The 144179-nt window shown below is 37.8% G+C and overlaps 1 protein-coding gene across 1 annotated transcript; it reads right to left on the reverse strand.

Moving 5' to 3' along the window:
- Positions 1-60153: 60153 nt before the first annotated feature.
- Positions 60154-119925, reverse strand: FGF10 (fibroblast growth factor 10). The gene is made up of 3 exons (XM_063180264.1): positions 119248-119925; positions 66998-67101; positions 60154-63279 (listed from the first exon to the last, which is right to left on the reverse strand). Exons 1-3 carry the CDS (start codon positions 119582-119584, stop codon positions 63082-63084), a joined length of 639 nt encoding a protein of 212 aa, XP_063036334.1. The 5' UTR covers positions 119585-119925; the 3' UTR covers positions 60154-63081.
- Between the last annotated feature and the right edge of the window lie 24254 nt (positions 119926-144179).

The following is a 144179-nucleotide window of genomic DNA, read 5'->3' on the forward strand; positions in this document are numbered from 1 at the left end:
GCTATTGTGTCTAAGTGGAGAATTATCTCCTTTTTATAGTATCTGATTTAAACTGCCTAACACCAGGAAATAGTTCATTCCTAAGAACATGTGGTCAGGTTCTGAGGTTAAATGTGTAAACTTGTGAGGAAGATGAAGGCTAGAATAGACTTTTTTTGCATTTTTTACCTTCCAGTTCAGTCCAGGATTTTCAATGTTGTGGCTGACTTTCACCATTCCTATTTTAAGTGGCTGATGCTGTGATGAAAATTCTAGAGCCAGCCTGACAACTGATTGTCACTGACAAGTCTTGAAATGCCTTTCACAGAAGTTAAATTTTTAAGGCGCTCCAGAGATAAGCACAACAGCAGCACCTGCCCATTCATCCAATTGTTTTCTTTATGAAACTTGTGACTGAAAACTTTCTCTGGCAGTGAGTACAGTGGGGTTTCAGCACAGGATCATAGGATAATTCAAGTTGGAAGGCTTAAATTTAATTGCAAGCTTAAACTCTTCGTTGACTGCAAGCCTTTAGCATGTACCTGTTATTGTAAAGACTCCCCTGTGGTATTGAGTGACTCACAAACACGTATTAAAAATTTCAGCTTCCCACATGACCAGCACATTATTGAGCTGGAAAGAAAAGTCTGGAGAATTTATGAGAGTGGCTCAGATAACACAGGAAGCCATAACTAGAATGGAGTTCCTGACTTTTAATAATATTGACTCTTGACTCTGCTTTTGTCATGGTAATATCCACCCCTGTGGGAATGGGAACATGGGTTTATTGACCACCAAATGCATTTTTGATTATGTAGCACACTTAAGAATATTTGTTTCTAGTTCAGGTTAAAGAATCACACGTTAAGGGATGTTTTAAGGGTCACTTGCTTCTAATTTCATATACTTCCTTAAGTTGCTATACAGATAATTGTAATCAAAGATAACAAAATTAAATTCAAGCAAATAAGAAGATTCTGGTTGGTGAAGTATAGGGAGATCTTTCATCAAGGCAAAATGTGTTTCTCTCTGCAGGCTGACCAACACAGCAGGACTAATGTATATTCTAAGTTCAAATGGTGGCATAACATTGTTCATGACACGAATAACTATCATGTATGCATTATATGACAGTTGAAATATGGTGGGTGCTTCCAGCAGTCCAGTGTTTCCCATTCTGACAATAGGTTGACGTTAACCAAGAGGGGAAAATACACCTTCCTATAACTCCCAGGCTCTCCTTTCTAAATTTTCATTTGGCCAAAGTCCAGGATTTAGTTTATGACCTCTGATGAGTTCACAGTACAAAGGAGAAAACCCACAAATCTCACCCGCACAGTCTTACCCATTTCCCTTTTATTATATTATTTCGTATTTCTTATAATTGCTGTAAATTTCCATGCTTGCATTAAGATTGCACAATTTATTGGCAAAGTAGTTTAATTACATGTTTTTATTAACAATTAATTGATATTGGAAACCCATGTTCTGGGGATATTTATTATATGGAAATTTTAGTTTTAATAACTAGGAAAAATAACAGTAAGCTGAACTCTTTTTATGTGGCATGTTTTGTAGGAGATTTTCCTTTCACATCCCATTGACTGCCAGTCAAATAGTAATTTATAACATGAATAAAATGTAAGTGGAGAATATCTGATGACAGAAACATAATTTTCTTAAACCATAAGCTAAACTTAGCATTTTAATATTATCACCTAAGGTGGGTGCAATAAGATACTTTACACATTTTTCTTTTTTATGCCAAACTCTATTTTTCCTATTCCTTCTTATTATTAAAGTAAGATTCTGGCTTAATTAAATCCAAAGTAGTATGTTTTTTAAATTTCCTGAGAGAGCTGTTAATCTTCAGGAGTAGAATTTATCTGACCTAGCTGAGGGACCTACTCTAAGTCAGCATTTTTCAACAGTGAGGTGGTAACATCTCTGGGGAGAATTAAGTCTTGTAATAGAGATTCAAATAGGATCTAGGAAAATGAGAAAAGTTTTTCTTTTTTATTAGATATTTTTCTTCAGGGACCTACTAAAAGCTGAACCATTTATTGAATATCCTGTAAGCATTTTGGTTTTCCTTCACAAGAACAAGAGAAGAGCTGGCTAGCTGCTGTGTTCTTCCTGGGGTGAGTGAACAGCAGGCGTGGTTGGTGGGGGAATTGCATGTTCAGTTCTTGACAGGGATGTGCATCTCCTCAACCCTGCAAGGAGGATGGAGATTCACAGACAAGAGCAGGACAGTGCAAAGGGCTGAGAACTGGCAGGGGCTTTGGGATTTTGGTAGTATTTTGAAGCCATCAGGTCATGTGCTGTGATCAGTCAAGCTGGAAATTCACACAGCTACTATAGCGCATGAGTCTCATCCTCCACACTGGAGATCAGCATCAGTTTTATTCTATGTTCTCTCCATCTGCTGGCATGGGATAAGGATTGTGAAGCTGCTTCAAAACATTGGCAGACACCATTTCAGTACCTTCTCAGTTCCTGCCTGTCTCGTCTGCGACACACAGTCTAACATTTGGCAGGTCCTTTTGTCTCACTTCTGTGAAAATGGAAAATACTTTCTACATGGCTAACACATGAGAGTAAATTTGTATTGAGAGGTAATTTGTATTATTTCTTACAATGGTGGGCAAACTTCCCTTTGAATTTCATATTTATTGGGCTACCTGAGTAGGGCTTTGGTAGGTTCCTCACAGACTTCTCAAATAAGTAGAGCCTGGGTTTGGTTTGGAAAATTGGATGACTTGAAATAATCTTATCTGAGTTGAAAGGACAGGGTTATCTCTGATCCATAGGTACTTAGTTTGTATCTATTTTGCAAGCCTCTCTGCATCTTCCACATCACTGCCTTTAAAAAAATCAAAAGATCAGGGTGCCTGAGTATTTGTTTAGATAAATTAGTTTCCTAAATTACACAATATAAGGAATTTTTATTTACCCATTATCAGTTGATCTACTGACACTAATTTAAAGAGGAGTCATCTACTTACAGTGGTGTCCAAGAAATAATTATATTTTATGCTGAAAATATTTCATTTTTAAATGACTTCTGGATTGCTCACTGGATAGGCCACTGGAGGTCAGAGAATACCCTGTGAACAAACAGTGAAAGTAAAGGGTTTGTACCCTTGACATTCCCAAACCAGAGGCAAACAAGGACAGAAGTAACTCATTTAAGCACTCTAGTGGCATGCTTAACAATGGAAAGGGAAAAATGGATGCATCACTGTAATTAAAATAGATTAAACAGACACGGAATTTATTAGTCATGGAAAAATCACAGCTTCCAGCTCTTGAGGAGACAGTTTCTGGAAGACTATTTTTGTGATATGATTGACTTTAAAATGGAATCCACAGTACTTTGAGAATTATCTGGAGGCAGAATGAGCAAATGCATTCGAACTGTCATAGATCAGTATTGGGAAAGGAATAATTTGCAAATAACACTTACAACATTTTCTGAAATATGCTGCTACTTAGAAGCTACTGTGGTTGTATTCCTTTCTGCAGGCTAAGAAAACAGGCAGTACTCTGCTTCTTTGCGTGTAGCATGGGAGCACCAGGAATGTGGAGAAAGTTTGGATAAGGTGTAGAGTGAGTAAATGGAATAGGCCAGATGAGATCAGAAAAGTAGGAAGAAACCTAAAATTGCAAGTACAGCTGGTCAAGACAAGCATGGCTCTATCCTGACACTTACTAGGTGATGCAAGCTTGATGACCATGGAGATTCCTCTCTCCCTGCCAAACAGTCAGAGATGCACCTGCTCCTACCCCAGCTCTTAAGTCAGATTGCAGTCTTCATGTCAATTTCTCCATCTATCATCGGAACTGTTTCCTTGGGGCTTTGGATAATGGAAGATTTGATCTCAATGAATTTTTTCCACTGGGAAATGCTTTCTTCTTTTATGGCTACAAGTGTATTCAAGTATAATAATAGTACTAGTACTAGTACTACTACTACTACTAATAATAATAATGTCATTATTATTATATGTTGTTGTTATTATTAATAATGATGGAGAGCTAGGCTTTTCTTGAATTAAGGAGTCTCAGGCTTGTCAGAACTTTGAGAAATTGTATAACATGTTATATGTGTGATGCTTCATAAACAGAGTTTATCATCATTGATTACATGGTGCAAGGAAGCAGATGCATTTTATAAACAAACAATTCTAACACTTTTGAAGGGAGAAAAATACTTTAGGCACTGCAATAAAACTATCAACCATTATGAGTCCAAGCCAATGCACTAAATTAATATCATATTGTGTGAAAAAGAAGAGGCATGATTCTGAAGTAACTTACTTCAATTTTTCATTAGTTTAACTCTCTTGGCCTTAAGAGAATTGGATGAGATTCATAAATGAGCAAAATATGCTCAAAGTTGAATGATAATTTTCATTGTGTGATGGGAAAGAGTTGGGGACATTAAACTTTTTAGGAAGATGGTACATGTTTTTCAGTTAACTTAGGGCGAGCAGCAAAATTTAAAAGAAGAGATGTTTATTAGAATGTTTCCAATTTTAAGTCTCAGGGTCCTACCAAAGACTTTGAAATTGTCAACATGGCCCTTTATAAGTTTATTACTTGCCTATGAAGTGGCATGTGTTTTAGATTTGTAAGAGGAAGTTTTCTAATGTACACTTTCAGTGTTTCTCTACTGTAAACAACTCTTTAATACAGAAAGTTGTACCATGAGCCAAGCTGGACTTTTACTGGTCACCGGTGTCAGCTGCAGAACCAAGTCTGACCTTCAATCTCTGACTTCAATTAGTCACAGAACTAATTTACTTTTCATTTTCCAGACCATTTGTCTTCTTGGAAACCACAGTGACTTATATAATTCCAAGAGTTACACTTGGAAAAAATTATTGTAGTGTGTTCATCTGTATTTAGTTTTAACACGTGTTCATACCAGTGATTTATACACTACAAAAGGTGCTAGTTTATTTGAATTAGAAGATTTTGTGGCTCTGTTAGCGCTTGTGTCTGGAATATGTTCTCTTCAGGATGAATGTGGTTTGATTTTGATCTTTTTATGTTTTCCTAAGCATAGGTGCATAGATACACTGCATTACATGTCAGGTTGCCATCTTCTACTGCTCAATACTGCAATCATTATGGCAGAACTTGAAAAAAGATTCAGTATCTATGAATTTGCACTGAAGTGCAGGTGGCTGCTCAGTGAATATGTTTTCTTTGTGCCTATTGGAGGTACCATAGCTGTAAGATTTCCAATGTTAGCAAATCATATTGTGTGCTATACCAACACTGTGTTTTCATCAGTGAAGAAAAATTACGTTTCCTTTGTGGTGCAGTACTGTGTACGCACAATTATAATGAACAATAACTAGAATTAAACACATTGTTCATTATGCAGGACAAATAATAATTCCCTTTCTCCCTCTTTATATTCTAGATAACATAGTAAATATATACATACATACAAGACCTGCAAAAGTCAAAGTTAGCAGTGAAAGTTTAGACAATAACAACCAAGAAGAATAAAATCCTCAGAAAGGGATAATTGCTAGGGTATTCACACCAGCACTTCGCATTTCAGAATGTCCCAGAGACCAACATCTTGCATCCATAGTGTTTGGAGGTAGGCAGCTTGCCCTCATCCTGAGGCCCAAGCAGACTTATTTCTCTTCTGTACTGTATTGCACAGTATAGCAACCCAGACACACAGAAAATACAGATGGAATCAATGACAGAAGGAGTTACAGAAGGAATCACAGCATGTTCATGTAGTCTAGACATAGCTTCACTCTTCCACTACTGAAAATGCCTTTCCAATATAATCTTGTCTTAGATTAGGCTACTGACCATCTTGAAAAAGAAAAGACCAGTCTGGGAAACCTGCTTCTCTGTAAAAACACACTGTCCTTGAGACCTTCCTACAGCTATGGTGTCTTGGCCTTTCCAAAGGTCTGATTTGCAAGTGTGCAATTTCACCATTCCTAGCTACAAAAACTTTTATATGAAATGAAAGCACATGCACTAACATACTGTGTTTTTCATAAATCTATTAAAAAATATTATTTAAAAAATCTTGTTGAATGGTAGTAATTTATATGTTAATTTTATTTGTGTCAAGCTATTTAAAGTTTGTTTTTTGCAATTTCTAGAGCTAATCTTGGAACACAATGTCCAGGGAGACAGACGATGGAAGAATTTTGAGGTTGATTTCTAAAAGCCTCCCAATTTTCCCATTGGTAGTGACTGCGGGATTTTTTGGAAGCCATATGGAATGCGCTTTTTACAGTTTTCCAGTGAAACATCCAGAATGGGCATTCTCAGAGCCCTTTCATACTGTCTAGGTTAGCAGCCAAGCCTTCTCCCACTTTGGCATTTTAAACTCACTAGAGCTTCAGTTGGTAGATGCAGATGACATACCACTTTCAGTGACTTTAGCAGTCACTGTAGGAAAAGCACTGTACTGCTTATGTTTTCTTTAGAAATATGAAAGGAAAAAGGGGTTAGTGTGCACAGTGGCAAGTCAGTGGAAAGATGCAACCTTGGAGTTTTTCAGATAGGCATTGGAAACAGCCTAATTCAAGGCTTTGGGAGGAAAAATTGCCGGTATGATTTAAGGTTTTAGAAATTTTGTAGCAAGCTATGGCTCGAGATCTCACTAGTGATCCAGCTCCTTTAAAGGTGCCCTTGAGACACTAATTTCTCATCATACAAACACTGTGGTAATCTAATAAAAAGATGTATTTGAGGATGGTCTTGCAAGTCCTCTTCTGAGAGGTATGCTAGGATGGAGTTTAGACCCAGGAACCTACTGTGGTGTAACTGGGTTTTGCAGCACTGGTGAATCTGGGAGGCCCTGAGGCTGACAAGGAAATTTTTATGCCTGATAGAATTGTCTTGAGGTCTAAGTGAAAAAGTAATATCTCAGTGATCTATAGTCATCAATTCAATCCTTCTATCAGTTCCATGCATTCCAGCCTGTGATCTGTCTAGAATACAATGTACATGGATATGACACATACTCATCTACACCTGTTGAGAATACAACTCAGTTTACCTGACTCAGAAAATGCATTAAAAATCCAAAAGCTAATATGTAAAGTCTACTGAAAGTCTAATTAAGGAAGAAAATGTGTAAGTGGATGCTGTAGAAAAGATATCATAGAACACTTTCATAGATAATGAGAAGAAGAAATAATGAGATGCTGTTAGACTCATTGTTTCCAAGAGGCAGTTTGAAATAAAAAAAATCTCATAGATGGTTCAGGATGCTTCAAATACCTGATTCATTGTACTTGTAAAGTGATAATTTATGCAAAAATCAGCATGCAAAAATGGAATGCCATATGGGTTTCCTTTTCAAAATAGAACCACACCCGAGTATTGTATTAAGGACTAAAGACTTCAGATGAAATGTTTGAAATTTTTTTCCCCTGTAACATAGCATAGAAATTTATGGAAAATAACATCTGGATTAAGAAAATAAGGTCATTGCCAGTATTATTTTTCCTGGAATATACTCCTAAAAATCTAATAAAACTGTTTTTCTCTTTTCATTTTTAGATCTGCATCTGTGCAAGAGATATTCAGAGCATCACATTCCTTATTTCTAATGACTTTGACAGGTGTCCCTTCAATCCATAAATGCCTGCACCACTGCCTAAGATTTGGAGCCTGCTTTTTTGCTGTAAGTTTCACCCAGAACTGTTTTTTATTTACCTTTTCCATTCTTGCTATCATTACTAGCACACGTTGTGAGCTCAGTGGAGTTCAGGATACAGAAAGGAGAAACTTCTGGCTGCTTCCTGAAGATGGTGAACATATCTTTTGCTGGATATAAAAGAAATTGCAGGGACTCTTAATGTTTTAGCTAAAAAGGACTCAGTAATTTTATTCCATTTACTAGATTGCTGGATATTTACAGTCATTTCCCACACTGTTATGGCAGCCAATCTGTGTAAAGGAAGAGTAAAATAATAAAGAAAATAAAAAAGAATGAGTAATAAGGGGCCATGCAGAAAAAGTGCAAATCAAAGTGCAGAAAAAAAAATCCAAAACAACAAGAGAAAAATAAAAATCAGTCAAAGGAATCAAAGGAAGATGGAAAAAATAAGAAGCTGGTGGGGAGAAGGTTTTTCAGAACTAGCAATATATGGAGAGAGAGAACCATTATGTATAGAATTTGGAAATGCATACTAGGCAGACGTACATCTTTGGCTTAACAGCAAGAGAGCCTGAGGCCTGACTCAGTGTTGGATTCATATACCTCCCATATTGCTCAAAACTGAGAGAGTCTGAATTTAATAGCTCAATCTGCATTTAATATTTAAGTTATCGAGGCTGCAACAATGAATTCTCTTATTCTTAAAGCAGACACAGGGCTGTGGCACAGCTCTGTTCCCACTTAGCAAGGCAATGCAGTCATGGACCCAGCCTCAGTCCACATTGAGATGAGATCAAGTCACTAAGTTTGGAATGATATTTTAGCTCATATGTTCTTTGGTTCTGGGTCATTTACACCCAAGCTTTTGCTTTGTGTTCTGTTCTCTTTTCTTTTCTGTCTATTGCCTCTGATTATGGGTATTAAGTCTGGGGACTGAGCCGGGTTGTGTTGTATCCATTCTCACTTCCATTGTTGGCAAATCTTTAATCACGTCTCCCAAAACAGATGGAGATGTTTGCTTACTACAGTCTTATGACAGAAATCTTGAGGAAAATAAATTAATTTTACTCTAGAGTGAAAGCATCACAGAAGTTTTTGCCAGTAGGAAGGAGGGTAGACATTAAAAAGTGGTGCACCAAAAGGAGAATTTTAGCTTGAAGGAGGCTTCAAATCTTACTTTAAATCCTATTTTGCAATAGTTTCTTGGCCTGTTCATCAGCCACAGAAAAAGTTCATTAGGAGCTAAGCCTTATTGCTTCTTCTATGGTGCAGGAAGGGCTGTGATTAAAGCTGGTCATGTTAAAAAACAACGCAGTTACAACTGAAGGAGACAATTAAGTTCAGATTCAGTAGACTTGCTAACTTAGTTATTCTCTGTAATATATATTTTTTACTCTAGGCTGCTGGAACAGCTCTAAATAGCAAACCTAAGGTAGCATCCCTGTAGACAGTAATCGAGCTAGGGAGAAATATTTAGCAGAAAGATTCCTCTGAGACATACACGTGGGTTGTTTTTAAACTGGATTTGCTACTTAGAGGGTAAGCTACCAGTTATTCTGTTTTTTGTTAACTTACAGGGCTGTTGTTTTCCGAGCAGAGAAGTCTTTATTTTTATTTGCCATTAGTCTCTGAAATGAAACAATTCCAGTTACTTGCTACTGTTGTTGCTGCTGGCAAGAAAACTACTTTTACGAGCCACAAAGCTAAGAATAATAGCAATATCTTCCTGAGACTTGCTCTTTGACACACCTTTACCTTATTTAACACTGGGGCAATGCCAACTGGGACCACCCATTCTTGGAAATATAAAGGACCAGCACAAATTGGAAAAATGTTGATTGTTGAATCATCGTGTGGTATATTCAGTTCCAGTTCCTTAGGGCAACACTTAGAAGCAGCCCACATGGAATACCAGGTCACAGAGAGAAGCTCTGAGCCTGTCCGTGGCCCTTGTTCAGGAAAACTTTTTTTTATTCAGAAACTGTGCTAATATGTATTTTAACAGTTAGCATGTGTTTTAAAACCTTTTGACTTCAGTGGCTTTTAGACACACTCATAATGTTCCGTGGGGTAAGGTCTAAGCCAGTAGACATCTTCTTTCCCTGAAGAATTTTATTAAGTTTATGTGACTCTCTGCCAGCATTTCACAGACACATACATTTCTTTGTCTTACTGATACTTCTGCAGTGACATAAAAGTTACTACTGTGTTTTCAAGTATGTAAATATAAAAGTGGTACTTCTGATTTACCTGCTTTAGGAAAACAAACAGGCTTACTGAAATAAAAGGATCATTATTAACTGATTATCAATACATCTTTTGCTTAAAAAAATCCTATTAATACAAAAAGCTGTCTCAGGACAAAATGTGCATGTAGACCAACAAGGCCTTGGTTTCAAACAGAAATTATGAGGTAATTGAATCAGATTCATTGACTTGTCACTCCCGCTGGGGATTTAATAGAAAGCACTGTTCTCTGGTTCAGCTTTTGGGTACTTTTAATAGGTTCCAGCTCTAGAAGAATTAACAACTTTCAAAGTACTTAATCTGTTATCAGGGTATGAAGCTACTGACAATGCTTACAATGTATATGAGTAATCAAGCATTCAGGTAGTTAAATTTGTAAGTTAGATATTAGGATAAAATGAAATATTGGGAAGGAAGACAGCTGATTAATGTGCCTTTAATGCATCAATATAGATTAAATGTGCCAGTGCCACATTTAATAACTAAGGCTATTTGGAAGGAATTTATTATTTTCAGGAAGTAATGCTGTGCATAAAAGCAATCACTGTTTCACAAAGTCACATAGGATATGTCTTTGTCAGAAAGGTCACATTAACTTTTGGATGAGATTTCATAACATGTCAAGCTCTTTTCATAGCACTGTTTATAAATGGACTTGACTGGGGTTCTGATTTTCCTTGTAGATATAAATTTTTTCAGTGAGATCAATGTATCTCTTCTAACTGCAAGACTTGTGAAATTAAAAATCTGGGCTATCTGCAAATATTTCTTGGTCTAACTAAATGAGGATTATATACAAAACAGAAGCACAGTAATACATTTTGCATAGTAAGCCCTCCCAGATTTCAGCAGTAACAAAGAGGTCTACTGAACTGGAAGAGAACTGCAAATGGTGCTGGAGCATATCCAAAGAATGTTTACAAAGCTGGTAAAGAGTTTGGAACACAATAAGGAATGGCTGAGGGAACTGGGGTTTAGCCTGGGGAGAAGGACAGTTATGAGAGACCTTGTTGGTCTCTACAACTACCTGAAAGAAAATTGACCCCAAGGGCATGTCAGTTTTTTCTCCTGGGTAGGAAACAAGAAGACAAGAGGAAGCAGCCTCAAGTCGCACCAGGGGAGGTTTGGATTGGATATTAGGAAAAATTTCTTCATGGAAAGAGTTGTCATGCATTGGAACAGTCTGTGCGGGGCAATGATGGAGTCATCATTACTGAAAGTGTTTAAAAAATGTGTGGATATGGCACCTGAAAACATGAATTTGTGGTGAACACACTGGTTGTTGACAGTTGGACCTGGTGATCTTGGAAACCTTTCCATGATTCCATGAAATATCCATGCAGCAGTATTCTAGACAATGAGATGGAACACTCAGTGAGCTCTGAAAGCATTTACATGTGTTTACATTACAGGGTATTTACATTTACATGTAAGAATTTCAGACTTGCTCCTGGTAAAGCTAACACATTTTGAAAAGACTCAGTGAAATATTTTGGTGCATAAGCCATTGTCAAAGATTAGGATTAAAGATGAAAACTAACATGACAGATGATTATCCAACACATGCCTATGCTGAAATTCTTAAAGCTTTCTTTGGTATTTGCATCTAGTATTTACAACCATCATGGATAAGGTATTGAACTGTAGTGGCAGAACAACAGAATGGCAGATGTTGGCAGTACTTTGAGATGTTTTATAATGTTTTCCTAAAATATTTTCTGTGCTAGGAGGTGTGAATATATTTGAATGTACAGCTAGAGAAAAGAGTGTGCTATGTGGCTAATCTGTCAATTGTTGAGATTGTTCTAACATTTCTTATAAGGGGTATTCATTACAGATACTGGGTCTTTGTATTCTACTAATGACACAATACCATAAAAAATAATATTTAGCATGGAATCATATCACAAAATTTTGTTTGAATTATAAGAGGAAAAATATATTTTTTAAGTTAACAGGTTTTCCTTATGCTTTTTCTTCTAGGTGTAACTGTACAAATTTATGTAGCATGTCACTCAAATACCTATATCCTTGACTTCTTTATGAAAGGCAATTAGAAGTAGTGAAAAGACAGTAAAAAAAAGTCAAAAAAACATGCATTCACTCAAGCCAATAAGTCATATTTAATTCCATAATGTGACTTCTAAAAATGAAGCAATATAGGCACACTAATTTAAGCATTTTCCTGAAGGAGAGATGATCTTCACTCATGTAATAATACTGCTGGGACTCCAAGAAGGGAACTCTTTGCTATTATTTTTAATTTTCTCTAACTAAAAATACCAAAATGTAGGGCAGAAATACCACATAGCTAGAGAACACCAGATAATTTTGGAGAGGTACTAATGCTGTGGGTGGGTGGAAGTCTTGGTTAATGGGCTTCAGTTCCCTCATTTTTGTAAGTTTGTTTATGTTAGTGGGAAAGACTCAAGAACATATATGCTTTGTGCATCACAGCTGAAGGACATAGTGCAGGTTTTGCTTATCTCTGTATCAGTTTGGCAAATCTTAATTCATCCATGAATAAAAGGGTCCTTTGTCCAAGAGTAAAAGGCAGCAGGAGACAATGAGCTATTTTATTGTTTTCTCATCACCTTAGTTCTCTCCCTGTATTTCCAAGGGAACAATTCATGTGGAACAAACATGTGCAAAGAACACAAGATCCACATAAAAGGGCACCAAGCATCCTGTTTGTGAATAGTTGTCATGTAGTTGCAGCTAGCTGCCAGCATGTAATGATGATTTATGCTTTGGCTACCATTTGCTTGGCTTACTTGTGATTGGCTTTTAATCCTGGCTAGATGGAATGAATGAGCTGCTTTCAAAAAACATGGCACTTGAAATGAGCAGTTGTTAAAACTTTTCCTAATCCATCCATCAGCTGAGGGGTTCTAATTAATCTGGTTCTAACACTGGTGAGCAAATCTTACAGAAAGCTTAAGTTGGCAGCAGTATTCAGCTCCAAGATGAGTATTTGGGCAGAAGGGGAAGCAGTCATGCCAGGTAATCATGCTGATTTTTCTATAGTGCTTACAGAAGCTCTGATCAAGCAAGATTTTGAGAAGGATACCTTATCTTGCCAAGAGGATAATAGACAGAAGTACAGTATAACAGACAGAGAAGAAGGAAAATTCTGACAAAGTATGTGTTATTGGCAATCATCTAGACTGAAGACCTATGAAATCTGTTTGCGTGAGGCCTCTGCTTAAGTGGCCAGAAATAGCTACATGTAATTACCAAGTTTTCAGTTGAATAATTTGGCAAGTTTATGAAACATGTGCAAAGGGTTTCCATCGTCTCATGTGGTCCATGTGCTTGTGAAGGGTGAGAAACACTTAAACTGAAACAGTCCTTATGTATGGGTTCTCTGCTGGACCAGCATTTTTAACTTTGTTTCCAAGGGTCAATTACTCTTGTGCTAATTAATTCCTAGCCAACATGGCTTCTTGGCTTACAAAAAAAGGCAAACAAAGCAGGGACAACAAAAACTTTCATGAGCAGAGTGTTAAAAATTAAAAAAAACCCCACCATCTGAAAACAAACCAACAAACCTTAAAAATGTCTTATAAAGTAAATGTTGTTTCTGTGAATAAAAGGCCTTAGGAAGGACACTTTCTACTCATGCAGCAGAGTAGCAGTGTATGTCTATTCATGAACCCTCTGTGACCCATACAGAAAGCACCTAGAATACAGTATCAGACCTAAAAGTAATACATACAGTGTGTACAATACATGTTAATGTGATCTGAAAAACAGAATGCAGGAAAAGGATTTGTACTTCTTTTTATTATTATTTTTTAAGAATGGGTAATATAAGAATGCCTCAGAGTTAAAATTATTATTTTAAAGGCTTCAAGATGTCTCACTAGATTTTTCTTCCTGGATACCACCTGAACTACATGAATGATTTGGTTTTTAAATGTGTATAACCTCCAGTACTTTGGCTTTCTAATTCCCTCCTCTTCCAAACACTTCTAAATAGAAAGAACAAAAATCTTCCTCTCCCTTTTGTCAGAGAAAAAAAATAAAAATAAGAGTCCCAAGTAGCATAGCATAGATTCATATTAAATTTAAAATGAAAGTTATAAACAATCAACATGACACCATTATTTTCATGCAAGATTGAACAGGTAGGTTGAATACAGCAAATTGTAGAATATAATGTGCACACGTGTCCTCTGTGAACAGTTTCAGTGGGTGGAAGTGTCTACCATATAGGTAATTAAGATATTCTCTCAATTTTATTTCCATAAATGAATGACAGATTATGTAATAAGAAATCTTCTTGGGTCAGGACTCTGTGCCTCATTTTGTGTTTAGAAAAACATGGAAATGGCCAGCTGAGTTGCCATTAAGGAAAAAAAATTCAGTTAAATAATTGATTCAAATAAAGTTTCGCAAACAGGAATTACTGAAAGATGGAGAATTAGTGAAAGGCTGCTTTAAGTTTCCTTTTTGGCATATGGGAAGACCAAAATGTGAGCTCTGAGAGCTCTGACTAAGCTCCTCCAGAAAAACCATTCATGATTTCCTCAGGTGAGAATATGAAGGAATTGTAATGGTTGGGATCTGATGGTTTTTTTCAATTGCAACTGAAATGATTTTTCAAGAAACTGAAAAGATTTATGTCATTTGCAGTGATTTTTGAGTCAGCTACCTTCATCAGTATCTACTTAACTACAGGGAATTTTAAAGAAAAATGTAGAATAAAATATGCAACACTGCTGAACTTTGAATATCGCTTATATGAAGCACTGTTGATATGTGAAGATTCTATCTTAGGGACCACCCTGAAATGTGCTAGAAAATATGAAGCACTGGGAGGAGTGAAAATAGATAACACATACAATGTTTTCTGACTTGACTAATTCAATATAGTAGTAATTCTTTTATAATATAACAATAAATTGGAGAAATATTAAGATACAGTTAAATCCATTTAAAAATGCTGTTTATGGAAAAGTTGAAATAAAACAGGTAGCAAAAGGAACATGAAAACTCATTATTAAAAGCTATGCAAAATTGGGGTATACACATATATGTGTCAGCTTTTGTTCATTGTTTCTTTAAAAAAAAAGAAAGAAAATTGTTTGAAAATAGCTTTTGGTATTATGCTTAAAAGTTGCAATTTAATAGACTGCTATGAAAAGCTGAAAATGTAGGGTTACAGATTTTGTGCTTATTCCAGAGAGATAATTATTCCAGAATAATTATCCTTTCTTTTTAGATAATTTTTTCTATTTCAAAAAGATTTCTTAGGGAAAAAAAATAGAGAGCATTCTCCTGTCTCAGTTTTGTATAGGTTTAATTGGAATTTATGGACTGATGTTAATAAAGCATCATTGTATTGTGATCAATTTCTACATTAATATTTTATGATAACTGTCGACGGAAAATTTAAAACGTAATTTCTTGTTGGAAGGCACATGAACAAATTCAGATACAACAATTACTTTATTTATACTTTTAAATATTTCAAATATTGAGTAAAGCTTTATATAAATCTCTTCATAAACTTTAACTGTTAAGATGTGGAAGTAAAGGCAGGAGGAAAAGAAAGTAATAGTTGGAAAAGAAAATATTTTATTGAAAGAAGTAGCAGAACTCATGATGACTTCAGTTTTACTGGAGATGGAGTATAAGTCATTATTTGGCTTTTAGACAACTGAAGAGAAAAATAATTTGTTCTTCCTTTTTACATGATAGCTGAAGTCAAGAACATCTTTCCTAGAATTCCATGTTTAAAAAGGTTCGTTTTTGCTGTTTTCCTCTGGTGTTCTTATCTGTTTCTTTGGATTATGAACAAAGAGCTCTTTGGATTTTCTTATGGCTTAGTGATAGGACGGTCCAGGTTTTATATGGCCATTGTTTTCTTGGGACATAGCAAGCCCTTTTAAGCTTGCAATCATGAACAGCTTCAATGGTCAGAAGGTAATTTATTACCTCAGGATGAGAGAGCCTTTTTCACTAGCATTTGAAAAATTAGCAAATACAGCTAATTAACTTTCAGCTTGCTGTCAGTCTGTCTTACTGGCAATCCACATGAACCTAGGCACTAATTTAGGGTCTTAAACTAAATAATTGTTCTTATTGATTGCTTCTGACTATGCATATAAGAGAAGTAAATTTGTTGTGGCAGTAATGACTCTTAAGAGTCATTACCAAGATCATTCATTTACATTCAGTAGGTCTTGATAATTATGGGGAAATTATGGTCTCCTGAAAGATACCACTGCTCAGAGTGAGCAAATGTGATAGAATATGTGGTGGGACGATCTGGAGGTGTGCAATTCATGTGGTTTGGTGTAAGTTCCTCAAGTGCATGTCCGCTACTTTGGGTGAAACACCTATAACATACTGACACAGACAGTAGTAACAAGTGCCTATTTTTAGATTTCCTAACAGCAAATCTAAAAATAAATGAAAAAAACCATAAAAAATTGCACTTTACAGAATGACGCCTTGTATTTTAAGGATGGTTATGTCCTATCAATCATTATTCACCTGACTTAGAGGGTGAAACTAATGGAAGATAAATATATTTCAGTGTGAGAAAATTGGTGCCAAAATTATCTAAGCTGATAAATGAGATTGCTCAGTGCTGGTAATTTTTAGACTAATAAAATATTCATAATTACATTACTGAGATTGATAAGTTTCTTATTCACCTCTTTGGCATGTGCCTCACTTGCTGTGATACACACATTTTGTAAAATCCTAGTGTGAAATAGGGACTACCATCAATTATGAGATACTGTGTGAGGAATGAAGAATTCTAATTTTCTACTGAACTTTGTCTTCTATACGTTAAACATCCGTGGCTAAAATCCTTTAGCCCTTCAAACCACTATTTCTCTTTCAACACCGCTCTAACATTGTTGGCTTCTTCTTAGGGGCTTCAGAAGTTAAAAGGGCAGTGGGATGTATGAAGCGTGTGGATCCACCATGCCTTACACAGCCTAAGCACAATGTACAGAGCCTTGCAACAGCAGCAAAAAATATGTAGTGAGTGCTATTAATTACATTTGGTGATATTAATGACAAACCACACCATCCAGTCCCTCAAAGAGTTCTGTTCAGTCTAGTGGGAATACTTACACATGTGAGCTCACAGGATTATGGTTCAAGTCTGTAGGGCCAATAAAGCTGATTGCAAAATATAAAACAAATATGCAGCCAGAATTCTCTATCCACATTGCCTATGCACCAAGTTACTTAAAACATTTTCAACAATTATTTGTGTTACAGATGGCTTTTAAAACACATTGTTCTTCTTTTAGGGTTTAAGTGATTCAGATATCCCTTCGACAAGTGCAGATAATTAATTAAAGCAAAGATTTCCCAGAGACTCATGAAAGCACACTTGTCAGGCAATCTTTACTATTATTTTAATCTCCATTGTTTCACAGATTGTTTATGTTAATCTTCTCCTGCCCTTTTTACTGTTCCAGGCAATTTTGTGGCAGAATTGAAAGTGGAGGAGGCTGAGACAGACAGCATGAGGCATGACAGCCGCTCAAGCTCTCCTAGCTTGTGTATGGTTTTATGTGCTTCTAATTATCAGTGTGTGGGAGTTTTGTCAAAAAAAGCTGGGCGTGTGGTTCCTTTTGTTCTTCTGTGTCTGTTGTGGTTTATATTTTAAATGGGACACAAATGTGATTTATAGTGCATGGCATGATGCAGTTAGGGAAAATTGGTCTTTTCCAGGCAACACAAACATGAGCAGGAGAAAGAGTGCACGTGAACAGTATGTTCCTCTCAGTGGAGAAGAAACGCTCCACTAAGGCTCACAGAGAGTGTAAACAACATGTGAGAAGCCCTCTTCAAAAAAGGAGAAGAAAAGTCACTGCATCTAAAAATACACATCATTGAAAGGCAGAGCTGTGAGAGATCAAAGACAATAAGCTTTCAGCAGAGTCACCCTGAAGTGTGAAAAACACCAAGATGGGATGGAAAGTTCTATATACTGACCAGCAAAGAACATGTCATGACAACTGGGTTATCTTCTGGGCAGCCCAATGCTAGGTAGTGCAGCTCAAAGTAATTCTGCAAGAAGATTCACATGAGGTCCTGCCCAGCTCCCTGCAAAATGTGGAAAAATTGTTTCTAGGCCCACAGTCTCGTGTCAGCCTGTAAGACAGGAGGACACAGTAAGGTGACGGGTGTGAAAATGTCATGGTTAAATTGTATGATTTGAGAAAGGTAAAACATAGGAAGAATAAGCCTTTTCCTTAAAAAAAAAGAAAAATCATTGCATAAACAGAGGTTCTTGTGATTTCCCTCTTCTCCCAATGGGCTGCTAATGAAGAACACTTCATGTTTAATTTAGTGAAAAAAAGGTATGCGGAAATATATTGGAAGGCTTGATTATTTATCCAATGTCTAGCTCCTGTTTTATATTCTCAGAACAACTGAAAAAGAAGTTACAAGAAATCTGATGGAAACCACTGGTTTTTGCTTCTCTAATTAAATGCTGCAGTAAGGCACAACAGCTGAAGTTCAAGTTTTTAGTACAGAGGTGATCATCCCAAGCCAGTTCTTGGAAAGGTCTTACCCTACTTCTAAAGACTTTAAATTCCCTCAAAAATTCCCTCAAAAAGACGTAGTTCAGGCTGCTTATTTTACTACTGGTAATTAGGTAATCAACAACGTATGAACCTGAAATGAAACACAGAGATGATTTGTCAGAAGAGTGAATACATGGATATATAGCCCAGAGGGCAAAGATAGGAACCAAACATTTAATTGAAAGGAGTTCTGCTGAAGATAACACTTTATAGCAAATCTCAACTCTGCAAAGCTCTGTCAGTGGGTGGCAGGTTGTATACAGAGGCATTTTTGTCTCTGTTTAAGTATGAAGCATGATCTTGCAATGGGTTAAAAAAAATCTTGGGTGTTTGGATTTTCCCTGGACTCCTTGTTTGGGAGGGACAAGACTGGATCATGGATAACTCCCAGCCCTGGGAACACTGCAGCCTAATTTCTAAATTCTTTAGCTCAGAGCTAAGGAAAAAAAGAATGAAGAAAAATGTGGTTTCAAATGAAAATGAATTCTTGAGTGTAGCAGTAAAACAAGCAGTGCTACAAGTATACATTGTCTGCAATCTGCATTATATTTGCATACAGGAAAAGGCAGGGAAATACTTTGCTGGTTAGAACAGAGAGAAAAGTGAAAACCTATGTGGGGAAAAGTACCTTTTCAAAGTGAAAGGATTTTGACTCTAAAAAGTGACCTGTTTTTTAGCAACAGAAATATCTACAAAGACTTTCTAGAATTTTGCTCAGCTCCTTGTTTCTAGTGTCCCCTACCTCCTTACAAACACAAAACAAAATGCTGTGCTATGACAAGAAAACTAAAACCCCTTCTGCCTCAGGGTATGCATGCTTTACTTTACTGGATTATATTGCTTCATTCCTGATGTTTCATCCACTTACTTAAATAGTTCACAAAACATTTGATTTGTGTACATTAATGCAAAACACGTTCAACTGAAAGTTTCATGCATTCTTACTCTCCCCACTTCAGGTATTTACTGTTTACAGCTGTGGAAATTTTGTACTTTGGCACCTTTCAGTTCTGAAGTCTAACTATATTTAGATTTGAAACTGACTGATTTAAATGAACAGACCTTTATACATATAAAGGGTGTTTTTAGGGTCGTTTGAAGTTTGAAAACTTACAGTCTTCTTTGTTAAAGGTGGTAGCCAAGGTACATGGAATGTACAGCTTCTAGGCTCAATATTTTAGAAACTCTTAATAGCAGAAGAAATATTGGACAAATTTGCCTTTTGTTTTAAAAATCCACTAACTCTAATAAAATTATTTAATCTTAATGAAAGTAGGAAGATCCTCTGAAATATGCAATGGCTTGTGCTATCTGTGACTTTTCTTGGTCTTCTATTTATTTGTAGAACTCATTTTCAAATCAGCACAGATATATGGAACTGTATATATGAAACTACTTCAGAGTTTCTAAGCATGGTAAAGTCAGTTATTTTTTGGGATAATAATTTATCCCAACTCTGCAGATACTCTATTTACTTTCTTGACAATTTAAATTGGGAATAGACATTATTTGCTTTTGCAAATATGCAACTGAATCCAGTAAATTTATCTGTAATTGCCCTGGGAGCCAGCTCAGCCCCACGTATCTTATTATTTTTCCTGAATGATATTGACAAAGTATTTTAGAGTGAATTATTTTAGATAATATTATTTTAGATAATATTTCCAACAATCTTGTTTGTTGCAATAGAGTTATTTTATGGTCCCCAAGAGATGCCACCTCTCTTCCCTGAAGAATTCCCTGTCAAGCTCTGAGGCAGCCCATGTTACATTTCTCTGAAAGCAAACAAAAACCAATGGAGCCTTTTAAACTCCAAAGCTATGTTTTAAAGTCAAAACACACAATTAAATAAAAAGGCACAACAGCAAACTTTTTAAAATCACAGCCGTGCCGGGAGTGGATAGTGCAGGCGGGGCAATGCTTTCCCCCAGGGGCTGCTGTGTCTTCCTCCGGGGCAAGGGGGAAGGATGGCTCGGTGCAGTCTGGTTCCCTGTCCAGAGCCCTGCAGCGCTGCAGCCTGCCCTCTGCCCCCGGGAATGGCTTTTCTCTGCTCAGGGCTGGCTGTACACCTGCTCCTGCTCCTCCCCGCACAGCCCGCCGTGTGCCCACGGGGGAGGGCTGCCCAGGCTGCCCAGCCCTAGCACGGCTGCACGCTCTGCAGCATTCCACGGGCTGGAGCCTCTGCTGTCGGGGCAGGGCCACCAGGACATTGGCTGCCTCCCTTCTCAGCTGTGTCTTGGGCTGCACACTCCCACTGAAACCTGACCTTGTCCTCCAGAAATCCTGCATCCTGTTGTCCTTCATCTCTGTTTCCAGCTTGTTCCATCTGCCAGGAAGTGCCCTAGCCTTACATTTTGCTGCATTTTACTATTTTCCTTTGATGCCAATCTTTTAATCCACTTCTCATTTTGCTTTTTTATTGTTGTTTTCTCTCTCTCTCTTTTTTTTTTTTTTTTTTTTTTTTTTTTTTTCTGGCACATACCGGGAGATTTGTTTTCCTCGCTATCGGCCATCTGGTGTCTATCCATTATCACCTTTTGGAAAAGTGCCTGATTTTCACTGGGACAGAGTCTGTTTAGTTTGAGCTCTCTGTAGACTGAATTCCTGGAACTTGAACTAGCTTGAAAGTTCTGATTGCGGGGAATTGAGGAGTTATTTTGAGACCTGTACTGCAACATGGAAGGCAATGTAATTACATAGAAATAGGAGAGATCATGAACTTAAATCCATCTTTTAGACATTTAATCTCTGCTGGAGTGAGTATATGGTGTTTTTTAATGGATATGTAAAATACAGACGAAAACTAATACACAAGGGAAAGAAAATCAGCAATGCAACAAACTGAGGATGATTGCATAACAAATAATAAAGCTAGCATGCCCCTTTTTGGAAAAACTCATGCTTTGATCCGCCATTATGTTTATCTTGAAAACATATTGTTTATCTAACAGAGTATGTGGTTGGCTTCTGAGGTCATTGTCATATGGTGAAAAGTCCAGTTTGTAGTGAGTAGGAACATTAGGAAAAACCTTGTAGGTCAGCCAGGATAAAGTGGAGAGTCAAACTATTGCACACTTTCTCTGGAATAAATGACTAGTTACAGGTCAGCACGTGCATGAGGATTCCTGGCAGTTAGAGAAGGTCACCATCTGTTAAAGGAAAAAACAAGTCCAAAATAAATAAATGAGGTTAATCACCTTTTCTCAGAGGAACCCACTTTTCCCTCAGAACATTAGAGACGATTTAGGATTGCTGAACGCTGCACAGTAGGGAGAATCTTGTACTTGAATGAAGGAAGCAACTAGTGTGAAACCCAGGCTTTAAAAGTCAAAGTTTAAATAAAATTGAGCATAGAACCTTATAAATATCTAATGGGCTTTAAAGTACTCCTGGAATTTAGGGATGGATTAATGTATCCAATTTAATGATCTCTAACAGACAGGCATACTAAGACTTCCTTCAGGATTGGCGAGGTACCATGGCTTTGCCCAGAGAAGATGATAATTAACACTCTCAGAAGGATATGAATTGCACTCAAGTAATTGAGTGCAACTCATGCTCGTGTATCTGTTAATGCTCATCCCTATGGATCCTTTATTATTCTTCACTGACTGGAGAAAGAATTTAAATGTTTGTTCTCTATGACTTAGGAGTCAATAATTAGGGATAGGTAGATGCCTAATGTAGTTAATAGATATCTTAAGAGCCTGGCAATGTACTTCTCTAAATATTATATATCTACAGATCCTAGAAAAAAAGATTAATAATTTTCAATAGTATTGTTCTTTGTAAGATTATAAAAGGTTTTTATAGAGCAAGAAATCTTTGTAAGATTATAAAAGGCATTTTTTCCTTTTCTAAGGGCTTTTCGTTGCAGCTGTGGGTGTCAGATGAAGTGATCCTTTTGCGTTCCTTTCCCAGGAAATTAGAAAAAATATATTCTTTAGAGATACTTCTTATAAGTGACCCGTATAATGGAATAACCATAAACATAACATCACTGCACACTGCCCTATTTGCTATATCTGACAAGGTAAAACCAATGAGCATATTTGTTCATCTGTGTAGTTTACTTACCTTTCTGAATAACAGTTTCTGTGTGACTAAGGGATTTTTCCTATTGTAAGTAAAATTCTCATGGAAATGGATTGAAAGAAAGTTCTTCAAAGCCTTTGAGGATATAAAGAGTCTTGATTGCCACACAATTATTTAATTTTTAGGTTGCTCTTATAAATATAGACCACTTAAGTAATACTTTTTGAAAAACAAGCAAAATTGAAATAAGGTACCTGGTGAGGACTCCATAAAACATTGGCATAATAGAAGTTCCAAATTGTGACTTTACAGTTGCTACTTGCAGGAATAAGCACCATTTTCTATTAATTTTTGTTTAGGATGTAAACACAGTATACAATTAATTAAACTCTCTTAATTCCCATACTGATTTGTGAATTCTATTAAAAAATTCAGGTTATTAGTTCAGTACCCACTGGATCAAGCCATTTGTCCAGCTGCTAATGTTGCTGGGTTTTTTCATAAGTGATGGAGGATGGCTTCATGTGTGACCAGCCTCCAGGGTACACCACTGAATCTCTTTCAAAGATACTTCACCCATCAATATATTGCCCAAGGAATGAGAGAAGATGGTGAGAGAAGTAAGAACCATCTCCAAGTTAGCCTGTGGCAAAGAAGAGCATCACTGCTAGCAAATCTGTTTGTGAAAATCAGCAGTTCACAGATCAGTGTCAACAGGCCTATCTGACTATAACTGTATCTGCCTCTGCAAATGAAAGAAATTTTGAGTGAAGACTGACAGTAATTCTGTTCAGTTCATTGCTCACTATTAGTGATGAGATGTTAGTCACTTAGTTCTAGAAAACAGATATTGCATTATTCTCCTAGATTTTGGGTTGAATCTCACTTTGAACATGTAATGCTCAACATTAAACTCTATGATGTACTTGTTTATAAATCTCTGGCTGGAGCTATTGTGTTAACTGTATTGTTTGAACAGTATTAGGCTTCTTTTTTTTTCAGTAGGAGGACTGAATGAATTACTGAGGAATAACATGTTAGTGTCCCCCTTTGGTACTTCCACTATCAGTTCTAGAAATATTAATAGGGTTGTTAGTTGAATTCTTATCCGCACATCCAACTGTGGATTCTTTGGGCTAGCTCTTTTGGGGGCTAGAGCAACATACTGCATTTAACAGCTAGGGTTTCAAGTGGCTATCTGAGAGTTTCTTGAGAATGGTTGCATTTTTCTCTTAGTAGTATTTTTTCCATATTTCTTAAACCAGTGCCTTCCAGCATTTATCTTTTCTTTGTGACTTACAATTCCAGAAAAATAGGAAGGAGTTTTGTGGGATTAAGTGTTTGTTCAGGTTCAGCCTTTCATTCCACATTTTTCTTGTAGTGCAAGAAATGGAGCAAAGGTCATGTCCACTTTAATTTGCTTTGCTTACTGTATGATTTTCTTAGCTAGTTTGCTGTACTACAGGCAATAAGGGCTTTAGTTATGGATATGAAACTTCAATAATTTACAAACCTACAAAATCCCTCAGAGGCCAGTTGTACTTTATTATCTCAAATTAATTCTTTCCAACTAATAAGCTCTGTGAAAAGAAACCCTGAAGCTGTAGAAGTTCGAACAGCTGTTTTTTTCTGCCCTGGTTTTAATGATCAGTATTATTCATAACCCTGTGACTCACTGCCCAGTTCTCCACAAACTCAGGTCCATGCACTCCTAATTTCTGTGTCCTGACATCTGTATCCTGGTGCCCATAACACTCTGCTCCCATGAAATGAACTTACATCAACTCAAGCACTGTCAGGGAGATTTCACAGTGTCAAAAGCAAGATTTGATCCAGTAAAAGTAATATGAGTTTGTGGAAACTCACTTTTTCTTTTACTTATTAATATAAACAAAGACCTATTTTGAGGCACTGTAACTGCTGCTACCACTAGGAACATAATCAATACTCAGAGTAATAGAAATGGCTTGGGAATGTGGTTTCTTTGTGTTGTCTTTGCTATTTGAATCACAACATCTGAATTCCTGAAAGAAAATAGATATGTGTTTCTAGCTGCATGCATAGGGAAGCCTAAGAATTAACAGAAAAATGGCACATCATCAAATATAGTTCCACTTGAAAACTCTTTAGTTGTGACACATGTTGCAGGAACATTTTCTTAGGGGTCAAATGCTACAATCCCAAGATGCTGAACTGTGGAAATAGAACCCCCTGCCCCTGAATACCTAGTTCGTAAAAATTAATTTCATTGTTTGATTACTACAAGAACCACACAATGGTTTTGGGGCACACCCTGTTCTTTAGGAACTGACTGCAACTCCTCTGCAAGCTTTGGCAGAATTTCAGGTAATTTTATGTCTCCCCATCACTTCCTGCATCACAATATTGAAATGTGGTTAAATGTTTTTTGTTTTCTTTTCTAAATTTCCAGTCTCCAGTTCTTTCTCATAGTATTGGAGTCACTTTTATTAGAGTAAAGTTAGGCTCCACTCCAGGAAATGATAGCTATTTTGCCCACAAGAAACTTTCAGATTACATGCTTATTTAAAACAGTTTTGTTTATATTCCAGAATGCTTGATTCTCTTCAACAAATTAACTTAGTAAATGAAAACATAATTTCCCCCTCCTCTTTTTATGTCTGTTTATTCAAAGTCTTGAAGGTTCTAGCAGATAGCTTCTTGTCAGAGATACTAAGTGAGCAGATTAGGAAGACTGCAATCCTAGACATGCTATTTGTGAATGGAGAAGAACTCATGGGGGCTGTGATGGTAGGTGGGTGGCTTGTCCATAGCAATCATGAAATTACTTGCTTCAATGTGTTTAGTGTAAGGAGAAAAAAGAAAACCATTTAGTGGACTATCCTGAGAATTTGCTCTTGAGGGCTTACAAGTCCATGGAGGCAGGTCTGCCTTTAAGATGTCCAGGAACAGGCAATCCCATTGCAGTGTAAGTGGAGCAAGAGGAGCAAAATCCCCCTTGGCTGAGCAAGGAATTCCTCATGGAGCTCAAGAGGAAAAGAAAACTGTATGATCTGTGAAAGTAATGTCAAGCTTTGTAGGAGATTTAAAAAGCTGTTGTTCATATATGCAGGGAGGGAGACACGAAAGGTCAGAGTTCAGGTAGAATTGAGACTGGTCAGTGATCTGTCAGACAACAAGAAAGGCTTCTAAAGAATGTTAATAACAAGAGGGCATCTAAAGAAAACATCAGACCATCACTTGTTGAAGATAGCTGACTACTAGGGATGAAGAAAAAAGTGAAGGCATTCAATGTGGCTGTGGCCTCAATGTTTAATGAGAGACCTGGGGCTTATTAATGCCTTGGGTCTGTAGACCCACATGTGCAGGAACTGTGAATTTCCATTTTTGGACACTGAAGTTGTAAGGGATCAGCTGTATCAGCTGACTATTCTCAAGTCCATGAGGCTTGGTGGGATTTTGTTCAGCTCTTCAGCATCTATTAAAGATCTCTTTCTGCTGGTTGGAAACGAGACAGTGGTGTTCAAATTTAGAAAAAAGGTGTGAGGGAAGAGCCAGGGAACTTGTCATGGTATAGGAATGGTACTCCCAACTTCACTGAGAGCCATCGAGGCTCTCTAAATTGTGGGATGTTCTCTCACTCCTCCGCTTTCCCTCCCTGTTTCAGCTGTGTTGGGGTAGAGTGGAGAATTGAAGGCAAAAAAAGTGAAGCTCACAGGCTAAGGTAAGAACAATTTACTGAAAATAGCAATGAAATAAAAGAATCAGTAACAGCAACAAAATTAATAACAAAAGTGTATGAAAGAGAGAGTGATTAATGCGCCAAAATGGATGTTGTGGAGCCTACTACCTCACTGCACCCATGTCAGTGACTCCTTTCCCTCTGTTTTTGGCAATGAGCTGGTATAGAATAATCTTTGGGTTTTAGACATGCCCCCTCGAGACTACTGAGAAAATTAACTGTGTCCTGGCTGGAAGCAGTACAGAACTAATTTGAGTTCCTAGAAAAAAATTATGTAGAAGATTACACTAGGTACTATTAAAAAGCGTGTAACAAACAATGCATCCCATGCAGTCAGCATGGTTTTACAAAGGGGAAGTCTCATTTAATTAATTTGCTATTCTTCTATGATAAGGCTCATCTAGTAGAGAAAGGGAAAGCAGAGGATGTAGTTTCCCTGTATTTTTGTTAGGCTTTAGATACTGTTAAGGAAACTTTCCTGTCTTGGCAGTCACACTTGCACAGCCTGAAGTGGGACAGAAAGCCATTTCAGTGGGCAGATCCAGAGCGGCTAAATGCCCTGCTAACTCCCTACACACACCACACTCACACTGTCAGACAAACTTCCTCACTGACTCAACACCATATTTTCCATAGTAGAATCTCAGACGTCTTGCTCCTTAAAATAATTTAATCTTGGTGCAACAACTGAGTAGCAAAATCACAGCTCATGCTGGGTGCCTCCTAAAAAGGTACCTCAAACAAAGGAAAACCTGGACTTTTTTATCATCATGAGTATAAGCTTGCAAGAGTCTAGGATCCTTAGCTCCTGTTTTGTCTCAGAATTTTGGTCACCTGACTGCAGGTCCCATGCCCTTTGTTAAAAAAACTTAGTAATGTGGGGCCTCTTGCCTGGAGTTCATGTCATACAGAGCTCAGCCTGCAGTTCCACTGCAGCTGGACCCGGGGTACCTGCACAGAATCTATTCCTCAGCAATAGTGTCCCTCATAACATCCTTCTGGACAATATTTTTAGCTGCTTGATGAGCAGGTTCATGGAGTGGTGGGTGAAGAACTGGCTGAGGGACGGAGCCCAAAGGGTTGTAGTGATGGGGCAACATCTGGTTGGTGACTGGTCACACCAGTGGTGTCCTCAGGGCTCCATTCCAGGGCCAGTTCTGTATCAGTGCTGGAGGTGAGTGCACCAGTAGCAGGTTTGCTGGTGATCCAGACTGGGAGGTGCTGTGGATTCTTTTGAGGTACAAGAGGGTTGTGCAGAGGGATCTAGATAGATTGGAGCACTGAGAAATCTTAAATGGGGTGAAATTTGTCAAGTCCAAATGGTGGATTGTGTAGCTGGGAAGGAGTGACACCAGGCACAGTGGTGAAGTGGGAGAGGGGTGGCTCAGGGTGGGTCCTTCAGTGCTCCCTGAGGAGGGAAACAGCAGGTGGGAGGGCTGGAAAACATGTCCTGGATGCTAATGGAGGGGTTTGGCTTGTCTGGTTCGGGGAAAGGGAGGCTGAGGGGTGACCTCAGCTGTGCAGCTTCCTGAGGAGGGCAAGGGCCCAGGGAGGTGTTGAGCTCCTCTCCCTGGTATGCAGTGACAGGATGTGTGGGAATGATTCAAGGCTGTGCTGGAGGAGGTTTGGACTGGACATTTCAAAGTATTGCTTTACTGAGAGGGTAATCAAACTTTGGAACAGGCTTCTTAGTGACAGTGGTCAGTGCCCTTGCCTGTCAGTGTTTAAGAGGCATTTGGACAACACCCATAATAACATAGTTTAACTTCTGAGCGAAGGAGCCATTAAGCTTTGTGAATCAGGAGTAATTCTACTAAAACCAAGGATTTTATCTTGGTCCTATTTATTTCTAAAGAAGGAGAAATAGATCTAACATGCACAATGACTAGAGAAAGCATTTTAATAAACGTGTAAAATATTCTATGACTATATAATTTGTCCAGGCAGATTTAAGTTAGATAGATTTAAGTGTAATCAAGAAAAATGCCACTTCAGCATCCAGGTGCAGTCCTATAAATACTGTTTCTGCAATACTAATAGTCTGATCCTTTTTTATATCCCTCTAGCAAGAAACAAGTTTTCCAGAAGTCATGGGAAGCCTCAGAAAAGTTAATAGAGATTAGAGATGGTTCACTGGTACAGGTGGCATGCTACTGTTCTTTCCTAACATTAAAATTATCTTGTCTTCAGTAATTCCCATCATCATAAGAGAAATTATCTGTTATTCAAACCGTATCAATCCTTTCTTCACAGTGGAATGTATGTTGTCTGAAAGTAGAGGCTAGTGTGTGGTAGTCTAATGCATTCACACATAGTTACAAATTTAGTGCAAAGTTCAGGAATCACTCATTCAGTTATAATACTGATTCTGATCAAATTGCTACTGAAATTTTACACTTTAGTCAAGTCAAATTAGAAAAGATACTAGAGCTGCAGATCAAGGTGATTTTATTTCCTTGTACACAGGTTGTGTGAATGTCATAAACATAGGGCATGGAAAAAAATCAAGCGGATCTAGTCCCTGGGTATGATTCAGCTCATACGTGGTGACAGTTATATGTGCGTGAAGTGATGCAATGCTCTGCAAAAATATCTGAATTCTCGATGTTGGAAAATTATTATAAGCAGTAAACTTACCTTCCAGTATTCCTGCCAGGCTATGTAAACCTTTCTAGGATTATATATTGTCAGCAGTTTGCTGACATAAATACAGACATCTTTTTGATGCATCTCCAGGTTAATTAAAGCTGCCTTGTAAGACCTTTAATGTGGAATTCATCTTTCAGATTGAAAAATCTAGATTTATGTGGTTATATATGGGTGTCTCCATGTATGCTGTACTCACACTTGTATCACAGACACTGGGGCTCTAGTACATACCCTAGAGCTGACCCCAGCAATTCAAGCCACAGTATAGCTTATATACCTTCAAATACCTTTTTAATAGATTCCTCAGTTCCTTTGCAGTATCAGTTCACATTCCAAACATTTTCCTAAGGCTATTCGCAGGCCATGAACTTGGATACAGTGCACATGCTATGGAAATAAAGGAAATTATATAGAGATTTTGATTTATTAATGATTAATTGTTCTCTTTCAGTTTTCTTTTCTCATTTTGTGCTCTTTCAAACAAGTTTTTGACAGTAATATTTTAACTAATGTAAATTTTAAACAACTAGATAAATAATGAAAACCATAAGCATTTTGGAGTACATCTTATTTTTCATGGATATTATCCATAATATTTTATCAGAGGTTGCATTTTCTCTTACGTAATGGAAAAGCTTTGCAGTACCATTGAAAATGATTAGGAGCAGCAGGTTACTAAACAGCTAGAGCTTTCACAGAAACTGCTATGGTATCCCTTCTTACTTGATTTAATATAAAGTGAAATGTGCTTGACTGGAACATATATGCTTTGACTATTGTGCTTGAACCACATCGCAAAGGCAGAATTGAAACCATACGTTAATGGAATGCGGATATTGGTGACAGGAAGAATGTTCTCATAAACAGAGATTGGAATCCATATATCCCTCCTCCTTCTGCTTGTTTTCATCTGCTGGCTAAGTAGATGATCCCACGATTTAGTTTGTATCTGTTCTTGAAAATAAGCCCAATAGCACAGTGGACCACAAGAAAGGTATCTGCTTGAGGACATCAGCAGAAGCAGCAGCAGGGGTTGTAGAACATCAGCACAAATGTGAATTTCTACAAAGTCCTGTGTGTGAATGCAACCCTCTATTGTCAAGGTGAAAAATTTTTTAGTGCTAATAGACACATTTTTCTGCTGTGATATTTAATTGCTGACAACAAGTGCACGAGAAGGCATTCTGTGTTGAGCAGTTAATTTGTCTTCATATTAGTGGTGTAATAGCTGTACAATATATATTTGATTGGTTCAAGACAAGTTTTATCTGGTTAAAAAAAATGGATGCTTTGAGATGACTTCTGAGGAAATATTTCTTATCCTGAAAAAGCGAAGGGACATTTTTGCAAAAGGTTCTTATTTCATAATATGCATAAATGACACTAGCATCCGTTTTGCTACAATTCTGTTAAAACAAGCAATAGGATTATTTTGCATTTAACTTCTTATTAATTAAAAAAATACTTAAGAGGCCTGATAGTAAAACCATCAAGCATTATATAAGAATTTCCACCATTTTAGAAAATTTGTCACAATGACTTTTAATCTCTGTGGACCATAAAAGTCAATTGGCTCTTTTATAAAATTAAAACTGCATTAGAGTCTTGTGGAAGACTCTAGAGTAGATGGTGATTAGATGTAGGTTAATTAGAGAGAATGATTTTAAATATGTAAAGGACATGTTGTAAAATTGTTCTGACTAGAGTATAAGCAGTGTGCCTTTCAAGGTAGAATAACAAAATTCACCTGTTGGACATATTTATTTATTTCTGCTTTTGTTTTAATGCAAATCTAACCTGCTTTTCTCCAGCTAATTCTATGCTCTCTCCAGACAATTCTTAATACAGCTAATATTTTATTTAATGTCAATATCCAGATAGAATATTCCAGTGAGAATACTTGAGGGAAAAAAAAAAGGAAAGATTAAGTCTATGTTTTAAGAAAGCCTGATATGCAAGTCAGATGTGGCAGGATGAGGGTAGGTAACACTTTAGATGGAAGAGAAAAAATGATTTTGCCAGGAAATGCAATAAGTCAAGAGAAATGTCATTCACAATGAGCTGGATTTAGCTGGAATTTTTCCAGATTTCTCCTTTGTATCATGCCCATTTTTCCTGTCTCTTGTACCCTGCCTGTTCTGCATTCAGTAAAGTGAAGAAATTCCTAAATAGGTAAAATTTTTATTCTGTTCTGTAAAAATAAACAAGAATAAGCAGTTATGTCAACTCAAGGTCTCAATGTTGCCAGATAGCTGGAAAAATTGTTCAGAAATAGCTGTTTAATTAAATTTTAAAAAAGTAATTATACATGCATCTTTATGTGTACAAACACAACTGCTCAGTGCTACCACATTAAGTGAAAAAAATGCAAGCATTTCCTTCATTGAAAATAGCTGAAATTCCTCCCTGGGTACTTACATAGAAGGGTTCAGAGGATGTGATGTCTGTGTCCTTCTCTGTGCCCCTTCCCCTTCCAAAAAACCCCCAAACAAACAAACAAACAAACAAACCCACCACTCTCCCACACCCCCAAAAAATCCCGGATACTGTAAAACTCATGCAATTCAGGAGCAGCAAGACAGCTGGCAAACAGAAAGCTGATGGAGTTTGCTTGTATGGCAGAACCTAAATTTTAGTTTGCAGAATTGCAGATACTCTTCTAATGTCTTCAGTTCATCCTCGAAGCACAAACAAGATTTCAGCTGATTTGTAAACATGAATGCAGAAGATCCAGCTGTGGGAGGAAATGACTAATAAGGAATGCATGACAACTTGACTTACTGTTGACTTCTTGGGTGACCAGTTCAAATAGCCAGAGGATGTGTTAACTAAACCAACAACCAGATTCCAGTGGGTGGAGGTTATGACAACATTTGTCTTTCCAATCCCATGGCTGCTGACACAGACACAGGGTAGATTCCTGCTGGTTTTGTAGAGTCTCTGACACATGGAGCAGTCTTGAAGTTTGCAAAGCTCATTTTATCTTTTGGTACAGAATAAGAACTGAGGAGAGCAAGTGACCTAAAAACCAAATAGTGAATAGGTCTAACCCCGTGCAGATTTTACCTATTTCATTTTGACTTAGAACAGGTTATACATTTCGGCACTTGCCTAGCAAGTTAGAAAGACAATACTTTATTCATAAAGTCACTTAGTCAAGGTATTCTAGACAAAATTATGCAAAGCATTGAAAAAAAAAAGTATTACGATCCTTCTCTGAGCTTTTCAATAAGACCAGACCTTTCCTACTGGAGTACACAAGTAAGGTGACCTAATTTGCACACTCAGACAGGATTCAAGCTCTTAAGAGTCTCTGCTGTGCTCAACAAATCCTTCTGGTGATGGATGTTTTACAAAAATCTTTTAGGACAGAAGTCATAGGAATGACTTTAGAGACACTCATTTTAGTCACTTCTTTTTTAGAAGAGTGATAAAGACAAAACGATCTGTAATTGTGACATACCATTGTACTATTGATAATCACTGTTTCAGCCTGTTGCAAAAAAATTACCTTTGCATCCTTCCACTCTAATGACAAGCAAGGTACACAGCTGTCCATTTTGTAAGATCAGAATATTCCATGACAATGAATTTCCTCCTCAAAAGTTTTTTTTTTTAAATTTAGAAGTATTGCTTTTTTTTTTTTTTTTTTTTTTTTTTTTTTTTTTTTTTGTGAAAAGCGAGGCAAAAAGTATTGTGAGATACTCTGGTTACCTAGCAAGTCTAAATTAGAAATTATGTTCAGATCACAAGTGGAAAGTGCCATTATGTAAGGAAATCTACTTTCCCGTTGTTTTTGTTTTTATTCTTTCCAGTTTTGTCATTTACTGCAAGCTGCTTGAGCTGGATCCCTATAAATCTATGGGGCCTGATGGGATCAATTCAAGAATTCCTGGATCTGGCTGATGTTGTCTCCAAGCTCTCTCAATGACTTTGAATGGTCTTGGGAGTCTGGAGAGGTCCCACTGGACAGGAAGCTCATGAATGTTGTCCCAGTTTTCAAGAAAGGCAAGAGCAATGACCTTGGAAACTCCAGGCCTGTCAATCTCTCTTCAGTACCTTGTGAAGTATGGAGAAGATTATTCTGGCAGGTTTTGAAAAACAACTGAAAGACAGTTTAGTCACTGGTCACAGCCAGCACAACTGTGTGCGCAGCACATCCTGCTTAGCAAACCTGAAATCCTTTTATGACAAGGAAAGGGAGACCTCAATAAATAATAAAGGACTGGCTAACGACCAACTATATGAAGTTTAACAAGGGAAAATGCCGGATTCTGCACCTAGGGTGCACCAGCTGTGGATATATGGACAGATTGGGGAATGCTGGACAGCAGTGCCATGGAAAGGGCCCTGGGGCTCTGGTCCATGGCAAGCTGAACATGAGCCAGCAGTGCCCTGGCAGCCAGGAGGGCCAAGCGTGTCCTGGGGGCATCAGGGACAGCATCAGCAGCCAGGCAAGGGAGGGGATTGTCCTGCTCTGCTCTGCCCTGGGGCAGCCTCACCTCCAGTGCTGGGGGCACTTCTGGGTGCCACAATACAAGAAATATACTAAACTATTAGGGAATATTCAAACTGAGATTTTGAAGGGCCTGGAAGTTGTATGAGGAGTGGCTGAGGTCACTTGATCCATTCAGCCTAGAGGAGACTGAGGGGAGATGTCATTGCATTTCCTTGTGAGGAGAGGGTGGAGGGGCAGGCACTGATCTCTCTGACCCATGACAGGACTCAAGAGAGTAGTGTGAAGCTGCATCAGAGGAGGTTTAGGTCAGGTGTAAAGGAAAGGTTTTTCAGCCAGAGGGTAGCTGGACACTGGAACAGGGTCCATAGGGGAGTGGTCACATCAATAAGCTTACCAGAGTCTAGGAAGCTTTTGGACAATGCTCTCAGACACATGACATGACATTTGGGGCTATCAGAGCTGCCCCTGTTTGCAGACTTAATTGTATTGACAGTATATTTTTTTAAATCTAAAATCTAGACCATATACACATAAGTATTATGACTCTTTATTGCTTTTTCTTACAGTAGAAAGATTTCTTGCAGTAGAAATTTCTGTAAGGTTCATGGATGAAATATGTTCCTATGAAATAGGAAAGGACTGCAGAGGGATCAGGATAGGATACAACAATGGGCCAATGATATGAGGTTGATCAAAACAAAGTCCTGAATCCTGTACTTGAGTCGCAAGAACCCCAGGCAATGCCACAATCTGGGACAGAGTGGATGGAATATTGCCTAGCAGAAAAGCACCTCAGGGTGCTGGTGACAGCAGCTGAACATGAGCCAGGCTGTGCCCAGGCGGCCAAGAAGGCCAATGGCATCCTGGCCTGGATCAGCAATGCTGTGGCCAGCAGGGCCAGGGCAGGGATTGTCCCCCTGTGCTGGGCCCTGCTGAGGCCACACCTCCAGTGCTGTGTCCAGGGCTGGGCCCTCACTGCAGGAAAGGCCCTGAGGGGCTGGAGAGAGCCCAGAGAAGGGCAATGGAGCTGGGGCAGAGTCTGTAGGAGAAGGAAGACATGATGAGGGACTTAGGGTCATTTAGCCTGAGAAAAGGAGGCTCAGGAGAGAAAACTCCCTGAAAGGAGGCTGTACTGAGATGGGACTTGGTCTCTTCTCCCAGGCAACCAGAGACAGGACAAGAAAAAAAGGCCTCAGGTGGCTCCAGGAGAGGATTATATTAGATACAAGGAAATTTTTTTTTACAAGGTCAAACTTTGGAACAGGCTTGCCAGAGAAGTGTTAGAGTTATCATCACTGGAAGCATTAAAAAATTTGTTTATGGCACTTTTGGACATGGTTTAGTGTGTCACTGTGGTGATGCTAGGTTGAATATTGGATTTGATCCTTAGAGGCCTATTCCAACCGTAACAATTCTATGAGTCTATGGTTATATCTATTATATTTACAAAAATTTACAGTTAAATTTGGCCAATGTAAGTCAACAAAACTGACTCACTGACTTATCAATGAAATGCTGACTTATCCCAGTTGAGGTCTAAGATCATTAAAATGTAAGTCCAATTAAGTTTTTTCTGAAATGCTAATTTTGAAAGTGTCTGACAAGTAAGCTACAAGTTGAATATGAATGGCTTTTGAGATGTTATGTACTGACACACACACACACACACACACACACACACACACACACACATATATATATGTATATATACCTACTCTCTGAGAGTAAGTTACAATCATGATTATGGCACTGGACTAAGAGTCAGAACATCTCAGACTCAGGCATGTGTAAAAGATGCTCGCATTCAGCACTGCTAGTTGTGAACAGACTTTTCTGGTATTTGTCAGTTTAGATTATGACAGAAGGAAGCAGGTGGCTCAGGCACAACCTTACACTAGCATGTAAATTCAGCTTCTTGATCACATGCCAAAACAAAGAAAAGGTTTTCAAATCAAACTGCAAACTGTTGTATAGACCCACAGTTCAAATATATAAATGAAAGGAAGCTCTACACTTGTATTGTTTGTATCTTAAACCAGTTGAGGCAGTAAACAAAAACATCTGCACATTTGAAGGGACATGAAAAATTTATTGTTAAAACTGTGTGATGTTTTTAGCTAATGTAAAAATAATCTTGGGCTTGTGTTAAGGTGTGAGTGACATTCCAGGGAGAGCATAAGCAGATTGTTGTTACTAGTTGTTGTTCTTCCACCTGTTGGTTTTCCATCTGAATTTTATTTGTTTTTTCTTTGCCTTGCATCTTTTAATATTTATTTTCTTCTTCTGTGTGTAATTTTCTCTGTGTCATTTTAAATTCACTTTCATATCAGGATTGTCTCCCTCTCTCATTCCCCTAGAAAGGAAACAAACATGACAACCACAATGTTTGACATTTAAATAAAGAGTTCTTCCATCCTTTCGAAACATTCAGACTTGCCAGGAGTACTGAACACTGCCTGTCTTCAGATACAATGTCGGTTAGCAACCTAATTTTTTTGCATCATAACCTTTTCCATTCCCATCCAGGCCCCATTGTTTTGGCTTTTAAATCTTCTGCAAATAATATTTTTTTCATTCTTGGTCTGGTTTTTATTATTCCTTCTACGGTGGGAGGTAGAAAACAGAGTGAGAGAAAAAAATTACTTAATTAGACGTTAAAGCTAATGATGTTTTCAGTACAAGACAAAGACTCATGGAAATCATAAGCTTATCCTTTCATATAAAATTATGAAATTACTACTATAAAGTTAGTAATTTCTTGTTATCTAAACCATTTAATATTGTGTGTTCATTCGTAGGAAACTGAAATAGGTTTATTCCTTTAATATACAGGTTCTATGCAAGTGAAGGCCCATTAAAGTCCCTTAATGATATTTTGCTTTTGATTTTGCCAAACCCGAGGGATTAAATTATTCCATCTGATGGAAGACCAGCAATGAGTTATCCAGCAATTTAATTTAGGCTAAAATCTGCCTTGCCATTGCAAAAGCAATAATACTGTGCTTTGCTTCTATAGCTTTAGTCTCATGTAGACATTTTTAGACCATCTCCCATGCAGTTTTTGGTGGATCAACACCATAGCAGACAATAAAGTTTTTCTCCTCTCAATTTAGTACGTTGTCTCTGGAGATGCATGGTAACTGAATTTGGAAATGTTACAAGATGAAGAAGCAAGTAAAAAAGAAAATATGTAAGAATTTTAATGTGATGAGTTACAGTATATATCTACATACATTCTGTTAAATATGTTTCAACAGTTTACCATGTTTTGAAAATTAAAAGATATACTGATTTTTTATTAAAAATATTATGTTTTAAGTTTTAATGATCCTGTGCAGAGTATCTCAAGTATATTGTAAACTTGATAGGACTAGATGGAAGCCTTGGTAAGAGCTGCTGAACTCAGTATAAAACGGAGTAGTATTCACTATTACTGAGTTGTTCCCCGTTATTCAGGGATATGGCTGGTTAGCTTTAGGTAGTGGGTCACAGTACATGTGTTCACCCAAGGCTGGGGATGCTCCATAAAAAAGGATTGAATAGGTTCACTGTTCATTGGTCTTACTTAGAAGAGAATGCAGAAATAAAATAATTTGTTCTCTACAAATGTGAAGGATATTGAAATTACAAAAAACCCCAGCTTTTCTTAAATTGATGTGTTTGTGCAACAGCATGGGAAATTTAAGTTAACAAGAAAAAGAAATCCTGCAGTCTATAAAGATGGATAAATTCTAGAGCAAATTTTTTTTTTTGAGGTTTTCCTGGGATCTCCATTACTGAATGCCTTAAAAATTGTATCCAAAGGCATCATTCAGAAATGATAAAGGGAAAAACTGAGTTAGGTGGTGGTGTGGACTAGAAATCTCCAAGGACTTTCAGACTGTATCTGAAGGCTTCTATAACAAAGCTGGGAGTTGTGCCCCAGTTGTGTCACAGTTGTGCCCTCAAATCATAAATACTTCATGGAAATATAATTTCATACACAGATGTAAACACTGCTTATTTCCTACCATTTTCTGAATATTTTTCTCTTTTAAGCTGTGCCGTTTCAGGAAATTTATTAGGATGTTTTTCAGTGTATGTTGTAATCTGATTTAGGGTTACACTTTGTCTGGTTTGAGCAATGTTCAGTGGTAGAATCATGCCTGCCTTTTAGTATTGACTTAATTTTTAAGAAAACAGGTATATTTTGTAATTCTAATAGATCTGAATTATATTGAAGTATTTTTGTGCCTCATTTAAAACAATGAACGAAAAGTTTTTAATTCTACAAGTGAGAGGCTTTTCTATTCCTATGATTTTTTCTTCAATTTTCAGGCAAATTAAGTGCAACTTCAAATAATTTCCTCAGAAATTTAATGTTACAATGCTTTTTTATTGCACAAAAATCAACTATATTTGATTTTTTTTTTTGCTTCCATTCCTGTGTGGACAGGTCAAATCCTGCAGAACATCCAACATACACTGAATTGAGTGGTGCAATGGAATGAGGAATAGCCAGAAATGTATGGATTACAATCTTCATTCATGCACATCTCTTTTGGATCACCTCTGAAGGGAGATGATGTGCAGACCATGTCTAGATAGTAGGAGGAAAAAAGATACTTCATTTTTTAAGCAAAGAATAGGCTGGTAATGGGTTGTCGGTGTACACATGCTTTCTTTTTTTGTGGCAAACAATTGCCACCATGGTCTGGTGCCATGTTGATCCACAATAGTTCAGGAAAGTTCTCAGCTGATAAGGCTGGAGCTTCGCTGGGGTGGCTGTGTGGCCCTTGCACCTGACAGTGTAGCCACTGCTGTGTACACATTCTGTAAAGGGGAGGAGGTGAGGAGGCAAGCAGTCCAGATTTAATGAGACTGTGGTAAGGACTGAGAGTAAGGTCGAAAGGAAGGAAATGTTTGTGGGTTTTATTTTTTGGTGGTTCTTGTGTGTGTGAGATTTTGTCTTTCTTTTTTATTTTTTGGTTGTTTTGTTTTTGTTGGTTTTTGTGGTTTTTTTTTTTTTTTTGGTTGTTTTGGTTTGGTTTGGTTTGATTTTTTTCTGTTTTGTTTTGGTTTGGTCTTTTTACATGTAAGTAAAGAAACATTGAATAATAAGAATGATAGTTAAACTTCCTGAAATGAAGCAGCAGTAAGGTAGAAAGAGAATAAGGATTGAAGTGAGAGGTTTTGTAGTGGTTACTATTGTGAGTCAGTTAGTTCTACTTGATTCCTAATGGAAGGAGAACCTTCCAATAGGAGAGACTAAATGAAAGATGCAAAAGGTATGAAAAGAAAAGATTAATATGACAAACAGAACATGACAAAAGAAAAACATGACAAACAAAAAACCTGAACATTCCATTCTCAAAATGCTGAAAAAAACTGCCTTAAAATATGAGAGAAGTACTAAAGAAAATTTTGCAAAAGTGAATGACTCTTTCTGATTCAGATCACAGGAGTTCTCCAAGCAATGATGACATTTTAATATATTTGCCTCCTTGGACACTCAAAGTGCAGAAGTTCTAGGCATGAACACCACAATGCAAGGCAGAATAGAACTGCTTTAAAACCTGAGTACTCAGTAATAAGCCTACTCAGTAATAAGACAAAAGACATTTGATATCTTTCGGAGAATTATAATGTAGTTGTAAAAATGTTTTCCCAGACTGACACTTAGATATTCAATCCAGCAGCACATTTTTTTTCATAATATTTCAAAAATCTTTTTGGTTCTTTTTCAAATTAGAGTAGTTCAAATGAATAAATAAGAATAAAACTAAAAAGAAAGAAAAAGGGAGTTACTACTTTCAGATGTTCTTCCACACTTCTCTTAACTCAAGCATTGCATTGTTTTTTTAAATGTAATTTTGGAAGCTCTTCCAATCCACTCTGTAGTGGTTGTGGATCGGTACTTTTGGCTACTCAGAGAAATAAACATTTTGAAATAACTAAATGCATAATTTTGAAAAAACTGCTCCTGCACATATTTAGCCACAAGATATTCAATGAGAAATGTCAGGCAGTTTTAAAACTGGAACATGTGGAAGTTGCACTGAGACATATAATAACATGCCACAACAGGGGTGCACATTATCAGATTGCTGGTATGCTTCTTGGATGTGATATTAGTCTGGAGACCAACATCTGAGAGACTTCAGAGCCTTCATGATTTAACTCCAGCTGGCAACTTCGCCCTACAGAGCCACTCACTGCTCCCACGGGGAATAGGTGAGAGCGCTGGAAAAGTAAAAGTGAGAAAAGCTGTGGATTGAGACAGTGACAATTTAATAGGGAAAGCAAAAGCTGCACACACAAGCAAAATAAAACAAAGAATTCATTCACCACTTCCCATGGGTGGTCAGGTGTTCAGCCATCCCCTGGAAAGCAGCATTCCTCACAAATAACAGTGACTTGAGAAGACAAATGCCATCACTCCCTCCTTTGTCCTTCTTCCACCTGCTTTATATGTTGAGCACGATGCCCAGTGGGATGAAATATCCCTGTGATCAGCTGGGGTCAGCTGCCCTGGATGTGTCTGTTCCCAGCTTCCTGTGCAACCCCAGCCTCCTCACTGGCAGGCTGGGGTGAGAAGCAAAAAAGACCTTGATCCTGTGTGACTAAAACATGCCTGTATAGTCAACACTGTTCTCAGCACAAATACAAAACACAGTCCTGCACTAGCTACTTTGGAGAAAATTATTCTAGATAAAATCACATTAGAACATTCCTGTATGTCATTACTAATGTGTCTTATGTGTAGTTTGCAAGTTAACATATTTTACTGTACTCTTTAGAGTTTCACATAATTTATCTTTTTGCTTTGAACAATAAAGATCAGGAAAAGAATAATTGAAAATGTATATAATATATAGTGTATAAATGTATATAGGTTTTATTGTAGTAGTTTAAGTAGTTTAAGATGTGACAGGTATTATAAAAAGAAAATTTCAAAAAGCAGCAACTAGTATGGAATATTGAAGAGATCTGCTTTAGCTTTTGCTTATGTAAATTTAACTAGCTGTTAATGCTCCCTCCTATTATGGGCTTGATATTTCATGTCAGTAGATGATAGAGATTTAAAATTGCTTAACTGAAAAATCTTGTAAGGGGTTTCAGTCTATTTAACTCATTGAAAATATGCAGTTAGTTCAAATGCTGTGTGGCTTTTCATGGACAGATTAGATCTACTCTCAAGATCTCCAGTTCTTGATACACTATGTAAGAAGATTTATGAGCAAGATTTTAGTTTTCAGAATAGATACATGCTTAGAAATTACTTTCACAGGGATAGAAATAGTGTAATCATATCAAAGGAATCTTGTAATATCCCTTATCCATCCTGTTTATGCTCAGTCAAAAAACCCATAAATTTTGTGGATGTGTATATTGTTCCTGCACAATGCTTCCCAAGAAACTGCAGAGTATTAGTATTACACATCACCTGATTTTAGTGTCTTATGTCTGTTTTGGCTTTTTTTTTCATGACTACAAAGTGTCATGTGTTCAAAGAAAGCCTGTTAGTATATCTGAAAGTATGTATGTACATCTCTCTGTTAAGGGCAAAAGGTTTTTAGCTCACGAACTGGCAGACCTCATTGAGAGAGCTTTAAACTAAGTTTGAAGGGGGAAGGGGAACCAGCTGAGCTATCTGGAAACAGGCCCAAGAATTGCCAGGCTGAGTTAGGGGTGAAGTCAGTAGCCCAGATGAGGTGCATGTATACCAATGCACGCAGCTTGGGCAACAAACAAGAAGAGCTGGAGGCCATGGTGCAACTGCAGAACTGTGATGTAGTTGCCATCACGGAAACATAGTGGGACGACTCACATAACTGGAGTACTGCACTGGATGGATACAAGCTCTTCAGGAGAAACAGGAAAGGTAGAAGAGGAGGAGGGATGGCCCTTTATATTAAGCAAACTTTGGATGCCATTGAAATTGAAACTAAGGAAGATGGAGTTGAATGTCTATGGGTAAGAATAAAGGGGAAGGCCAACAAGGCTGACACCATACTGGGAGTCTGTTATCGTTCCACCCGACCAGGAAGAAGAAGTAGATGACTTATTTTATAAGCAGTTAGGCAATGTCTCAATGTTCTTGTGGGTGACTTCAACCTACCAGACATCTGCTGGGAACTTAATACAGCAATAAAGAGGCAGTCCAGGAAATTCTTAGAATGTATGGAGGACAACTTTTTGTTGCAGCTGGTGGGTGAACCCACCAGGGGAGAGACTATGTTAGATCTCCTGTTTGCAAACAGAGATGGGCTGGTGGGAGATGTGGTGGTTGGAGGTCGTTTGGGGCAGAGTGATCACGAAATAATAGAGTTCTCAATATTTGGTGAAGTCAGGAAAAGCACCAGTAAAACTCTTGCATTGGACTTCCGGAGGGCAGACTTTGGCCTGTTCAGGAGACTTATTCAGAGCGTCCCTTGGGAAGCAGTCCTAAAAAACAAAGGAGTTCAGGAAGGGTGGGCATACCTCAAAACAGAGATCTTGAGGGCACAGGAACAGACCATCCCTGTGTGCTGAAAGATCAGCCAATGGAGTAAACGTCCAGCCTGGCTGGGAAAGGAGGTCTTGGAGGAACTTAAGAATAAAAAGAGGATGTATCAGCGTTGGAAGAAGGGTCAGGTCTCTAAGGAAGTATTCAAGAGGGCTGCTAGAGCATGCAGAAAAAAAATTAGGGAGGCCAAAGCTCAGTTTGAACTCAGAATGGCAACTTCTGTAAAGGATAATAAAAAATGTTTTTATAAATATATTAATGGTAGGAAGAAAGGTAAGACCAGCCTTTGTTCTTTATTGGACAAAGGAGGGAACTTATTATCTGCAGATGAGGAAAAGGCAGAATTGCTTAATGCCTATTTTGCCTCAGTTTTTAGTGGGAAGATGACTTGCCCTCAAGACACCTGCCCACCTGGGCTGGTTGATGGTGTCAGGGAGCAGAATGGTCCCCACATTATCCAAGAGGAGGCAGTCATAGAACTACTGAAACGCTTGGATATTCATAAATCTATGGGACCAGACGGGATCCACCCCAGGGTAATGAGAGAGCTGGCAAACGAGCTTGCAAAGCCACTCTCCATCATTTACCAACAGTCATGGCTCACTGGTGAGGTTCCGGATGACTGGAAGCTGGCCAGTGTGATACCCATTTACAAAAAAGGTGCAAAGGAAGATCCTGGTAATTATAGACCAGTCAGCCTGACCTCTGTACCTGGCAAAATAATGGAACAGTTTATATTAAGCGCCATCACGCAAAATTTACAAGATGGCCAGGGTATCAGACCCAGCCAGCATGGATTTAGGAGGGGTAGATCATGTCTGACTAACCTGGTCACCTTTTATGACCAGGTAACCCAGCTAGTGGATGCAGGGAAGGCTGTAGATGTTGTTTACTTGGATTTCAGCAAGGCCTTTGACGCTGTCTCCCACAGTATTCTCCTAGAAAAGCTGGTAGGCCGTGGCTTGGACAGGAGCACTCTTTGCTGGGTTCAGAACTGGCTGCATGGCTGGGCCCAGAGAGTGGTGGTGAATGGTGCTGCATCCAGCTGGCGACCAGTCACCAGTGGTGTCCCTCAGGGGTCTGTGTTGGGGCCAGTTCTGTTCAATATTTTTATTGACGACATGGATGAGAGCTTAGAGTCTTTTATTAGCAAATTTGCTGATGACACTAAGCTGGGAAGGTGTGTTGATCTGCTAGAGGGGTGTAGGGCTTTGCAGAGGGACTTGGAACGGTTGGACGCATGGGCAGAATCAAACGGGATGAAGTTCAAGAAGTCCAAGTGCCGAGTCCTGCACTTTGGCCACAATAACCCCCTGCACCGATATAAGCTGGGGACGGTGTGGCTGGACAGTGCTCAGGTGGAAAGGGACCTGGGGGTGCTGGTTGACAGTCGGCTGAGCATGAGCCAGCAGTGTGCCCAGGTGGCCAAGAAGGCCAATGGCATCCTGGCCAGTATCAGGAACGGTGTGGCCAGCAGGAACAGGGAGGTCATTCTTCCCCTGTACTCAGCACTGGTGAGGCCTCACCTGGAGTATTGCGTCCAGTTCTGGGCCCCTCACTTTAGGAGGGACGTTGAGATGCTTGAGCGTGTCCAAAGGAGAGCAACGAGGCTGGTGAGGGGCTTGGAGCACAAGCCATATGAAGAACGACTGAGGGAGCTGGGGTTGTTCAGCCTGGAGAAAAGGAGACTCAGGGGTGACCTCATCACTCTCTTCAACTTCCTGAAGGGTGGCTGTGGTGAGCTGGGGGTCGGTCTCTTTCTCCGGGTGACAACAGATAGAACAGAGGACACAGTCTCAAGCTGCGTCAAGCGAGATGTAAGTTAGAATTAAGAAGGAAGTATTTTACAGAAAGAGTGGTCAGATACTGGAATCATCTACCCAGTGAGGTGGTGGAGTCATCATCCCTCGAAGAGTTCAAAAAAAGACTGGATGTGGCACTTGGTGCCATGATCTAGTTGAATTGTTAGAACATGGGTTGGACTTGATGATCTCACAGGTCTCTTCCAGCCTTGAATTTCTGTGATTCTGTGATTCTGTGATTTCATTCCATTCAAAAATGAGGGTGAGATTTTTCTCGCCTATTGTCTCAGCCAGCGTGCCAGATGATCAATGGCAGCAAGTTGTTACCATTGGAGATGACTTATACTATCCTAAAATGTCACTTTATACACTGAATAAAGAATAGCCCCTGTTGCCATTTAGGTGGCTGGGTACAAATCAGATAAACATACATTTATAACACTACCTATAACATCTGAACCAGCAAGTTCAAAAATGTACATCAGGAAGGAGTTTCCTACCTAGCACAGTTTTTGTTTAAGTGAAATATATGAAAAATAAAGATATATTATCTCTGAAAAGACAGTGGAAATTGCAAATGTATCTGCTTAACGAGAGAGAATGATGTTAAAGGATCAAAGTTAAGCTTAATTATTTAGATCTTTGTAGTTTGACAGACTTTCCATTGCAATAAAAGTAAGATAAACCCACAGGATTGCAGTATCATTCGTACAAAGAATGATAACATTCTTCCAAATGTCATGAGCGAATCTTAGTCAGTCTAATATCAATTTATATGGTAAGGATCAACATTTGCATCCTGCTTTTCCAGTGGTGTGAAATTACACTAATTTGTTGCATTGCAGCAATACTCCTAACTGTCTGAAAAAATGTATGTTTGTGTTCTCAAACTGTAATTAATTTTTTAGAAAGTATAAACAAAATAATTCATTTTGATGTATCATAATCTAGTAAATTAATAAATGGAAAACAGGGATTCATCTTCTGGGCTGTCACCTAACTGCAGGTTCTTTGTGAAATACCTGTAACTTTGTATACTATTTACTTAATGAGTACTGGGATTGCCCACAAGTGTAATTTTTTTTTTTTTTTAATATGAGGGAGACTGAAAATACAAAAAGGTGAATTTTCTTTGAGCCACAGAGATCTCTGAGTACAGCTACACACTGAGAGGTTTCAAGCAGGCTGATACAGGGCAGAATTCCTTTCTTTTCTTCCAATTTTTTAGTGCAAGCTTGTCAGACAGTAGTTTTTCTGGATGACAAATTAAAATGTTATAAAAGTTGTTTGGTTTATGTGACTTTAAATCTGTGCTGTCTTCCTTTTCTGTGGATTACATTTTGAACTTTGAAAACCACCTTCAGGTTTCAGAGACAGCAGCCATTTTTCCTTGAGTGATGCTTGGACAGAAAACACACACCAATTTCCCACATTGCAATGTCTTTTTTGTTTTGCTCATTTTGCAGCTTTCATTTTGGAGAGAGATCAACACAGATTCGGATTGTACTTAGAGTTAACACAGACTGAAACAGATCCTAATCTGGTATGAGGCAGCAGAGATGCTACAGAAGTGAGTGGAAAAGTCTCATGTCAGAGAGGATTCTAGTGAAAGGCTTCTCTGTGGTTTCCTTTAGAACTGAGACCAAATGTAAATGTTTTTAAAAATCCAAACACAACAATAATCCCAGAATTTTTTATTTTGCTAGTCAGAATGGATTCAACAGGAGGATTTAAGAGAACTGTAGATCCTTGGACATAGACTTGTGTCATGCACACTCCACATCTCCACATGCACTTACAAATTGCTGACAGCAATTATGTGGCTATGTGCAGTCCTGGTAGCAATAAGAAAATGTAAAAAAAAGAATGGCAGGAATAGCTGTTTTTCTGAAGATTTTGTAACGAGCCAATTGTCATTATTTTAAAATCAAGCTGGCAAAACTAGAATGTTGTTGATAAAGTCAAAACTTGGTAAGAAAAATGTGTCACTCAAAAGTTAACAATATTAAATCCAATAATAACTCAATAACACTTCTGCTAGAGTAGCAAGAATTTTTTTTTTAATGGAGAAAATTATGCTGTATGTTGCACTAAGTGAAAGTAAAATCAGAATTTCTTATGATACATTCACAGTATTGAAAGTAGAGCATTGTCCAGTTCTGTGGAGTTCACGTGGAATTAACATATTACAGATTTGCTTTCCTAATAAAATGAAATAAAAAAACTAAGTAAATGTCAATCCACCATCTATGAAAAAATAAATAACTGTGGAGATTTTTTTGTAGGCATTTTTTATAAGTATATCCCAAATATCCCTTTTTACCATTTAGACCTTAAACTGAAAATTTCTGATCAAATATTTTCAGAATTTTCTTCAAAATGCCTTTAATCAGATTCTGAACTAGTTTTTTCAGGGAGGGATTGTACGGTGTACATAGCAGTTATATTTTTCAGATGGTGGTTATTGTCCTGGGTATTTTTCAAGTACATCTCAATATATATATTCAGGTATATCTTTATATTAACATATAAAATTATTATCGCACAAGCTACTAAAACAGAGAGTTACTGTCAGATGGCAAGTTTTGCTGTTGTTGCATTAAGTTAGGAATATGACTGTGCTAAGCCAGCTTAATTTCTTAGAACATTTTATCAAGACATAAAATAAGTGAGATATGGTGTTTGCATACAATTTGGTCAATATTACCTAGATGGAGTAAATCATTGGAATCTGAGCATATCACTAGGTAGAAAATATGAAGGTTTGACCATCAGATCATTTCTTCAATTATCTTTTCACTGTCAACCTCTCAACTCAGCATTTCCAGCAACTTCATTTTAGGATGCAGTCTTAGTAGGCCACAAACTAAAATATCTTGCTGGTGATGTATCAGTAGACTGCCTTTTGTTTTATATGGTTCTTTCCATCATTGGTACTATTTTCAGATCTAGGTATTGTGCAATGGAGCAGAAAATCCTCTGCCCTCCTTTACCTCCCAGACCCAGAACCAACATGGTAAAAATATTAGGAATAAATGTCTGGAATAATTTCTCAGATGCCTCAAATGAAACCACTTTTTATAGAATTATTTATTGGAAATTATTTAAGAGTAAACGAAGAACAAAGGCAATAAAGTATAATTATATTAGCAAAATTAGAACATATTGAAATTGCATTCTAATATGTAAAGACTGTTTATCTGTAAAATGTTTCTAAACCCGACTACAGTAAATAAGTGCTTTGTGCCTTTGTGCTCTTTGTGATACATTTTAAGAATCCAGGGGTAACATAATTAAGTGCCACTTGCCAATATTTTCCAGTGCTGTGTAAAGTTAACTGCACATATAAAACATATTGTCTCCTGCTGCTGACTTTTTATTGTCCTGTATCTGTATTAAATGCTGAACTGGTATGCTTCAGGATATAATTCTGTGCAGGAAACCACAATAACGTCTGGGAGTAATTGCAACGCAAGATCAAGATCAAAAGATAAAATTTTTCAAAAATCACTTGACCTTTTTATCTAAATGGTTTCTCTAAATACAGTAATTCTGATTATCAGTTCATGGAAAAAGGTAAATGTGGGTGAGAGCAACTGATAGTTAATAGCGCCGCACACCTATATAAGGCTTGATCAAGCCATGACATTACCTTGTCATCTGGCTCAACACTCAGTTTGAAAACCATCTTGTCATAATGTTTTACAATTCTTCCAGCCATGAGCACTTTGGCTTTAAGACCAGGAGTTAGGCTCAGCTTTCCACTGATGGAAAAGTTGTTCATGAGAACAATTGCCAGCCCTGGAGATCTGTACAAGACATGGTTGAACATGGTCTGCCTTCCATTATAGTTTGTTCCAATGAAGATTTTCTTTCTGATGTATGAGATCAGGAGAAAAAACTGGTTAAATAAAAGAGGTGGCTTCCTCTTTGTTTCATTCAGCAGGCTCCTTGTCCTTGATACAAAGTGAAAGGTTACCCTAGACCCCTGACTCTTGCCATTTTGCACAAAATTCCTTTTGAAATACTTTTTTATTGAAATTTGAGAGGGAGAAGAATTGATTTATGGTTCAAATGTTTCAGAGACAATTCAAACTGAGTCCACAGCTACAGAACAAGCAACATTGTAATCCATACAGCATGTGCCATCTGTAGAGGATGTAATTGCAATAGTGTTATAAGCTGTTCTCTGTTGGCCAAACATGTGGAACATTCTCTAGATGTTCTGTTTGACAGAAAATGTTTCATGCCGTGGTATTTTGATTTGGGATGAACATCCAGGAACAATGTTCTGATCCTAAGTATTGAACAACAGCATCAAACAGAGCATTTAAAGATGGGCTTGTAAAACACAAGCCCTTATAAACCCCATACAGACCTCCTTGGTGTCAGAATGGAGGAGCTACACTTTAGAGTTTTAGTAGGAGATTATGAAATATGCTTAACTGCCTGAAGACAGATTAATCTCATCGTGGTCTGAGATCTTAATTCATACCAGTTAGTCCAGTTTGACCAAAGAAATAACAAATGAGCAACTACTTTCTTTCTGTAGAGGGTAAAGAGTATAAAATATCAGTTATTGCTTTTTGATGTTAAAATTCATTGCTTAAAATGATACTTTAACTTAGAGAAGTAATAATTTTTAATGACCACACCTTACTGTCATTTGTAGCCTCAATTATGTGTGCTGTCTTCCACAACATAATGACTGGAAGAATTGTTTTCCTCATCTATCCCTCAGAAATGTGTTCTCAGAACTCTGGCAAGCATGAACTTTTCAGGGATTCATCCACCTCTGTAGGAGAAATTTCCACTCTATGTCACATCACAGTTGCCATATACATTTCTTCGTTTGTTTTTGCTGAGGTAAGATTAGCTGTCCAAGTCCTCAGGTCCCATGAGCACATCACACAGAAGAAAAGTAACCTTAGGAGACAGCTTGAAGCTTAGATGGTGGATCACACTAAGGCGTACAACACATCGAGTGTTGGGAATACTGACCAAAAAGAAAGAACTGCCTATGGAATTTAAGCAGTAATCAAAAAAGTTGGCCGATTAAAGAGTGTGGAAGAGTGTGGTATGTGACCTAAAAGAAAAGAAGGCTGAGTAATACATTTCTTATAAAACCTATCTACTAATCTCATGGTGTTTCTCAAGGACAGGTAAATAAAATTATGATTTTCAATGCAGTCACCATATCTGCCAAAGACACAGTTTTGAATCTTTTTCACAGGAATTTTTATTTATTTTTTTCTCTACATGTCTTACCAAGGTTCTATACAGCTGCTCTGGCAGCTGAGATTTGAGGTCGGAATTTCAGTCCAGTGCCTTACCCACAAGATTACCTTTATGCTTACACACTAGAGACATCCTTTGAAAAGTTTGGTCTGTGTTTAAGATTGCAAACAGATTTCCTGTCTTCTACAGTAAACATTTCAAAGAGGGATAGCTTTTGGTTCGAGGTGACAGAGTATCTAGCACTCACAGTTGCCCTTCAGAAGTGGAGTGTAAGGCTGCTATAATGCATTTAACATGGGCTTTCCCCATTCCACCTAGCTTCAGCTAGAGAGGTTCATTCTGTAAAGGCCAAATAAAATAGCAGTTTTATATTTTTTTGACCTGCTTTCATCATTTGACGTTCCTCAGTATTTCAGTGCTCATGCCACTCGAAGACAATGCTGAAATGCAATTTGAAAAACAATTTTTTTTGAGGTTCTAAATTCAAAACAGGTAATTTGTAATTAAAGGCATAGATTTAAATCGCATCAGGGCACCAGTCTTGACCTCTTAGTTTCAGCATCCAGCAGGTTTCAGTAAGACACTGTTTATATTCAGCAGCTTGCTCTCAGCATGTACCATAACATCAGTGCCTCTGCAGATTTTTGGTCTAAAGATAAGCTAACCTTCATACTGCTCATTTATCACCCAAACACAACCCAATGTGTTCTATAGATCTTTCCCACTTCCATTCCCTTCTGACCCGTGTGATGAGTATTTTTACCTTTTGTTTCACTGGAACAGTGGCTTAGAGAACATCCCTGACTGCATGTAGCAGAAGTGTTAACAGGTGTATTTACAATGTTTTCTGAAACCTGTGTTGCAAAATTGAAGGGTGACTTCTTTTTAGCTATAAATTTTGCAGACCTTGCAGCTGAAGACTTGTTGATTTTTTTAAAATAGGTTAATGGAATCTCCTGAGTATTTTTTAAGAGTAAAAAAAGAGTAGTCTATCATTAAACATAGCAAGTGAAGAAGAAAATTAACACTGCAGGGTGTAGGTGTAGAAGTGCATCGTTAAAGAAAAGAAAGCCAAATAAAACATAATTTATTAAACCTACCCACTAAATGCATAGTGACAGTTAAGTAAGTGACAGGTAATCAAAGCAATTTCTTGGTACTTAGTCTTGCAAGTAAAGTTAAAACCTGATTAAAAAATATGAGTTCCCTCAAAATTAAAGGGAAGAATTGAAGTGTGCTGGTATTCTTGATGGTCTGCGCATCAGTGTGGTGGGGTTGTAGTCAGGGACAGAGTTCTAAGCTCTTTGCATTGGATTCAGGACATTCTCTTCATTAAAAAGCAGCTTAATGTAGGCAAGAATCACTTTATATGTCTGAAGTTGGACATATCATCTTAAGGAGAATAAAACAATGAAATTCAAACTTCTTGTCAACCTTCACATCCCTTTTCCAAAGCATATTGATTCTAGTGTTGTTCAGAGTAAGCTGCTATCATGTCTTTTAACAGTAGCATGTTATTAATGCTTGTTAATTGACCAATATTATTTTTATTTCTGAGTTGGCTTTTTTGTTTAATAAGACCAGTAAAAGTTAATATGCAATTTTAAAAATTAGCAGAAAACTTCTGGTGGCATACAATTATGAAAAATTCTTTCCATTTTTCTCCTTTATTGAGTTCGAGATAAGTATCCTAAAATATGACACTGATTTTCCTTAAAATATTCCAGACTCATATAATCATTTAGCTTGGAAGTACCTTTTAGGTCATCTAGTCCAACCATAAACCCAACACTGCCATATCTATCAATAAACCATGTCCCTTAGTGCCACAGCTACACAGCTTTCAACCCTGTGCAAGGTCAGGATTCAACCAGTTCCCTGCACATCCTGTTCCAATTTTGAAAATCCTTTCAGTGAAGAATTTGTCCCTATTATCTAATTGAATAGGGAGGATTTCAGGGGTGTATTTGTATTCCATCACTCCTGTCATAAGGCAGAGAAATAAAAACCTTAAAGGCTCTCTAAAGCTGAACTGAATTAACTATCTGCTCATAATGATAAACAATATTCCTGGGTTTTTTCAATTATATAATATTAGGAGTAATGTTCAGAAAATGGCCTGTTACAGCTGACAGGCTAGCTGCTTATTTAGAAATTGAAAACAATATCTGTGATATGTAAGATAAGTCTAGATTATTATAGATGCAGTTAGCTGTCTGTTAGACACCGAGGCTTGGCAAGTGTTAGAGTAACATAAACATGTTACATGTGTTACATGTTAGAGTAAACTAACTAAATTAAACAGTTGTCTATATGAGGTTTATATGAAAAGTGAGCCAATTTAGCTTGACTTACTTGCTGGCTCTCAAGAAACAAATGTATTAACTAAATTTTTAGAGAAGGAAAAGGATAGGACATAGCTACAAGCCTGTAGTGAGTAATGTTGGAGGGCAGAGAGAGGAAATTCTTAGTTCATATAATTTTTGGCTGTGTGTCTGGGTTAATATTTATCTGTACTGGTTATATGCTTTCCATGAAGTCCTCTGATCCATGGTCAAGCAAGTTAAGGACTTATGGCTGTCAGTGAAAATGAGTGAGGTCACTGATGGTTGAAAATTCTCTGAACTATTGTTCACTGACTACATGAATAGGAAATGTTCAAGGACTGGCTTGGAAAATGCAGGAAAGAAGCTGGGGACACATATGCATCTGAATGCCATTTACAAAAGAGGCAAATGCCATTTCAGAAAGTTATTAAAAGCATGACTCTCATTACAGTTATGTTTATTTTGTGCTACCTTATACCATGAGCACTTTTAGAGGAGGGGACGCTTTTGCTGAAAGACACAGAAAATGGAGATAACTTGTCATAAATAATACAGATGATAAGCAGTTTAGAAAACATGCCTTCGAAAGCAGGTATGAAAGAATTTCATTTGTTTAGTCTGGCAAAGAGAAAAATGAAGACGGGCTATGATAACAGGCTTCAAATGCATAAAAGGTTATTGCAAAGAGGATGGTGATCAAGTGTTTTCATCTCTGTAATAGACAGAATGTGAACTAGTTAGATTAATTGTTAGAAAGGACCATTTATATTGGATTTTAAGAAAAACTTTCACATCAAAAGCCAGTTCAACACACAAGCAAGCTACTTGAAAAAGCAGCAGAATTTCCATAACTAGATATGTTAAACTGTTGGATGAGCTTCTGTCAGACATTAGGTATAGACAAAATTTCTGGAATAGAAAATTATCAGGTTTATATCTCCAGCTTGCTGATAAAATGATAGTGGTAGTAATAAGTACTAGGCTAATAGAAGATTATCTGTAAATTTCCAAAGAGATTCAGTAATTAATTGCTTGTTTGTTTTACTGGATATTGCCTAATTTCATGTGTGACTCATTAGTAAGGGATTCATGAGAAACAAAACTAGCATAAATTTTCTTATTTGCTATGTTCCTGCAGCAAACTATTGTCATAATGATTAGATGAATAATTGTAAATTCGTTTGCAGATTAAGTAGAAATGAGAATGTGAACTAATATTTAGTAAATTAGGCATATTGATGCTAGGTTTTTCTCATTCCTTTGGACTCTTTGGGAACTATCTACAAAGAGTATATAAAAATTATTGAATTAAATAATATCCCTAATAAAAAGCATACAAAATTGCAATTATCATCTGACGGACAAGTGGAACAACTCCATGGTATATAAACCAGTCAGTATTATGCAATTTCTGCAACAAGATTTGTGAAGCAGAGAATGAAAGTATTGTAATAGCTAATAGACCTCAAAGGAAATTTAGACCTTATGAAGTAAATTAGATTTTCTTTAATAGGATAACAAGTTTGACAGATAAATGTAATGTGTAGATATACTATATTTTATAAACTTTCCATTAGTCATTGTATCTTAATTCAGTTAAAAAAAAATTCCAAATTATGAAGTAGCAGTAAAACACATTGGCAAAAACTGGTATTCAAAAAAGAACCCAACTGAACATACAGGAGTTCCATATTAGGCCTGATGTTATTCAGGGTTTTAATCACTGCCCTGGACATAAATATCAATTTCTTACTTATCTGTACAAACTAGCATAATGAAAAACATTCTGTGGAAAAAGGTGAACTAATGTCATGCTCTAATTATAAGTAGGGGTGAAAAAACCAAAAATTTTTTATTTTTATCTTTCTGGTAGGATACTGTAGACACTAGAGATACTGTAAGAAGAACAAGAAAGAGAAAGAGAGAGAGTTAAGAGAATTAAGCTTTATCAGAGGAGGAACCACATGCCTTATGAGCTGAAAGAATTTTTACTATTTAGAAACATAAGGAGTGAGTTGATTTTGGTCCTTCACAGAGTAAAATACTAGCTATCTCTGCCTTTTAGCTACAGTGAAAAAAAAAGGAAAGCTGAAGCCAAGATTTGCAATAAACCAGAAAAACACAATTGCAATAAAGCATGTGACTGGGACAAAACTGGACTTTGTCTCTCTTTAAATACTCTTGTCAAGATAAGATAATTTTCAAGTGGATATACTTCAGTCAAGCACAAAATTAGGCCATAGTCTCTTACAATCTGGTTGAGAAAATACAGCCATGATAGAGAAATTTGTGAAGACAAAGTGATATTCCATTCTAGTTTCATGTTTTTTGGATGTGTGAAGAAAGATAAGGAGATAATTGTCTTGCTTGCAAGTGTAATTACTGAAAAATTCTATAACTGAATATGTATAAAAAACTATTGTTCAAATACTCACGATCAAAGGCATGGCAGTTGTGGTAGTGTGGAGGCAGTGGTTCATTCAAGCAATGGAAGCAGCCTGAGGTGTGTCTGGGGAGTGATGATCACTGCAGAAAATAAGTTAAAGTACAGATAATTGCACAAGACCACGTCTGCCAACCCACTGTGCAGCCAGCTTCTTGTATTTTCTGCTTCAGCTCTTCTCTTTTGTCTTGACTTAACTACTTGTTTCTGATTTTTATACTTCTCTTGCTCCTATTGGTCTTTCTAGGAAGCAATATGTAAAACAGAGCAAGGGCCTTACCTGAACATATCATACAAAACACCAACTACATCAGACCTATTTGGTCTGTTTGAACCTCATTAACTAATTCCACCATTGGTTAAAGTTGCCATTCTTCCAAAAAGTGAAGTGTGATCTTGTATGGTGACAGCTACCTGAGTGAAGTATCTCTTCCCTCAGAAAGCCCCTGGATTTTCTAACCACGTTCAGTGGCTGAGCTCTTGTTCATGCTGCCTGCTAAACTGTCTCATGGTGACAGGCTCTGTCTCAAACCCAGGCAAGCACAGATTGCTGCAGAGACCCAGTGCTGGCTTATGCATTTGCACGGCAGGGTAAGAGTGAGAGTGTGTCTTGTTCAGTTCTACCTAGGTGGCAGGAAATCTGTTGTGGATTTCATGCTCAATAAAAAAAAGACAGGAAATGGCACAAGATTTCTATGTATTGCAATAGTACTCCCAGCAGTCCTCTGTTTAATTAGGGCCATCCTTGTTACATGGTGCTTGTTTAAAATGTAATCTGGCTCAAGTTAAGAAAATTCTCCATATTTACATAAAACACAATAATGTTACCAGGAAAATGTTTACAGTGTGGACAATCTGTGAGGGCTTGAAACAAACAAAATCACATTTGATGTAATATTTAGAAGCCAATAGCAGCTTACTTCTAGGATTGATTTTGAAGAAATTTCAACTTCTCCCTAAGGCTCAGACACTGCCCAAAACTTAAATTGAAACTTTGATGTGAGATTCTGCATGTTAATTTAACTCATTCTTCCCAATACTCCTGTCTTCCTGTTGTGTTCCTCATCTAGTCACATTTAAATGCTTATGTTGCTTTCCTGATATGATGCTTGTCCTGGACTAACTTTTTTGGAGTGATCTCCTATTTATAAAACTCCATATATCATCTTGCTGCACTCAGGGCATACCTTCTAAGTTAAGAAACACTGCTCTACCATGTAGCCACAATCCCTTTTAGTCTCATGTATTATAGTTTCTGAGGTAAAAATTTGCTTAAATAAGAAGTAATTTGAGGTAAAATATTTTCAGTCAAAGTTTTGTGTGTGTCTGGATGTATCCACTTCTCCCTTTCTGCAGCTCTGTGTTGACATAGGTGATCCTGCCACTTCTCAAAAACACGGAGCATTTATGTTGGTCATTACAGTGCATTGCCAATGTTCATGTTATTCTTCTCTGGAATACATGTAGTACTTCCTTCCAAAGCACAATAGGCAATTATTATGTTTTTCTCACTAACTTTGTTTACTAAATTAAAATAATGAAGTCTTGTTTGGATACTGTATTCCAAATGGGTAAATATCAATTTACTTCTAATTCCTTCCTTAACCTTTTGAGTAAAAAGTGCAGTGTTCTGAAATACCATCATGGTGACATCAGGGATTATGCCCTGTTGCTATTTGGCTCAGATGCCAGCTGCACTGAGTCCCTTTATTATGAGTATTAAGAACACAGCTGCTCAAATCTTTCTTCTGTTACAGGGCTTGGCACTCAATAATTGTCTTTCTATCTTCACCCACCCATAAAGAAGAGGATTCCACCGAGAGCTTTCCTGGTAGGTCTTACATGACTTACTGGTCTTGAGATATTAGCTGTGATTGTTGCTTCTGCCTTCAGTATGTCTGCAGGGGTTTTGTTCATGTTCCTTCCTTTGGACTGAAGACAACAAAATCCTCCAAATGGAGACCTGTATAATCTTTATTTTTAAATAAATCATTCCTTGAATTCTGTCTCTTCAGTAAAAAAGGCTTACCTCCTTAAGATACATCTTAGGAGTATGCATAATAATACTTCAATTATGACATTCATTTATTTATTGCTCTCTGTCATATACCAGCATATCAAAACAGAGATAAGTAATCATACTGGATCATTAATATGTATTAACTCTTGGGTTTTGGCATCTAAAACACTGGAGTTTTGAAAACAGGAGTAGCTGTAGCTAACATCTGTACTTTTGCTATGAACAGCAAACTGCTGCCAAACACACAGAGAAGTGATAAGACATGCCTTAGTGATTTTGAGGTCCGAGACTTTGTCAGATGGGTTGTAAGGGTTGTGGAGTTTAGAGATGGGTATTATCTTTGAAGGTTGCTGATTGAGCAAACTTCCAACTTGAGTTGTAGAAGCTACAGGAGGGAATAACATGGGTGATCCTCCAGAGCTAAAGAAATGAAAACAAAAGAATGAGATTAGCAGGAAACTACCAATGGTGCAAGCCTCTGTGCTTGTGTGTGTTATTTATAACTGTTGGATGTAAGTTTTATTACATGCTATATACATAAATATAGAATTAATTTAAGAATATGACACTTACAATGTGCAGCATACTTTATATTTCATGATACATCCATATCTGTTGGTGCTACAATTAACTGGAAGAATAATTTTTCCCTCTTCTCTCTGTATTTTAGTCATGGTGAATCTTTGCCATGTTTGCAGAGTCCAAGCAGTAACGCAATAGCCATGAATGCTGGGTATTTTCCCTTTTTCACTGTGTATATTAAAATTATGGTACAGACTGTCAAAAGAAGAAACTGTAAGTGGCTGAGCTGTCCCCAGTATAAATAGGCATCTTTATGTAATGAAGGGTCAGTCTGCTATTTGTTTAAAATTAACAGAAGAAAAAATACATGAAATAAGCACTACAAACTATTAAGCTGCCATCAGATAAAAAAAATTACATTAAATATGAAAAATTTGTGGAAGAAATCCTTCATTATGAGTATTGTAAGGCACTGGAACAGGTTACCCAGAGAAGTTGTGGATGACTCATCTCTGGAAGTGATGAGGCCAAGTTGAACAGGGCATTGAGCAATCTGGTCTAGTGGAGGTGTTCATTTTCACTTCTCATTATGGGGAGGGTGGGAAATAGCTGATCTTTAAGATCTCTTCCAACCCAAACCATATTATGATTCTGTGATTCTATTTACAGCTTTATTTATAGTGCTGTTAGTAAAAGCTGAAATAACTCAATTTTCTTGAAGAATATCCATAAGTCAGCTCAGACTAGGAGGACATGCATTTTGAGGGATAATGAAGGATTTTATTCATTGTGAGGTCATTCTTGCAAGAACCACTGAAAAATACAGTAATTATCTATGAAAATCATCTTTTGCTTTTCATGCAAGTTAAAGAGTGCTGAAAGTAGATGGGTACCGATCTTTTCATTTTGTAACTGCTGGTGTCAATATTTCCTCCTGCAATCAGTGTGCAATGGAAGCTTGAGTCAGACCCAGATTGCATCTCTCTACAAAGGTTGGTAAGATGGGACTGAAAGGCTTGCTGACATTTTCCGTAAGTGTGTGCTCTGTCAGAAAAACTTGTTCTTTGGCTGCTTTTAGTCACTCTGATTTCTTCTACTTAGAAAGATTTTAAATACTAATGATTCTCTCCTGTTGCAAGACACTTGCACATAATTGGGTAACCGTATGACTCTGGAAAATTTTAAAAGGATCTCTACATATTACTGTCTTGAGTTTGAACTTGTTGGTAGCAACTGAAAGTTATGCCTGCAGATAATTGTCTTGTGTTTTATATAGACTCAGTGGATGTTTAGTTGGATCATACAAAATATTGCTATAAGTTACTTTGGAAGAGATCTGCTTTATGCTCGTGTCTGTGGCAGAATCAGCAATGTAAACCATTCCTGATAGCTCTTACATGCCTAAAACTCAGTAAGTTGTACAATTATCTAAATCAGCTTACTTCGGAGCTCTTGGTATTAATGCGGTTTTTCCAAATAACTTAACTTGAATTTCCCTTAATTCAGTTTGATAATTTTATTCTTAAATTACCTTGGATTAAAATAGAGATATTTTACTTGTCAAACTACCAAAACTACCAGCTCAACTTGTATCAAAAATCAACGCAACCAGTTATGACTGCTCTCTATATATTTGGAGAAGCAATTTAATCTAATGTTTCTTCAGTAATTTTGAGGTTGCACTTCAAAATCAGATGACACTATATGTGCATGGTGATATGGAAATGCTCTCATATGATGATAATAAGATTTGTGGGTTTTGAGATGATCTTATTTAGGATTATAAATTTCTTTCTAATATCTTATCTAAACCTATCTTCCTTCAACTTAATTCAACTTTTCACAATTCCCCCTTGTGAAAAATTTCTCTCCAGCCTTTTTGCAAGCCCCCTTCAGGTACTGGAAGGCAGCAATGAAATCTCCCTGGAGCTTTCTTTTCCCCAGGCTGAACAGCCCCAGCTCTCTCATCTTGTCACCACAGAAGGGGTCTTTCATCTTTGTGATCAGTTTAATGGCTGTCCTCTGGATTTGTTCCAACACGACCACATATTTCTTGTGTTGTAGACTCCAGATCTGTACAGAGTATTCCAGGGGTGGGGTCTCATAGAGCAATGTAAATGGGGAGAATCAGCTCCTTTGACCTGCTGGTCAGGCTTCTTGATGAAACCCAAGATGTGGTTGGCTTTCTGGGTTGCAAGCAGGTGTTGTCCTGTCATGTTAAGCTTTTTGACCACAAACAAGCCCAAGTATTTTTCTCCTGGGTGAGTCTTGATACATTCTCTGCCCTGTCTGTACTTTTGCTTGGAATTGCCCTGGCCCATGTGAACGACCTTGCCCTTGGCCTTGCTGAGCTCCCTGAGGTTTGCAGGGTCCCACCTCTCAAGCCTGTCCAGGTCCCTGTGGATGCCGTCCCTGCCCTCCCCTGTGTGGACAGCCCCACCCAGCTCAGTGTCAGCAGCAAACTTGCTGAGACTGCCCTGGATCCCACTGTCCACATCCCTGACAAAGGTGTTAAAATGTGTTCGTCCTGATATGGACAACTTCTCTCCACAACCTTCATAGTGCAACCATGCCACAATTTTTTTTTTCTGCTGAGGAGGCCATCTCTGAAGTCCATGTTTCATCAGTCTACAGACAAAAAAAATTTTCTTCTAAAATGTTTTGTCTCCAACAGTGAGCACAGAATTGTAGCCAGAGGGATTAGCAGAAGAAAGGAGAAATTTTATAATATTTCCTTAAAGTACACTTCCAAAGCACCAAGAAACTCAAATACTTCTTGGGCCAAAACCACGTGTCTAGTATTAAACACCCGCAGTGGACAAGCTCATATGATTGTCTGAATCTCACTGACATTCTTTATAACAAAATAGATGATAAGTTTGGGGAAAATCTAATACAAGTAAGTCTTAAACTAAGCACATGAGTGCTGAGGACTAGTCTGCTGTTATATTCAGTCCTGTGTGTCACAGGCAGGTTTCAGCAATGGCTGTGTTTGCAACGTTCCACCTGAGGGTTTTAATTGGATTTTCTTCACTTATGAATTTTCATTTTTATCTGGTATAGGTAGGACATGTCGTTAGAAACCTCATGCTTCATTGCATTTCATCTGCAGTGAGGGAAAACTGTGACAGGCCTCTGACAAAAGTCCAAGGAAAATCCTAAATGTTACAGAGTGGAGGGGAAGAAAAAAAAAGATTGCTGCAGGTGACTTAAACTCGGATGCTGTCACTTTCTGACTGTCAAAGGAATTGGCTTCACATTCTACACCTATACATGTAATCACATTCAGGTTTGACTTTGTTGACTGTTATGACTTTGTTGTGAAGAATGGTTGAGACACTACACCAGTCAGGGGAGTAAAGGGCCAACCAGAACTTCTGTATAAATGAGTTCCTCAATCTTGAGGCCCAGGCATTCATCTTCTACTTGATGGTGGCTTTCAGTGTGAACTTATGCTGATTTTGTACTAAAGCACTTTAACAGTTCTGACACTGTACCTTCCTACTGTATCTCCAAATTACCATAGAAATGTAATAATTATGGCTATCAGCAAGACTCTTCTCTCACACTATATCGTTCACTTAATAACATTTAAGAAGCAATCAGTTAAATAAATAAATTGATTCAATCTTATCTGTCTCTGTCAGGCAAAGGATACAGTACTCATTTAACATGATAAACTGAGCCATATCTCTTCTTCCAAAGCTGGAATCTTATAGCTTAAATTATATTTAGTACATGTTCTTCTTCCTAAACCCCTTCTTTCTTTCATCAATCAAGCTTCCTCTAAATTCATTGTCTTTTTCCACTGTATAAAACTAGGTGGACTCAAATACAGGAAGAATCTGGAACATTTGGTTGTTAATTAGTGTGGAGATAGAGGCGTCACACATACAAAATATTAAAAATACTTAGAAATGTTAAAATTATTTTTGTTTGGGGAGTACACAGCATGAAAGCAGAGCCCGTAATACAACAGATCTTTTTCTTCTTTATTTTTATTGTGCAGTACAATTTTAGGTTAATAAAACAAACAAAGACAATACTTTTATTCTCTAATCCCCACATTTTATTATTTTTATTTAAATATAACATACTATACATTGTTGCTCAGTGATTTTGGTATCCCTTTTATTTTCTAAACCCCTTCCCCTGTTTTCCTTTTACTCAGGAGACTGTTATGCTCAGGGTGACAGAAAACAGAGCTTATGGTTGAGGACCTGGGATACTCTAATATCTGCAGTTTGCTCCCACTATAGTGGGTGTTACAGTATACCAAACACACAGGAATCATTGATTCCTTCAAGGGTTTTTTATTTTGGTTAATTTTCAGAAACCACTCTTCATGTCACAAATGGTTCCTGGCTCACTTTGGAAAAGTGATATTTCCTGATCTTGTCATTTGAGCAGCATGGTCTTTTGAGTACTATGATAATATTTATGCATAATCCTCCCCTGACCAAGTCATCTAGGTAAGTCTGTAAGAAGAGAATTTCATTTGTACCCTAAATGTTCTTTAAGTCGTCATTCAATACTGCATTCATCCAACTCATACTGAAGGTTCAGTATGGGTGGTCCATTATGTCTTGTCAGTTTTAATTACTGATTACAAATTTAAACAGAGACTCGCTTTTATCATGGTAGGTAAATTTTGCTGTGAGTTGCAATTACATTTAAAATCTAAAATTCTTATTTCTCTTTCTAGAAAAATGTCATTTGTGAAGAAGAAAACTGGAGATAAACTACCATGAAATGCAACATCAGCTATCAACTAAAAATATGTTGTCTCTCAACGAATTCCTTGTTTTAAAACAGCTGACTTTATTTAAGGACAGGAAATATAATCTGACCATTTTGCATTTTATGGGAAAGCTTTTTTTTTGCTTTTTTTTTTAAAAACAGCTAATATTTAAATAACAGATTAAGATTGAAGTGCTGGTTAAACATTGACTTAAATAAGTTATAGAAGATTCCAACAACACCAGCCTTTATAGAGGTTAAACATTCTCAAAAAGACACATTAAGCAAGGCTCTCCTTTGTACCAAAATACAGTCTCCAAACAATAAAAATAAAACCAACTTTTTCACAACGAGAAATATTGAAGATAAACTGCAGCATCAATATAATCTTATAGTTATCAGTAAAGTATTTAAAACAAAATAATATTATACTACTTTTGTTTCTTACTAAAGACACTGCAAAGGCTTATTTATTTATTTAGTGGAATACAATGTGAAGACAGTGGTACAAATTGTTTGATGTACTGTTTTCTATTTATCTGCTCTAACAAAATGAATCTCAATATGGTTACACTGGTGAGCTATCCAGAGCTCTCTAAAATTACTGAGTAAAGCAAAATATAAAACAAACCTTATGTACCTTTAATTGAACAGACTTCATATTATGCTTAACTTTATTATACTGCGGTTGCTCAAGTTAAGCCATGGGATGAGTAACACTTCATAAAATTGTGCTGGATATTATGTATTTTGAGCCTTCAGTTACTGTGATGGTTGTGAAAGGCATGCTAAAGCTGGAAACCAGCACAGCTTTTCAGTTGGCTCTCATATATAATATACACATGAGTAATCATCTCTGAAAAACGCATGAGCATGATTTGGATCGCACGAGGGTGATTTTGGTCTTGCAGCCCTTAGCTAGATACCACTCCCACTATATGCCTGTGGTTCTTCAAGCTGGTACCAAAGGCAAATGGGTTGAATAAGTATCAATTGAGTAAGGTATGCAGGACTGCGTTGCCTTCTTGCTTGCCTTTCAGTGGCCAAATGTTACACTTAGGAATTACACACTACTGTTTTACTTCAATGCTCGCAGTCTCAGTGATTTTAACAGGGCTGACCACAGCAGGGTTCCAGCCCAATGTGTGCTGCAGAATATCACACTGATAGCAGTGTGTTAGATCCTAGCTCCAAACTGAAATTAAAGTCAGGTGAATATACACACAGATGCATTGACACCCAAGTACAGATGTGGCTCCTTTTCTCAACTTCAAAATAGCAGAAAGACCCTTTGAACAAAGTATTTCTTGAAGGTTTTTCTTGAGTGCTGATAAGTACAAAAATTTCTGCAATATAAAGACACCCAATACCATAAATCCAAGCACTGCTTGTTTGGTCTTATGCTTAAGTGCAAGACAGTTTATGAAAAAATGGAGTATACACTCTAAATTTTCCCTTTAAAGCCTTGTCTAATTCTCTGAGTAATTCTGAGGTTCTGACATTTTAATCTATCAACCTCTCTGTGAAGTACTAAGAAAAAGGGATAAGAAAGAAGCAAATGAGGAAACATTTCAAATAAAAAAGATATTTAACATCCTATTAAATAAATAACTTAGAGAGAAATAAAGAGAAATGAATTTAGGACATACAAGCAAACCATACTATTCATTTTGTTAGAACAGTTATACACTACTTTGCTTATCCTATCCATTTGTCCACAAGGCTTCTCCAGAAATGTCATTATTTGTGCATATGACCCAAGTGCTTCCAGTAAATGCTTGTGTGTCTAACTGTTCATTGAATCATTAGGCTTGAATGAGCAATTAAGGACTTTGATAAGAGTTAGTATTCCATAAATAGCATTCCCCATGAAGATCACGCAACAGATTGTCCTATGTCCATCAAGGTCTGTTGCAGTGATTAAAAAAAAAAAAAAGTTCACACTGGCAATAAATTCCATCCCCTTTGATCCAGCTTCATTTTGATTATAAGATATGACAACGAACTAAATAAAGGTATTTCATGTGCCAGCAATAAGTACAAAACCTTCAAAGGCTTCCCCTGCTCTCATTTCAAACATGCAGATGTCTGTGCTACTTCTCCGCATCTACCTTTTAAGAGAATTACCAAATATTCTTGACACAACAGCCTTTGGTTCAACTGCGTCAAAAAAAGTTTGTTCATCTACGACATGACTACCATAGGAAGAAAGTGAGCTGAAGTGTTTTTCCTTCTTGTTTTCTGTCCTCTCTTCGTGGTTCCCCTCCCATTCAGGGCCACAAACATTTGCCTTCCATTGTGCTTCCAATTTAAGGACGCATATGTGTTATATCCATTTTCTTCTATTCTTTCCTTCAATTTGCAATCGCTATTAAACTCCTTCTGTTAAAAGAAGAAAAAACCCACAGATTCAGAACAAACATAATATTTCAGCATACTGAAAGAAAATACTTTTTAAAAATGTTTCAAAAGATTGTAGTCTTTTGTATGTGACACTCTTTTAGGATTCCACAGTGTATTTAAATAAAAGTTTCATGGCATATAAAGCATCATCAGTTAGACTGCAAAAAGTGAAATTAAAAAAGGATATAATTAATAATTCAATGCATAAATATAGCAGTTAAATGATTTCATTAATTAAGAACTGAAAATCAGCTTCTCTGTGTTGGAATATGGCAAGAATATTAAATCAAGTTCTCATTCATAAACTCAAAAGCATAAAGAAGCAATCTTGGAATCATAAATCACATTTCATTTCTAACAAATATAACTCTTAAATATCTTGAATGAAATTATTGATACCATACATTAAACAAATATTGATGGTATAGGACTATTCCTTATTTAAAGTAAGAATCTTTGAACCACTCTGGTGATGAAAAAGGGCTTTTTTTTGGATAGGTGTAAATCACTGTTATGCTGCTATCACAATTGGTGTGAGGCCTATCACTTGGCTGACCTGACAAAAAGCTTAGCCTAAAAAGGAATCATGTATGATCCCATATCTTATTGACTAAACAAGGTTGGAAGTAATTTTATGTATGGTACCAGGGATTAAGATTTTCTATTTTCAAAGGAGTTGAAAATAGTTGTCAGGCTGTTAAAATGAATCAAAAATACAAGCTTGTGGAAGAACATAGGGGAGCCTACTTATTTTTAATACTGTTAAATGTAATTTTACGTAGATGCACTGTTCTATAGAGAAGTTAGGAATAGTTCTTTTCATAAACAAGTATATATAAAGCCATCCAATTTTAACAAACTACTTATATTACATTTAGAAGGCTTTTAAAACTGGGGTGTTTGAAACATAATTAAATTAGAATGAAAAATCAGCATTTTGTTGTTCCTGCATTTCAGAAAATATTATGTCATTGCACAGGTCAGGGAGAAGCAGGTCAGAATCTCAGAGTATGATGTACTAACTACATGTACTATTTTTAATGTGATCATGAACAAGACAAGAAATAAGTCTGAATAATAAATCAAGTTTCATGTCAATTAAATCAAGTTAAATATATTTCCCATACCTATTAATTTAAATTAGAATTTTTATACTAGTTAATGATAAGGGCTTTGATCCAGTGAGAATTTTGTGTGAACAGTTTGTTTCCCTTGGTTGCTTCTACAACTATTGAAGACTTGCTTGATGGAATTGCATACATTCAAATTAAATTTGGCTCCCAAAGTGTTCTTTAATTTCAGGATTAGTAGTTATTTGAACAATGATCAGCGAGGAAGACACTATCAAGGCAAGACTCTTTACAAGACCACTATTGGCACTGCCTTCACCACAAAGCCACCATATAGATAATTTACCAGTTGTTTTCTGCAATATGTCACCTCTGGCATCAAGGTATTAAAAAGGGAGGTGCTCATCAATCACAGTCCTAAACCACAGTAACTTCTCCTATCTGCCAATTTGTTAAAGAAACTTAAAGAAGCTAAATTTGTTGAAGAAATCTAAGAGTGACTCTTTCCCCCCTCATTTTAACCAAAATCAGTCAAATGGAAAAGTATTTGATTAATATATAAAGAGCTTTGCTTGTTTTCTTAGATGCAGAATTGTACTCAAGTTCAACTTGTACTTCTATTCTTAGATAACAGAAAATATGATGTTTTGATGTGCTTCTGAAGTCTTACTGGCAGGGGTCTGAGTGCTACACAGGACTGCTTTACTCATTTAAAACAAATTTCAGCGTAAGTCTGCACCAATGTCTATTGTGCACGTGCTCAAGGGTGTTTTTAGAATTTTTATTGGTTCTGGTTTTGGTATTCATATCCATCTGCAAGCTGCCACACTGCAGTAATATGAGGCTAACTGCAAGTCCTGGGATTACTGGAAAAATAGTAACAGAAGCATTCTTGAAATTGCTAAAGTATTATGGAAGAGGTTTTGATAAATCATTATATTGTGATTTTATGATGTGAATATTGAAAAATTATCTCAGCTGGAATTAAAAAAAAAGCCTTCCCACATTCGTATCTTCCTGTCAACGCTATTTCTAATACACTATGAATTACTGAATCTTATGGCAGCAATTTCCATCTATGGTACATGAAAGCTGCTTCGATGTCTTTTGTACATATATAGTGTTGGGACAGACTCTAAACAGACTCTCACCAACCAGGCAAGGCTAACAACTGGGGTTAGAGAGTCTGTCTTGGGCTTTGGGATGGACCATCACAAATGGCTGAGGTGCACCACTGAGATGTGTGGACTGAACATGGTGATTTATGCTAAAACCCTCACCTACATCAGAAGCATACCCACGATCAATGACTGTATTGAGTAACTCAGTACACAGTTTCCTCTCTCAATAAGCACTGATCATCCTGTATTTCTGACAAGTATAAATCTAGAAATTAAATCTACATTTACAGGAATATAAGAAAAATGTCTTGTTCTTGTCTCTCCTTAATGTGATTCTTTGAAACTGTCACAGAGTTTAGAAAACCAGCAGTACGTTATTGAACCAGGAGGGACTAGCCACAGTGTAGGTGAGAGAGGACACTGTATATAGCTTGTATGAACTAAACACACTCTCTTCTTAAGAAAGAGAACCAAATGACTAGAGATCCTTTGAGTCTCACTTGAGATTACCATTACTTCATTGTTTTCAGCAGAAATAAGTGGCCTAGCTACATTGCTCAACCATAAACTCAGTCCCTGTATGTGACATCCTTTCTATAAAGCATAAGGATGATCTGAACATTAAGCAACCTGCAGAATGGCTCATAACCTTTCCAGGAACTGGAACAACACTGCAAAACTGCAAACCAAACCAGATGTAATACCAGAACAACCTGGTGTTTCTGTAATCATGGGGATGTGTGAGGATATATTTGAGTTTAATTGTTAGATTTATAGATCATACCACTTTATATAAAAAATTGGATAGTTTCTGAGTTTCCTTGAGTTGGTTTGTTTTTGTTTGGTTGATTACTTTTGGGATTTGGTGTTTGGATATTTTTTCCCCTGAAAGTATCTGTAATCCCAAAATTACACAAATACAAATTAAGTGTATATGGACAACTTTCAAGTGTTACCTGAATTCTGCTCAGATAAATCTCGGCTCCTGATATTTCAGTTCATATCTCACTGTACTGTCCATAATCTTACTCATTAGTCAATATACTCAATTTAAAGCCTGCTACTCTAGGAATCTTCTTCAAAGTTTTAATTTAATGATTTGGGGTGTTCACTCCATCAGCTCAATGATTTCAGGCACCTTTATTCCTCTCTCCCCACCCTCAAATTTCTGCTAAGTGTGATTGCACTGTAGAAAAAACCAAGGAAAACAAGTCTTAAATATTACATTTTGTGAGACCCTGTCTACTGAACACTTCTTAATAAGCAATATGACTGAGGCAGTAAGCATGATAAATCCCAGCAGCTATGTTGGTATGACATGAGCTTAGCAAACAACAGGAAGCTTGTGGAGAGGGGTGATCCTGGTTTATCAGAGGATGAAATTTTGATAAACAGCTCATTTCAGCTCTATTTAGTAGCAATACACAGACAAGCAGTGTTTCAATAGGCAAGACAGGGAACTGGGCTGACTCCTGAAATCCATCTGGAATGTGAAAAGGTACTTACAGAGCCGTAGACTTTTCCTTTTTTGTTCATGGCTAAATAGTAGTTGCTCTTAATAGACTTAACTGCCACAACTCCAATTTCTACAGATGTTATCTCCAATATGCCTAAAAAATATAAATTGAGCTATTTAATCACTTTGTTACAGGATTTTCTTTCTGTAGAAAAGACAATAAACCTGAAAAATACAAGACTTGTAATATTTAGGACCAACTGACCAAAAAACTCAGCAGAAGTATTTTTTAAGTCACTGCAAGAATATACACAAATGTTTTTTCAATTAACATGATTCCTAACCCCACATTTTACAACCCATAGATACTGAAACAACTTCATTCTTCCTAGCAAAGATTTTACTATAATTTATCAGAAGAGACACTGAATCGCAGCATCAAATTAAATATATAGCATATGTCAATAGAATATTGGATTTTCCCCAATCTTTAAAACCCTGGGTAAACAATTTTTTCCTTGTAGAACACTTAGATAAACTAAATCTCTTGTTTGCACTGAGCTGATAAATTCACTTTTGGCAAGTGTGTTGACAATATGGGAAATAGTAAAACCAACACTAATGGCCACACTATCTTTGTCTACCAGATAGCAGAAACATTTTGCTGTTTGTAATAAATATTATTCTTCCCCCACACCCTGGCTTTAAAACAGTCTCTTTCTGGGACATTGGATGCTTCAAGGGACCTGTAATGGGAGATACATCTTTTCATCTCTGTTTTCTGCCCAGGAACATACTGATTTGGGAGTAGGAAACTGCATGCCTGGCTCCAAAATTTCTCCTGCTCTCCTGACATCTATGTAGCAATAGTTAGATCAATATCCTGGCTAACTCAGTGTGGCACACTTAGGGTGTACCAATAGGGAAATTACAGGAGGGCCAAAACTGTCCTCCTTGGTTAGGTTGTGGTAGCTTACATTTACCAGGGCCATGCCATTGATAGAGGCAGGTCAGTGAGTCCATGTTTGCAGGGCTCTAATCCGTATTATTCTTAAAATGTTGTTCATTTTCACAGCAAAGAAAAGCCAAAGTTGCTTTCTTGATCTTCTGAGAGAGCATTGTTACAGAGGACTGAGCAGCTCTCCCACAGGACATCTGCTAAAGTAATTGCGCTCAAAATCAGAGTAAAATGGACTACCTTCTGGATAGCAAACTAATAGAGGGCAAGAATCTGATGCAAACACTGCTACAACAACATGAGTGATGCTTTTTTCTTGCCAAAACTGATGAGAAGAATTCACCTAATTCTTTCTAAAGAATTGTATTCTGAACTGTGTCTGGGTCCATTTCTATCACCAGTACCATGACAAAAAACCAAACCAAACCAAAACACAAACAAAGAAGCAAGAAAAATACTGGCATAACATGTGCCATTATAAATTTTCATGTTGAAAGGGATTAAACTGATTTGGATTTGGCTATACTATCATTGTAACAATAACATATTAGTCTGTTTCATTAACTATTTCACCAAGAGCTGAAGGAGAGCAGTGCCTAAATAAGAAACTTGTACAGAATTAACCCATTTTAAGTGTCTTGCACTTGAATGATGGACATCACTGCTTTCCGGTAAAATACTTAAATAAAAATAACACAAGTACAATTAATGAAAATATAGTCTGCTTTTTCTGGTAAAGTTTGTTTGCAGTTTCACACTCCATTATGTTCCTGGTGGAGCAACTGTAAGGAGGTTCATGAGGAGAAATGTTACTACATTTATTATATTCAAAACAACTAGCTTCCTTTTAGCTGGTTAAGCTATTTAGTTGTAGCCAAACATAGAAGAATTGTTCCAAATTATTGTCAGGTTGATAATATCATCACTAGTGATCCTGGATTTATGCTCACTGAGTGTGTTCTGTGCACCTGAAAGCTTAAAAAGGTATATTTTGTGTTGACAATTTTGCATTTTCTATCCTCTACAGTATTTCATTTGGGAGAAGTAGATATTTAATGGATGTTTTTCTTTCAGATCAATTTAATCTTGATCTGTTAACCCTTGGGCAATACAGACTTAACTTGATACTTTGATACTTTGCTACTCTCTGTAGTCCCCCAAGAGTTACCTGCTAGTTACAAGCACTGTTACCAGCTAGATTTTGTCTGGATTGCAAATTATTCACTGTATTTACAGATCTTCCCAAGAGAAGAATCTTTAATTTGATAGAAATCTTTTGAAGGGAGTAGGAATCTTTTATTGGTTTCAGTGATATAGACAAATCTGCTGTAGACAAATCACCTACTCATCTGACATGAATCTGCAAAAAAGCCTAAGAACTTTCTAGAACTTTGAAATAATTTAATTAGAATAAAAAGAAGTAAAATGCATTTGATGTAAGGGTGAAAATATGCATTTTATTATTCTTGAAGTGCTATTAAATTCAGCAGGAATATATTTTAAAAGGAAATTGCGATATACAGTATGAAGCTTAAAACTACAGTGTTTCCCCCTTTCCCCATCCCTTTCTTTTTTATTTATTTTTTATTTTCTTATTCTATTCCCAACAATGTAACCTTTCATTGGAACTCTTTTTTCTCTTCTCTAAAACTGAAACAAAAAAGGCATTTCAATATGCTTCCTTGCATGCTTCTTGTATCTGATATTACACCATTGCTTGGGCTTAGGTATTTCCATGCCTTAAGACTTAGGTCCAAGAAGATCTCTAAGGTAAATAATTTCCATGATATAATGTGACTTGCAATTATTCTTGATAATAAGCAGTACAAAAAATTAATGTTATTGGGGTAAAAGTCTTAGGAGTTACTTATTCTGATTTCATGCTTCTTAGGAACTTGGAAATGAAAATGAATTACCTAAAAATAAATCAAAATGTTCTGGCCTCTATTATTGCTTTAAACCAGATAGCACACTGTTGTTTCACAGCCATAACTTTGTAAAACCCAACAATTACAACTAATCCCCATTGACCACATTCACTGTAAAAGCATAGCTTTCAATACCCAAATAATTTCCAATTATAATTAGAAAGATTTCAAATATCAAGATGAGATGTGCCCTGTAGCTGTGCATGCACTCTCTTTACAGGTCCCAAAGGCTTTAAACATATTCCCAATAGAACCCAAATGTATTTACCTTAAATAAACTGTATTTTTATACTTTATAAAAGTGATCATTATACATATTACAAGGCAACAGAAACCTGTTTGTCTTCTTGCTTTGCACAGAGGGTCTGTAAAAACTACAAGCGAAAATTGCACTTCCTTGGTTTTATGTTAATTAAAAATGTCCTATATTTTATAAAAATGCTGATAAATATGAAGCCAAAAATGCATAATATCCTAGAAATGGAATGAAATTATGTCAATCAATTCTTAGGAAGGGCATTTGACAGAATATCAGATCTGTTGTCAAGGCAGAAGTGCAGTGGGTGTAGACAGGTCTGCCACGAGAAACGCTTGATTCTGGGGCCAAATTCAACTTCTTTGCAGTGTGAGACAGTGGTAATTTTCCTGTAGTTGTATCATTTGTGTAAGGAGTTCTTATAAACACATTTAGAACATCTCCATCACTAGTTGCAGTCCTATCTATGCAGAAGAACGGAACCACCATTCATCTTCCTACACCTTTCAAAGATTATCCCGTACGTGCAGCAATCCACAAACAATCTCTCCTCCCCACTTTGAGTTTTCTTCTGTCTGCAAAAGTATTGTAGATGAAGAGTGAGGTGAGCTGGACAGGATGGGATGATGACTGAGAGCTTGTGAAACCTTTTATTTTCCCAAATGGTGACAAGAAGCTGTTGGGCCCATGAAGGAGGCTGCAGCTCTTGGCAGGTAGCTGGAGAAGACAGGGCTCGGTGTGACTGCAGGTGACACTAAACTGACTTTTCAGAACTTTGGCTTTTGTGCCACAACTGGGAGTTTCTCTGAAGAGGTGCCTTTGTCTGCCACTGGCTTAAGTCAAAACAAGTTGGTGTTCAGGCACAATGTTGAACTACATGGTAGTCCAAAAAGCTGTTCTTAGTAGGTGGTTTGAAAAAAAGGGGTTTGAAGCAAATAGATTTGTTGGATGTAGTCATGGAAGGGTCAAGTACTAAGGTATATGAGGACACTGCCTCTGTTTCCACTCTGTTTCACCAAGTACACCTGCAAGCTGAAAATATCCCCAAATGACAAATTATACTGATATTCTTATATTTACCTGTATTTTGTGATAACAGAAAAAGAAATATGATGGGTTAATAAATAAAAAAATACATAGAAAACTGAAGATGGCAAGCAAGCCTTGCCTTTGAAAACTTTTTCAATTAACAAAAGTAGTTCCACTGAAAGGCAACCTTACAGACTTTGTGCTTGAATTTGTAAGGGAGCTTAAGATACAAGGCACACAACCCACAGTGCCACAGTTATGGGCAGAAACCTCAAATAATAACCAACCTGAATAATAACCAAACCTAAGCTTTGACTTAAAAATTAAGTTTATTTGAAGTTAAACCAGTTCTGTTTTTAAGACTTGATTCTGGATTTTAATAATATTTGATACTTTTTTTTTGAGACTGCCATCATTCCTACTCTAAATCAGAAGTTAATGTACTGAAAGACCACAAAACAATCTGCTAATATGTCATCTTTAAATCAACTATAACCAAAATACTAATGTTCCATGAACTTTTCTATCCAATGCCCACATCTAATACTTTTGGATAAGCCTGAGATACGTATCTAAACGTATGGAAGATTATGGTAACAAAACCTCTGAGCCTTCCTGCATCACCATAGTATCAGCATAAGATGTGACATGTCCACAGTGCACAAAAATCACATTAAAGACTAATTATTAGAGCCCGTTCTCAGATTCACACAGTCTGTACCAACTTCCTTTTCATCTTTTACTGCTTTTATGGCTTTAATTTCAGAGCAGAGCACGGATGAGTCAATCAATGTTTCTCTGTAACCAAGCAGATGAAGGGTGCCACCTGGGATGAGAGAACCTCTTAGTGATTGATAATGAGAGCCGTCAGTTAGCAAAGGAGGAGTATAGGTTTAGCTACAAAATTGGTAGGAATCAGTTTAGCTAGTATACATCCTGCAATGTAACAGAAACAATTAATTCAGAATCACAGTTAGCCTACATTTTTCTCTCTGGTCAGTGAAGACAGTCAACTTCAAAGGACAGTTCTAAACACCACCACTCCCTCTATTAAGTTTCCAAAGCTAGACAGGTTAAACTGAAGCAAGGGAAATGCTGGAAGTGACTTTGAGGACACATCTATCTTATCAGTTATGATGAGTTCAGATGTTCCCTCAAGGACACCATGTCTGTCACTTTCATCACAAACACACAAGCGTGTAATCAGATTTAGGTAAAGTGCTAGGGAATATAAGCATGTTTGCTTCCTTCAGATGGATTTAATTCAGGCTCTTGAGATTGAATACTGTTGGCACATAGAGCCAACAGTACCTGGTTGGCTCTGGTTCTGTTAACCAGAGCTCAGATTTCTTGGGCTCTGTGTTTTGAGCTAAGATGGGAAGACATATAAACAGCTGCATGAATGTTGACAGAAAATGTTGATTTCTGAGCCTCTCAGCCTGCTTGACCCCAACACTGCAAGATCTGGTAACTTTTAGATTAGACACAGACAGTGTAGGAATACATTATCTGATCTGGTTTTGGGACAGAGAAGCTATAAGTGACAACTCATACTAACCAAGGAAGAGCTGTGATTCATATGCCAAGAGAGAAAATGGAAAACAAAACACCACAACAGTATAGTACACATGATTAGATGCAGGGTTGCAGTTATCTGATTAGATCTCTTGACAAAGATGCCTTAAGGAGTTTCAGCCCTCCCTGGCTTCTTTTTCCTGCCTCTGTGCTGAAGTTCACCAACCCTTCAAATGTAATTGCTTGTGGAGCAGCACTATAAACAAAATCATTGGAATGATTTGTCTTGGAAAAAAAACTCCCAATAGAAAACAAATCAGCCTTAAACCCTAAGGACTAAACAATCCAAGTTTTTGCAGTCAGTTTTAGGTAGTATATATTTTCTGGACCTTCTAGTGCTCTCTTTTTGGTGTCTTTCCAGATGACTAATTTTTTTGAACTGAGGTGCCCAAGACTGGACCAATGTTCTAACTAAGGCCTGATGGGTACTGACTTGAGCAGAATGACTACTTCATGTGTTTATAAGGAAACTTGGTTCCTAATCCAAATCCTAATCGAAACTTGGCAGTCCATGTATTTTTCCATTTTGTAGACAGGACCAGGCACTCAGGATTTCTGCCAAATCTTAAATTTCCATGTCTCCACAGAAACATGCAGGAGAATGGAAAGCTTATAAGTGAGTAGTACAGATCAGTACATTTTCTGAGGGCTGTATGGATCTGCCTGGGTGAAATCCCAAGTTATCTTTGACATTCATGATTACTTTATTCGCCTCCTGCATTTTACCACTTGTATAAGATTCAAAGTGAATAACTTTAACTGGAAGAAACTGGATAGAGGTAAGGCTATTCCATTTAATGTCCATTCCAACAGACTATGGAGGGATAACAGACAGCTGCACTGCAGAAGGAACAGTCCAAAGGCATGGTAGCTGACAGAAGTATCTGTACGTCACCTGCAATCTGTCCTTTCCCTCCTGGGGAAGGGAGTATCTCCTAGCTGGGTGGAATGTATTGGCTGGGAGAATGGGCTGAAATCAGCTAGCAGATACAATACCTGTATTTGCAAAGGGGGTGCAAATGACAATTAAATGCCGCCAAACAGTACTTAGGCACTGACATATATGAGCAGATGGAAGTGAGCCAGGGTGCTAAAGCAGTCAGAGTACAAACAGATGAAAAAACTCTTATGAGGCATTGTATAGGCGTTATGGGAAAGGAAACCCAGCGTGCTGCAGAAGTCCTCTGCAATTTGTCTACCAACAATCTTTATCCAAATGACAAGTTTGTTGTCTGCTGCTAGGACTGTCTGACACATACTGTGGCTGTTGCTCTAGCTAAGGCTGCTAGAACAACAGCTAAATGGGACAATAGTTCTCTTTCATCAGTTTTGTTTCATTCTGGACCTCGCTTTTCTTTAGGATGGATCTTGACTTCCCTCTGTGCAAGCAAACAGGACTGGAAAAATATGGTCTGTTATTTCCCCATCTCAAAACTTACCTTATTGTGGAATGTAGGAGACAGAAGCATAACTACCTGCATAGCTATCACAAAGCTTAGAAGTGTGCACTGCACTGCCTGTGGCAGGTAGGATCTTCTCCTGAATCTCTATGGGCATAATAACTTAGTAATGGGGGGAAACAGAAAAAAAAGTCGCAGAATTCTACAGGCTCCTCTTTAAAATACCACGACTACGAGCAGTTTCTAGCAGTATTCTGCTACTGCTATGTTTCTCTGGGAAAAACATGATGTTTTAGTGTTTTCCCTGCAAATCAGAAAGCTGCCAAACACACTAATCCACAACATCAATTAGTTGTTGGTTCTAATGTTTTATGTCTGTCTTTGCCTCACACGGGAAAAAGGAATCCATGATATTTTAAAATACGGGACCCACATGTCTATAATGAAAGATTACCCCTGGACAGTTGTAATGATCATTATTTTTCACATAATTATATTTGGTGGTAGTTACTCATCAACACTTTCAGTAGTTTTCTTCTGCAATGCCACAAATATTCCTAATGTTACTTGATCATAATAATCACTTTTGCAAGGAAACTTTATAAGGACTCTGGGAACAGAATGAATATCTGGGAAGTGTACACTAGGGCAGCTCTATGGTATGGGTAATCAGTATTTAGAAAATCAATGCAAACAGTATTTCACTGTATCTAAAAATTCCTTAAAATTTACAGCTGTTTTTTGTCCCTCCTGGCTTTTTTTTTTCTCCAGAATTTTTTTTCTTAGCCAATCTGGATATGATCAAATAAAAGGCAGGCCTCTGACCTTAATACTTATATTTATATAGTTTGGGACAATGTTGTATACGATTTGATGGGTGATTTTGAGTAACTTATAACCTAGTTGGTACTTTGCAAGTAAACCACTCTCTAAACTTTTTCAAACAAAGTATTTATTGAAAGACGCAATTGTTATAAAACTTGTTGTTCAACAGTCTCGGAGTAAAGAAAGATAAATTAATTGCATATTGTTACTATATGAGAAGATATTAAGGCCAGCAGTTTAGCAGCTGAAAAAAACATGATGACCTCTGATCACCAGTTTACTCTTTTATCCATTAATTGCTTTTCTTTCTCTGACATTAATAATTTTGTGTGCTTAATGCATCCTAAATGGCAACCACTCAAAAAGACACCATTCAATAACTGTATTATTCTTGTTACAATGCTAGGTGACCCACTTCTCAATATTTAATGCTAGATTTTTTTTCTTTGTCTTACCTATTATGTACATTTCCTTCTTCATCAAAGATATGCAGTAAAAGCATGTAACAAGGTCTGTACTCTAGCACACACATGTAAACTATGGCCTGCTGCAGTGCAACCTGATATATGTCTTTCACAGTGTTTTCATCTTTAATACTTGACTGTCTCTAACCTGGTTAGACCCGGTATCTTCAGACTGCTAGTACAAACAGTTCTTTTTAAACTTTGATGAGCACTGATAAGTGCTGTCTTCTTAAGCATTCATTCAACACCTCATAAAAAGCAGGATTACAAAATCGTCAATCTTGCACAGAAACTTAAAAGGCTGATCTGAAGAGCACAATCACTTCACACCCTTCTGCTTTTATTATCTTCAAGTCTCCTTCTATATTGTTTCCATCTTCCCTGCTGACATATTCAGATAACAGCTAACAAGCATGTTTTGCACACAGGATTATGTGATCTACCTGCACGTGCTTGCAACTCACATCTTGTCCTCTTATAAAAACTATGATTCCCTAGCCTGGATTGCTGAAATTTTTTGGGGCTACTTCTTCTCAAACTGTGTGTTTGTGCACAAATGCTCGTTAAACTATGTTTAGGACACTTAAAAGATAATGTATAAAATCCACAAGGTTTGATACATTATTTCCAGTTTTTCTGCTCAACATTCTGTAATTTAGCAGCATAAAGTACACTCAGCCAAGGAACCCCAATGAACCACTCAGCTGACAGTGAGTGTGATTTGTGCTGTCATACTAGCAGAAGCTGTGTCAAGAAATGTGTAGAGAGCAGGCAAAGAATGTCCCATCCTCTCTGCCTATTTCTGTGTCAGGTTCAGAGATACTTTTGTTTACACCACTGCCTAACACTGCAAGGAGAACCCGTCCCTAGGCCATTTGAAGAAACCTGTCTGACAATCATATTCACACCTTATGGAGCTGGTCTGGTGTGTCCCTGAGAGGGCCTGGATCAATTTTCCTCAGAATATTACCTCTAGAGGCTTCACCTGTATGTGTCAGAGACACCTGTGGATTTTCTGTTCTGAGTGTCTGACATATTGGGAAGGCTGTGTGGCAGCCCACCAGTTTGGTCTCTGTATAGTCTGATGGCAAGGTCATGTAGGCACTGCTCTGCACAGTCTGGCATCAAACTGTTAAAAACCAAAGGAAGTAGGACTGGCTTGGTCTTGTTTATGTGGTCCCTGCAGTGAATGATATTGAAAATCTTATGGAAATTGATCCCAGTGGAAAATAGCTCATGTCAAATAAAGCTAGGTGTGAACTAACATGTGCAGTGTAAAACAGTAGCGCTGGATCCAACAGCCACCTTGGGAAATAAGTTATTTGACAGATAACAGACAGCTTTGGAGATGAGCAGCTGAAGAGCAGAGCTGCCATATACTGGGATTTTGCATGTGGATGCAGAAACACCTGAGAATGTCGGATCAATGGTGAGCATGCTCCTTGTACAGCCTGTGCACAGACATTAAACGTAAAACTGTCTACAACTGCTTGTGCTTGACCAACTCAATAATTGTATTCCAGGTTCTTTCTACACGTTGTGTAGCTGGTGCATAGAAGACAATAAAAAAACAAGTTATGGATTAAAAATAGGGGGGGAAAAGTAATTTTTCTTGGGAAAGTAATCAACAAAGTCCTGGTATTTTCTGTCCTCAGTGTATTCATTAATGATTTACAGTAATGCCATGAAAAACCCTGCTGATTATACTAAATTATTCAGGGTACTAAATCTGAAGGAATTGGGAATAATAATTGCAAAAGACTCTCAGAACCCAACCTGATAAGGCAATTATTCCAGAATAAAATGCAGAAAATAAATTTCTGAAATAAAATTCCAGAAAAAGAATCAGTGTAGGTGAATGTTGTAAAAAGTGATGCACACAGGAAAAATAACATCAGGTTTATAAACATTGAATGTGTTACAGAATGGTTTATGGCCCAGCTGCTAGCTCTTAGTCTTGTAATAGGTACTAAAAAAAATTGAAATTTACTGGAGAAGAGTAGGATGTTTAGGAAATGAAAAATACAGCCACAAAGTTTAAATCCATCCATGACTTCATTTTAAACCCAAATGCTACAGTTGTCTTTTGTTTCATAAAAGATAGAACAGAACTGGAAAAGCTACAGGAAAGAGCAACATGCACTATCAGAAATAATGGTTAACTAGTATTTGAGGAATACCTAAACCACTTGGCTTTGCAAGGTGGAACAAAAATGACTTCAGTAGCAAAAATCTGTAAAACTGAAAGTAACTGAGAAAATGAAAAAGGAGTATGGACTATGCACTGAATCTTAAATGAAATTACTGGCCAGAAAACAACAATTTAATGCTTAAAACTAAAGAAGTGATTTTTTTTCACACTTGTCAGATTACAGCAATCATTGTTAGGATGTCAGTTTACCTGAACTGAGAAGAAATCAGAGCAATTAATCCCAAAATTATGTTCTAAGACAAGTAAATCAATACAATCGTTAGTCTCTGAGTTGCATACTGATGCACAGTAGGGAAGTATAGCAGGCAGTTAGCGCTGTCTGCTTGCTCCTCTCCTCTTGGGGCTTCTCCTGCTGCTGCTGTCAGAGACAGGAAACCAGACTGACCTTTAGTCTGAAGCAGTGGAGTCACCCTTTAATTCTTACATATACATTCCCCCATATAGAGAAATGAAAGAAAGCAGAGAAGCAGCCAGTAAAGACCAGTCAAGAGCAAATTTCATTAAATCTAATCTGATTTTATAACAGCGTAACAGGTCACGTCATGAAAAGGGCTATGTAGTTAAGCTTTTGACACAACCACATTACATTATCATAAATACCCTAGTTTAATATAAATTTATTTTAAGTAGGATGAAAAACAGGCTAGAAAACTGTATTTAGGCAATTGTTGCCAGGATTAACTGCAAAAATAGAATGAAGTGTTGAGGAAACACAAATGCATGAAGAAGAACAAGATAACTATTTTACAGAAAAGTTTCTGTGTGGTCACTGGTGTACAATGTGGCCTTGAGGGAGGAACGTGAAAAGTGAATAGCCTCCTGACACATCTAAACATGTTTAAAATACCAAAGAAAATCTTTCTACATAATCCAGCATTTGGAAGGATTCATCTGAGTTCTTTGCTTGTTTCAAGGTAGCCTAAGGAGGGCAACCAGCATAGTGTTAGGCATAGAAAAACAACATTTGTAATTAATTGTAAGTTAAAGTTTACCTTAGGAAGAGGAGAGTTGGGAAGAAAAAGTGTAACAGTAACTTTCAAGTACTTCAAAATTTCTGGGAAGAAGAGGAATATTGCATGAAACAGACAACAGAAATAATGGGTTCAGCTACACAGAAGAGTAAGAGAGGATGTTAAGAATAATAAGATTTTAATAAGGGTGATAAAAACTCTCTTTATTCATTAAAGATATTTTGGAGTGTGTGCAGACTTTAAGAGCAGGTGATAAAAGTGTCCAGCTGAGTTAATGATAGATATGTTGTGGGACAAGGGGATGATCTCTTGAGAATGCTTCCAAGCCCATAAAACTCTGTTTTCACACACAGGAAGCCAATCAATTATTTCTGAATATGCTGGGCTGGACTTACTACACCAAAGAGCAGTATTTTTACAGTATTTGCACTTCGATGTACTCACAGTGTGCATGGTGTGCTGATGATATTTCACTACAAAGGAACCAGTTGTAACTACTGTATGATAATTCTGGCTAGTTCACTGGAATTCCAGGAGTGCAAAGAAACTCTAAAACATCTAGGCAGCAGCAGAAGATGGTTCAGATATAGTGGTAGTCCTAGGCAATAGCAGGAGTGTGATTATTCACATTATGGTGACAAAAAATTCAAGACCATAGTTTTTTCATATTGCATTGTCTTTATAGATTACATATACTTTGGATACTTGCCTCTAAATTGTGAGATTTATGTCCCTCATCCCCATGTTCTTAATTTGCTTATTTTGTGCTTATGATCTGATCAAATCCAACATTAGCCATATTTCCTTTTTTGCTCTATTAGACAAATAAAACAAATTGCAAACTCAAACACTGCAGTCAGTGCTGTTTATACAAGAGGCATTGATTTCTGTAAATAAGTAGTAATTGACAACTGTACTACACCTGTTAGACTGAAATGTGAAGGGAATTCTACTTAAAAACAAAATAAAAATTGTGTTTGAATACTAGTAAATCCTAGAGAACATGCGATTCAGTACATGAAACTTGGACTCCCCATTATAGTTCCTACAAGAATTATTAATTTATGGTCTCCTTTCACAAATCAGGCTCACAGACAGCAAGTATCCTACAAGGCAAAGCATGAAGATACCACCTATGCAAATTTGATTCTTAAGGGCCATTTTTTTCTGCCCACCTCTATAGAATTACTTATTTTTTCCTATTCTTTACTTTCCAATACCTCTTTTTATTCTCAAGCCCTCACTGTAATCTCCTCCCCTTTCCTTGTAGACACTAACAAAAGAACTTGATAGAAAACGACTAAGTTGAAAATGTGACTAAGGATCACAGTGGCTACCTTTAATCTCTCAGTCTCTTTATTTACTTTACATATTTTGCTGTTTTAAAAATTTTGTGCCAATACCACTCTTGGGAGCTCCTTGCTAGTTTTAAACTAGCACAATTAACAAAAATTACAATACTGCTGAATCTTTTGTCACGCATCTGCTCAATCATAATTCCCTTCCATGCAACTACAGAGCAGTTGAACTGCTGGACTCCACTCAGTCCCTCTATTCCATTCTCAGCTGCCTATGAAAACACAAAAACCTTCAGAGACAGCAAAAGATAAAAATCTGGAAGGAAAGATAGAAGAAATTTTTGTATCAGGGCAAAAATTATATTCAAAATATTTTCTTATAACAATAGAGTAATATAATTTGAAAGTATTTGTGGTGATTTTTAGTTTCCAGGTCTCATATATTTCAACTTACATAGTGAGCAACAGCAAAGACTCTGTAAAATCTTTAACAGGACAGAAATCCTTGTTGGCAAACCACCTTTCCAGCTCTCTGGTGTCAAAATGGAACAGTTCTGGCTCAAAGGGATCTAGCACGTGTCCTTAAGTATCTCAAAGCTTCCAGTGCCATTGCTAAAATATCAGCTGACAAGATCTAGAGCCCACTGACCTCAGAAATCCCTCCTAATTGATCTGATGACTTTATATATCAATCTCTGATATATATGTCAAAAGCAATGATTCCAGTGCTAATGGGGCACATAAAAGGGAGAAGAAAATCCCAAAGAAAGGCAAGCTACCCACAATTAAGAAGATGGTGAATTTCCAAAGGGTGGTGTAAGTTTATGCCAGATTTACCCTTCTCAAATTCCATTTCAACAGGACATGTCAGACAAATGGGTAAGTGACCAGGCTGTCACTATTCTCAGCTATTTCACCATTGTTTGCTCAAAAACATTTTAAGTCCAATGCTCAGAAATTGATTTTAATGAGAAGTATGCTCTGTTTTAGAGAGACTTCAGAGAAGCCTTCTCTCTTCTTAAAGGTGCAACATACATATAAGCAGCAATCAGTACTATCACAAGTTATACTGCAATATAATTTGCAGTTGATACTTCAGCAATTCCTGATTTCTGTGCTACTTCCAATGAAACATACAAAGCTTGGAAAACTATACAAAATACATTCTTGCAAATCTGTTGCCTGTGGTAGATTAAAATCTACCATTTTTCATAGTGCAGAACTAAAAATTTGTAACTTCTTGCATTTTTTTTTGCCTAGTTTCTAATTGGAGCTACATCCTCATTTACATGAGAACTCTGAGTTATTCATTAACAAAAGTGAATGAACATAAGTGAAAGTTATTAGGAGAAGCTTACTAATATTTAAACTTCACTTCTTCAAGAAACCTGGCATATGTCTCAGTAACAAGGGGCTAAGGCATATCACTGATGGATTTGTTATGGGACCACTCTAAAAAGTCTTCCCACTCTACTCTCATAAAAAGATTTTTATCATGTACATTAAAAACAAGCCATTACCTCTGTAAGTGTTAACAGACATGCCCCTGAATGCTACTCCACTTAATTTTACATATTAGCATACAGATTACCACACCTGGAAAGCGTGTGACCCTCATTGCAGGATCATTAGCAATCAGAGCCAGCAAGATCAGTTTGGGAAGCTAGCAAACAGTTGATTCTGAGGACTGATTGATTCGCTGCAGTGACCTTGCAGGATAATAGCAAAACTTGAAAGAAGACTGCTATCTGACATCTATGTTAGTGTTTTATCTAGTAACACTACAATAATTAAAAAAACAAATTTTCCTAATTATCTCAAATTATTTGAATATCAGTGTCTGAGTCCCAGCTTAACAATTTCAGCATTCTTGGACATAGCAGAGATTTCTCGATGCTTTTTCAATTCAGAGAATGCTCCAGGTTGCAAAAGCCTTTGAAGGTCTTCTGGTCAAAACCTCAGGGGCCAAATCCAAAATTTTCATATGTTGTTCTATTTCTTGGTTTTTATTATCTATGTTATATCTGATGTGTCTGTCTTGAAAGGGAGTTAAGTGACTCCTGTAACTGAGGATCACTGGAATCCATCTCTATCAACTACACCTTTCCAAACTGGATCTGTCATATGCAAACTGAAACCTCAGTGGACGGCACTGTGTTCAAACCAACATCAGATTTAGAATCTGGTCCTGATTCCACTGTAAATGAATTAGAAGCATTAAGCTCAGAGAAGATCACTGACTTTTGACAAGAAGGTGGTTAATGGGGCACTGTAAAACACATGCAAAAGACAGTGACAGCTGATTCTGATTTCTCTTCCAACATGTGGATTATGTTACACTCACCCAAGCGCTAAGCTTTCATCTCAAGCAGTTGTGAAGGTGAAGGTTTCTAGGGGTCTCATTCTCTAATTATGCCTGACTTAGAATTCACTTAACTTAGACTAACACAGATAGGAAGTCAAGTTCTGTTAGCTGCTCCACCTTTCACCTTACCACACATCTGGGAAATATTCAGATCAAGATCATAACCTTGCATTTTGGCATTAGCTACCTAAAAAAACATTAAGATATCACCAACAATTTGCCTTTGACTGGGAAAATTAGAAGCATATTTGAGATGTAAACACTGTTGTGGCGCTAATATTGCTGGTAATGATTAAAGGCTGCTACTTTAACTATAATGGAATAAACCAAAACTGACAGCCTTAGTCCATGCCCATTTTCAATTTAAACAAGATAAGGAAATCCCAGTGGTAATATCATATTCTGAGGAAGGAGGAAAGCTGGGAATATTTACAGATGAGTATTTTCAATGAGGTCTACAAACGGAAAGAAGTATGTGTGAAGTACTGTAACAAATTTGTGGTTACAAAGCAGCATTGAGGATAGCACACTTCTGCTGTAAGAGGCCTCTCTACCACTCGAATTTATAATTGTAAACAGGACCTATGCACATCCTTAGCATTGTTGCGTAGAGGGCAACATTGAATAGCCAATTTGTTTTGTATTAATTAGTCAATGTATTAGAATATGCTGACCAGAACTATTACTAAATTTCAAGAAAAGATATCAGCAATCAGAAGCTAACAATATAGGAGTACCAGGGGAAGCATACCTGGGGCATCCTTCCGCATGGAGGAATGAGGAGTCTCAAACTCCCTTTCCTCTACAGTTTCCAATTCAAACTACAGAACTGGAGTCTAGAGTTGGGTCTATGTTAGGCAGGATTAGCTCTAACAACCATAGTGGTTAACTCTGCTTACTTCTAGGATTATTTCTGTGCTGAGGTTTTTGCTAATAAAAAAAAAAAAAAGAAAGATGACTGCCTAATGTAAAATACTTTGAGGCTCAGCAGAGATCAAATTGTAGAAGCGGAAGTCAGGGTAACTCATTAAGAAAGAAACCACTTAAGTGAAAAATTTGGATTGGGATTTGGTACCACCTAGCAAATAAAAAATTAAGTTTCTCTAAAAATTTACGTCTAATCCAAGATTACTGCCTATCTGGTTATATGGTTAGCCATAGTCATATGCACAGATGCTAAATGTGGAAGTTACTATTCTCTTTTATAGTGTTAAATGCAATAGGTTGCAATACATGAACGGTCAGACTAGATGCTATTTATCTTTCCATACAATAAAGAACCCTAAGATTTGGTTTATACTAGCAATTTTTTGTCTATTTATTGCTTTTTAAATTTTTTTGCCAACTTTGCATGTTAAAACTATAATTCTTGCAAAAAATCAGAATTTTATGCTGAAACAAGTGTTTTTTACTCATCAAATTTTCACATTAATGAGCAGGATAACAGTGGTCGTGTGAAATCGTGAAGCTGTATGTGCTGCTAAAGATTGTGAAATGAGATACAGCAGACATTAACAAAAGCATCTGTCTTGCATGTTTAGTTTCTTAAGCCTTTGATGTTTTTCAAATATCAGTAGAGCCTTTTCCTCAGCTTCCCCATTGCAGTGCAAGTTCAAAGAAAACATATAACAAAAAAGCTGAATTGTAACAAAAGCTTTCTAGCAGCTTTGAACTGCCACATACAGATTAGCAATTATAAAAAATGCCATAATATATGAGATAAGTTTATTAAACAGTTGTTTTATTAGTTGGTGTTAATTTATTTTCCACACTGTGGTGGAAAGAAACTATAGATGCTTGGAGACACCAGGAATATACAGGCTGTACACTGGCCATAGGATTCATTGTGAAAAATCCAGTTCTAGAAAACAAATGTAATAAAAACTTCAAGCAGAAGAAAGCAGAAAACCTTAAGTATGCAATTTTTTTTTCAAGATAAAAAGTATCTGTTTTATCTGTAACAAAACTTGAATATCTGTAACAAAATATTGCCTCTCATGACAGTGGTGCACAAAGCACATACATGAGGGTACTACTAAATATAGGTAGCACTCTAGAAAGGGTAGAAATATATACAAAAAATTGAGGCAGAAGTTTGCCTTAATAGAGAAATTAAAATACCACAGTGTAAACTGAGTACAGATCTTCTGAAACCCTTGGAATTCATCAGTGGTTGTGACTAGAGAAACTTGGGTAACATCACTTACCAGAACAATTAGAACGACAAAGATTTTGCAACCGTTGAGGCAGTAAAGAGAATATTTTAAAAGAATATATTCTTTCTGCTTGTTAAGACATCTCAGTATCTGACAGAGCAAACCTACTTGTGTGACAAACTCCCATGCAGGCTAGGAGCTTGCACAACTTAATTGAATTTAAATTCAATTCAGCTTTAATATAATGCCTCTATCTGATCAATACCGCTTCCCCCAAAGAAGCAAATAATGCGTTTAAATTTATATGTCTTATAAATATGTGCATGCTTTTCTACCTATGCCAAATGAATTCATTACGTAAATTTATGTCTATTTTGTATATATGCAGCACATTTTTATCAGAGGAACACTTTCCTATTTCGTACTTGTACTGTTTAGCATGAAGGGATTAGCAGCATGGGGCATTGGAACCTAGATGGTCGTTAAGGTCCCTTCCAACCCTGACCATTCAACTATTGCTGAGTGCTCACCATGCCACCGTGCTAGCTCTGCAGAGGGATTCCGCCCAATGACTTCATTGCTGTTAATTCTCAGGCTTGCTTGTTTAAAGCTAATTTTAAAAGCTTTGTCATACTTTAGTGAACAAGTTGTCTCTTCTCCAGACTAAGGCTCACCCTTTTTGTCTCAGTAATTCTGATTCTCTGTGCTTCTGGGCCATTGGTCCAGTTGAGCAACGATGATTCCACTTCTGTTCCCATCTTACCATGTCTTAAATGATAGCGTTTTACACTGGCATCTGGCTGCAAAGGCCAAGTTGCCACAAAAAGTTTTACATTACTCTTGACTTAAAAGACACCAGAAAAAAAAAATTTCAGCAACAAAAATGAACAGACAGAGGTAATATCTTCAGCTATGCACCTGCAAGTGTCTAAATTCACTTGTCACAGCATTAAGCTGCATGCAGGAAAAGGGATTATTTTCATATGTGTGTTTTTGCATATGTACTGAGCATACTAAATAATGTACATAGATGTGCTTTATTATGTTGCTGATGTTAAATTATAGTTGAACAATATGAATGCTAGCTACTGACATACTGTTTATGAAGACATAGATATACACACCTATATTTACACACACATATTGAGCATTTCACATTTAATTTAAATATACTCCTTAGCTCTGAAGTACATTTACCTGGAAGCAAAATACCTGTTATATTTCCCGTCAGAGGCCAAACTGCTACATAGCTGTCAAATTGTTCATACTCTCAAATTGGGTTGAACATTTATAAAATTAACTAGCCAATGATATTAATATTTTTGATACAAAAATTATGTGGAAAAAGAACAGTTAAGGGATTCTACATGAAGGCAAAATGATAGTGACATACTGCAAATATTACATATAATCCTAGGGCAGAGGGTGAATTTGTTTCCCTTAAAATTTGATATATTTCAGCACAGGCATGAGACATCATTTATCTTCCCTTCTCATATTTCTACCCACAAGACAGATGTCAATGTTGTCTAATGGATAGATCTTGTCTAAGCTATTTCCCATCTGGAAGCAGGCCAAACAAAAGTAATAACAGCTAGAATGAGAGAATGATATATTTCAGAAAGTATTCCAAGCTGTTCACTAATTATGGGCATCTTTTCAGCTTAGTTGTGTTTAGCTAACTTTTACCAAACGTCTATGAAGACCATGACTTTATTTTCATGACATCAGATAATGTGTGTGAATACACAGACATATCCCTAAGATAATAATATCTACTACTGATAATGCTTATGAATATTAAGCTCATTAATGTAGGTGTTTGCATCTTTTTCCATACCACAGAAATCGTCTGCCAAATATCCCAATGCATGATTTTTCTGCATATTATAAATAAGCAGAAACATCATTAAATGGCATCAAAGCAAATACATGATGAAAACTGAAAGTGATGGACTGTATTCCAGTGTGCACTGCAGCACAGGGCTGAAGTGTATTCCCACAGGATGCTCACAGAGTAACTGCAATTACATCAACAAAGAACCAGCAAAAATATATCTGGACATGGGACTCCTAGTTAATAAAGAGATTAAAAAAAACCTTTGGCTTTGCTATAAGGGAATTGTTACATGTAATTATGAAGTGCAGTATCTGACAAGAGATGCACAAAATGACTGGATTTATTGATTTTCTTCCTGTGAGCTGTCAACACAGATGACAAATACAGTGGTGACAGCAGTTTTGGTAGAGATGTGTCAGCTATAGTCAAATTTCTTTCTTCTCTGACTTCTCCATGTAAGATATTTTCACTTGCCTGGAAGTCTTGTTAACCCTGGAAAAAATTCACTTGAAAAAAGCCTGAGGCCCCTGAAAACATCGTGAATAATTAAAATTTTAGTGACTATTGCAGAATTATTACATAAGATAGTACACAAAAAACCAGTTCATTGTACAATTTCCAAGGCAACATTATTTTGCCTTATCTATTGCAGGAATATTTTATTTGTGCCACTGGGGTGGGCATGTGAGATAAATGCACAATGAATTTCAAGACTGGCCTAAAACTAAAAAGTTCATTCATTGATACGTCTGCTCCACTAAAATCACAGTGGTATTCATTTCAACCCTGCATCCCTCTATCTCTTTAGAATATTTTGCCTCTTGGGTATCTAGTGATTGATCATTTATCTCATAGGTCCATCAAGAGATACTATGATTGTAGTAGGGTGTGCAAGTCTAAATGCAACGCTGGCCTGTTTTGTACTGTTTTTTTGGCTGATACAGAGTTAAATTTCTTCATAGCAGCTCAAATGGTGCTGTGTTTTGGGTAAGCAGTGAAAACAGTGCTGATAACGCAGAGATGTTTTAGCTACTGCTGACCAGGGCTTACAAATTCAAGGCCTTTTCTGTCCCTCACTGCCCTGCCAGTGAGGAAACAGGGGGAGCACAGGAAATTCGAAGGTGACGCAGCTGGGACAGCAGACTCCAATGGATGACAGGGATATTCCATTCCATACAGTGTCATGCACAAAAATAAAACTGCTCTGGGGAGGGTGTTTAGCCAGGGGCTGGCTGGGCATAACTTAGTTGGTTTTATCCTTCTGATTTTCACCCCAGTCTCACTGGAGGAGGGAGTGATTGACCAGCTGTGTGGATCTTTATAATCACCAAAGCTGCCTCAATAATTCTATGAAGTAATTCATGGAAGTTGCTCAAGTGGTCCTATGATTCTACTATTTAATAGGTTTAGTTGTATGACAACATATTAGGACTAAACTAAACTAAAATTATGATATTAAATAGAGTAGTGCATTTGCTAATAAAGTTAGGTGTCAAATACTTAAGTAGTAAAGGATGTGCATGAAACCTTGTGTCAGAGTTTTAGTACAGAAAATGACTTCATTATGATTTATTCAACTTATTTGTGTCACTATCCATTCAAAATTAAGAAGTGATTTGGATTTTGAAAAATATTGGATTTTGTTACAGGAAAGAAATCAATGACTAACAATAAGAAAAAAGGTGTCAGAAGATGAGTTCTGCTACTTAAGAAAAAAAAATAGGAACAGTAACCAGAATCAGCTAGTTTGGCAACTAACTGCTTACTTCTCTTTTGCTTAATAAATCAGTTTAAGTTAAATGAAAAGCAATTTTGACAAATTTTTATGCTTCCAACAGAATGTACTTGTTGTGCCTCCAACATAATGTCATTTAATGTAATTTAACTAACAAAACAATGTTAAATTGTTGGGTTTGAATTTTTTAGCTACAGGCTGATTTCTTTCCAAATGTGGCTTGACGAAAGCCATATGTAAATCATTATCTTGCAAATAACTAACTTATCATCCACCATTTTCTCGCAAAACCAGAAATGAAGAATTATGAATCTGAGTAGCTGTTCATGAAGTCATGTAACTATGCATATAAAAATCTGCAGATACTTTGTGGTTTGTAAAAAGAGTGTTAAACAGTACCAAACACGGAGAATCAACAAAATTACTAAAGCAAGCAAAAGCAAAATTATTATTTTTAAATTACATGTTCCTGTTGGATGCTTTAAATCATATTAGTATAAAGAACTAATGGCAGTAAAGCTGAGGTAAGTGACTTGTTGTGTGAAGCCATTCTATGTTTCCAAGTTATAATGAACCATAAAAATTATTGTATGCTTGGGATAGATGACAAAGCATCAAATTTCTTGCTTTGCCTTGGAGACAAGCATGGATCCTCCTGAAAAATGATCTTAGATAGCAATTTCGACATGACTTTGAATTCTTCCTTGCCAGCATCTTAATCTGAACACAGTTTTATCTCAAAGGGTCCTCCTGGACAAATGGCTGTCCTCAAAGATTTTGGTCTCTGACATCTGGAGGAATTGCAGAAATCCTTGTGTATATTAAGTTCAGATGACGCATAATTACAAGATAAGAGGAATAATTTTGTCTCTTTTTTTTCTGTTTATATATTCATCTCCTACTCATGCATTTACATTCACCCTTTGGATTGCATGAAGACAGCAAGGTTGTAATTTGACTTCCATCTGCTGATAAACATGGACAGATTGTGACCCTCTACAGTGCCCATGTGCTTGTGTGGGACATTTTTTCCCCCCAAAATTAATTTGAGCATTTTTTTTCAGAAAAGCTTCACATGGTGAGGTGCTCCAAGGACACGGGGCTTTAGAGGCAGGTTTTGGTAAAAATGCGGCATCCTGAGACTTCTGTCCTGTGGTAGCTGGCCACACCTATCCATTACATATTCTTTACAGAGTGGAATAAAAAAAAAGAAAATGCTTTACCACTGGATATTATCAAGGAAAAAAAAAAAACACCCCAGTAATGCTGGGTTTTACTTCTGATTCAGGAGAAAAAAGACTACTCTTAGTAATTCTGAAATAATATAAAAATCATAGTATAAAGTTTTTTCTCTTCTGCATTCATTAAAATGCATGGAAATAAATGGAAAATGGCATAAAAATTTAACATGCTTTTTCCAAAAGAGTATGATGCCAAGGTAATCTGATAGCTCTCTTTGATGACCGGTTGGTTGGGGATTTTTGGGAGAAGGAACATAAATGGGATGGGATCTATCTGGCTGGACTTCAGGAAAATTGATACATTTTCTGTGTTTTCACTAGTAACTTGGACAACAAGGCAAATTAAATTGGTTGTGAGACATTGCAAAGTCTCAGACATATAAAGCAGTTTTAGAAATAAAAAGCATTTTATGAGACTGGTGAGTGGAGAGGTGGGATGTAATTTGATCATTTAAAGAGGATACACATTTACACATCTGGGGTACTCTAAGAAACTGTACTTAAAACAGGTATTCTGCCAAGACAACCATGCTAGAAGTTCATTTTTCTGGAGCTGCATTTAAACAGAATTTTAAAAATCTCATTTAAAAGTTAAGGTAAAGAGTTGCCCTTGCAGACAAAAGGCTCTAATATCAAACAAAACAGAAGTCAGCTGTATGAAATATGTTTCCACCTCCTCACCTCACAAAGAAGTACCTGCTTTCTAATATCACAGTACCAATGTAGGAACACACTTCTCTCATATAAAACATTGTTTTACACAGGAGAATTGGAACTCAAGTGTTTAAGCTAACTGTTATTTTTGTCCAATTGTGAACCAAAACTTCAGGGCAGTATTTCTGAGTAATCTAAGAAAATAAGGCAACTTTAATTAGAAATTGATTAGGAATCAGATTTAAAGTTAATGGGAGCCAGTGAAAAAGTTTCCATGAACTTCAGTCTGGATCCTTTAGTGGCACATATCTCAGTGAAGTCCATTTCCTTGCAACTCAAACTCAACTCTCTATTAGATATATATTACTTTATCACAATCTGAAATATACACACAACAGAAAATGTCTGTAAGATAAAACATAGCAAAATTATGTATTAATGTATGTTGATGATCAACTATGTCTGTGCCAAATACAACCAACAGTTGTTTTTAATCAATCTACAGTGAAGGACATATTTTTCTTCAAAGAAAAAAATTATAATCACTCTATCAACTGCTCTTAGCAAACATATATGAGGGGACATTTCCTATTTGACCTCTAAAAGGGAAATATTTGAATACCAAAAACAAAACAGCAAAATACTTCCCACTCACAAAGACAAGCAAAAACTGAAGTAACTCAGTAAAATAATGGCACCAAACCCTCATCTGCTTGATATCAAAGCTGCTCCCTTGGAATCAGTGGACATTCTCTTTTATGTCACTATGAGGTACTTCACCATTTATTAATGTTCTTGAATATGAAGTTGTTTGTGACCGTGATGATGTGTAAATGCATTGGTGGTATGTAACACTCTGATGAAATATTTGATTTCTAGAATTTCAGTGATTTAGTGACTTTCAAATGGGGATGATCAGAGCTTCTGTCACTTTTTGAATATTGCTAGTAATCCAAAAACAACTAATGTCCAGAAAATGTTTTTCTTGTTTATTTTTTTGACACCATATTTAGAGGCTACTTAAAAACACACACACCCAAATGGCCTCAGCAATTTCAAGAGAGTTAAATAAGCCTGAAACCAACACATGCACAACCAGTCTCATATTTGTCAGTTTGCACATTGCTACATTATTGCAGTAGCTGCTTAAAATAAAATGTCACTGTAAGAAGAAAAAGTGAAGGTTTTCCTTGCTGCTGACAAAGTAATCACTACTGAGATCTGCTATGCACAAAGACCTCACTTGGAATGCCACTGTCAGTGACTACCAAGAGCACTATCTTCTCAACTGATTATTTTGTGTGAGATAAAATCTGCATGACACTTTTAAGACTTGAAGGTTGTGAAAGGTACTTCAAGTGTTGCTTTAGAAGTGCCATTCTTCTTCAGAAATCAGTGATTTACACTAGTGAAATGTAAACTGGCCTCAATCCCAATGAAGTCAATGGAAAAATGACAATTTCTTTGAAAGAGAACATTATCAGGTCCTGCAATTCCAGCTGCTACTTTCTTACTGTGGTGTAATACAGCTAACAGATGTACAAAATTTGCTGAGGACATGATATTGACTTTGTCAAAAAACTAACTTCTGCCAACTTCGGAAAGAAAATGAAAAGAGAATATTTTGTTACTCTATCAAAGATAAGACATTGCATCACTGTGTCAGGGAAAGATACCTTTGATTTACATTACAAAGAAAATGTTTGTGTAGGTTTAAGAAAGAGTTCTCTAGTGCTTTCCACCAAAGAAACACTCAGAATTACGTTTATTTCTTCCTCTTTTAAGGTTTATTCTTAAATATTTTTTCCAAACAAAAGGCACTAAAATGAATGAACTTCTGAACTTTCTGCTTCCCTTGCAGTCAGTTGCAATATTTAATATACTGCCACTAAGTTACTCAAGCAAGCAGAGGGTTAAAAGCCCTTTTTATGGCTTTTCAATGCACAGCTCCCTTTGTTCAGTCTAATTCTCTGAGTATTCCAGCCTCCTCTGGTTCACCTTTCAACAAATTTGGTAAATGTATTTGGGGCTCAGCTTACTCCAGAGCTGTTGCAGTTGCTCTACTCAATCTTCTCTTACACTAAACTTACAACTACGGAAGGAAACCTTTTGTTCCTAAAGCAGAAGCAAATGCTTCATTTTGTAAAGGTTAAGGTCCTAACAATTACGACAAGAAATCCTGAAATCCTGAGTCTGATAAGAGTTCATGACATGTCCTGTTCCGGCTTTTGTTGTCATTGCTGTTTCTAAAGACAGGTGAAAGACTTCACTTGTACTGAAAATTAGTACAATTAGCTTTCTTTGTGCTGGTACAGCACCTCAAACACCAGCCCTTGTGGTCTCAGAATCCAGCTTCTTCATACAAAGAAAATTGCCTCAAATCACTAAACAACTAAAAATCATGAAAAAGCAGCCTGACCTCTTTTAAGTATACTTCCAAAAATATTCGGTATTTATTTTAATGAGAAGACTAAATCAGGGCAATGCTACTATAAAGGAGAACATAACTCATGTCTTTAAATTACAAACTATACAAAATTCAATTAATTGCAGAAGCACAAAATCAGATTGTTTTATAAGTTAATTTTCTTAGGCAGAAGGAAGTTGCATGCCTAGGTGCTTAATTGCATGTTCAGTGGGAGGGCAGGAAGGCTCTGCAGAGGGATCTGGACAGGCTGCTTCGATGCACAAAGGCCAGTGGAGTGAGGCTCAACAAGGTGAGGTGCTGAGTCCTGCCCTTGGGTCACAACAGCCCTGGGGAGTGCCACAGGCTGGGGCAGAGTGGCTGAGTCCATCTACCCAGCAGAAAGGAACTTGGGGGTGAACCCAGGTGGCCAAGAAGGCCAATGGCATCCTGGCCTGGATCAGCAATGCTGTGTCCAGCAGGGCCAGGGCAGGGATTGTCCCCCTGTGCTGGGCCCTGCTGAGGCCACACCTCCAGGGCTGTGTCCAGGGCTGGGGTCTTTGTTAGAGCGAAGGGCACTCAAGTGCTGCAGAATGTCCAAAGAGGGCAATAGACTTGGTGAAGAGTTTAGAAAACATGTCCTGTGAGGAGCAGCTGATGGAATTGAGGCAGTTTAGTTTGGAGAAGAGGAGGCTCTGAGGGGACCTCATCTCTCTCTACAACTGCTTAAAAAGTGGTTGCGACCAGAGGAGGGTTGGTCTCTTCTGCCATGTCTCAGGTGAAAGGACCTTCTATAGAGCACAAGAATTAACAGCCCCAGGGGCAAGGAATCAGGCAAGGAAGGCAGGAGATTGATGTGGCTGAGTAGGGAACTGGTGGTCAGACTAGAGAAAGAAGCAAATGCATAGACAGGTGAAGCCAGGACAGGTGATGCAGGGAGAATATGGACACAAAGTTTGATTACATAGGGATGGGGTGAGGAAAGCCAAGGACAAGCTGGAACTGAAGCCAGCAAGAGATGCAAGGAATAGCAGGGCTTCTACAGGTATGTAACTCACAAAAGGTAAGTGAAAGAAGGTGTAACCCTCTATGGTGAACAGGGCTGAAAACTGCTAAGAATGGATAAGGTACTCAACAAGATTTTTGCTTTGCAGCAGCACTTGTGAAATAATAAAACACAGTGAGGTGATGATGACGTCCATGCAATTTTAAGCATTTAGAGGAGAAGAATTCTTTGAAAGCAGTCTTAAAAGCAAAAACTCAAGAGTTGAGCCAGATGATCAGCATTGGTGCATCATTATGAGGTTTCTGCACGGACGCCAAACGCTAACAGTTTTATATTAAATCACTATACAATGTTTTCAAAAGCTACTGGTTTAAGAAACATTTTGGCCTCCAATGAGCTCCACGAAATGAAGAAAAACTCTTAGCAAAGCAGCACTTATAACTGGGCCCCATTAGTGTGGTAGGGGTAGAATAATAGTAGTCCCTGCACCCTGCAAGGGAATAGGAGGTGGTCACCTGCTACGTCCAGCCAGGGCATCTACCTTTGGACCAAGCCACAATCAAAAGTCATAGTGTGTTTTAAAAGGCCTCTTGCATCCCAGGTCTCAACTGAACCATGCCTTCCTTATTCTTTTGCTTTTCTACCATGATTTTAAAAAAGTATTTCCTCTAAATAAGAGAATGAGAAACATTTGCCAGAAAGTTATCATCTAACTGAGCTAAGATCTGTTTGTACTGGACTGGAGCCAAAAAACTTCTCAGCCCCTTGCAGCACATTAATAGCAAAAGTCAGGTACACATCTAAAATTCCTGGATTCAGCTCACAAGTTAACACCGCACAATATGTCCCACTCAGGCTGGCTCTGGCCAATCATTATGCAATGTGAGACATTTTCAAATTGGTATTTATCAATTTCAGGATGACCCCTTTGCTCTAATATTTCCTTGCCATGAATTTCGGAGGAGTGCTGACTTCAGAGCTGACAACGATGCCAAAAGCTGACTGCTCTCTGCCCCCCGCTACGTACGCAGAGCAGGGCAGCGCTCTCATCCGCAGGAGTCAGCCAGAGGACTCTGTTTTTGTTGGTTCTTTGCTTTCTGCATGGCTGAGGTTTTCAACCCTCAGAGTCACCAACTTGCCTCCAGGCTGGAGCTTGTAATTAAAGTCTTGGTGCCAGGATTTTGTACATTCTATTCTGCCTCTAGTCAGGATGAGGAAACTTTCAAAGTAATTATCCAATTTTAAAGACAAAAGTAACAAATGGGTATCCAAAGAGCTGTAAGGTTCAATATAGACTATTTAATCATACAGTTAATACGAACACCAGGCCTAAGTTTAGCAGTGATTAAGACTGAAAACTCTGCAGAGCTAAAAAGAAATAAATCTGTATTGAGGGAAACTGCTGTGGTGGGAAATCTGCCCTCTACACATTACCACCCACAAAGCCATATGGGAATTCCATGGATAAATATGTGACTGCTAGTTAGAGCTGGGTGGGAAACCATCTCTCTAGCCCAGGAAACATTTCCAGATTTCAAAAATATTCCCATTCTACACCATGAAGGTTCACCAAGCTACTGCTAGCACTGAAATCAGATAGGTGGGCATTTGTGTCCAAAGTAAAATACAATACAGAGCAAGATACATAGTAAAAACATAGGCTTAAAAATCTAGAGAGTTGAGGAGAAAACAATTCAATATCAGACTTTCTGATCCCTGGAGTCAGAGAGCAAAACTTGAATAGGGAACATCTTATTGCAGTCCTGACCGACTGGCAAAAATAACAGATAGGAGGATGAACAAAGCCCAGAAGAACTACAGCACACTTCCCCCTTTCCCCCTTTCTCTTTTCAAATACAAGTTCTTTATGGTTTTTTTAGGATCTGGTCATTGGATTGTTTGGGACTGAACATTACTGAACAAATCCAGACCACCATAATCCAGCTGGTGGCCTATGCCCTGCTGCCTTCTTTCCTGGTGACTCTGTGACTAGAGCCCCAAGAAAAACCAACTGTTCTGATGGATGCTCAAATCAAATCACAGAAGAAATTCAATTTCCAGGTGAAACGAATGGTGATGTGAGCTCCTCCAGTGCCTCTCTACTTTTCATTAACCAAAAGTTTTCATCATAGATTACCAACTACATCAGTAGACTGCCAGTGGAGTATTCAATACCTCATTTTACAAAGAATAAACAAACTCCATATCATATTACCTATAAACAGGTGAATTTTCTGCATTTTAAACAGTAAAGATAGTAAAAGTCTGAAATTTGGAAGGCTAAATGGTGGTAAATGATGACCACACCACTATTACTGCAGCTAGGATTCAAGGACTATTTCTCATGCAGACATGAGAAAGCTGATTGTGTTATCCTGCTGCATAATTTTCAAAGCACTACAGGATTTTTATTGTTTCCTGTGCTTCCAGAACATTAATGAGCTTACGTTGCTCTGGCTTTGCAAATTTGAAGTATAATTGCTATATATAACTCTCTTCAACAGGTTGGTGAATATTAAATTTAATTTCACAGTTTTGATATTTCAAGTAATAGACATGTAAAATTCAGGATAAAAAGTGTTTTTGACTAGTGTAGTGTGCCTGTTTTGTACTTTTTCGGCCCACCTCACACCAGGAGAAAAACAATACTTTTTCCAAAGCCTCATGATTTATATTGAGAAAGAACAGTCTTTTCTAAGGATAAAAGACATTTTGGAAAGCTGTGTTTGAATCTAGTGCTGCAGTATCATCTCAACTAAATGTTCCTCCTATATATATATATATATATATATATATATATATATATATATATATATATATATATATATATATGAAAAGAGCTATCAAAGCATTTTGATGAACTTGAGTGTCTGTTGCATACAATGCAAATATTTTAGTAGCAATGAAACATTGTCCAGCTGTCTCTTCTAAGCTTTCAATCCGGTTTAGCAGGAAGCCAAGTGGTCCTAGGCTGCTACATAAATTTGGTGACATCTGAAAGAAGTGGTGTGCTCAGTTGGACAGACTGGTTTTGCATGGGAATATGTCGCATTAGGAAAGTTATAAAGCAGCTGGAGATTTAATACAGAATCTGTGATGGATAAAATCCAGGGCTACTGGCTGTGCTACTGACTGCCCTTACTCACACCATCTCTATTCAAGCAACACATGCAACATATTAACAATGCAATAATTAGTACACATTCCTGTCTGCTACTTAAAACTTCACTCCCAGATGCTGCTTTGGTCTGATCTCAGTTTTATTACCTTTGATGATTCTCTGCACTTCATAATACCAGACTCCATTGCTATTCATTAGACTCAACAGTGGTTAGGCAGACACTAGCTGAAGCCAGGTTTCTAACAGAAATGCCCCTGCTTTTATTTCATGTGGCTAACTTCTGCAAATTACTGTAAACCCTTCCTCCAAATTCCCTGCAATATATGTTCATGCATATGTGTTTCTGGGCAAAACAACTGCAGCCAGGAGAACAAAACCAGGCAGCTAGATAACATAAATTACATTAAAAAAACAACCAAAAAACAAATCAAAACAAAACCAAACTGAAATGAAAATCAAACCAACCAAAAAACACCCTCACCCAATCCAGAAAAATTTAAAATACCCCTTATTTTGCAGTTACCCACCTTGTGTAAAGTATCTTACACCCTCCTCTTCCCTTTTCAATTATCTTGGTTTCTGTCTACTGGTAACACTGCAAGGCACCTAATGCCCTCCTACAGCTGGGCAGTAAGACCCGGTCATCTTTATGAATACTTCTGCTAAGCAAATGTTCATGATCTATATGGCAGTGATGATATTTTTGTTTAAGGTATTAAGGTATGCACATTAACACTGATAAAGACAATGTCACTGATAATTGACACTGACTCTGATAATGTCATGTCAGTTGGACATGACATTATCACTAGATACCCTAAGGGTTAGTTTCTAGCATCAAAGATTTTAAACTTTCAATTTAAAATAAATATGAAGGAAAAGATTTCATACAAATGTAAACTGTCAAGGTTTGGCTTAGATTGATCAAAAAATGATACTTTAAAACCTTACCAACCTCTTTGCTTATTGCTGTAGCAAAATATGCTGTGTTAAAGGGGAAAAACCTAATTACCTAGTTCACAACAATTGGAAATATTCCCAGTAAAGCCAGAAATTTTGAGGCTTAGCAGATGTTGACTTTAATGAACATTCTGGGACTGAGTTGTTGCAAGTGTTTATATAAGTCATTCAAAAAGGAACAGGGCTGGAATTTTTGTCTGCATGGAAATCTTTTTAACATTTTTATTCAGTAAATCCCAAACTAGAAAACAAATGCCCAGAAGAAAGAGTAGTATATGTCTTGACTGACAGCACAAACCCTTTGAAAGTGCTAATGTTGATTTCCAGACAACTTTATTTCAATCTAGCTTAAGTAGATTACATTTTCAAATTTTGACTGACTTTCTTTTTGCCTCAGAAAGCGTCTAAATTCACTTTCAGTTTTGTGTTATATTGTTAACCACAATTTCAATCTTTTCCTAGTTTTTCCTGATGTGTATTTTACAAGAGTGTCGTCTCTCACTGCACAATGAACATGAATATAAGAATGGTGCAATGGTCAAACTTCTGTTACCTATGATGAGAAATTTTTCAACATGGACATTTCACGTAATTTTCTGTTTCCAGATATGTTTTACACTTCTCTACTTGCTGATGGGATGGAATGGAATAAACAAACAAAACCAACAAGCTACTCAAATTCTTTGGATCAGACAATGACTAATTAGGTGTTAGTGTCCATGAAGTGTGTCAAACCAAACAAGGGACGACCGGAGCCTGTTTGCCACACTCTTAAACCTACTTATGAAACATATAACTGGTCATCTTGATAATGGAAAAATAAACAACAAACAACTCAAAAAAGTTGGGGTGTGCAGATTTTGTTCAACTGAAAGTGCTTGGGCAGCTCACAAAGAAAACAAGGCTGATCCTGCAAACTCCCTCATCCACATGATATTCAAAGTCAAGAAAATTATCCAACTGACCGCAACAGGGTTTTGAGATAAAGAATGAGATCCTTAAAACTGTACATGTACTCAAAAAAAAAAAAAAATGGAGAATGCTGTACTCACTTTGAGAATCAAGACCTCATCTGACATAAGATAATAAGGTGTGCAATATCCCATAGGCCATCTTCAAGAACTGAATACTTAATTCTCCTTTATTGGCTTGCATTGTGAGTTATAAGATATTTCCTCCAGTATGTGGTTGTGGAACTAGCAACATCTAACATGTCCGAAATAGATATTATTTACACACGCTTTTATGCAGAATAAAAACTCCTCTTTAGACTGTTTTATTTCAAAGCAAGCACTTGCTGCGTTGTCCTCTTAGCAAAAACTAGTGCCACAATGCAGTTAATTGCTATTTACAGGCATTACTATACCAACAACCTAGTTGGTTTCAATTAATATGAAATAGAATTCAACTTTCCTTCCACCCAATGTCCTAAAAAAATTGAATATAAACTTAATTTAACAGCACTCTGCCAAAATTTAATAATTTCATTAACTGGACTACCTAACAGTCTTTCGTTACACAACATACTAAATTATATAAACATAATTTTTGGCATATGTGTATTTTAATTCAAAACCAGAGCTGGACAGCACAATGCAACAATTGGCAAATCACAGTCTTATCTTGGCTTTTGTAGTAATTGTGTCCAAACAAAAGTAGACATTTACTGGCAACAGCAAACAGCAGAACTCATGTATTTTTCTTTTCAAAATTCACAGTATCATGTTGGCATTTGTTATACATTTCTAAGCACATTTTGACAGCTAAAAATGTCCCACATCATACCTCACCATAATGGCTGTTTTACATTATATTTTTGTATCTAATCCACTTAGAAAAATGATGATCCAATTATTTTTGGTACAAAAGAAAGTATTCCTTAGAAATTCTGGTAATTAAATCTAGCAACCTGGAGAATTCCTTGAGTGTCCTAGGATTTTTTTTTTTGTGATCTCATATAGGCAAATTCAAGACAGCTCCTATGTAAGCAGTGTCCAAGTTGCTTCAAGCGTACGAGCCATATCAAACAGATTTAAAAGATTATTGTGCTGCTGCTCTGAAGAAGCAGGAATGAGGTGAGACAGAAGTGAATTGCCACACTTTGAGCTCACTGGCTGACCTTCCAACCCTTCCTCAACTTGTTCCTGCACACTCCAAAGCATAAAACTGCCTCCTCTCTCTTCAAAAACAGTAAAGAAAATGGTGTTGGAATGTAAGAAAACATTATACCAAGAGATAAAGGGAAGCAGCCACTTGCCCTTTCGTTTCTTTGTTTTGCATAGGAGATAACTGATTTCACTGGAGTTTGGTCTGAAATCTTAAATGAGACATGATTGTCCTAAGGACTGCATTTGTTTGAAAACCTTATGCCTTCTGGTTTTTAACCTAACACCTACATGGATTCCACTAAAAAGAGAGGAATGATTTATCAGGATGTTTGCACTGCACTCTTGACAACACTTCTGTTTAAACAGCTTTAGTATTTTCCCCAAAAACTTAGCATTCAGCTCAACAGAGAAAAAATTCTTAAACTTGAAATATATGCCTACAGAACCTCAAAAGTTCTTGACAAGTACAATATATGCATGTGTTCTACCAAATTTACTACAAGGTTTTATTTAAAAAAAGAAAGATTAAGTACTTTAAAATAAAAATGAAGGATTGGAAAAGGACTGTTTGGCTGTTAAGTGTTGGTAGGACAGGTAGGAATCTTTTTGCTTATATATATGAAAGAAATATCACACAGAGGCTATGCAGCTGACTTACAAATTTATTTCTATGCATAAATGGGTCATGCAAGATGTACAAGCATGTATGAAAACTTTGAAATGCAAGTGCAGGGGCTGGGCAAATGCAGCACTCTTGCTTTGCTAATGATAGCTTCTCCCAGATTGTTTATGTAGTGTGCTGAGAGTGTCAACTGATGTGGAGAGTACTGGAAACTTTCAGGCGTAATTAACCTCTGCAGCCTCTTAATGTAGTTTCACCTATAATCCACGGGTCCATATCAGAGAAGAGCAAAGAGTTTGTTCAGGCCCAATTGAAACATTTCACAGAGAAGTGACTGATTAAAGCCAGACATACAGACAGCAAAAAAAAAGCAAAACAGGAAAAAAAGAAAAGTAAAAAAAAAAAAAAGAGGGGAAAAAAAAAGGAAGTAAAAAAAAAGAAAGTCATGTGGTGCCCATTATCTCCATATATCAGCTGCAACAGTCCACACTTCTTCTGTGACATCCTGATGCATCAGGGGTGGACTAAGAATAGCTTTGGCTGATATATCCATCTTAGAATGACAGGAACAGGTGAAATTATACCCAAAGGCTTCAGGAAATACAGCTTTTTGTCACAATATGGAAAAAAATCACAATTGTCAAGGTTTTCTTCTGTACCTTCATCAACACAGAAGCAAGAGACCTGTATTATGGCATACGCAAACACAAAACCCCACAAAGCACACTTTCATAAATATAAATCTGTTTTTACCATAAAAAAATATACAAATTCATGAAAATTTATCCTGGTTGCTCAGCTTGCACTATATCCAGAAAAAAAAAGTAGTTGTCTTGCTTGTCCTGAAAAAATGTCAGGGAAAGCAATGCTATGGCTTGGGGAGGAGAAAACAAGCATATTTCCTAATGTTTATACTGAATCCATTCACTTAGCAGGAGGAATGAAGTAAAGGAGGAGCTCTGCCTGTTCCCTTCCACATGTGGAACAGAGAAGGAATGACCTATGGGGAGGTTTCTGCAAGAAAATCAGCAGTTCTGTGTGCAGTGTTAAGCCATAATGGGTATGTGCTGCAATTCTCTAGTATTTCTAATTCAACAGGCCCCAGTGACAGAAGCTACCAAGCTGGAAATGTCTCCTATTTCAGCCATAGAGGCATCAGTGCCTTGAGCCTCAAGTATTGACTTAGACATTTCATAAACTGTGAAACTTCTTGCCTGGACCAAGAACTTGGACACAGGCCTGTGCAAAACACAACATAGTCATTCTCTGCCTTTAGCATCATGTCAGCAAAGAGCCTGATTATTTTGGCAAAGAATACTACAACTGTCTTCTGAGCATTTATTTTTTTTCTTCAATTCTTTTCCTTTTTTGAATTAGTAAGCTGTACATGGAATTTTTATAACCAAACATTATTTCATTTGAAAATATCACTAAATTAATTTCATTTCCCCATCGAAGTAATGGGCTTCAAACAAATTTGCAATTCAACTTTCTAAACATTATGATAAAATCAGTTTTTTATACTTCTAAAAGAAACAGAGAAACATCTTGTCAAACTTATGATAGTGAAAAAGAAAATTAAATTGGACAGTTTTCATGACATATTTCTAACTAATTCCCAGAAAATGTCATCCTTCATCTAAGCAGACATTACTTTGTACTTTGATTTTGTAAGAAAATCTTTCTCAATATTTCTTATTCACTCTATTTGGAAAAAGCTTTGGCATTTCAACATATTTAAGAAAGTAGAGAAAATAAGTTTTTTTGGTGAAACACCCATTAACTAACATTATCCTTTCAAATTTCATGTGGCTTTACATGCAGATCAATGAGATTTACATTTCTGACACTACAAAATCAATATCTTAAATTCACTTTTGTCTATATCACTCATTTGTCTGCATCACTGCATTCCAACCATCACTCTTGACAGGGTACTTCAACCTTTTCAACACTTTGCACTGTCAAATACACTGAGAACCAGGCCTAGGCCACACTTTGTTAACTAATGGGAGAGAAAACAGCCATTGCCAAGTGCCAGAAATGAGGTCTGTTTCAAGGCTCACTAGCTTTGGTAACCTGGGCATTCTTCTTTTAGGTCTTGGACATGGTGCACAGATCTAGTTTAAGGCCAGGCACCTAAAAGCAGTTCTTGAAAGTCAGGAAATGAAAGCATTACCTCACAAGAAAAGAACATGTCCAAACAGATCCAAGCCGATCACTAAGAAATACTTCAAATTAAACTGCCCCCCAGAAAAGGTATTATACATAGGACTGGAAAACAAGAAATCTATGTTTTTAGGGTGTGATATAGTAATTAAAATCCCCAACAAGACACATAACTCATTATCCTGTGTGAATGTCGCTACCTTGCTTTGCATTCAGAGCTAATGGAAGATCACAGAATAACAGAATGTTCTGAGCTGGAAGGGACCCACAGAGATCATCAAGTCTAACTGTTAAGTGAATGACCCATACAGGAATTGAACTCATAATATAATGTTATTAGCACCATGCCCTGACCCACAGAGTTAATCTCAGGGGCAAGACAGTGGGCTGTGTTTTAACACACTGTTCTCTGCTTAGCAATGAACTTAGCACATCAAATTTAGCAGAAGAAAAGAAAAAGGGGAGAATACAACTGCCTCCTACATGTGCATTGTGTAGTAAACTGTACAAAACAAAAATTTTGGGTCAGTTAAGGATACTACTTGGCTGAAATAGCTTAAAGAGCAGCTCTGATTATCATGATATCATAGAATCATTAGGATTGGGAAAGATCTCCCACGTCATTGAGTCCAGCATTTGACTGAACACCTTGTCAACTAAACTGTAGCACTAAGTGCTATGTCCAATTCTTTCTTGAACACTTCTAGGAATGGTGAATCCACCTCCTCCTTGGGCAGCCCATTCCAATGTTTAACTGACATTTCAGAGAAGAAATTCCTCCTGATATCCTACCTTAACTCCCCCTGGTGTAGGTTGAGGCCATTTCCTCTTGTCCTGTTGACAGCATTTTGGTTGAAAGTCAGAACTATTTGTAGCCCTTCTAATGTGGAACAGCCAAAAAATATGGTGAGCAAACCTATTTGGAGTTGACTGAACTTGTTCAAGTTCTGAACAGACTTATATAATGAACACTGATGATAACAGGAGCTGTTGTTAAGATTCCCAGGAGGTTTTCTTTGGTCCTCCTTTTCTGTAATTTGACAGATTTTTAATTAACAGACACACACTTATACATAAGTATAACAAATGCCTGTGCCAAGGATGTTCCTGGAACAGAGCTCCCCAATCATCATAAATCACAGAGCAATGCTGTTTCCTTCCTGATCCTGGGGCACAAGGCCTGCCAGGCTACTTTGGAGTGATCCACCAAAGGCTGATGTTACAAGAAGTCAGGGAAAGATAAGTAAACACTGGTTTTTCATATGGTAAGTTTACTGGCTACCTATTACATGGCTTTACAGAACTTCCCTATTCCAGACCAGGAGCCACAAACCACTTCCCACATACTCACAGCTCCCAAGCTGCCACAGACACATGTTTGTCAGTGGGAGAGGCCATTTTGTGAATGACACATTTTGGAAATATGGTAAAGTTATCATTGCTGCCAGGCATAGGCTGCTGTTCCACAGAACCTGCCTGCTGGAATTATCCTGTAAGAATGGTTCCAATATGGTTTTGCCTTTGAAATTTATGGAGATAATGAGAAGACAGAGTTTCTACAGTAGTTGAAAGGAACAAAAAAATGAGGAGTTTTTTGTAGGAATTCAGAGAGCTCCTACCTCCTCCTCATTGCATCTTGCAGCACAATAAATTATTTTTTAATTTCCTTTTCCTCTTTATCCCACAACTGACCTTTTCCTTTGGCTATTTCAGCCTTCTGCAAAGCTGACATCTGCAACCTCTTCCAGGACTGGCACAGCTCATGAAATCAACTAGTATTTACTCCTGGACTAGGTTCTAAGGTGGTATTTTAAGGTGTTGAAAGGGTACTCTTGATAGAAATTGAAATCACAGTGGGAATAAATTGACTACTTTACATTGCCAATTTCAGAGATATACTAGAAAAACATAACTGAAATCCTGAGACTCTGGACTGGGTCAAAACACCATCCTCTCTCTCCAGAGAGTAAATGATTTTGGTAATTTTATTTCAAATATCACTCAATTTTTAATACTCTCTTTACTTTTTCCCCCCCCTTTTTAAAACATCTCTTAAACCCTTTTGAATCATGCCTAAAGGAAAAAAACTATACCAGCCACTCTTATGCTATTTCCCAGATGGAGCTTAGCTGCTCTCCAAACACTCCAATATATTCTTACTTTATGGAACAAAATTCAGAATGGCTGAAATCTTTTATTTATGCCAGTAAAGCTAAGATGTGTGATTTTGCTTGGGGGAAGATTTGAAATGCTAACATGAGCTGGGGAGATTTAGTAACCTCCAGTTGAGGAGTCAGAACACCTTGCTAGAGGGCTTCTCCTCTACTCACTTCTGGTAAGGATTCCCTGATTGCAATAGTTTCTTTTCAGACTTGCTTCTCCTGCCCTTCAGTAATCAATTCTCCTTGATTCCTGGGTGAATATCTTTTCTTCTATGAAATCTCTCCTAAACATTAGCTTATTCATACAAGCTTAACAGTATGAAAATGAGGCAAATAAAACTATGAATTTAGACCCTGTATGCAAAATCTTCTGGTTTTCAGACTGTGTAATTTCAAAAAGACAGACTCTCTACAGATGGTATCTGTAGTGAATACATTAACAGAACTTTAAACATTTATCTTTCCTGATAAAACAAACTCAGCTCCCAAACTCTTCCAAGAGATACCTTATGGGTTACACACAGCTCCTAACTTTGCTCATTAAGAACACCCCATTATCAAACATTGACAACTTTCTTTACTCCACTGAGGGACACTTTTACCAAGAGACAGCACTTTCCAAAACCACCGTATTTCAACAGAATTGTCTATTGTCTCTAATTGATCACTTTTGTAGACTTTTCCTCTGTTTTCTATATCCTAAATAAGATAAATTATCTTTAAATTTGTCATCTAGTCTGTCATACATACACATTTATGTTGGAGAAACATTCTGCTATAAAAATTGAACAGTATTACCCTTTATCCTCCTATTCCCCTATCTATTAAGAATAAGAACATCACCCTTGTATTGTGAACACAAAATAATGAAGAGAGTAGAATCATCAGTCTATGGTTTTACAGTGGAATAAGCTTGAGTAAAGACAAAAGAGTGAAAATCCTGATCTTTAAACTCTCTACCTCAGTCCTTGTCTCCAAAGAAGAGGAAAATATCACAGCCATGTTTCAAGTTTGGATTAAGGAACGACTATATAGATGAAAAATTCTAACATTGGATAGCGGATCTAGAACATATTACTAGATTTTCTGTAACGTATGAGAATTTAACTACTTGTTACAATCGGTTTTGCTGCAACTCAACACACTTTCAGCTACTATTTATCGAAAGTAACCATGGAATTATTGTTCTGAACATCACTTCAATAAAACAGTCTGTAAGCCCAACATAGGACTCTGTAATACTGTCTCTTGCTAAAGAACTCTTACCCAGTTGAAAAGTTCACCTTACCATATCAGTTATTTTTGTTTAGAATATATTAACTTTTTGTTCCTAATGGAAGCCAGTTAGAAAAATGAGGGTGAGAGGTTAAACATACATCTGGTCCCCCTATTTAACATAGAGGTTTATCTTTTGCATGTTGCTGATGATAATTTAGAAGGGAGGGGGGCACAAAGGAAAAGCACATTTGTATATTTTTCTGTTATGAAAACGGCTGCTTCCATTTTTCATTTGACATATGAAATAGCTCTGCCATAAAAGCTTGTGCTTTTCAGCTTTGTGTTTAATTGCTGGAGCCAAGAAAAGGAGGTGAAGAAATAAGACAGATTTTACTTTTGCTAGTAGGACGTAGTCGGCTATAGCAAGCATGGCTCTCATTATGCTTAAGTGAATTAGTCTGTTTCCTTTAAAAAAAAGGAGGGGGGTAAAAAAGGAGAGATTAACAAGCCACCAAGGACCTGCTGTAAGACTTTGACACTTTTAGTGGCTTGTGACAAATGACTTGTGAGTATTAGCTCTCCTTCAGAATCAGAAAACAAATCTACCATTTGGATAAGGAATGCAAAAAAAAAAAAAAAAAAAAAAGGCAAAAAGGCAACAGCAAAAAACTCTGCTACAAGGTCATGCTGACTAGGACTCATTACCAGTGGAAAAAGACAGCTGAAGAACAGGTAAGTTCTTTAACTGACTAAACTCTGAAATTACTTTTGGATGTCTAGAAATCTCTAATATTTGTCATCCTTTTCTAGGTAAAAAATATGTTACAGTCCTTCAGAAGTTATTAATATCTTCATATATTGCAACAATGGCTCGTATTTCTACTTATTCTCAAGAGGTGTTTTGGGCCTGGGATTAGGTTAGAGGCTCTTCTCTGGACTCATTCCAAGAGCTAAATATTTTTCTCAAGCTGGGACAAAATATAAGTGTGCTCTTCAGTTAGGCCTCTACAGATTCCTTGGAAGCATTATCTTATGTGCTACGTTATCTGCACTGTCCTGCAATCTACCCTTGAATTATCAGTATATCTGAAAAGGGAATTTTGCATCCAGAACTTCTGTAGTTCAGCACACAAACCACATCTATAAATGAAGAGCTTATATATACATACTGACTCTTTGGAAAGCAGAAACATTCTGAAACCTTCATGAAAAAATATTTAGTTGAAAACCCAACACTGAGAGTACTAACAAATGCCTGACTGAGTTGATTCAAACACTAAAATTACATTCCCTTCCCCATTATGGATTTAATGAAGTCTCATCTATAACTTTTAGTATAAAGTACAAGGTAATAGAAAGAATCCATATTTTTCTCTACTGGTGTTTTGTCTTATCATTAGATACTTTTTGAATATGTATTGCTGTGTGAGCACATGTACATATATCTCACATATGTTACTCCTGTTTAAAAAATTCTGAACTGTGATTAAGGTTTGGAGGTCCCTGGATAAGAGACCTGACTCCACTTCCCCCAGTGGCAGCTTTTTATAGCATTATTGAACTTAATAGTTCAGACAGCACTAAAGTTCTTAATGAATATAAGCATTGTGTTTTTCTTTTTTAAAAAAATTCATTTTGGGTGAAAGAGTTACTGTAATTCAGTTGGTATTGAAAAGCTCTATCAGTCTTTATTATGTCCCTAGTATAGTTGGAAACAAAAAGGTTTTGTATTGCTGATCTTAATGGTCTACTCTGTACATGTATAAAATAAACAAAACCAGAAAGAGTTCTACAGAAAAATTAATATAGATATTTTACAAGAATGTTTGTCTCTAAATATTCATCTTTGCAAAATGTTTCCTGTTTCATAAGGAGAATCAGCTGGAAGCAGAGTCCACAAACGCATGTGTGGCAGAACGAAAGGAATAAAGCAAGCATGGTGAATTTTGAGCAAATCTGGATAATGCTTTGAGGAATTATTTGGTGTGTGGTCTGAGGCAAGAAGCCACAGAGAGGCGGAAGTTAATCTTATGTACTCCCCAGCTGCAGATATGTCTTTTTGAGAGCTGACTGCAGCAGGAGAAACTGAAGAAATGACCAAGAGACCAGATTAATTCCACATGAGCCAAGTGTCAGCCTCATTATAAGTGTTTTCACTAAAGTTGAAAAGGCTTTAACTTGGATGGCTGTCATTTCAAAGCAAAGTTGTGACATGTAGAAGTAATTGTAATAAATTAAACTGAAAGAATAATGTCTGTGACACTAAAGGGGAAGTATCAATAATTTAAAAAATGGTATAAAATAAATAAAACCCAAACAAATAATTCCAGTAGCTTAACTCCAATAGATTGACAGCATTTCAGGAAAATTAAGGCACTTCCAAAAGTACATAATACATTAATAGAATAAATATTAGGAGGATGTCATGCTCAAATTTCATTTGCTGATAGGCCTGACAGTAAAGGGAGTCAAATAACAATTATATTTTAACATGGAAATTATACAGTTCCTTGAGCTGAAACAACATAAGGTTCATATCTTCAAAGCAAAAGAAATTTTAACATTGCTTGTGATCACAACGCTCATACCAGATCCATAACCAGCATAACCAGATCCAGTTTTATAGGACAGATCCAATGTCTGCCTCCACTCATGCTATTTGGTTAGGGGATCTTTCTAACATTGACTTTTGTTTTGTGCTGTGCAAGAAATCTGTGGGTAATCTTGACATAATGCTTGCAAAAGGGGTAATATCGTAAATTTTTTTTTTTAACTTGAGAGTTTTTTTCTGTTGAAAGACAAAAATACCTTAATTAAGGTACACAGACAGTTAACAGATTTAACAGACAATTCTGTTAATTCTTAACAGAATTAAGAAGTAGCCTATTCTTCCCTGCTCTATCAGATGACATTACCCTCTGGTAATCATCCTCAGTTTTTGGGTTTTTTCCTGGCACTTGTCATGGTGTTATTGGTATATTTCACAGATAATTGCCTTTCATAACACCCTTGCTTGTGTAGGAAGTATTGCTAACTTCATTTTATAAGTAGCAAAGAGCCAAGGAGAAATAAGACTCAAATATTCTCAGAAATTTTGAGGTACAATGGATAACCAGCATATAAGACCTAATATTCCCCAATAGTTTATGGAATTCCTTATACTCAAATCTTAATTCCTGCAGACTATCCTCATGCCAAATTTTCCAGTCTTCTATCCTCTCTCTTTAAGCAGATTCCTACTCTGTGCTACTTGACAATCCCCATGAGGAGGACCATTAGGATTCCCTCATCTTCCTTTATCCCCTCAGTATTTCCACAGCACATGGTGAAGGACAATCATTCCCATAATCCTACATCATTACTCCAGTCTGTACCTGCTTCAGTCTTGTATTGAGACAAAAATCCACCGTAGTCATTAAGAATCTTTCTAAAGTTCAAATAACCTGCAAGCTCTTCTATAAAGAAAGTTGGTATTGGACCTTTTCTTTCCTTTCAGACAACTGCACAGCTGCTCTGTGAGGTATTTCATTCAGATGAAAAGCATTTTCTCATCCACTGCCCTATAGCAAGGTATTTTATACCCTGCATTTACTGACAGTAATCTTTCTGTCCATAGAGTGTTCTTAAAATGTTTTTAGTATGCCAGTGCATTCACTCTTGTAGTTTCTTAATATACAGTAATCACCAGATTTTAAACAATCAGCAGCCGCTGATCTTGACTGGTTTATGTCATATGAGAAAAGGAAGTACCAAGGAAAAACTAATATAGAATTGCTACATAGTTTAAATGCCACGGCAGGTACAGGCTGGGTTCCAATTGCCACTCCTCAGGTTATTCAGACACAGAAAGCTGTGAATGAAATGGACTGTTCATAGCACCTTGAGCACTATTTTCTTTTTAGCCTTGTCCCCCTTTCCCTGTCCAGCAGTATCTCCCACAGTATGTCATCAATAGGAAACATCATTATTCCCAGGGTAGATGGAATTACCAGTCTGCATGATCTCAGCATCTCCTCCCATCATTCTTTCCCCAGGAGCAGGGTTCCTGACAAACCAAAATCCAAGAAAAAAAGCAAAACTTCTTATATTGAATCTACCTTTAAGCCTCAGAAAGGGCAGAACCTGCACCTCCCAGTGCTTGCCCTACTGAATTTTCTATTAGCTGCTTAAGTGGTAGAAACAACTCATTGGACTAAGAAGTGAGTCTTGCTTATGTGTGCTCAGGGCTGTTTGGAAGCAAAGGTAATACTGCTTTATGAATAAAAGCTATCATACATGACTTTAAATGTCACTGTTCATAATAACTGGACTTGCACATGTGATTTCATCAGCATCTTCACTTCTAGGAAGCTGAAACAATCATAATTTCCTTCCACATCTTACATTCTACTCACTTTCTAAGCTATTTGTGTCAGAACCACATGAAGTGAAAATTTAAAGAGCTTGCAATGGTTTGTAGGTCAGAATGCCCAGTGAAACTAGGTATGTCATAATTTTCTGCTCCAGTTTACATATGGTGGTGCCTTAACTCAGCTCTTCAGCCAAAGTATGAACTGCTGACCCAGCTACTAAAACAGTAGCACCAAAACTACACATGAATCTTAAACGGGAGGTTATATTTTCAGCATCTGAAGAGGCAGAGCAACCAGGCCTAGACAGAGAAGCAGACAAACAGAAAGCAACCCCACCTTGGCTGATGAGGTTAGCTCTAGACTCTTCTTCTGTGTCTTTTCATGTTGCCATTAGTTTTGCAGTTACAGATCCTCAGTGAGCACAGAATTTCTGTGTTGCAGTTATTAGCACTAGTGTTTTGACAAGGGAAAGGTGTCCTGTCATCAGAATGTGAACCACATGCACCACTCTGCTTCCTCTGAGACAGGGCAGAGGGGCAGAGTCATGAGCCCAGGTTACAGTTCAGGGGAAGGTTTTCATTAGCTTGTCTCCAAGGGAAATGTGCCACAGGTACTAAGATAATTCATGAGGATAAGAGAGGTACTTCCAGATCAACTTCCAGATTGCCCTGTGAAGGATCAGAAGTTGGACACAACAGTCATTGTGGGACCCTTCTGACTTGGGATATTATACAGCTCTACAGCTTTATGACAGGGTTTATATTTTTGTTGTTTACATTCAGGAAAAAACAGAGAAAAAAGAAGTATCTGGGAAATAAATGAGAAAAAAATTTGTTGTGTTGAAATTAAAAGACCGCCTCAGAGAACATTGGAAGCTTTAGCATCTCCTAAAATGTCATAATAAAATTGTGAGAAGAAGACACTAAACACCAGTCTTATAAAATATTAATTGTGTTAAATGCAGTCATCTCCTATTCCATTCCAGAGCACATATTTTCCCTTGCTCACTGCAGCAACAAACTTGTAACTATGTATCTGCTTCAAATCCTAATGATAAGCTTGCAAAATATGACATATTTGATAACACACCACCAACCAAAACACTGTACTCCACTCTATTCCTTGCTCCAAAAGTCAAACCACTTAGAATTCTAGGGTAACTTGATGTCCTTCAGGTATATGTTTCTCTTAACAAATATAGCTTGTAGTATTATCATACTGAAAAAATTAAGAAAAACCAACCAACTAAAACCCCACTTTTTTTTTTCTTTAATGCATAGCGTGTAGCTCTTTCAAATGGTTTATTACTTTCAAGGGGCAATTCACCTACCCTTCTTCTTGCAAGTAGTTGATACTGAATTTGATATTAGGAATAAAGTAGGTTATTAATCTTCTCAAAGAGGATAAAATGAAGAAGAAAACCCTAGAACAGCTGCCAAATAGTATCTAATATCTACAGAACAGGGTCAGAGAAGACACAATTAAATTGGGAGTGGAACGTTCATATCCTAACACCAAGCACACACTTTTATAGAAATTCAAAAGGCACCTTAATGTCTTCATAGTTTCAGTCTGTGACAAACAGATGTTACAGTGAGATCAGACAGAACAACACAACATCACTGGCAGTTCACAGCTGCCAAAAGGGGTTAGCCATGCTCCCTCTCTCCCCACTTCTCTCCCACTCATGACACATGCTGCCCCCATTTCTTTCTTGTCATCCTTTCTAGTACTGATCTGGTACTTGTCACACATCCCACCCACTTCCTCTAATGCGGGCACAATATCATTGATTTATACCCAGTCTCCACTTAGCACTGTGCCTTAATTCCAATTAAATAACATCCTGAATGATTCCAAAATGCTTCAGCATTCCCTCCCCAACTCCCACACATACTGACTACAGCTGCACAGCTGTGTGTCAGGAACCTAAAAGAAAACTTACATTTCATTTATTTATATGAAATGTTTGAACCTCTAATATCAGTGGCAGAATAAAGAAGAGTAAAGAGACTCCTCACAATTTCCCCACCCCCCTCAACCCCCTCATTTTCACTTCTGCTCCCCACATAGGAAGACGAGTCAGGAATGGCAAAAAACAACTATGTCCTTCACATAAGTTTTCCACCACGAAAGGAGCAGGCATCATATTTCTTTCCTAAATCAAGGTTTATGAAAGATCTGATCTTCTTCTTTATTTTTATATAACATTCATGATCATTCATATTCCTACTATCCATAACCTTTTCCTCTCTTTGACAATACCAAAAATTATGGAAGAGGGAAAAAGAAAAGGAATAAAACTGTTTGGTGTAGTTTCAACATTTCCTTTTTTCTTGAAAGTCAGCTTCGATGTGCGTGAAAATTCCTCTTTAACTGTAGAAGATATACACTCTGACAGATTATTTAGAGGTAAATGTGAAAGGGGACAGGCTAATAATTCTTTAGGCTAACTATAAAATAGGGGAATGCTTTACAGCTGACATTGTGAGTATATCAACCCAGTAATTGGATGCACGTGTTAGTAGCAGTAAAAAGGCACTGTCCAGTTGTCCACCTTACATGGGAATCTACTTTGAGCATATTCTTTGATTTACTGTTGCAATTAGAACTGAATGTTCAAAGAAAGAACACAAGTGACCTAATTTAAAAACAGTGCCTTTAAAGCCACTTTTTAGTATGAGACTTGGCTTACTTGTAACCATTTCTTTCCCCTGCAACTTCTATTTGTTGCACTGTACACATGAAGCACCAAAATAAATTTTAATAATCTGCCCAATTAATGAATTAATTTTTTAATATTCATTCAGTGATTAAAGATTTAGCCACTTCCTTCTGACTCCTATCCTTGAAGATTTTAATTCTCTTCATAAACACAGCGAGCTTTCCCAGGCTGACTTTTCAAAACTTCATGAAACACTGTTTCCTGTCTCCTTTTTACTATGTTGTAACCAACAGAGATGTTTTACAAGAAATTGGCGCAAGAACCAGAAGCAATTAGGGGAGCTAGGGAAGGATCCCTCTAGTTAACAGAACTAATGTTGGAAGCACCATTAACTACTTTTCCCTGTTAAAGCATCTGCGCAATGAAAGGATGTAAGATAGCAAAATATCACATAAAAATAAATTGTCAAAGAAGGAAAACTTGTTTGACAGGTACACACAGTTAGACTAGTGACACTAATACACCTACCAACTGAGAAACAAACATGTGCTAAGACTAACTAAACTGGTCCTCCATTTCTTATCTGGTAGTTCGGTATACATAGCCCAAAATGAGCAAGGGTTACTTTTTCATGCAGCCTTATCATGCTGACATTGGTTGGCAATACTGATAAACAAAATATTTGTGATGTTCCAAGTGACAAAGAGGTCATTAGATGATATACCCCAGAATATTAGGATAAAGTAGTTCAGTGATATATACCACTGCAAGCAGTAGTAGCAAGCATTTAAATGAGGAAGCTGAAATTTCAACCTGGTACTAGCTTGAGGAAAAAGAGACTGTAAGAACTTGATTCAAAAAGCTCTCCATTGAATAGAAAACAATGTTTTGTCAAGGCATATCAATGTCAAGAAGGGAGTATATAAGAAATCCCAAACCCACCAAGTCATTTCTCTGCTTTGTTGACACTATCATCCCAAATACTAAGCCTAGAAATAGAAGCACAACATTATTTACATATACTTTTTTTTTCCTATGTAGAATCTTTCTTGTGGAATTAGATTACTTTCTCATAGGAAAAATCAGCAGTCCACCTCAAATGAGTTGTTGCTCTATGTTCGTACAGGTACCTGCGATTTTTAACTTAAGACACGGTTTAACAAGATACGCACATAGAAAAGTTTTCTTTTTTTTTTACATGAAAGGCTCTGCAATAAATGAAAACTCCCCTATTGCAGGATCTGATCTGACTCTCATTTGAAGTGAAAAGGCCCCTATTCACACACACAGTTCAAAGACATCTGAAAGTCATCTTAAAATGCCTTATTTCAAAACAGAGGATCTTATCCTATGAGTGAATGCATCCAAGATGTTTCAGAAGTGTAAGCACATTCTATACTGCTCACTCAGCTAATGCCATCTTCAAGGGAAGTTTTGACTGTGCCACTATCTGTGAACCCTCCCATTAAAACAGAAACATGGCATCTATAAACCTGTACGTCCATGTCCCTTATTTTCCTTCTTCTGGGATTTGGGAACAAACTTCCAGTTGCTCCTAACTCTTGGGATTTTTTTTTCCCAAGTGGCTATAAGTTAGATTTATGGAGACAAAAAGACTTCTTACAACTGTGTATTTTGAAAAGATTTATGACAGGGCTACAGTATCAGCATGGAGGGTCCACAAGGCAGGAATGCAGTGAGGGTAACAGGAGAGTGTCATGTAGACATTAAATAGTAGTACAATTCTTTCCACATTCATAAATCCTAAGTGCCTACGGTTTTATACTGCTGGTTATAAATTATATAACTGAGTTCTACAGACTAAAAGCAAAAACCAAACAAAACAAAACAAAACAAAAAAAAAACCAAACCAAAAAACCAAAAAAACCACCCCAAAACCAAAAACAACAACAACAACAAACCTACCCGAAAATGAGAAATCATGTCCTTAAGAACATATACATTTCACAGTAAGGAACCAAGTTTTCAAATTACTTCACTCATTATTATTTCCTATTTTAAGTATTTTGATTAGTAAAGCCATAAAACAGAACTCTTTGGACAGTAAACGAGCAAAACACTAGTCAGTCTTTAGAAAAACAGTGAAAAATTCTCACATTAATTTACAAACACATATGATAAGGAGTCAATAACCCCAAACAGTTAGTTTACAAAATGTTTGGTAAGAAAAAAGCCTATTTTATCAATTATTCTAATCTGCTTGGAGCTTCATAACTGATGTTAAGGTACCTATGGCACTTTATTGTCTTTCCTGCACCAGAGGTATGGTGAAAAAAATGAGTATCAAATGAAGTATACCTAATGAAAACACAATTAATGCTATTTTTTGGCATATAAACCAATCTAGAATACAAATACCTATTTATATGTCACGTATATATGAACACAATTAAAATCCTCATTAGTAATGTTCAGCACTTCTAGTAGTTAAGTGGTTGTTTACAATCTTTTGGGCTAAAGAATGAGGGTCAAAACTTTCTTCTTTCACTCACTATGTGGTTAAGCTTATCCCACGCTAACCAAAGCAAAAGCAAGGACGATCAGGGAATTCAAGAGTTCCTAAAGCTTAGTATAAAAGATAATTGAATACCCAGAAGAAAAGCCCGGAATAGGTTAGCCTGTGGGAAGTAGCTAATTATTTCTTGCTAGCTCCCCTGACATACACTTTCATTCTGCAACAAAGTGCCTTTTTCTTGAAATAGACCACTTGGGTTGCTCAGAAGACAAATAAATAGACTATCTTTGCTTGGAATGGCTTCGCTTGAACTAAATTAGCTTACACAGTTGAGGATGCAGACTCTCGTGGTCCACCTCTTTGAGCAGAGGTGACACCAGGCAGTGGCTGTGCCGCCATCTACTGTAGGTTTTGCATAGCACCGCTTGGTCCAAAGCCCGCAGGGATCCCTCCAGCAATCCTTCCCACTCCTCTCCAGGCTCAGTGACTCGGACTGCACTCCCTGAACGTGCACCTAAGTAAGAGCCTGGTCCTGCAATCTTTGCTCAGGCAGAACGCCCTCCACAGACTGCGGGTCAGCAACAACGGAGTATTTGTTGTTGTTCTTCAACTAATAAGGTCTGTCCTGCAAATTTGAAGTTTGTGTGCCCTATAGTACTGTGAATGGTTACCTCAGAAGACAACTGAAAATTGTATAGCACTGAGACATACACTCAAGTTTTCTTGAACCTGCTTATCATATATCATGTAGCTTTAATGCATGTCAACCATTAATCCCAGAGAGATTCTCTATCTTAATCAAGAGAACTGTCAGTGTGGGAGTCAAGTCAGAATCTGTATACATGCAGTTCCCTCTTAATTTTAATATTTGTCTTAAGATTCTTTTGGTGATCCCAGAGCTCAAGGTATAGTGAAAGCTTTTGTTGTTGCTCTTTGGAGGATTTTTGGATTGTTGGTCCCTCATCTAGTGTGTAAGCCTCCAGAAAACACTACAGCTCTCTTTATTTGTGCTTGTGAAGGGCTCTGTCAAGAACAGGGGCAAGGGACTTCACAGCTGTGGTGCTGTAGGACAAGGTAGTAGTTGTATTTTGAGGATCAACTTCCAGATGTAAGGAAAAATAAAATAAAGTGTCCTACATCTATCTAGTGACAGACACCGCCAGCCATGCCAAGTGCTACAAGTTCTGCCAGTTTTCTGACAGAACAGTCAGGAACCACCTGGTACTCCGCAGGTAGAGAAAGGATGATGGAATAGTTCCAAGCAATCAAGTCGGAAAACAGCTGCCAGAGTAAACTTTAATTTAGTGCACTCTACACAATATTTATAGAGCTAATCCATGAACGCTGTTTGAGCCATTCAAAGGCTGGAGACTAAATTCTGCTTTCTGAATGTTTATTCTGAATTTCTCCAACTGTTCTTCTTACATGACAGTGCTTAATTGGCAGAGAGCCATGAAGGCTGTTGTCTAATTACACAACATATCACGATCTTACAGACCTACTGATAAGGCTTTACTGCAGCATAAACGAATTTTAAACATTAGCATATGAGAAAATTAGCCTCCAAATTAGAATATTTCAGTCTTGTATGTCAATAGTCACTCTTATTTGTTTATAAAAACATGGTTTCGGAGGGAGAAACTAATTTTAGAGATTAAATAGCTTGTAATGTTAAACAGGCTACAATTTAGTGGCCTCTCTGGCTAACCCTATGCAAGGCAGAAATGTATTCACATATAATTACTTATTTCAGACCATGTGAGAGATACCATATCTTTGCATGGAATCAGTCCAGCTGGGGATTACAGCAGTATTATGATAGCACTGCTACACATGATGCTGTGAAAAACATAGATTCAGTGAATTCACTTGCAACATTTTGCTACACAAACAGCCTTGAATAAAGGCACAATAAATATATTTTCAAATAGTCTCAGACTACGTTTTTACAGAAAAGACAATGTCACACTCCATATTTTAATCAGTATGAATCAGCAACAAAGAACTCTGACTTCTGTCAACAGGATGGGAATAGTTTTGAGCTGAAGGATGTTCACTAGGTCTGCTGTTGTGATGAAGTACAGTGGGGAAGCTGCAAGTTTTAAGATGACGGCAGTCCTTTCTTCACTGCATGTAATCTTCAGTGATAGGATGCAATTATGTATAATAAAGGCATTGTTTTGTTTTTATATGAAAAAAACCTACATTCTCCTCTCTTTCAGCAGATACTGCGCAGATGTGGCAGTAACCATGACATCACTGAGAAGGCAATTCTCTTTCTGATGCACTGACTGAAAAACCAGGACACACCGTGCACACCCCCTCCCACAGTCGTGGGGGGTTGTTCTTGCACGTAGCCTGAAAAGGTAGGAACTTGTATTTGTGCATTTCAGTCTATTCTACCTCTTCTTGGCAGGACTTTGCAAAAGTTCAAGCATGTGGGTAAGTTTACTCACCAAGCAATTCTGCTGGCAAAGTGGGACTGCTCAGATCTGTAGCTACTTCCCTATGTACGCTGCTGTCAGAGTGGGCACCTTACAGCCCTTTTTGGCAGCAGTGTGCTATACAGAACGGTTTGCTGTTCTCAGAGATGCATGCAAAGCTTTCAAAAACCCATTTTAGGGGTGCTGTTCTCCTCCAAATCCAAAGGTAATCTAAGAAACACAGTTCTAGGACCTCATTCCATACAAATTCATCAAAGTTAAGCCTCCCTCACAGCTCTGCTTTTTTTAAGAATTTGCCTTTCTATGTAATACAGAAGGGGAGGTGGTAAGATTCAGCTGCTTTGACATCTAAAGCATTTATAAACATTAGAATGTGTGATAAAGCATGAAGTTGCAATGTGGAGCAAGTGAAGGAGCGACACATGATACTCCAACCCTTTTCTCACTGTTTCTAAAGTTATATTACGGTATTTACCAGAAATACAGCTGAATTAACAGTAGTGTCTGTCATATAGCAAGGCAACCTGCTGAAGAATTCCGTATTTTATACATTAGCTAGCAAGGGATCTACTTAATTCGCTTCCAGTTGTTTTAATTTAACAGCAGATTTATTCCCGGGTTTATCTGGATTTATGTAAAACAACAAAGAACCAAAATGTGGTTCTTTACCAGTTGAAGAAAGCCTTAGAGTCTCCTCGAGTTGCCTAACAGAGCTTACTTTCTCAGCATGTTCCTATAGTGGGACATAGTCAGTTAAGATTTATAAGAGAAAGCAATACATTGTGATTTAGTACAGTTCAGTTTGAGACTGCACAGGCAGGAAAACCAAGTAAAGGGTACGTTTCTAGCACTAACAGCCAAAAAATTACATTACCAGAAGCATGCTATTACTAAGCATCTAATTAGTTCTAGAGAAAAGCTCGAAACTTCAGCTATGGGGACCGCCATATGACTTTGGCTCCGAAATAATTTATTAAAAAAAAAAAAAAAAAAAAAAAGAGAGAGAGAGAGAGAGAGAGAGAAAGAAAGAAAGAAAAGGACAATGAAACGCGTGTGAGGTCTGTGGGAAGGCAGCCCCAGATGTTTACAATGGAGCGAGTAGCGGTATAGCGGCGCGGCAGCCCGGGACCGGCGGGGCGCAGCGCGGCACCGCCTCCGCCGCACGGCGGGCGGCAGCGCGGGCGCGCACGGGCTCCGGCTCCGCGGGCAGCCCCGGCGGGAGCCCGGCCCCGGGAATGAACAGCCCTGCTCCGGGAGCGGGCCGCGGGGAGCGGAGCGTGCGGGCAATCGATTAATTGTTCCAAGGCAGCGCTCTCGTCAAGGCGCCCTAATGACAGGGGATAATGATTTTCAGATTCAGGAGACAATGTCCCCCACACACTCCCCGCCACTTCCTTGCAAATCTTTCTAATTTGCTCTTCTGCCTGGCGAAGAAACAAACGGTGCTCAGCGAGGCCATTTGCAAAACAAATGTAACCGGAGCGGTTCGCAGATACGGGCTGTCCGGGAGCGGCGTCCCTGAGGAGCCGAGCCGAGCCCACCCAGCCCTGCCGTGCGCCCCCTCCCCTCCGCGGCGCCACCTCTCCCTCTCCCGTCCCTTCCCTTCCCTGCCCGGCCGGGGCTCGGGCGCTCGGCCCGGGGAGCAGCGGCCCCTGCCCGGCAGCGCGGCGGCAGAGCAGTACTTACTGAACGGGCAGTTCTCCTTCTTGGTGCCGCTGACCTTGCCGTTCTTCTCGATCTTGAGAAAGTACTTGTTGTAAGAATAGAGCTTCCTCTTGCGCACGTCTCCTTGGAGGTGATTGTAGCTCCGCACGTGTCTCCCCGCACTGGAAGGAGAGGAGAAGGACGAGGGGAAGGAGGAGGATGATGAAGAAGAGGAGTTGGTGGCCTCCGGGGACAGCATGTCCTGGCCGAGGTCATGGCAGGTGACAGGCACAGAAGACACCAAGAAGAGCAGCAGCAAGCAGCAACAAGGCAGGTGGGAAAAGGCTGAGGCACCATTTGTCAGTATCCATTTGCACATTGTACTGAAACTCTGGGCGCTGGAAAATGTCTTATCAAATGAAACATACTGGAAGGGTAAAACCTGGTAAAAGGCAAGTGGAGAGACGGTGGTTGCTGCTTCTGGTTAGATTCGTCTGAGCTCTGATCTGGCCTGAAGTAAGTGCACCAACATCCATAACTCAGGGGACAAATCGCCTCAGAAGTTGCTGCCTTTTAATCCTTCGAGTCCTCCCTCAGAAAAAAGAGCTGTTGGTTGTTGGTTTGGTTTTTTGGTTTTTTTTTTTTTTTTTTTTGGGTGGGGGGGTTGCTGTGGTTAATCCTCTTTTCTTTTTCCCTTCCCCACCCCCCCACATGCACACACACTCCCCAACCTGGTTTGAGACTTTCCAGTAGTTATTTTGTTCTCTTCCTCACTCCTTTCTTCACCATCTTAGATGCAGAAAGGTCTGAAAAATAGATGACAGCAAAGTCAATGACAACAACAAAAACAACGACTAAGATAAATAATAGCCAGCGGAAAGGGGTGCCGGAATGGATTTTTCACACATACACCTTTACACACACGCGCACTCACACTTTTTGGCTTTGCACCTTCTTCTGATCCCCACCCTCTTGCCTTTTAGCAAATCCCAAACCAGTTGCACAACTCGTCCTTCTCTCACTGACAACCCCAGAGGAGGAAGTTTCTTTGTTTTGCTTTGAATTCTCCAGAACAGTATTTAAAAAAAAAAAAACCCGAGAGAAAGAGAGAAGGAGAAATCCCAACTTGTCCCCCCGCCCTTCTTTTCCTTTCCTTTCCCTCCCCCTTTGGTTGTAAACAGGTTGGAAGCTGTAGCCTAAATGTCAGCGATTACAAGTCAGAGGTGGGATGTGCCTCTGGTGGTCAGCCCTTATTTGCAGGGGGTCAGGCAGTGGTGGGACATCTGAAACCTTTTTGCAGCTGGAGCGAGCGGTGCCTGCTGCGGAGGCAGCCCCGGGAGCTGCCCTCGCTTCCTCCCGGGCTGCGGCAGCCGCCGCCTTCGGCTCGCTGCTAATTGCTCCTAAAGCGTCCTTCTCCTCGGAGCGCCGGCCACCAGCATGGCTTAGAGACTCATGCTTTACTAATTTCCCTGTCTTCCAAGTTGAACCAATCCCCTCCAGGGAGGCTTCCCTCCCCCTCACTCTCCCCCCACTCTCTCTCTCTCTCTCCCCCCCCCCCCCCCCCCAAAAATAGAAAAAAATCTCAACCAACCAACCTCCTCCCCTAAAAAGCCTCCCCAAACTAACAAAAACCAACCCCCAAAACCCCAACTTGTTTTCTACTGGAGGGTTTTATTTTATTTTTTTTGGCAGTGAAGTGATTGAGAAAGCCACCTGGAGCTTGTTGCCTGCTAGACCTCCCCCTCCCCCCCGCTGGAGGAGGGGTTGGGTGGAGAGGTTGGAAAGGAGTATATACTACAGGCAGACCCTGGAAAAGCAGATTATATGCTGGTCAGAGAGAGTAAAAAGGGAAGAGACATAATTAGCTCCTTTTCCTTCTTGTCTGCCAGCTTGCATGGAGGTCTTTCTCCCTCCTTCAATGAATCACTGATTTCTCGCTTCCGTTGCTGAAATAAAAAGTTCACACTTTAGCCTGCTCTTCCTTTTAAGCCTCTCAAGATTTATTGTGTCTCTTTCCCCACCCTCACTCTCCTTGTCTCAAAAGAAATCAGGGCCCTAAATGACCATTTTCTAATTGCTAACATGAGTCGTTTACTGAATCACGCGTCTGACTTCAAAGCAAAAGGGATTTTATTGGCATTGCAAAGGTTTCCCCATAAAATCTGTCTGAATACTTTGCTGTCTTTTTAATTTTTTTTAAAAACTAATGCAGTTTCCCTTGCCAGAAAGAAACAATTTTTCCATTTTCAAGGCTATTTTAAGCGATTTTTCAAGCTATTATTTTCCTGGAGGGGCATATGTTGTTGGTTTTTCCTATGATTCCATCTCTTCTAGTGGATTTATCATTTCACGTACTGAGTGTTATGACAGTTTCATATTTCTAGCCCAACACTGAAGTGTCAGCTTTTCCCGCAATCAACAAGCATATTCCATATGATGTACTATCTTTTAACACCAGAATAAAGCATCAGAAACTGACAGGGTATGGGCGGCATGCAAGATATTATATTTTAGTCAGTATTTAGCCATGTTAAATACCTGTTTTGGAACACGAGTGGATGGAACATATGCTAAGAGAATGGAATATCAAGGAAATAGGTACAGAAACACAGTGAGTAGCTCAATAAGCAAACCCAAAACTTTTTTGAAAGATAGGCAGTTAAATAATGCAGATCAGTGGAATGCAATGGAAAACCTCCTATGCGATTCCATTTGGCATTTGGAGTAAATCTTAGTTTAAACAACAGAAAATGCAGGAAGAGCAAACAGTTCTAAAATTAGACTGATTCATTAGATTAGGATGTTAAATATATTGTTAACTTCACAACAGAAATTAGAAATTATTTTCTCCAATTGTGGTGTTTATCCTGGAGAGAGTTGGCTCCTAAATTTATGTGTTCAGCTGCTGGGGGTGACATTTAAACAGCCTTAAAAATGAAACCATTTAATGTTAGAATCAATATGTTTTACGATGTTGTTTATGGTACTTCAGATTATTTATTCTGCATGTATTTGCACTGAGTGCAAAGCATTTCAAAAATCTTTCTTTTTGCAAATCTGATTTAGGCTTTCCTTTTGCCTAAGGCTTTTCCTTTTGGTAATTAATGTTATAAAAGCAGAGAAACAAGAAAAAATGTAAAGCAAACCACTCTTTTCTGTGAATGCCTGACAGCTTACATGTGTGTCTAAAAAACTTATGTCAACGTTTGAGTGCTGCCTGGGTCATGAAGGATACAAGACGTTATTTCTAAAATTGAAGTAATTTTGATTCCGACAGCTTAAATTAGAAACAATTTCCATAATATCTTAACTTTTAGATTTGAGTATGTCTTTCTTTTTGGTTTTTCTCTTTTTCCTGTCAAATGTTGGAAAATAAAGCAAATTGGCATTTTAGGATCTCTGGTGGGAGTTAGAAATAATTTGGGGGTGAAACAGCCATAATTAACCCTGAAAAAATAGGTACTGTCTTGAACTAACTCGAGAAGAGTTGTGCTTAAACCTATTTCTAGCTCATGATTATCTATATATTGGTTGCAAGATTTTGTACTTAAGAACAGAAAATTCAACCTGCGCAGAATTTCTCAAAAGATCTGCTTCTGGCAGGTGCAATATTCAGGGCAGTACTTTAAACTACTGCAACGCATAGTCCTTTTCTGTCCTGTGTGATGACAAGGAGGGCATTTACAAAACAGAGTCCAAATGAAAAGCTGACATAGCTTTTTAGATTATATCTCATTCTTTTTTCTACCTTCTGTATAGCCTTTCTTTTATAGCACAGTTGAATCCCTAAATACCCCACTACTTTGTATTGTCAGGTCACCTCTTAGGTTAGCCTGAGAAAGCCTGAGAAAAGTTCCACAGGAAAGATCCACTATTTAACGGAATTCAATCTGTCCCAATAGATTTGAATCACTAACATAAATGTATGAATGTAGATTATATCTCTGTAATGAGGCCTGAATCATTCTCAGTTACTTCAAAGGCCTGAAATTCAACCTTCCTTTTTAGCAGCAACAATCAGACCTTAATGGGTTTCTTTATTAATTGTTCCATTGCTAAGCTTGAAAAGCAGCTACCTTCAGTACAAGTCCTAGACGAGAAATGGTACCTGCTGCTCAAAACCAGTAATTCTGTTTTGCCTTTTACCACTGCAGAATTCTGCAAAATATCTCCCGCACTGCAGTTTTATAAATTATGAATTACATTGACCCATCCAGAATAAAATAAAGAAAACATTTTCCAAAAAATTAGTAAAAAAGTAGAAAATATATTTAAAGAATTTTCTTTTTGAGATGTTTTCTCTCTAAAGTATATTTAGAGAAATAAGTTGTACAGGTGAATTTTAATGAAAAAAAGGCTAAAATTATTTTTAAAATACTTATAGCAATAGCTTATGTCATGTATTTGTCTTTTCATCAGCAAGGAGGCAAATTTGCGGGTTTTTGGGTAGGGGCTTGTTGGGTTTTTTTTGTTTTTTTTTTTTTTTGGTTTTTTTCCCTAGTTAAGTAGGTGACTTGGATCAGACAAATATTATTTTAATGAAGTTGGAATAAATTTTGCCTTGCATGATTTCGCTTAGTCAATGTCCTATTTTTTCTGATGATGTAAATAAGTTCTGTTTATGTCCTTGGGTATTAATATAATCAACTTACTCCCAGATGTCACTAGCCCCTCAGTTTAGATTGCTAGATTGCCATCATGAACATTTGCTGCTTACAGTATGATGAGAGATGCACATGTATCTTCTGGTCATGGCACCCAATTCTGTTCTTATTCAAGGTATTGGGAAATTTGCCAGTGATTTCATTGAGAGGGATTTCAGCCAGGATGTTCACTGCCAGAGAGGCAGCTCTGCCAGAAACAAGGTGTGGAATGCCAAACACATCAATGGCTCAGATGCCTCCCTCTGTACATCAATTCCAAACTGCACAACTTGGTATTATTGTAAAACACTGAATCATGGAATTGCTGATTCTGTGAACACTGAGATCATCAAGTCCAACCTGTGATTGAACACCACCTTGTCAACCAGACCATGGCACTGAGTGTGATGAGTCTTTCCTTAAACAGCTCCTGGTGACTCCACCACATCCCTGGGCTGCCCATTCCAATGTTTAATCACCCTTTCTATGAATAAATTCTTCGTAAAATCCAAGCTAAAGCTCCCCTGGTGCAGCTTGAGGCCATGTCTTCTCTTTCTGTCGCTGGTTGCCTGGCAGAAGAGACCAACCCCACCTGGCCACAGCCTCCTGTCAGGCAGTGGTGGAGAGTGAAAAGGTCCCCCCTGAGCCTCCTTTTCTCCAGGACAAACACCCCCAGCTCCCTCAGCTGCTCCTCACAGCACTTGTGCCCCAGAGCCTGCCCCAGCTCCATTGCCCTTCTCTGGGCTCTCTCCAGCCCCTCAGGGCCTTTCCTGCAGTGAGGGCCCAGCCCTGGACACAGCACTGGAGGTGTGGCCTCAGCAGGGCCCAGCACAGGGGGACAATCCCTGCCCTGGCCCTGCTGGCCACAGCATTGCTGATCCAGGCCAGGATGCCATTGGCCTTCTTGGCCCCCTGGGCACAGCCTGGCTCATGTCCAGCTGCTGCCACCAGCATACCCAAGTTGTTTTCTGCCGGGACACTTTCCACACTGTCCCAGCCTGTGGCACTGTATCTCTGAATTACAAAGAAAAGGCAGTGGCACGTAGCAGCAGCCATCAATGAGACAGGTTGTTTGATTTGAGACACAGTGCTGCTTGCTGTAATATTTACAGAGTGTAGTTCATGTCCCCTAACAACAGGAACTGAATGACATTGAATTTTATCTAATAAAATATGTCTTAAAGCTTGAGAAAAAAAATAATGTTTCAGGTTTTTTTCTTCTGAAAAATCTGCAAAATCACAATTTAATCTCTATTTGTTACCATTTCATATACCTCTGTGACATTGAAAAAGTGTCAGAATATTAATATTATTCCAATATTATGTATAAGAATTAAGTATATAAACTCTTAAGTTGTCAAAGATCAAGCCTGCAGGTGGTGTAACTCATCAGTGTTTTTCTAGCTGGAATAAAAGACATAAAGCCAGAACACTATTTTAGCTGCCTGTAATGGGACTTGGTAGTGACAGCATACTCTTTGCTCCTCTGTGTAAACTCCTTTCCAACCAATTATCCAAAAATGGAGAAGAACTCAAGCAGAGTTTAGCAAAGGTTAAAAAAATGCATGTTTTACCATTTCATTTTTATTTCAAAACCACTTGTGTTTCTAGATCAGACATAATAGAGACACAGAAAATGTGTCTGAGATAACCAAAATGTAGCTGAGATAACCAGCCAGAGCTGGTTCCACCAGCCTAGAGTCAGTGGTGAGAATGGCCAAGTGCCCTTGAGGCAGGCTGAGTCCTCCAGGGATGAGTGATATGCCACTCACTCTCTGACATCTGGTGGAAGAGCAAAGCGTTGGCTGGGCTAGCACTGCCACAGGTAATAGGTAATGATTAACTGGAATATACCTTGTCCCATGTCTTTCTTTTGAGAAACACAAACAAAAGGTAAAAGCCCTTAGAAATGCACAGGTCGTCATCTTGTGAATAGACATGTAAATTGTGGGTCCAGGAGGATTTTGTTGCATTACTTAGATTAATAGTATTAATTACTATTAGTGGTGACTCTGTCATGGATGCATTGGCAAAACTGTCTGAATGCTGCACTTCAAGCAAACAATTAACAAAGTGGTTTATTCTCTCTAAGATGCTAATTGTAGTTATTCCCTCAAAATACATTCATGGTTACATTGTGTCTGACAAAAAAAAATTACAAAGAGATGTATGACATTTTGAAATATCTGGATAACTTTTGTTTGGTAAATACAGCTATTAAGAGAAGAGTAAGAAATAAGTAAAAAATGCATTCTGTGAAGGTCAGCAAGAGGAAATTACAGACCCACAGACACTGAGTTGTAGTGCCATAAGTAGCTATGTGTGTGGGTTGGACAATGACCATGTTTAGTAATGGTCTGCTGGCAGCCAGTTTTGCTTACTCTGTGGCACAAATATAATCAAAAAGGCAGTATTTTCAAGGAGGTACTTCAATCTTAGAGGATTTGTTTCTCTTTTTTCATGCTACCATAAATGAGGACCACTTAGATTCTCCTATAAATATGAACAATTCAGAACAAACCAGCCAGAAGAAGCCAAGAAGAGGCAAGATGTCCATTAGGCCTTTGCAGATTATTTTCTCCTCCCACTCAGTGTCATCTAAGCCTGTATTTTCCATGGCGAATCCTACTAAAGCTTTGAAGAAAGTTTGGGCATTCTGACATACATTCCATATGAGCATATACACCTGTGAGTATTCTATGTAATGTGTAATGGCGTAATGGCAACAATAATTATTCCCCTCCTCCCCTTCTGCCGCTGCTGTTTTATCTATTTCTACAGCTTTTTCTCAAGATGCAGAAAACAGATAATATGGTGCCCAAATGTCATCTTTGGGTTTCTGAATGGTTTCTGTTTACTAGAAAAAGTTGGTTGTGGTTTGTTTTTTAATTTTTTAAAATTTTTTTTAATGTTTTTTCGGTTTTTTTCGCGGAGGGCGGGGGGGGGGAGGGATTGTAACAGATAAAAAATTATAAGTGCTTTTTCACACACAGGGGTGTGTACCCTAAAAGGTGCTAACTATCCTGTATTCTACCTGTATTCGATCACAATCCATTTCAGAAAGGCAGCAAAGCCATACTAAAACTCCACAGCACCATCCTTCTTGAGTGCTACTGAAAGGGAGTGAATAAGTCACTTCCAGGCTTTGCTCGTGGAGCTATTTGAAACAGAGCTGACAGCTAGGAACATCAGCCCAACAGCTGAACACGCTTGCCTCACCACAGGCGACCAGGGTAGCCAGCTGGGCTCCCTCTGAGTTGGTTAATAGCTCACACATTGCAGGGGGAGCTCACACATTGCCTCTTCTTTGTCAGCTAATTTGTAGCAGTCACTGGGATAACTTCTGTGAGTAAGCACCTCTCAGCGTGAGGAAGGGAGATGGAAGTGAGCCCTCGGCTGGCAGAGGAGCCTGAGGCATGGCCGAGAAGGAAGGGACAGCTCCCCATGTCTCCTGCTACACAGGCAGGACTGGAGCTGCTGCTAAGCCAGGCTGGGCAGGTGTCAGTCTTCTCCAGTGTGGCATCACCCAGGGGATGTGCAGCAGAGTGGGAAATATAGGGGACATTCCACCTGTATTTCCACATAATTGCTGTGCAGGGCTGGACACCACCCTTCTGAAGACTGTGCTTTTACACTTATATATGGCAAACATGTCTCACCAAAGATGCCATGAAGGCAAGAACCAAAAGTGGAGGCAGCTTGAACGCAGAGGATTTTTTCCCTAAATGCTTTGCAGCTCAGAACATACTCATACACTTAATGCTATATGTAACAACAGGATGACTCAGATATAATTGTGCAGCTAGACAGACTCTTATTGTTTAGGCCTGAGTTTCAAAAAATAGCCAGACTTTGCTGTTTTCTAGTCTCTGTATCAAAGAATGAGTCCACCAAAGTCAGCTTATTGCTGAGTTTTGATCTTCTAAAAGATTATTTTTGTGTGTTATATGGTACTCTCCAGCTGCAGATTATGGTTTTGAAAATTAGTTCTATATTTATTAGCAGATTGTTTAACTTTTTATTAAGATCAAACACAGAGAAAAAGGATAACAATACGGTATCTTCTTTCCAGCATTATTTAAAATGTTTGCAGCATGTTAAAGATTTAAGCAGGCCTCAGAAGAGCAGTCATCCATTCTGCAAGGCTTAAGGAGATTATTTTTCTTTATGGCATATGGCTAACAACTGGCCACACAGAACCAAATCATTGCAGACCTTACCATGTTGCCAGTTAATGATGATAATGATTAGCTCCTAAATGCCAGATTTGGTAAAATTAATGTTGCATTTCATGTACCCTATATGTAGTTCAAAGCAAGAAACCTTGAAAATGACACAATTTGTTTTTGTTTGTTTGTTTGTTTGGGGTTTTTCTTTTTTTTGTATGCCAATAACTGCTAAAATACCTTCCCTGGATATTTCTAAATATGAGCAATACTGCTGCAGGTCTTGTTTTCTGGTTAATTTTTGGTTGTTTGGGTTTTATTGTCTGTTGATGTTGGTATTTTTTGGTTAGTTTGGTTTTGGTTTTGGTGGTTTAGTTTGGTTTGGTTTAGTTTCTGGGTTTTGGGAGGAGGTTTTTTGGCTCTTTTCGGGTTGGTTTGTTTGTTTGTTTTTGGCGCAGCTCAGTCATACATACTCCCTAAAGCAGACTGAGATTTGTGATACCAAGAGACATTAATGATCATAACAAGCAATGGAAGCTTGCATATATGGTAAAAGATCATTCTGAATAGTTTTCAAAAGTGTACAAGATCTTCATGCACCCAGAGCATAGAGGAGACCAAGGAAGGAGGGTTTATATGCATTCTTTCTCATTGACCTTGCTTGTGATGCTGCCTTACCTCTGATATTCCTTCCAGCTCTGAATCATCAAATTCTTCTATTCATGTGATTACTGTGCAGAGAATGTCATCTTGGAGCCATTTATATCTATCTAAATGATATAAACAGGAAAGGGCACGTTATTTAGTTGTGGCAAGTGCTGTCTGTTGACTGCAAGAGGAGCTACATACCTTCAAAATACTGCCTGAGCAGAGGAGAGCATATGGAAGGGCTGAATAGGTAGGCTGACCTATGAAATCTGCAGATTAAATATGGGTAAATATATTTGCTTAGCTTCTGAGGCATCTAAGACCAGTGTGTTTGATGCCTTCTGAACTTCTGTGAGTCTGTTGTACAGACAGTTTAACAAAACAGTGGTGACCCTTGTTTCAGACTTGCCCAGGTCAGCTTTGCTTGTTGGTGCTTTTGTCAGATATACATCAAAAGGCAGAAAACACTTCAACTAATTAGCAATTCTATTAGTTAGTTAGTTAGTTCGTTACCTAGTAAAGTGGCAGGTTAATGTTTCCTACAAAAAGCTCTGGGCATGAGAGAGTGCTAGCTAGATTCATCATTACTGAATGGCAATTAAAAGAATTTATATTAGTATTTACAGACAATGTATTGATTCAAACCATACAATTTGATTACTAAACAATATTTCTGTGGTCATACATATATATTTGTCAAGAACTCATGTAATCAGATAAACCACCAGAAGTCAGGTTTCTGAGGAGAGGGAGAAGAGGGAACTAAATCTCTTAGTTTCTCTATGGTTTGCAGAAATTGTGTTCCTCCAGAAGTCTAAGACAGGTAGCTTGTCCACAGCTGCAGTGGACAAGTTATTCCCTGGTGGCCTTCAGAAAAAATGTCTTGCAATTGTTTAGTATCATCAGATAGGAGCTAGGGAGTAGCCATACATCCTCCAAAATAAAAACTTATCCTTGAAAATTTGTTCAGAAACTACTGTGGACCCTTAAAACAGCCTATCCTATTACTGACATTAAACGTTGGCATAGAAATGGAGGCTAGGATGTTGACTCCCAGCATTTTGATTGATGAGTCATACATACAGATGTCATTTCTGAACTGGAATAGAACTGGGAGCAGGGAGTGGCCTGCAACCAAAAATGACCACATCCAGACTGGACTTCTGATGAAAGCAAACCAACCAACATCATCTAATGTATAAAATGTATTATCCTCCACAGAGAAGTAAATATACAAATTGTATCTATGAAGAGGTCGCTACTGAGCCTGATGTCAGAGAAATAAATACAAGTCAACTCATGAAATCATGATATAGAAAACACTGTCCATAAATAAGTTCCTCTAAACTGTTAGAAATCTTCAGGCAAAACTGGGAGCTCTACAGCACTTTGAGCCCTTTGCCAGCCTTCTAGAAAAATTCTTAGACAATACAAAGCTGGGAGGAGTGGCTGCTGCCCTGGAGAGCTGTACAGCCCTTCAGAGGGACATTAACAAGCTGGAGACGGGCAGAGAGCTGTCTGAAGTTCAATAACAGCAAATGCAGGTGCTGCACCCTATGCCTCAGTACAGACTAGGGGCTGACCTGCTGCAAAGGTGCTCAGAGAAGGGCTTGGGGGTCCTGGTGGACAATGAGCGGTGCCTGAGCCAGCAGTGTGCCCTTGTGGCCAAGAAGGCCAATGGTATCCTGGGCTGAATTAGGAGAAAAAGGTCAGCAGCTCAAAAATGGTGATCCTGCTCCTCTTCTCAGCCCTTGTGAGGCCGTGCCAGGACTGTTGTGTCCAGCTCCGGGCTGCTCAGGACTAGAGAGACATGGAACTCTGAGAGTGAGTCCAGGGGAGGCCTGCAAAGACAATTAATTAAGAGTCTGGAGCACCTCTCTCTCTCAGGGAGGTTAAGGCTCTCCTGTTAAGCCTTGAGGCGGCTGAGAAGGGACCTCACCAATGTCTATCAGTGTCTGCAGGGGGGTGGGTCAGAAGAGGGACCAGGCTCTGCTTGGTGGAGTCTGAGGACACAGGGGACAACAGTCAGGAACTGATGTACAGGAAGTTCCACCTGAACATGAAGAAGAAAATCTTTACTGTGCCGGTGACCACACACTGGAATAGGTTGCCTGGAGAGGTTCTGTAGCCTCTCAGCCTCTATCAGTGGAGATTTTCAAGACCCTCTGGACAAAATTGCGAGTAACATGTTCTAGGTGCAGGTTGGACCAGATGATTGATTCACTGTGGTCCCTTCCAGCCTTACTAATTTTGTAATTCTTTGTGGTTCTTATGCCTTTGCTTAAGCAGCTGCATATACCAATAAATTTCAACATGACAGCACCTATGTTCAAAGCTGCAGGTGCAGTTAAGTTCTCTTAGGGCAGATTTATTCACCATTTCCTAGTCATACTTTCACCTGTAAAAAGTTTATCAGATGTTTAATTCTTTTTATAGAATAGTATCAGGATTGAGATGATAAAAACTTAAAATAGTAAAATTTATCCAAAATGTAAGACTCAGAGTATTTTTAAAAGCTTAACAAAATACTTGCATTACTAAGTGACGGCTTCTGCAAAACTACAGCCCAAGCAAGAACAAAACAAGATTTCTGATCATTTCACAGTAATTTATTTTCCATTTCTTTTTATAACAATTCTCTCTAAAACTCTAATTCTGCTAAACTTGGAGAATAAACAGGACTCAAATTTCAGTTGATTCTGGGTGGATGACTTCAACAGATTCTGTGTGGTTTTCCTGCACTGACCAAGCTGCAGAGGATGCATCACTGTGTGGCAATTCTAGAAATTCCCTGGAAATTCCCAGCTTTAACTAAGGAAGACAGCAATTATTGCTCATTCAATGTATGCTGATTTCTTTTCCATTGGACTGAAATTTTTGCCAGTGTTTGTATTTGTCCTGTGTCCACATCCACTAAGAATTTGATTTAGCATTTTGTTCTACACAGTGCACTAAATACCTGTGAGACAGTATGAGTGTTTGATCACATCTTACTGAAAAGGATCAATACTATAACAAGAAAATTCCTACTTTCATTTCTAATTCTTGGTGTTTTTTTCCTAGCGAATTAAGGGTTTGTTCTTTGGTAAAAAAAAAAAAAAAACACACACAAAAAAAGAGAATGCTAACAATCCATTAAATTCTGGGATATTAATTTCCCCTAGATTAAAAATGACATTTTCTTTAATTATTTTTTTTCCCATAATAATTTCTGTCTGATTTTGATTTAGAAAGACAAGTCAACAACATTTAAAGTCTTCAAGACTCACTATTGCATTACTGCATCATGTGAATAACTTTGCTTGTTAAGTGAACATTTGTAACCAATTAGTCTGAAGAATGCGTCCTTAGAGCTGAGAAAAAGAGGACCTCACCAGACCCTTCTGCTGTCTTGGATATAGGTCTGCTATGACAGCACAGGTAGGAAGGAGCTGTGTGTGATGCACCAAGGTATTTAGCTGGGGATGGTGATACCAGATAATAACAGGCAATGAGTTCCTTTTTCTCCTCCAGTACTGAGCGAGGGGAGGAATCTTTTGCTGGTGATATTATCAGCCTTCATAGAAAGGGGAGAGTTAGTCATAAGATGGTATCTTACTCAGAGCAGGCTTCTTCTGTCATGATGCTGTTTATTTGCCACTCTTACTTAAGGCTGTGTTACCAATCCAGGGCCTGTCAGTTGTCCAAGACCAGCTCCTGAAGCCTGTTTACTCATAGAACCTCTGCTGTTTTGAATTGTGTCAAAAATTTAACTGTGCTCATGGTATTGAGCCAGATTGTGTGCTATTTTCTATAAAGATAATGGATACGAGAAACAGGGAATTGTACCAAGAATTGGATCGTCAGATACCCAGCATTTAAACAAATAATGTAATAATAAAAACTCAGGAAGCTGTAATTTATAACAAATCAAGCTCTTCAGAAATGTTTGTGCATACACACACCCCCACTCCTAACCCCTCTTACCAGTTGCTTTTTGCAACTTTCTAGGAATTAGCTGTAATAAATGTGAAAGGAGTTTAAGATACTAAGGACCTGAACTCAACATATACAGTGTTTGACTCAGATTTGTTGTGGGTTATAACTTGACTGTCAGAATGTCATTTCTTACTGGTAAATGTAAGGTACCTAAACATTCATTTTTATGAGAAAATGTATGAACTACCATGGTGGAACCTGAGCTGAAACACTGCAAGAAACTGCCAATAATTACTGGGTATCTGGAGGCATCTTAATGTCAAGAGTGAGCTCTGTTTCTGTGCAACACAGAATCTGTTCACAATAAAGGGTTTCAGCACTTGTGATGTTCATCATCACAGTCCTGAAGTATGATGCTCAGCTCCCCTAAAAGAAGCTGCAGCTTGATGCATCCAATTTGTTGTCTGTATAGGCAGGAGAATGACTTCTACCAAGCTACCTAAACACCAGCCGAGGTGCTGCTTCTGTAGAAGGGCAAGATCCCTTCTTCTCATTCAAATTTATAAGCATTTCAGGTAAATCTTTGCTCAAATGAAGTAGGAACCGATAATTTGAAACAGATCTGAAAGCAGAAGTAGTGATCGCTTTTCACCCACAGTTCTTCCTAATGTGATAAGACCTCTTGTTTCAAATTCTTCCTAAAGCAGATTTCAGTCTTATCTACAGTACAAAAAAAAGGGCTTAAGCCACATTAGGTGAAATCTCTTTATCTTCTTAATCAATTCTAATGTAATTTTCCTACTTTGTGTGCCTGTGTCCAGAAAAACACCGGCTGTGGCCTAATACCAAACTTCTCTTCTAGAAGATCTGGATCCCAGTTATTGCTCATGGTATGTTTAGGCATTTTATGACTGACTGTCTGAAAAAATGAGTCAATGCCAGTTCAAACAGGCATTGATAATCAAGTCTGTCTTAATTTTCAATCAATTTGTTTGATTTTTGACACTCAATGGATTGAATCCCTCATGGAAATAAGGACATTTAATTTCTGAGCTCCAGCAGGGCATCTGCTGACACCATGACATATATGTATGTATGACATGTATGTACTCGTGTGCTGAGTTACTTGGTTTGTCCAGTTTTAGGTGCTCAGGTACATTTTAACATGGTAGAAGTTGACCTGTAGGTGCGAATGCACCTTTGTTAAAGCCTGATGCTCCTAGGAGCATTAAACAATTTTTGAGCAAAGCTTTCAACTGATTAGACATGTAAGTCTGCCTTAAATTCTATTTTGAATTCTGCAGATAACCCTGGTGTAACATTATTTGCCCAAGGGTAGCATGGTGGGGATAAATTGTCTCCCACTTGCTCTAATTATATTTTGTCTTTACAAAGGGTAAGATCACATTAAAATATACAAAAATTGCAATTTATGACAGATTACCAAGACATCATTAAATGTGATTTTTCTCAGAGGAAGTCTATTAAATTTATGAAATTGAATTGCAAGCTGTGCTTGTTGAGGGAACTCGGAAGATCAGTAACAGAAACAAGAGTAAAACCTCCAGAATCTAAGTCTGCTACTTCATCTGTACAGCACATTCTTTCTTCTCATATAGTGTACACTTGGAATTGTAAAATATCTGACAAAATACAATCTTGCTCATCTGTGTATTTATTAATTTGCTTTTTTGTTTAACTGATGTAATTTAAAAATTTAAGAAATAAACCACCGATTTTGCTTCTCTATTTCTCAAATACGTCTTTCTTTTTAAATTACTGCCAGCCTTGTAGCTCTGTAGCTTTGTACATGGTAGGCTTTCTTTAAAACATGGTAACAAATTTACATTCCTTATTGATAAAGCTTCATTTTTTTTCATAAATACTAGAGCCAGGAGCAGCTTTCATGTCTATCAGGTCAATCTTGTATTTTAACATAAGTTAAAAATTGTGGAAAGTTTCTCTTTCCTGTGTGTATCTTCCACATAATCCCTGTATCTAATAACTTGTGGTTAAAAGGAGTTTTGCAAAAGCCTCCAACAGTGGAGTCAACAGTATAAGGAGGAACATGCTTTGAGTGTGACATCCACTGTCCTCTGGACTAGAAATTTATGAATCTGTGCAACAGGCTTACCCCCCAAAATTGAACATTTATACAAAGGAAATATGTTCCAGGTAATCAGAATTGAAGAAATTGGTATCTATAGGCAGAAAATTTATTTTCAGATGAAATGTAGAAACTTTTAAATTTTATTTTCTGCTGTATTTTTGACATTTTAATCTTCTCCAGTTAAAAAGAACAAAAACTTAGCTGAACTTGTGTTCATAACCAACAGATGCATTCAAAACCGATTTTATCTCTCTTTGCTCTTTGTGTCCTGGAAAATGGGTTTTTAACTCTGAGGAAAGAAAGATTAGTTTTAATCCTACAGAATGCTGAAGATTTTCTTCAGTGAAGGTAAAGACACCAGAACTGATTCTATTATAGTTTTTGTTTTAGAGTATCAAACCTGTAGAAAATACTAATGTTAGATAAAGAGAGGTCTCACATCTCTACATCACTTTTTTGTGTTAGTTAAAATGTTGCAGACAATCAGATCTGAAAATGCTGAATTTTTCTGTATGCCATTACCTTTGGGAAAACTTACTTCTCCAATTTAGTGGGAAGAGAAGAGAGGAGAGGAGAGGAGAGGAGAGGAGAGGAGAGGAGAGGAGAGGAGAGGAGAGGAGAGGAGAGGAGAGGAGAGGAGAGGAGAGGAGAGGAGAGGAGGGGAGGGGAGGGGAGGGGAGGGGAGGGGAGGGGAGGGGAGGGGAGGGGAGGGGAGGGGAGGGGAGGGGAGGGGAGGGGAGGGGAGGGGAGGGGAGGAAGGAAGTGTCGGAAGGAAGTGTCGGAAGGAAGGAAGGAAGGAAGGAAGGAAGGAAGGAAGGAAGGAAGGAAGGAAGGAAGGAAGGAAGGAAGGAAGGAAGGAAGGAAGGAAGGAAGGAAGGAAGGAAGGAAGGAAGGAAGGAAGGAAGGAAGGAAGGAAGGAAGGAAGGAAGGAAGGAAGGAAGGAAGGAAGGAAGGAAGGAAGGAAGTGTCGGAAGGAAGGAAGGAAGTGTCGGAAGGAAGGAAGGAAGTGTCGGAAGGAAGGAAGTGTCGGAAGGAAGTGTCGGAAGGAAGTGTCGGAAGGAAGTGTCGGAAGGAAGGAAGGAAGTGTCGGAAGGAAGTGTCGGAAGGAAGTGTCGGAAGGAAGTGTCGGAAGGAAGTGTCGGAAGGAAGTGTCGGAAGGAAGTGTCGGAAGGAAGGAAGGAAGTGTCGGAAGGAAGGAAGGAAGTGTCGGAAGGAAGGAAGGAAGGAAGGAAGGAAGGAAGGAAGGAAGGAAGGAAGGAAGGAAGGAAGGAAGGAAGGAAGGAAGGAAGGAAGGAAGGAAGGAAGGAAGGAAGGAAGGAAGGAAGGAAGGAAGGAAGGAAGGAAGGAAGGAAGGAAGGAAGGAAGGAAGGAAGGAAGGAAGGAAGGAAGGAAGGAAGGAAGGAAGGAAGGAAGGAAGGAAGGAAGGAAAGAAGAAAGAAAGAAAGAAAGAAAGAAAGAAAGAAAGAAAGAAAGAAAGAAAGAAAGAAAGAAAGAAAGAAAGAAAGAAAGAAAGAAAGAAAGAAAGAAAGAAAGAAAGAAAGAGAAAGAAAGAAAGAAAGAAAGAAAGAAAGAAAGAAAGAAAGAAAGAAAGAAAGAAAGAAAAGAAAGAAAGAAAGAAAGAAAGAAAGAAAGAAAGAAAGAAAGAAAGAAAGAAAGAAAGAAAGAAAGAAAGAAAGAAAGAGAAAAGAAAGAAAGAAAGAAAGAAAAAGAAAATAGACCTTTGGTAGCTTGAGATGTTAGACTTGGATTCTATTTTCTTCCTATGAAAACTCTAGAGAGAAAGTTTCTAAATAGTGAAGACAAGACTGAACAGCCAGTTTGTCTTTTTTTAAAGTTTCTTGCTGAAAGTTTAAATGTCAGCAAACATTAGAAATAAACCAAGTATTTCAAGAAAAAAATGCACCTTGTATTACTTCCTTCCTAATGCTTTTGGATGCTGTATACCAACGTGTCCCAGGAAAGTTCTGCCATCATAAACTTCTTAATTTAAATTCACACACTGGAAGAGATGGTACCCACACAAAAGACTGTTTACAATTCCTGAACCTACAGCCTGTTACATCAGCTGGAAAAAGGTCTCCATTATTATCTGTGTTTTCTGAATCAGGCTAACTGTGTTAACTTGAGGTTCCCTGCAAGCCTTTGCAAGAGTAGTGACCAGATTTTGGTATCCCAACCTGTTATTTGTAGCAGTAAAGAAACTCTGATGGTGAGCTTTGACATCTTTCTGTGCATGTCTCAAGCTTTCAGAGTTTCCAGTGTATGGCTTGCCTGCCATCCAGTCAGCCAAAGTCCCCTGTAGCTGCAAGAACAGCACCCACAGAAGAGGCAGTGCCGGGCAATCTGAAAGGTTCGGAAGCGAATTTGTTGTGAAGAACGTCTGTTTTTACCCTCCCACTCTCTTGTGGGTAGTTGATGACTGATCAACTACACAGCACTTCAATAGAGGGAAAGAATCTCTGTCATTCTAGAAGATTGCCCACCACATTATATTATGCTAAAAGTTTTGTGCATATATGTATATATATATATATAACTATATATATATACAACTATAGTAAATGACATATGCAACAACATATACGACTATAATTAATGACAGGTTTTGCCCTGCTGAGGGACTTTGATTTCCTGGGTGGTTGACAGAAGAAATTATCTTTAAAATACTCTATTAGGCATCCAGGCATCCATTTATAAAGAAACCAAACTGGTAACACAAGCTGTTACAGTCAGATTTACCCTAAACCAATACTGTGGCTGAAGAGTCTACTGTGAACATCTTTGATGCCGGACTGTTATAAAGAAACCTGAGACCCTGCTGATAGGCTGTCATTTTAGAACAGTGCCTATAAATCTTTGAAAAGATTTAGCATAGCAGAGGTTGGGTATGCCACAGTACTTTCTATATTTCTACTATTTGTTTTGTGCTGACAGCCTGAGAAATTTTTTTATTTTTTTTTAACACTGCCCAAATTTCTTTCCCTTGCTGGCACAGTTTGGGTCAGAAGAGTCATGCAAGTTTGACACTTTACTTATAAGAAAGTTGCTGAGGTAATTGAGCAGCTTTGGCTGTGACATTGATGTCATTGTTGCCCAGAAGAGCCTTTAAAATACGTGCTGTAATTGGTGCTTATATGCTTTCTTTTATCATATACTGTCATAGAAACTCTTAGAATACACAGACTTGGAAGACACCCATTGGGATCACGAGCCCAAAGCCTGTTCCTGCACAGAATCCCACCATGTGTCTGAGAGTGTAGTCCAAAAAATTCTTGAACTCTATCAAGCTGGTTCTGTGTCCACTTCCCTGGGGAGTCTGTTCCAGTGCCCAACCACCCTCTGGGTGAGGAACCTTTTCCAGATATCCACCCTAAACCTCACCTGACACACAATTCACACCATTCCTGCGGGTCTCATCACTGATAATCAGAGAGAAGAGATCAGTGCCTGCCCCTCCACATCCCCTTCTGAGGAAGCTGTCCTTTTCCTTAAAATCCAGCTCTAACATGAGTAGGGCAATTTGCCTTGTTGTAGCTCAAGTGGGATTTCCTACTTAGAGACTGTTTTTTCTTTCCAAACAAACAAATAACTAAATAGTACCAACAAAAAAGGCTGTTGAAAAACATCACATGCATGGAGATTACTGAATGACTGTAAGACCTTTTTGATCTTTCAGCATGGACCTCTGAACCCAACAAAATAAACAGCCCAGATTATGTCCTAATTGTTCTTTGTGAGCAGAGCTGCAACACCTGGGTGTGTGGTTTCCCTTTATAAATTAAAAGGTCAAGCTCGCCCCTCCTCCCTTTAGGAAAACATCCTGTGCCTGCGCTCTCAGTGGCCTTAGGCAGCTAATCAGTTTTGCGCCAGTGGGCCAGTGCTGTGTGTGAGAGTCTAGTTTGAGTGTATCATGGCCCCCTCCCCCACCTCTTCCAATCTCTGCTTGTTGTTTCCTTTGTAAACATTCTTACTATTTAATCATTAAAGGGATGATGCTTGACAAATGGAAGCACACGCATATCGGGCCCTGAGCTCTGCAGGCTTATGATGTGGATGAACTGACGTGAGGTGCATAAATAGCTACTCTAATGTGCAGAAGGGACCTTGCCTCCCTAGGTCTGGAAACAGACTTACACAGTGGGTATGAATTCTCAGTCACGCCAGTATGCTGTAACAGAAATAAAATAAAAAGAGAAAATAAAAGTTTCTTAGAAAATGGCAAAAATGGTTCAAGGTTAGGGTGAATATACTGCTGCCACCATTGTAATTTTTTTTTCTTTACAGAGGTAAAAACATCCTTTCAGGCTATAGTGTTGGCAGTCTGTTGCTTTACTTCTCCACAAGGTATGCCGGTCTTTTTGAAAATACATTACAATTTAAACATAACTCTTCTTACAGGGAAGATTTCTCTTTGGGAATAAAAAAAAAAAGATGTTTTGGAAAACAAACAGTCCAAGTGCTAACACAGAAAATGAGAATATCACACATATGTATTTATTGGCTGAGTCTTTACTCAGCAGAATGCTGACCTGTAGCTGATGCTCACAAAAACTTACATAATACCAGCTGTAATAAGTAGATAATAGTATCATGTGGCTGAAAGAGATACTTGTCCTTTGAAAGGAAATAAATTTAATTAATATCCTCATATATGTATGTAGTCACAGAATTTCTACTAGGCCTTCTAAAAGAACTTTTGAGATATTTGGAGTGTGTGTTATAGTGGCTGCTGAACTGTTATATTGGCACAATTTTATTTCTGAAATGTGAGTCAGAATGTATATTAAGCTGTTGTTATTGGGGTTTTGTTGTATGCTTTTCTTCAGAAAGACACTTTACTGGTGGTGTCTTGTGGACTGGTCTCACTGAATTCACTTACTGGGCATCTATACTTGATGGGATTGTTTTTGTTCTGAAGATATTTGTTTAAATCTTTGCATTGTATTTTTTATTTGTATCCCAACAAAACTTTTTTGGGGTGGGGAGAGAATTTTCCTTCATGAGCAGAATGGTATTGCAAGTTTCATCTTCAATTTAGAGTTCTATATCAATAAAACCCTTCTAGGGGAGCATCACCACAAAAATGCACAGGAATAGGGAAAAACAGTGGCAGGTGAAATCTATTTAAAAGTGACCAAGACATTACTTTTTACCGTGCAATGATTCTTCAGAGGCTTTAACTGAAAGATCTGTAACCTCATTATCATTCTGTAATGCAATTAATCTGTTTTATGCAATATAGAAATTATTCTTTGGGCTAAAATGTGTGGTTACATATCTATATATAGCTATATCTAATCTATCTATACTATCTATCTATATACCATAGTGCCAATGAGCTAATTTGAACTTGCAATAATATCTCACTTCTCTTTCCCTAAGCTTCATATGCTACAGTGTTCCCATCCTTGTTTGCACTCAAGTTCTTTCTAAAGGCTTGCTGCTAACAATGACAATAATTAATGAATGTGTTTCAAGGCTTCCCAGTACATCCTGTCATTTCAGAGCCTGTCCTCTACACTGTAGGCTCTGAGAGGCAGTATTTGTTTTCATGTTTTGTCTTATGCAATGCCAAGCAGTTCATTCTGTTCAACAAACAATGAAAGTGGGTGAAATTTTGCTTACTGTTACTCTTTTGTGAATCTGAAGTCTTTTAACTCCATATAGAAAGGGGAAAATGAATATGCTTCACACGTATTGTTACATGTCAGTATGTACCTGGGCAAAGAAGAAGCCAATCAGATTTCCGAATAAGGAATTAATTAATTAAACCATGAAAAGCATATGTTTCTTTTAAATGGCATGAGCAAATATTTTTTTTGGATCATCTGAAGCATTCTATGTATTTTATGTTGCTTAAGAAATGGTAGAACATAGAGTATTAAAATTGTTTAGGTTAGAAAAGAACTTTAGGATCATTTAGTCTGACTATAAGCCTGACATTGCTGAGCCCACCACTAAGCTGTGTCCCTGAATGTCACATCTACAAGGCATTTTGCCCTACTCTGAACTCACTCCAGCACCTCAGTGTGTTTCTTCCAAAACTGAATACTGGATTCACTGTCCTGGTTCTGCCGGCCACATGTTACTTATCCCAGCCAGGATGCCATTAGCCTTTTTGGCCACCTGGGCACACTCTGGCTCATGTTCAGCTACTATTGACTAGTCTACTGGATAGCTTTCCAGCCACTCTGCCCCAGACTGCGGCACTGTTGCGACCCCTGGCACTTGGCCTTTCTGGACCTCACACCACTGGCCTGAGCCTGTTGATCCAGCCTGTCCAGATCCCTCTGTAGGGACTTCCCGCCCTCCAGCAGATCAACACTCCCAGCCCGCTTGGATGTTGTTGAAAAATGTACTAATGGTGCACTTGATCTCTTTTTTCAAATAATTGATAAAGTTATATATCCCAGTCTAAACCACATGACTGGGTTAAACCATGACAGGAATTTCTCTTCCACATGCTTCAGGAACCTTCTAGACTGTTACCTCTCCTTTGTATTATATTTCTAGCAGCTTCAACTGATAAGTTGAAGTCTCTCATGGAAAAAAGGCTAGTGATTGTGAGACTCCTCTGAGAGGTTTATAGAATACTTCATCTTTCTCTCTGTCCTGGCTGGGTGCTCCATAACAGATTCCCTCCAGGATATCTGCCTTGTTGGCCTTCCTCTGATCCTTCCCTATAAACACTCAACCCTCTTGTCACCATCATTAAGCTCTAGACAATCAAAATACTTCCTAATATGTAGGGCTACCCGACTGTCCCTCCATCATTGCTCATTGAATTTAGATCTCTATTACGCCACCCCAGCTGTGCCAATCTTCACACCACCTTTTCAAGGTGTCAGCTGTGTGGTAGTTTTCCTGCTGCTCTATGGCTCCTGCTGTTGCCCGTGCTGTGGGCACTGGTGTAGCTGCGCTTCTGTTGGGCTTCTTCGATTTAGAAGCCCCAGTTCCTATGTCACCATTTTCAGGTGGATCCATGGTTTCTAACAGATCAATAACCCTTGCATCTTGGCTGTTTCATAGATTTCCATCCCTCTCTCTCTCCACTGAAATAGCAAGACTGCAAGACTTCCTACCACACTGTCCTCTGACATTGATGTGCCACCCTCAGGCCACTCTAGGGAGCCTGATTTTACTCCTTTCACTGTTCAAATCTACTTTAAAGCTCTTTCAGTGACCCTACTAACTCTTGCACAAAGATCCTTTCACCCTTTGAGATAGGTGTGACTCCCCTGTTGTGATCAGGCCTGGTGCCACATGGACAGACCTGGGATCAAAACCCAAAAAATTCTGCTGATTATGTCAAGCTTGGACCCTGATATTACTCTGCTCTGTCTCTGACTCTCTCTTACCAGTCCCTGAAAATGCAAGGAAAGAAGAAAAAATACTTGCTTCTGATCCCTCAATCAGTTATCCTGAAATCTCTTCTGATTTGCCTCAGATTTCTTGTTGCCACTTCATTGCTTTCAACCAGAAAAATGGATAATACTCAGAAAGCAGTACCAGAGTGGGAATATTTCTTTCACATCTTTAACCTGGGCCCCAGGCAGTCTGTAGTCTACCCTAAGAAATGGGTACAGTTTGTGTATGTGGCCTCTGTTCCCAAAAGAAAACCTTACTGTTCCTTTTTACCATATTATCACACTTTCACACTATGTTACACATCCATGTATTATAACCCAACACTGAATGAGTAAATGCAGTCCCCTCCTCCCCAGTCTCAGTTGAGCTCTTTCAAAGGCTAAAGAATTCTATCTGACACTTTTATTGTCCAGATGGTTTGTGACGTGTACATGTTACAGATGTTATATTTGGTAATACACTGATTATCAAAACATGTCTTGGTACTCACTTGAGTGTTATAACTTGATGCATAGATCAATTACAAAGATTGATAGTCTTAATAAATGCTAATCTACCAATTCTGTAAGTGCACAGAGATTTTGTTGTTGTTGGGTTTTTTTAAAAGATGCTAGATGGCACTGCTAGTCCAGGCTTTATTTTGAACAGCTGGGTTTCATAAAGCTAATTGTGCAGTTATGAAAAGGGTATGTAAAATATTACTTAAACTTGACAGCTAGCGCATTCTGAGAAATATACACCATCATGCAAACAATAATGTTTCCACTGTAAGGGTATTCAGGTTGAGGTCTATAAACTTTAGTTAACTGCATTAAAACTTGTTTTACAAATATACTTGTGTTTGCATTTTGTCTGCTGCATTTCTTCTTCACATGCCACCTCATTTTGTAGTTGTTGAGTTATGATAGCATGGAACTTGTTTCATGTTTTATTTTTTTATTAAAAATGTTGGCTGTGGGACTTTGAATGCTTTTTTTAAATTTAAGAATTAGAAATACAGCAGTGAAAAAATATAATTTTTTTTCTGGAATAATTTCTTTCGTAAATATTATGCTACCCATGTTGAAAGTCATAAAATAATTATTTTGCAGTTCAGCGAATTTAAGGATCTTTCTAACCATAGTGCTCTTCATTTTATTAATTTACTGTAACTTCTGTTTAGTCTGTGATTTATCTTTCTCTTTGTGTTTGGGATTTTTTGCCATTATCTGCCGACAGGTGAGGGCTCCATTTTAGAAAAATATATTTTACAACTAAAACATGAGTGCAGATAACAAAAAACCCCCAATCTTTGCAGTAAAAGACTCCAGTAACATGCGAAGTTCCTCCTGCTGCATAAAGATTTGTGACTTGAAAAAGTTTATACAATGTTATTGACTATTCATTCTCTGTTTAGTTAGTATCAAATTCCCTTCTTTTGTTAATTGTGCAGTAAGCTTACAAAGAAACTGCAAATTCTCAGCCTTTTGGGCAGACAGTTGGATACCGTGTCTAAGTGTTCGGAGCAACCAAACGGAACCTGCACCGTTCTGACCACTGGCTGGGTCACTGGCTGGGGCTTAAAGACTCACCTGAGTAACTCGAGAAATCCCTTCAATCTCCCCTTTTGATTTGCCTTTCACACGCCAGTACGTTTTATTTCTTCTCATCTGTCTGCTATCATGTTAACAAGCAAAGGAGAATCTCGGCAGTTCATTGACAGCATAATAAAATGGGCTTTAGATTTCAGTATTTGAAGAATGGCCTGCTTTTAGGGTTTTATGCTTTTGTCTTGTACTTGTATTGCCCCAGTGATCAAAAAAGCCTCAGACCCCACCATGTACGTCATCAGCCCTATGAATTGTACACCTGAGCTGTCCAGTCATAACTGGCAGAATATATAGCAAATAATGAACTTTATGACAAATTTTGCTTATTTCTCTGTAAAATTGTATTATTAAATAACGAATATTCTGTGAGGCTTTTTTCAGGCAATTATTTTGAGCTAGAAAAAGCTGAAGATGCAAATATAACTCAACACATTTGAATGATTGCCCTCTAATAGAGTATCCCAGTTGTGCAATTCTTCCCATCGCTTTTTATTATTGCAACTGTCTAAAATTGTTCCTTCTACAAACGAGA

This window comes from Melospiza melodia, chromosome Z, assembly GCF_035770615.1.
Source record: "Melospiza melodia melodia isolate bMelMel2 chromosome Z, bMelMel2.pri, whole genome shotgun sequence".
Lineage (NCBI taxonomy): Eukaryota > Metazoa > Chordata > Aves > Passeriformes > Passerellidae > Melospiza > Melospiza melodia.

Bases quoted from the DNA above. Each gene is read 5' to 3' on its own strand.
- FGF10 (XM_063180264.1), bottom strand. From the start codon at position 119,584: ATGTGCAAATGGATACTGACAAATGGTGCCTCAGCCTTTTCCCACCTG. The intron at 67,102-119,247 runs GTAAGTACTGCT...TATATTTTTTAG, and splicing joins GAAGGAGAACTGCCCGTTCA to GCATATTGGAGATAACATCT. The intron at 63,280-66,997 runs GTAAGTACCTTT...TTCTTTTAACAG, and splicing joins AAGGAAAAGTCTACGGCTCT to AAGGAGTTTAATAGCGATTG.